General features: G+C 36.5%; 11 protein-coding genes, 1 long non-coding RNA gene and 1 pseudogene across 30 annotated transcripts; 8 read left to right on the forward strand and 5 right to left on the reverse strand.

Moving 5' to 3' along the window:
• The first annotated feature begins 12,065 nt into the window (after nt 1-12,065).
• Nucleotides 12,066-14,823, forward strand: LOC113727686 (uncharacterized). Its single transcript, XM_027251973.2, has 3 exons — nt 12,066-12,263; nt 12,378-12,468; nt 14,492-14,823. The coding sequence occupies exons 1-3, from the start codon at nt 12,176-12,178 to the stop codon at nt 14,625-14,627; spliced, it is 315 nt and encodes a 104-aa protein (XP_027107774.1). The 5' UTR covers nt 12,066-12,175; the 3' UTR covers nt 14,628-14,823.
• Nucleotides 14,824-28,155: 13,332 nt separating this feature from the next.
• On the reverse strand, nt 28,156-32,792 carry LOC113724622 (ferritin-like catalase Nec2; annotated as a pseudogene).
• Nucleotides 32,793-38,096: 5,304 nt separating this feature from the next.
• Nucleotides 38,097-39,887, forward strand: LOC113727689 (large ribosomal subunit protein eL22y). Its single transcript, XM_027251978.2, has 3 exons — nt 38,097-38,247; nt 38,336-38,575; nt 39,529-39,887. Exons 2-3 carry the CDS (start codon nt 38,340-38,342, stop codon nt 39,671-39,673), a joined length of 381 nt encoding a protein of 126 aa, XP_027107779.1. The 5' UTR covers nt 38,097-38,247; nt 38,336-38,339; the 3' UTR covers nt 39,674-39,887.
• Nucleotides 39,888-40,039: 152 nt separating this feature from the next.
• Nucleotides 40,040-43,852, forward strand: LOC113727687 (GDSL esterase/lipase At5g03980-like). Of its 4 annotated transcripts, none has more exons than XM_027251976.2 (8): nt 40,040-40,646; nt 41,402-41,536; nt 41,637-41,719; nt 41,886-42,139; nt 42,403-42,615; nt 42,706-42,854; nt 43,044-43,317; nt 43,396-43,852. In XM_027251976.2, exons 2-8 carry the CDS (start codon nt 41,489-41,491, stop codon nt 43,623-43,625), a joined length of 1,251 nt encoding a protein of 416 aa, XP_027107777.1. In that variant the 5' UTR covers nt 40,040-40,646; nt 41,402-41,488; the 3' UTR covers nt 43,626-43,852. The 4 variants fall into 4 exon arrangements, with proteins under 4 accessions (XP_027107777.1, XP_027107775.1, XP_027107776.1 ...); XM_027251974.2 differs by having other exon boundaries at nt 41,416-41,536; XM_027251975.2 differs by having other exon boundaries at nt 40,040-40,641; nt 41,416-41,536.
• Nucleotides 43,853-46,277: 2,425 nt separating this feature from the next.
• Nucleotides 46,278-51,824, forward strand: LOC113724623 (3-ketoacyl-CoA synthase 7-like). Its single transcript, XM_072077168.1, has 3 exons — nt 46,278-46,725; nt 46,779-47,077; nt 51,789-51,824. The coding sequence occupies exons 1-3, from the start codon at nt 46,278-46,280 to the stop codon at nt 51,822-51,824; spliced, it is 783 nt and encodes a 260-aa protein (XP_071933269.1).
• A 12,054-nt stretch (nt 51,825-63,878) lies between these two features.
• LOC113727690 (uncharacterized) lies at nt 63,879-70,320 on the forward strand. Of its 13 annotated transcripts, XM_027251983.2 has the most exons (5): nt 63,885-64,249; nt 64,830-64,892; nt 64,982-65,034; nt 69,128-69,186; nt 69,813-70,320. In XM_027251983.2, the coding sequence occupies exons 4-5, from the start codon at nt 69,166-69,168 to the stop codon at nt 70,170-70,172; spliced, it is 381 nt and encodes a 126-aa protein (XP_027107784.1). In that variant the 5' UTR covers nt 63,885-64,249; nt 64,830-64,892; nt 64,982-65,034; nt 69,128-69,165; the 3' UTR covers nt 70,173-70,320. The 13 variants fall into 13 exon arrangements, with proteins under 13 accessions (XP_027107786.1, XP_027107784.1, XP_071932422.1 ...); XM_027251985.2 differs by lacking the exon at nt 69,128-69,186 and having other exon boundaries at nt 63,879-64,249; XM_072076321.1 differs by lacking the exon at nt 64,830-64,892 and having other exon boundaries at nt 63,885-64,311.
• Nucleotides 70,321-77,525: 7,205 nt separating this feature from the next.
• Nucleotides 77,526-80,872, forward strand: LOC113727692 (dormancy-associated protein homolog 3). Of its 4 annotated transcripts, none has more exons than XM_072076328.1 (4): nt 77,526-77,781; nt 78,346-78,551; nt 80,183-80,230; nt 80,355-80,620. In XM_072076328.1, exons 1-4 carry the CDS (start codon nt 77,667-77,669, stop codon nt 80,469-80,471), a joined length of 486 nt encoding a protein of 161 aa, XP_071932429.1. In that variant the 5' UTR covers nt 77,526-77,666; the 3' UTR covers nt 80,472-80,620. The 4 variants fall into 4 exon arrangements, with proteins under 4 accessions (XP_071932429.1, XP_071932430.1, XP_027107790.1 ...); XM_027251989.2 differs by having other exon boundaries at nt 77,528-77,781; nt 78,346-78,546; nt 80,355-80,872; XM_072076329.1 differs by lacking the exon at nt 80,183-80,230.
• Nucleotides 80,873-82,585: 1,713 nt separating this feature from the next.
• On the forward strand, nt 82,586-88,556 carry LOC113727693 (folate-binding protein 1). The gene is made up of 4 exons (XM_027251990.2): nt 82,586-82,909; nt 85,316-85,674; nt 86,027-86,349; nt 88,056-88,556. Exons 1-4 carry the CDS (start codon nt 82,804-82,806, stop codon nt 88,174-88,176), a joined length of 909 nt encoding a protein of 302 aa, XP_027107791.1. The 5' UTR covers nt 82,586-82,803; the 3' UTR covers nt 88,177-88,556.
• Nucleotides 88,557-89,128: 572 nt separating this feature from the next.
• LOC113727694 (serine/threonine-protein phosphatase PP1 isozyme 9) lies at nt 89,129-92,726 on the reverse strand. Its single transcript, XM_072076330.1, has 5 exons — nt 92,498-92,726; nt 91,958-92,399; nt 90,053-90,612; nt 89,648-89,827; nt 89,129-89,473 (listed from the first exon to the last, which is right to left on the reverse strand). Exons 2-5 carry the CDS (start codon nt 92,151-92,153, stop codon nt 89,450-89,452), a joined length of 960 nt encoding a protein of 319 aa, XP_071932431.1. The 5' UTR covers nt 92,154-92,399; nt 92,498-92,726; the 3' UTR covers nt 89,129-89,449.
• A 4,812-nt stretch (nt 92,727-97,538) lies between these two features.
• On the forward strand, nt 97,539-98,004 carry LOC140035417 (uncharacterized). Its single transcript, XR_011839608.1, has 2 exons — nt 97,539-97,748; nt 97,855-98,004. It is a non-coding gene; the product is annotated as an uncharacterized lncRNA (long non-coding RNA).
• Nucleotides 98,005-99,235: 1,231 nt separating this feature from the next.
• On the reverse strand, nt 99,236-101,282 carry LOC113724627 (uncharacterized). The gene is made up of 4 exons (XM_027247508.1): nt 100,725-101,282; nt 100,212-100,623; nt 99,379-100,115; nt 99,236-99,292 (listed from the first exon to the last, which is right to left on the reverse strand). Exons 1-4 carry the CDS (start codon nt 101,280-101,282, stop codon nt 99,236-99,238), a joined length of 1,764 nt encoding a protein of 587 aa, XP_027103309.1.
• Nucleotides 101,283-115,098: 13,816 nt separating this feature from the next.
• Nucleotides 115,099-120,238, reverse strand: LOC113727696 (bidirectional sugar transporter SWEET17). Its single transcript, XM_027251994.2, has 6 exons — nt 120,078-120,238; nt 119,942-119,978; nt 119,629-119,839; nt 119,327-119,488; nt 118,574-118,693; nt 115,099-115,419 (listed from the first exon to the last, which is right to left on the reverse strand). The coding sequence occupies exons 1-6, from the start codon at nt 120,109-120,111 to the stop codon at nt 115,255-115,257; spliced, it is 729 nt and encodes a 242-aa protein (XP_027107795.1). The 5' UTR covers nt 120,112-120,238; the 3' UTR covers nt 115,099-115,254.
• Nucleotides 120,239-124,016: 3,778 nt separating this feature from the next.
• On the reverse strand, nt 124,017-127,733 carry LOC113727695 (bidirectional sugar transporter SWEET16). Its single transcript, XM_027251993.2, has 6 exons — nt 127,602-127,733; nt 127,473-127,509; nt 127,058-127,268; nt 126,257-126,418; nt 125,497-125,616; nt 124,017-124,467 (listed from the first exon to the last, which is right to left on the reverse strand). The coding sequence occupies exons 1-6, from the start codon at nt 127,633-127,635 to the stop codon at nt 124,213-124,215; spliced, it is 819 nt and encodes a 272-aa protein (XP_027107794.1). The 5' UTR covers nt 127,636-127,733; the 3' UTR covers nt 124,017-124,212.
• Between the last annotated feature and the right edge of the window lie 14,903 nt (nt 127,734-142,636).

Below are 142,636 nucleotides of genomic sequence, written 5' to 3' on the forward strand. Positions count from 1 at the left end.
TGTTCCTTTTTGTTTCTAGTCCTTTCTTGAGCTGATAGTCCCCTCGATAATGGCAAGACTATTGATTGGATTGCATATTGGAACCTTCATCATGAATGCTTCTCGAAGACTGGTGTTAGTTCATTATGTTATAGTTATAGTTATGTTATAATTCATTTATAGTTCACCAGTCTGGTGAACTATAACATATTTGGAATCCCTTTTGGATTGCATCTCGAACACCAATCTTTGAAGGCTTCATGGGGTCACTCCTGAGAGGGGTTAGCTATGCTTTTGAATATAAGAGGAGAATGTGATAAAAATTAGACTGCATTTTCCAGGTGTTACTTGAACAGGTTTTTAATAGGTCTTTTTGCCGGGTAGACCCGGCCCGGATTTGGGACCCGTCGGGTGCGGATCCGATGAAAGATTAGAAGACCCGTCAGGTATTTGGGTCGAATCCGGAACTAATCCAGTATAACGGGTCCGGGTCCGGATATATGCATTCCGACCCGGACCCGACCCGTTGACAGGCCTACATCCAACCCACCCAATGGCAAGGTATAGGTGGAATATGACTATTCATTACGATCTAATTTGTTACTTTCATTCAATCAAAAACCTAACCATGTTACCTGATCCCTCACTTCTCCTTTGTTGCCTAGTTCAGCAGCAATATTTCTTTAAATTTGTCCTTTCCCAGCATACTTCTCAAGAGCTAATTTTCGAATTCCTCCATAGTCTTCGCTCCAAAGCCGTCTCCTCTAGGTGAAGAAAGGACGAGAGTGCAAATTTGCCATGGCGAATAAGAGGGAGGAGGAAGCCCAATCAAAGAAACAGCGTATTAGCAGTAGTGGTCATTTTATAGGAAGAGAAGAAGGAAAGTTTGACAGTGATGAAGAAAAAGTGGAGAGATAAATTTGCTATAAGGAGGAGTAGGAAGATGATTGACATCGAATAAACTTGATGTCAAATTGGTCATTTGGCAGGCAACAAGGACGAAGGGATAGAAGTGAAAGAGAGAAGTTTTGAAGGCACAATTAAAAAAATTAAACAAATTAGAATTGGAATGAAATTTGGGGATTAACAAACCTCTCAATTTAGTGGCTAATTCCTTCGATTGTTGCCTAAAAAATAAAAAATTGGAAGAATATTGTTCTGACATGGATATGGTATGAAACTATGCCTGTCGGGTTTAGTTAGCCTGACAGGAAAGATTTTTTTTTTTTTAAATGCTGAGCTGCAGGGCTTAGTTAGCCCGGCAGCAAAGAATTTTTTTTTTTTTTAACAATGCTGGGTTGCCCGGCTACCAAGCTGAATTTTTTTTTAAAAATATGTTGGCCTTTGACTGTTTTTAAAGTAAATTACCAATTGCATCAGATACGAATGCCTGGAATGCTATACTGCTAAATTCGACATTTTAGGATTATCTCCAGTCACAAAAGGTGGGTAAGATTAGTATGTGGCTCTTTTGCTTTTAGGGAAAAATGCACTTTTCATCCTCAAAATTTGGGGAGTTGACCAATTTTATTCTCAAAGTTTAATCCCAAATACATTTCATCCTCAAAGTTTCGTAATTTTGACCAATTAAGGACAATTGACGAGAAATATCCAATTGACCGTTACAACCAACGGTTTTACCCAACAAAAATGGGTAAAACCGAATGAAGCTAACTTTAAAGGAACAAATGCAACGGACAGATGAAAAGCTCCATTGTTGTCCTTCTTCCCTCTGCCTTGCAATCCCAAAATTTTTTTGCCAATCTTTGCAGCTTTAAACATTTCATCCTCAGAGCATCCAGCAGTGGAGCTCTCTGTGCTCTCATTTTTGCCTAAATGAGAAGCAGAAGTTCTGAAGTCTCTAGTGGTTCATCAACTCCATTCTGCAACTGTGGGTTAAGAACAAAAATGAGCATCTGTTGGCGCTGCGAGAATCCGGGAAGAAGATTCCTTGGTTGCTCTCTGTGGCCGGTAAGAAATATTTGTCTAAAAATATTGGTCCTTCAATGTGTTAATTTAGCTAACTAATTTCAGAGAAATGTCATTATTATTATGGTAGAGACCCGAGAGATGCAGGTACTTTGAATGGGTTGATAAGCCAATTTGTCCAAGAGGGAGAGTTCTCATTCCTGATTTGCTGAAAAAGATTAACAAAATGGAAGAACAAGTTGAAAGAATGCGTAAGAGAGAGAAATTTTTTATTACGATAATTGTGCTTTTGGTGGTTTTGCTAGTACTGAGTTGGAGCAGTAAAGGCGAGGGAAAAGTAAAGGGAGGCAAGTTGCTGCTAACATTGGAGTGATTTTGATAAAATTGCAGAAGAACATTTTGAAGTTGGCTGTGTTTGTTGTTGGAACGAGAGTTGCATTTTTCCCTATGAAGTAATATCCAATTGTAGGGTATAGAAAGGGACTTCTTTTGTTTGTACAAAGGTTCCAAATGAACTCTGCAATTTATGTAAATGGTGGGATTTAGGAAAGGAAATGTATTTGGCAACAATGCAATTTATGAACTCTGCAATTTATTTTGTTTGTAAAGCTATGCGTTGAGTGTAAGAAAATGGTCCTTGTCAAAGTGTTGTTCATATCATATATATATAATGGCCATAAACTGATAAACCACATGTACTGATAATACAAACAGATGCAAATAAATCACGGTGGAAAACAAATGCAAATAAACCAAGCTGGTAACTAAGCTGATAAACCAAGATTGTCCCACATGTACTGATAAACCAAATTGGAAAATAAATGCAAATAATACAAACAGATGAACATGAAAACAACTGCCATATATGTATATCATAACTTCAATACAATTAAAGTGCATTCCAAATGAAATAAAGCAAACTACATAACTGTTGTTGAACATGGGTCCATAAATCAAATAAAGCCAGCTATCACATTACAGCCTGCATTTCCATAATTACTAGGCAAGGCAAAAGTTGAAACAACAAAAGTCATTCACTAATTACAAAAGCAGCAACTTGGCTTGAACAAAAGCAGCTTGGCTTGAAGAAAATTCAGCATGTTGTTTCTCCTATCACAGTAGTTTCTCCTTTCCCTTCGATCTAGATGAACTAGGAACACTTAAATCTGCTTTGGCGGCAGCAGCAGCAACATGCATATGAACATCTCTAATCCTGAAGGGCATCTGTACTTGTTCTTTAGTTTGTGTTCTGGCTTCCTTGGTGTTATATTTCACTTGGGACCTTGACAGCCCAAACACTTCGTACATATCCTGGTCTACTTGATCTGGGGCAGAGGATGTTATGTCAATCTCAACTAGTGGCTCAGCATTCTGTTGATGTTCAGTGTTTGAATCATCATTACAAACTGCAGCTGCAACTCTTCTTGTACGTCTATGTCTCTTTTACACAAAATAGTGACGTAGCAAAAGTCAAATTGCATATAGACAAAAATCAAAAGATGTAGCAGGTTTTTCTACCCTTTTATTTGAAAACTCAGTAGCAGGCTTCTTGATTTTCTTTGTTCCCTGCAGTTTAAAAGGAAAACATGTCATTTATATACCAAATAACAAAGGTAGCTGTAACGAGTCATCAAAACAACTTACAACTTTTTTTCCATCTTGGCTAGTTGGATTGTTGGTAGAAGCAGCAACTTGGCTTGAACTAATATTAGTTTCTGCAACTGCAGGATCTTGAGCATCTTTGAGAAGCTTGCAGGACCTCATATTATGTCCTCTTTGATGACAGTATCTACACTTGTTAATCTGTCTCACTCTTGTCACTTTCTTCTTAGTTTTTTTCTTGGCTTGTTGAACCTCCTCTGCACTTCTCCTTCTCAGTTTCTTAAGCTTTCCAGGTGCTCTCCCATATAAGGGTGGCAAAGGACCTTCACCAACATCAGTAAGCTCCCATTCACTTTCTCCATTCATGGGACACACTGATCCTTTATAGCACTTCATATATGTCTCCACTGTATACCATTTTGAAACATATAGCGGAGGATCCTTTTTAGCTATCCATAATGCATTAATGGCATGGGGACAGGGAATACCTGTTAGTTCCCATTTTCTGCAAGAGCATGTTTGCTCATTGATGTTCACTGCATATTGGTCACCATATGGGCAACTAACTTCATAAAGATCATCATTTGACTTAAATGAAAAACAGTCAGGTGTTCTATCTATATTTTTCTACATAATGTGAAGAATTTTGGGGTAGTAAGGATAAGTCTACCACTTCTCTTTGGCCAGATTCCTATTTTTTTGCATTCTCTGCATCATGTACAACCGTATTGCTTCAAACATTTCAATTATTGGCTTCTCCCTCGCATCAAGAATTTTGCTGCTGAAGCACTCACAGATATTATTCAATAACATAGCACATTTAGGATGAGTGCTAAAATAAACTCTGCTCCATTGACTTGGTGGTTTGTCATCAAACCACTTGGCTGCCTCTATATCAATTTCAGCCATTGCTTCCATTCTGCTAATGAATTGGGTTGGTGTTGTTGCTTTGGCAACAGTTCATAACATTCTCCTCAAACCTTCTCCTTTGAAACTAGTAGAAGAAAAGTTATTATGCAAGTGTTTCACACAAAATCTGTGGGCTGCATTTGGGAAAATCATATCATATGCTTCAATTAGACCTTATTGTTTGTCACTTATTATTGTCCACTCATAATCCTTTTCAATTTTCAAATCTTCTTTAAATAGTTTGAAGAACCAGCACCATGAGTCCTTACTTTCACCCTCTACTGTAGCACATGCTATTGGAGAAATGCCATTATTGGCATCAACTCCAACAGCTGTTAGCAAAACTCCTCCTACTGATTCTTTCAAAAAAGTACCATCTACTCCAATAAATTGCCTACATCTAGTTAGAAAACCATGCTTCACTCTAGCAAAATAGATGTACAGCTTCTCAAATCTGCCTTTTCCTGTTTTTGAGTCTCTAAAGCCATCAACAGTTTTCATTATAACAGTGCTACCAGGGTTGGATCTTAGAATTTCATGCATATAAACTCCTAATTTGTTGTACTGGTCTTTTTCACTGTCTTGAACAATTTTTATTGCTTTTCTCTTTGTCCTATATGTTTAATTTTTTGTGAAGGAGCACCTATTTTCTTTCATTACTATCTTCCTAAAATGCTCCAAATCTAATTTAGGATTACACCTAAACTCTTCACAGTACTTCTTAGCTACCTATCCAGAATGCACAAGAGGGTTATCATATGTAAAATCACATGTGTAATTATGTTCAAATGTTCTTATTTGAATAGTTCAATCCCCAATTAATTTCCTAACATACATAAGCCAATTACATTCACTATTTTTGCATCTAGCCCTCACCCTCACTCTATCTTGTTTCATAAACTTACAAGGCCTGCCTTGTTTCACACTATAATTATGTATAGCAGTCTTGAAGAGTTTCAGACTTGTAAAGGACATGTACAGCTCTAATTTTGGATTGTCAATATGCTTAGGATCAAAAGTACGAGACCTCAATTTAGACTCTTCATCATCAGACTCATGAATGCTTTCAAAATCATATTCAGAATCAGGAACCTATTCTGTTTCATCAGAATTAGGAACCTTCTCTGTTTCATTCAAAGGATCAGGAATCACATTTTCTTTCCTGTGATTGTCTACTCCTAACCATTTAGCATTTTTGTCAATATTATCATGAAATATACAATTATCAGCATCATCACCTATTTCATAATCTGAATCAATAGCTGAAAAAAAAGTCTCATCACTTACATTGGAATTATTATCACAATTATTAGCAGCACACCTTCCTTGACCTTCATCCCTAATATTATTGTTACCATCACCATTTTGGAGTTCATTTTCCGTCTCATCTACCTCATACGGATCATAACCAAGTTGTTGCACTAGAATTTCATGAAAAGATACTTCAAGATATAAGTTAACTTCCTTAGTTGGTCCAACCTCTCCCTTAACATAACCATTCAACACCCTACTGCTATCTATCCTCCTAAAGGTGTTATTTTCCCAACCATAGTACACCTTATGACCATATACACCAGCACTCTCAGTTAATCTATCCATTTCGAAAACACTTAAACCTATACTCTCAACATAGTCAAAAACACATAAATCTCCACCTTCGTAATGGGGATTAGAAGTATATGAAATGAGGCCTCCATGGTGACATCTTAATGTAATAAATGTGCTGCCCGTTTCTGGTTAAAGAAAATAATATAGATCAGACTCTTCAGAAAAAAAAAAAAGCTTCATCATTTCAGTACAACAAACTGTTGACCCACACAAAAACTACCAAACAAGGACCACTTTTACACTTTTTCCATACACATGGCCAGATACACATGGCCGGCAAAATATACCAAGTATTATTGTTTATTAATCACTCTCACCACAAATTTATAGTCAAGCGGCAACTATTATTAGACATAAGGGACCACATTCACACTAAAATAATCAAATCAAGACAAATTTTTTGATTTATTTATACCTCATGCAAATGGCCAAATTTGGAAAAAAAAAATAGCCACAAATTATAGTGGGAAAAAAGTACAAACACAAGGGATCATATATCAGGTTTCCTTCTCCAAAAAAACACATATCTTTATGCAAATGTGGAGCTGTTGATTTTGGGTATAAATACTGTAATTTGGGGGTCGACAAATGTGGAGCTCTTTCTCCCGCAATGCCATTTTTTTCTTCACCTAAAATGCTCCACGGATGTCGTTTATGCCCTCCTTCTTACCAGCAGATGCTCGAAAAGTGGATGAAAGGATTGGCCAAAAAAACTTTTAGGGCTGAGAACAGCGAAGAAAGAAGGAGAAGACAGGAGCTTTTTTCCTTTTGCTATTTTGTGCATTTTTGTCCGTTAGAAAAAGTGGCTCCATTCGGTTTGACCCGGTTATGATGGGTATAAAGTTGGATCTGACGAATCGTGCTTCTCACGTGCAAAGTTCCGTCCCAATATTTGATTTGTCCTCCAATTCCCGTCAATTGTTCTTAATTGGTCAAAATTACGGAACTTTGAGGATGAAATGTGTTTGGGGTTAAACTTTGAGGATGAAATTGGTCAACCTCCCAAACTTTGAGGATGAAAAGTGCATTTTTCCCTTTGCTTCTACTTAGCTATTTGGTAGTTTGGGGAAAAATTCTTAACTTCATTCTTGTTGGCAGGTGCTCCTTCCTTCCTCACCTATGGATCAACATGAAAAGGGTTTTACTGTTGATAGTGATATTCTTTACCCAAGATCTCCTAGAAACGTATCATCCAATCGAGCAAAGTCTGAGTACGGAGATTCCAACTCCACAGGAGGCTTTATGGAGTTTTGGCAGGAGTTTAAACTTACAATCGTTGGTATGATGAACAGTTTGTTTGAGAGCAGCAGATACTAATGGAAATGTGACCAGTGGCTTTGTGGCTAAGGCTCTTGGGCCTTCATTAATGGGCTTGGCTGTCATGGTTATAATAGTAGTGGTGCTAAAGTAAGTGTCTTTCCCATTTGTTGCAAGTGAATTTGCCAAAGCCACATCATGTCTACATTAGGAGTTCTTTCCAGAAGGGGTAGAGAAATCTAAGATAGCATTGGAAATTACTCATGTGTACATACGAAGCGAGAAGTTCTAGTTTCTGTTAAGGTTCCGCACATTTTCTTAGAACGTTTGTCCTCTTTTTCACTAAATTTGATGAGTATCTTTGGGTTAGAGAACTTTTGTTTTGTTAATTCTCAGAGATTGATATGGCTTTTGTTTTGTTAAGGCCATCATTCAAAAAGAAAAATTTCTTTTAGCCCGACAGGTATAGTCTCATATCATATCCATGTCAAAATAATATTCTTCTGATTTTTTATTTTTTGGGCAATAATCAAGGAATTAACCCAATTTAGTCAGGAGCTGAGAGTTGCTACATTTTTAGAAATCATTCTAAAATCTTAAATCCCAAACCTTTAATCCAAACACCACAAATGACTTTTATTCCAAATCCTGATTCCATACCTTGGAACCAAGCAGCCCCTTAATTTGTAATGACTATTTATGGTGGAAAGTTTTTCAAATACAATATTACAAGAATAAATATTATATATACTGACGGTATATAAACTATCATCATTGGATTCATGGTACATGTACATAAGTTGGGAGTTTAAATTCAAAATTTGTATAGTTTTCATTCATCTACGACTGAAAATTAATCCTTATTACAATGTAGTTTTTTAAAAGTGCCACAAAAAACAGTTAATTCATAAGTACCCATTTTGTATTTCGAAACACAAAAATTATTTTAAAAGCATTAGTGGTGAGCATGTGCTAAAAGTGTGCTATACTTCTAAAATTTTAAAATAATACTTACCAAATACTTAAAAGAAAGTGCTTTCATCATCCAAAATAAAAATTATTTGAGATAATTTTGTGAAAAAGTACTATAATATTTTTTTGATATGATGTATATGAAATAAAAAGGTGATGAAAAATGTGTTGATGATGCAAACAAATCAGTGTGTGTAAATAAGGTGTAAATAAAGTGAAATAATTGACATCCAAAGTCCAAACACACTCTTTGTTTTGCAAAAGTAACATAATCCCAAGCACCAAATGGTACATTACTAATATAAGATCTAGGCTTCAATAATGTCAATTATTCATGCAATATATCAATTAAATATTTAACACAATTATGCGTACTATGCAATGTAACTTCTCACACATTAAAATAACAAATGTCTAGACAACAACACAACGTGCAATAACGGGATAAAATTTGAAAATGCATTAGAAATTCTGCTCTGTAGACTCATCCAATTTGAAATCTATTCAATTTCCACCATCAAATTTCTACAGATCACAGGTAATTACAGATCACACTGCTTGTCGGGTCATCTCATTTCCCAAGTGTTTATGAGATACCACAGTAGTTGCAACACATGGGGTATCTTTCACAATTCGAACTGGTCTAAGATGATTTTTTGTGTTATAGGCTCGATACACGGATGTACTTGGATACAGACATGTACACTTCTTCTTCTTCTTCTTCTTTTTTTCTGTAAGTCCCACATATTTGTATTTTGATACATTAATAAATCTGGTTTATAACAGACCTTTCCAACCAAAATTTAGCAGTGACATGCACTTGCAAATTTATTGAAGTATGCAATTGGGTTAGGCTTCCCTTTAATTGAAAAATTAAGTGTAAATTACAACCTCAAAAAATAGTGAAAATTACAAATAATGATTTGGATGAGGTTGATGTTTAGATGAATGTGATTGATTGCTGACGCAATTTTTTAATAAGTGACAAAATTTATTATATAATTTTTGGTATATATTATTTTAATGAGTTAATTTTATATACACTGATAGTGTAAACACTATCACGAATTATGTGCAACGTATCTAATGGTAAAAGTGTATACACTGTCAGCGCAATCTTGTTTGGATTGCTATTTGTTAGAGTTTTTGTAGAAAAATATATTATAATAATTTAATATATGTGAGTTAAAAAGATAATTGAAAAGATGCGCTCATGAAAAATGTAGAAACTTTTTAGGCAAATACCTTTCCAAAAAAGTTAACGTACATATCTCATTTAATCTATAAAAATATAAAAGAATTTTAATGCTAATTTGTTCCACACCGATTTGGACTATGGACTATAGTAGAATTGACCAACTTCTTTGTCCTTCCTTAAATCCATATTGGCTCGAAAAATCATCTCGGAACCAAAGTTCAGTGGTTACCAAAAAAGAACTAAATCTCTCTTTGACTTGTAGATCGGAGGTTTAAATCCTACCTGTAGTGAAAAAAATCTAGAGGAGGTGTCAGCGTACCATTTTGCTTTAGTTAGATTCTCATACCTATTACCATCTTATGCATAGCTTTTTTAGATTCCCTCTCTCTAAATTAGAATAAATTAAGTTATAGAAATGTTATTGTTATCATAAAAAAGAAAAAAGAAAAATGGTCTCGAGCACCATAACATGCCTAATCTGTCCTTTTGGTATTCCCGCTTTCCTTTCTACTCTACAACTTGAAGTCAATCTTGTACTGCCAAATAGAGAAATTTTCTTGCTGTTGCTCAACACTCATTTGCAACACACACTTTAATGCTAATCCGGTACCCCTTTGTGAATTAGCACAAAGCATTGAAAATTGCTTCCAGGAAGTGCGAGGATGCAAAGCTAAATTGGTTTGACTTTGATCACTTGCTCCAAAAAAGAGAAACTAGGCTGTAAATTCTCAAGAGTATGACAGTAAAATAGATGTTACACACAATACTTCTTTTCTCCTACCAAAAGATGTGGATGCTCATATCAAATCACTTGGACGCACTCAAATAAATTGCTAGCAACTCCAAAATTGTAAGCTCTGCCATCAAATTGAGATCTTGAATCGTTTAGAACATCTTAGTGCAAATGATAGTGATAATTTGATGAAAAATGACGAAGTTTGTAATGCATGACTATGAGATTGAAGTGTAAATATAAGATGAGAAAACGTCTCAACCCCTTGTTCTCCTAATTTTTAGGACTCCATTAATTTGATAGACGCATGCCCTTAATTTTGTTGCCAAAATCTATTGTAATTTTCACATTTCTTAAACACACTTTAGCTAACACAGGTGCATGATAAGTATCATTATTCATAGTGGTGTCAAGCCTCAGATAGATTTTTTTTTTTTTGGTAAAAGAAAAGTTTATGTGGGTTGTGCTTGGATCACCACTATAAGTCACAGCAATGTTATCGGACCATACGTTGAAGTTTTTACAAATTATCCACTAACACAATCCTCACATTAGTAACGAGATTCAAATATACAACCTTTCGTAAGCAAAATGATCCATTCTTACTAAATATTCAGTTTAGTAAAACTGAGGTCTAGAAAGTAAAATATGAAATCTGGAGTTGCTTTCATTTGATTTCTTCATATTTATCTAAACCTTCACATCAATATAGTTATTTTATTATTTATCTTTTTCCTAAAATATGCATACATATAGGGTCCGTTTGTTTCGGATGAAAATATTTTTCAGGAAAATATTTTCCTAATTTCCCGTGTTTGGTTGCACAAAAGTTACTGAAAACATTTTCCTATGTAAAATATTTTCACTCATCTTATGAAAAACAACTTCCCTTCCAAACTTATTGAAGTTGTTTTCCGAAATGTATGCATCCTGCTTGTAGTATGTTCCAAATTTACTGAAAACATCTTGCAGTATGTTCTTTTTTTTTTTTTTTTAGTGTAAACAGGAGGATTCGAACCCAATACCTCTTCCTTATACTCCCTCCCCCGTACCACCCAATCCAACCCAACCCAACCCTCCACCTAGTATATTCAAAATAAAAAAAAAACCTCATCCTGCTCCTATGCTAGTAATTAATTATGTATAATAGGGACATTCTTTTCTAGAGAAACTTTCAGTAGTGAGAGTGCAAGATATATGTCACAATAAGCATTGCATGTGATTGATATTTGACACTAAATGACCAGTAATTTGTTTATTATTTAAGGAGATATTTTTTATTCATATATACATTTCTCCAAGATTTTTTAAAATTAAACAATGAGATAAATTTTCTTATTTTGCATGAGAAGAAGTATGTAGTTATAATGTGTAGAAAGTAAAGATAGAGATAAAAGTGAAAATATTTCAAAAGTGAAACAAACACTAGAAAAATGAAGTAAGAAAATATTTTCAATAAACCAACCAAACACCTGAAAATGATGAAAGGGAAATGATTTTCATGGAAAATTACTTCAACGGAAAATATTTTTCCAAGGAAAACATTTTACTTCCAACCAAACAGACCCATAAAGTGTGCCTCACCGACTACTACTAGATATTGAATATATGCAAAATATATTATTTATATATATTAATATTTTTAACAAATTAGTTAACATAATGCAATTGTACATTCAATGATGTTACTCGTTTTTATATGCAAAAAAATTGTTCCTACTATTCTTCTTTTATTTTTTTTCAAAATTTGAATGCCTGGTCAAATAAGCAAGTTGTACTAAATTGGGAATCGACATTGGCGGCGTAGGAAGCAGTTTAACACGGAATACATAAGCGCCAACTGTTTCTGAGAGGCAGAGCTTGCGAAATCCGCCTTGGCCTTCTCTTTCTTCCCATTTCCCGCTATATAAATATGCTCACCAAACCAGAGATTCCCAATCCTCAACAGCCAGATTAGCCATCTCTTGTTCAACAACAGAAGGGAAGACATGGCTGTTGCTGACTCTAAAACTGCCACTAAATCCTCCTTTGAATCCATCAGAGAATGGGTTGTCGAGCACAAGCTTCGTACTGTTGGTAATTCTTGTACCATTTTCCCTTCTTTGCTTCTTTTTCGCTTCATTTCTCTGGTGGGTTTTCCTTTTTCTTTTTCCCCTTTTTATTAATGATTGTTTTGAATTGGGTGAAAAGGGTGCTTGTGGTTGAGTGGAATTGGAGGATCCATCGCTTACAATTGGTCTCAACCGGCCATGAAAACCAGCGTCAAGATCATTCACGCTAGGTACCACATCAATCTTTCTTCGTCCTTTTTACTTGATTACCTTTTTCTCTCTTGAAGATCTATTTAACTATAGTATTTTTATCTTGTTCTTGAACATTCTTGTGCACTTTTTGGATTAAATTCTCTGTTCAGGATTTGAGCAAATTGGTTGAGATGGGTAGATTGGGAGGAGGGCCCTTTTCATGTGCTTTTTAACCCGATCTTTTTTCCTTTTCTTTTTCTGGAGAATTAGGCATTGTGATTTTGTTGGCATATTTGAATACAATTTGATCTCACTTTACGTAGCCCTGCATAAAGATTGTATCGTTTTGCGTGCTACTAGATTATTTAGTGCCATTAGCTGATCATAATATCTAGATCATGTTTTCCTTGCTTGATGAAATTGATGGGATAGGAAAGGTTTGGGATTTATATGCTCCGAATTTATAATATGGAAGGTAATTTACGCAGTGTGCCTAAAAGAACATGTTAATTGTTGCTCATGATATCTTCTGGCTTTTAAGTACTTTAGATACTTAGTTTAACCAGGCAGTGTTTTTAAATTCAAGATGCTAAGAAACAAAGTGGTTGTTGGATTGCACCATTTATTAGACTGAGATAAACAGAGGCCGATTATTTAAGTTTGTTGAAGAATATAAAAGCTTGCATCTTTAATCCATGTCTGTGGGCTCCTTGTAGTCATTTATGTGGACATTTTACCCTGCAAATCCATCTACCCCTATTTGGCTAAATAGCCGTCATCACATTAACAAAAGCCTCTGCTTCTACCTAGTAAATTGCATAAGCTATATTGCAGTATCCTTGAGAAGCGAATAGTACAGTTTGCCATTTTAACATACTTTTTTTAACCAACTGCTACACATTTTATGCATGAAACATGCAACAGATACTGACTTTGGTTTGATGCAAAAAGCATGTTTGATGTCTTTGAGATCTACTGTGTGAAATAACTTGAGAAAATGTGAGCAAAGAAATAATTTTTACACTTTGATTGCATATCCTATGTACATTTGACATATATAAGCACACATCTTGAAAATGATGCATGCACGTGTAAAATAGCTAATTAACTTGGTATAGTAGTTTTCTTGAGTGGTGGTGGGTGATTAGACTGTGTCTGGAGAATTGGAGAATGAAGTGAAATGTGAAATGAGATAAAGTGCAGAGACTGAAGTGTATTGGGGATGTGAAATTAAAGAGTTTGAACTGTGCCTTTTTCTCTACCAGCAATGGCATATGCAATGGTAGAAAAGATGTCCTTGAGCAGGATCAGCCGCAGAGGGAGACAGAGAAGTGGAAATTTTGTTGGTTTAAGTTAATCCCATAAGTGATAGTGGAAAGGTGAGGATGTCTTAAGGTATCTGGGTATACTTGCCTTTTTCTATAGTTGTAAATGATGCAATCGAGGATTGGGACATAGAGAGTTAAAGATTACAGTGAAGTGAGGAATGGCACAAAGTGTAATACAGAAAATTTTTTGGAGACTGGAATTTGACTTGGTGACCTTAGGGTTTGTGGATATCTTCCATCTGGTTGTCGTGGTTTTGTAAGGGAAGATGGTGATTATGGGGCGTGTTTTCAGGTTTTAGTGAAGGTATTGTTGAGTCACAGGTAGTAAGTTTGGTCTTGGAATATGAGATCAAAGAAAAGAAGTGGATGGTTTTTGTACTTGTAGGTTAAGGAAGTTAAGATATTTTGTTGTGTTAAACCAATTGCTTTGGATGCTGACTCTTGTCAAATTAACGTAGCTTGACGTACTGAAACTATTCCTTCTGATTTCTTCAAACTACTATGTGTAAATGGTATGGTTGTCTATTCCTTCTGTTCCATTTTGGGGATTGTCTTTTAAACAAACTTGTTTCTAACTCATTCTTTTTTCCATGGGAAGACATACTAAGCACATGATATTGTATTAAGAATATGCAAACTGGATTTTTTCTTCAGGAACCTGTACTCTACCTTTTCGTTCTTGCTTTTGTAATATTCATAGTCGTCCCGAAACGTTATCCTCGTTTTACTTCAGGTTGCATGCCCAAGCTCTGACATTGGCTGCACTGGCTGGAGCTGCCGTTGTTGAATACTATGACCACAAAACAGGGAAAACACAAGATCGATATCCCAAATATCTTCCGCTGGATACATACTCACAAAAAGACTGAAGAATTAACCTACATGTGTAATTTTGAAGAGGGTACATCAAACTCATTATGATTCCAAAATTGAGTTTTGACTGAAAACGTTCTTGTATTTCTATATGCTACGGTTTTGCTGATTGATCGGTGATGTAAACATGTGCCGCCACTGGTACATCTCGTGATTGTTCATCAATAACAAGGCATTATTTGGTCCTTTTTATATAGAGTTTAGCTACCATCAAATATCTTTCTGATTATCTAGAATATTGTGTCGCATTCGGACGTAGATTTATTGCTAGCAAGCACTTGTGGTAATACAGGCATGAATAGATTAACTAATGACGTGATTGTTCTTTCCATTGGAATCTAATTGCAGTTGAACTGCGTTTCTTGCTGATTGGCTCTCTCTAAACCTATTTGATTGGATTCTGAGTGCAAAACTAGCCTTATTGGGATTGTTTGATTCTTGCATTCATTCTAAAACAAGCAAGGACAAGTCATCTTCAATTACGCAGAGGTCAAAATGTCGCAACTCTAATATTCCTTAGTTGTTATAGATCATGACTTCTTACAATAGACTTTTTATTTTTTATTTTGGTCAAAAGCATTGTATAATTTCATTTCTAACTTGATACCATAAGGTCTGTTACAAAAGGGCTACTACCCGAGTAATCTTTCTGTGCGCTCTCATGGAGCCTAAGATTGCAAACGAATCGAACCGATCGCGAGCGGTTCAAATTCGGTCAATATCGAACTGGTCAAGTCGAACTCGAATTCAAAAATATTAAATTCATTAATTTGCGAGCCACGAGTTCGATTATATATATATATATATATTATTTTAATAATAAAATTATATATATATTTTTAATATTTTATTATTTATTAAGAAAAATTATTATTTTATTTTATTTTTTTAAAATAAAATAATTTTTATTTTTATTTTTTTAAGTTCAAACTCGAGCTTGACATTTTGATTTCGTCGAACTCGCTTCGTAAAATTATGTTGAGGTTCCGCTTAATTAGACTGAAATTCAACTCGACTTGATTCGTTTGCACCCCTTGAATCCACAAGAGAAAGTTTCCTTTCTCATTTAAGATTTTTAGCAAATCTAACAGCAAATTTTGCTAGATTCTTAGTGAAGAGCTGATTTCTGGTTAGGTCGCCGAGCTGACCTAATTCAGCTCCCTCTTTCGGTGAAGTGAAAGTAAAAGGTAGGAGTGCTGTCCCGAAGTGAGAGGTGGGGCTTTGTCCCCTGAGATCACTCCGACGGTCAAGTCAATATAGAGAGAGAATAAAAAGTAATGAACAATACGAGTGCAACAGTAGTCTTACTTGTAAGGAGTGAACAGAAGATATTTATAGAGTGTGAGAGTGGAGGGAAGGACAGTGGGTTTAAGCCACTGGGTCCCGCTTCCTGAGGATTACGGCTCCGCTCTGCACCTGCAGCCTCTGTTCCTGACAAGGGATAATAGTTCAGGCACTTTGTCAGGTGGTCACGCATATTCCCAATAAAGGGTCCTAGGGTTTTCAGTTAAAGTGGTGGCCCTTAATGACATGTCAGGACAGCTGATATCTCCCGCGTGCGGCCGAGATACGACGGCTGAAGAGGTGAATTTCGACCCGCAGGAGTGAGTCACCCGAACTGGAGGAATACCTTTACCTTGGGCAACTCTCTTGGACGAAGTCACCTGCTTGGATAAGAAAAGGGGCTGGATCCCCCGGTATAATTTCGAAACTTAAATCAGTTCGGATATAGAGAAGTAAGAAAGTAATGAGTGGAGATAGCGTTCTACCAGAAATTGGTCATCCCCTATTCCAGTAGAGGTGTTGTGTATTTATAAGGGACGGATTGGAGAGAGGAACTGCCTGCACAAGTCCCTGAAGATCTGAGATAGTCAGTGCATCTGGTGGACTTGACCAGTCTATGAAAAGATGTGGTGTGATATCCCGTCAGATTCAGGCGGCATGTCAGAGCAGCCATTACTCAGGCGTTAGATGTGTCAGGGGTCACATCCCTCCTTTCCGTAATTGTCGAGCATGCAAGGTTCACCTCGGAGATACGACCTGGACCATATAGCCGAGGTGGCAAACGAGTTCCAACCGTCTCGCAGGATGATTCGCCGAGGTGGCCTTTCAGGACACGTCAGAGGACCAGGCCTCGGGCAATCCGAGCCTAAATGGCCCTCTTCACTAAGCCCCCCAAGCTTTGGGAAGGACGAGCACGGTACTCGCCGAGGTCGTTATTTCCCGAGGCTGACAAGTGTGCAAGGCACGGGACACAGACACGTCATGACTGTGCAGGGGGGACTAGGAGAGAGGTGAAAACAGGGGCTGTCAACTTTAACGTCGGGTCAGTCAAATCGAGTGTCAGATGAACAGCACCGTCATTAATGAGGAGAGAGAGAGAGTTTTTTAGGGAATCCCAAAGATCGCGTCTCTTCGGCTTCCCCCTGTCGCCCATAAATAGGAGCCTTTTTTCACCGTCTCTTTCTTTACCAAAAATTGTGAATCACCCCAGAGCTCTGTTTCTTTGTCTTTTGACTTCGGCAGTCTTTCTAAACCACATCTTCTTCGGCAATTCCTTCAGATCACATCTTCTAAGTAAGTTTTACTTCTTTTCCTTCTGATACAATGGCTAGAACAGCTCGTACTCACAAAGAGACAGTGCGGCCTGACTTTACCGAGGCAGAGAGGCCTGACCCCTCCGAGAAGAGAACTGCTTCCGACGTCGGGGGAGGAGGTGCAGAGTCATCTCACCGAGCTGGGACATCTGTGGAACAGCACGAGGGGATCGAGGTCGATCCCGAGGTCTTATACAACGATGACCTCGGAACCGAAGTCCCAAGGGACGGGGGTCTACAAGAGCCTTCCACCCCTCCGAACGTGGATTCTCTTAACTACGGCCTGATGCCGACCTTTGGGAGTAAGTTGGTGCAAGCTTCTGTAGTCGAGGTGATCCGCAAGTACCCCTGGAGGAGGGATTACAGTATTTACATACCCCAGCCTCACCAATCTGCCGCACTGCCACCAAAGGATAGGATGGCTATTTATGTGGAACAACTAGAGGCCGGACTCAGGGTGCCTACCACAAGATTTTTTCGGGACTGTTTGAGGTTCTGGGGGGTGAGAATCACTCAACTCACCCCCAATGCCATCCGCGTCCTCGTCGGCTTCCAACTGCTATGCCGCCACCAGGAGATAGAACCCACAGTTAACCTATTCCACCGCTATTACTCACTTAAGAACAGCGGGAGCGAGAATGGTTGGTTTTACTTCGGGAACAAAGTCCCGAAATTAGTGGTGGAAGCCCCGAGCTCAATAAAGGAGTGGAAGCATAACTTCTTCTTCGTCCCGGCTGAGAACTTTCCTCGGGGGTTCTGGTGGAGGCCCCCCACCTCGGTAAAAGAAACCTCCCCGAGCAAGCTGGAAGAACACAACCTCCAGAAGCTACTGGGGTCGGGTCTCAGGATTAATTGTTGGGACTTTCCCGAAATGGTTCTCGTAGAGGGCGGGCTCAGCCGAGCACTGATCAGCTCGGACCACCCCGTCCTCCTTTCTACTAGGCTCCACCGACCTTGTACTTTTTCGCTTTCCCTTTTTTGTTTTTCCTTCTCGAATTCTAACTAACTTTTCCTCATTCTTTGCAGTGGTGAAGGTTTCTGACCTGATAACCTCGGGAGACGTCGAGGTGGCAAAGAGACCACCCAAGAAGCGCAAGGGCACCGCTGAGCCCTCCGCCAGGTCTGCTAAGAAGACCACCGCAGCGACAAGCGACCGCGAGCCAACCGTAGTGATCGTGGGCGAGGGCTCACACACCTCGGCCTCTCCGGGAGGCTCCCGTGCCTCGGCTATTCCTGTGGGGGTCCCCATCCGAGGGGTCACGATAGCCACTCCACCTCGGGGTCAGGGCGTGACTGCGTTCCCCGATAATCCCGTCACGGGGTCCTCTTTGTTCAACCTCCACCACATGGCTTCCAAGGCGGCCGAGGAGGACAAGAGGCACCCCGGATCGCACTGGTGTCCGGAGTGGGAGATCAACGTCAACGATCGTTGTAAGAACCCTCTGGTTGCCCAGGAGCTTCTGGTGCACTCGGTGTTGCCTCGGGACAGCATTTATACTAGAAAGCTCACTCCGGGCGAGCTGATGCAAATAGGGCTGTCGACGGTCCGGGTCTGGACCCGGACCCGGCCCGAACCCGCCAACATTTGACGGGTATGGATAGGAATATAGGCCCGCGACCCGAACCCATATTATCTAATACATTTGCGGGTCGGATACGGGATATACCATTCCGACCCGTATCCGACCCGGACCCGTTTTAATTAATTAATAATTAAAATATATATACCTATCTATCAATTATTCATACCAATACTACTTTCATAATTTCATTCCCAATTCTTTCGAACCCTAATACCCATCGCCGCACCTGCACCTCCCTTTTCCCCTCACTCTCTTTTCTCTTTTGCTCTGTCTCCCACCTCCGCTAGTGACCGCTGACCAGTCCGCTCTCCCATCTCCATCTCTCCATCTCCGGCGACGCTCTCGACTCTCTCCAGCTCCAAAGAAGCCCAGCTATCATCGTTACCGTCGAGTCTGGCCAGCTCCAAAGAAGCCCAACCCGGTCTAGTCTCACTGTCTTCTCTCTTGCACTCTCCATCTCTGACGCCGGCGAGCTCTCTCCATCTCTGACGCCTGGCGGTTGCAGCTCCGGTCGAAGCCCAACACTTCCAGCTCTTCCAGGCTTCCAGCAGGCCAGCTTTCTTGTCTCGTCTGCTTTACCTTTTTTATCCCCCTTTTATTTAATAGGGAGAAGAAAAATTAGAAAAGCCGAAAAGAATTGTAAAGGAGAAGGCACGTCTCCAGAAAACCTACAATTGAAAGTGGACGATATTTGCATCGCATTCTTTCGGTAACCTCATCTCAAATGCAAAGTTTGCTGGATAGTTATTGGATTGTGCAGCAACTGGCTCTTTGTTTTTTTGCTACTACAAGATATGATACCATGACAATAAAGTAGGCAAGTGGATCACTCCCAAGCATTTGAGAGGTTCTTGTTGAAAGGAAAAAAAAAAGAAAGAAATCCAAAAGCCCTGTTGCTCGGCCTCTAATTTTCACCAAGAAAATAATTTGTTATTATTTGGTCTCTGCACAAAGTTATTTGAAAGATTTTGCACTCCAAAAATCGAGGAGCAAAATTCAATAATAATGCGTCTAGATTATGAAAAATGGAAAAATGCGCTTGATTGCTATAACTAGTTATTAAGGTCAGCAGAAAAGGTGAAGATGATAGAAAGAAAGGATCTCAGGCAGATAATAAAATGAGGGCAAGGATAAAGATGAAGGTGTAAATCAGGTTTTTTTACTGGTCTTATTCGGGTAGGCCCTACCCGACCCGGGACCCGTCGGGTGCGGTTCCAGATAGAGATTAAGAGACCCGTCGGGTATTTGGGCCGGTTCCGGAATTAATACGGTATTACGGGTCCGGGTTCGGATTTATTGATTCCGGCCCGGACCCGACCCGTTGACAGGCCTAGATGCAAAGTGCTTCAGTCTCCTGAGCCTCCACCACGGCCTTCTTTGCTGAAATGATACAACGCTACGGGCGTTTTATGGAAACCTTTGAGCCACCAGCCGAGCTCCAGAAGAAGATTGCCGACCTGGAAGAAAAACTGAAGGCAACTGAGCTAGAGCGCGACAAGGCCGAGGCGACAAGGAAGAAGGCCGAGGTCGCGAACAATTCCTTGGTCACCGCCCTTGACGAGGAGAGATGAAGAAGGGCCCAAGAGGAGCAGTCGACCAAGGAGGCCATAAATAAGGCCGGGGTAACTGCCGTGGAGTCCTTCCGCAGCTCGGAATCCTTCACGCGCGACCTCGGGGAGCTTACGCGACCGAGCTTCATGCTTGGCTACACTTCGGCCATCAATGATGCAGCGCCCTTCCTCTCTTCTGAACAGCTGGAGTCCCTTCAAAGCACTCCTCACTATAATGAGGACGCCAAGAAGCTGTGCGACTGCATGGCTGAGGGAATCCAAACTGGAAGGGACCTAGCCGAGATCCGGATCGAGTTCAACAAATGGCTCCAGAAGTTTGAGATAGATGGTACTGAAGACGACCAAGCCGGCGGAGGAGCTGAGGGAGGACAGGATGCCGAAACGGGAGGCGCGACCATGGGGGGTCAGGATGCCGGGGTAAGCGGTCAGGATGCCGGGGTAGGAGGTGCTTAGAAGCACTCCTCTATGACCTCGGCCTTTTGCTTTTTGTTCTTCAATGAAATCAACTTTTTGTTCTCGCATATTTTTTGCCTCTTTTTTGATCGAATTGAATTCAACTTTTCTTATTTTGAACACTGCTTTGTCCCCTTATTTTTCACTTGAAGAAAATAAATTGAAATTTGAACAAGTGAGAAATAACTTGGAGAACTGAAATTTGAGAACACGTACTCTTTAAGGGTAATACAACTTAAGGTTTTCAGCATGCCAAGTCCGGAGCACTCGAGAGCCATCTCGGTAAGCTAATTTACAATATCCATTTTGGTTGGACTCAACAACACGGTAAGGTCCTTCCCACTTGGGGGTTAGTTTACCCTGAGATTCAACTCGACTAACTGAGTTCTTCCCTAGAACAAGGTCTCTCGGATTGAACCGCAAGTGCTTGACCCGAGCATTGTAGTAACCAGTTAGGATATTCTTATAAATGGCGATCTTAGCTGCGGTCATATCACGCTTTTCCTCGGCGAGGTCGAGATCAACTCGTCGTTCCTCTTCATTGGCCTCGGCAGCATATGCGGCCATACGCGGGCTTGGTGTGATGAACTCGGTTGGGACAACAGCTTCAGACCCGTAGGTTAAGGAAAACGGGGTTTCTTGGGTTGTTGACCTCGGCGTAGTTCGGTAGGACCAGAGCACACTGGGGAGCTCTTCCATCCAGGACGATCCAGCCCGGTGGAGCCTAGTCTTGAGTCCATGGAGAGTTCGGTTGAAATTTTCGACTTGTCCATTTGCTTGTGGGTGTCCAACCGAGGTGAAATGCTGCTTAATCCCCAAGTTTTCACACCACGCCTTGAAAGGATTGTCTGCGAACTGCCTGCCATTATCCGAGATGACCACCCGGGGCAGGCCGAAGCGACACAACACGTTCTTCCAAAAGAATTTTTGAACAGCAACTCCGGTTATGCTTCTCAGGGGCTCGGTCTCGACCCATTTGGTGAAATAGTCTACTGCTACCACCACATAGGCATAATATCCTGGAGCTTTTGGAAAGGGGCCGATTATGTCAATTCCCCACTGCTCGAATGGCCATGGCAAAGTGATGGGGATCATAAGATTAGTCGGTTGGTGGTGCTCAGGAGCGTGGTGCTGACAAGAAGGGCAACAGAGTACCATGACCTGGGCATCTACCCTCATGGTGGGCCAGAAGTATTCGAGCAGCAAGGCTTTCTTCATGAGCATCCTGAAACCGACGTGGGCACCACAAAATCCCTCATGAATGTCTTGAAGGACTCCCTTACCTTCTTCCGGGGTGATACACCGCAACTAGGGGTCGAGGTAAGACCTCTTGTATAGGAGGCCTTGTCGGAGGATGTACCGAGCTGCTTTTCGTTGAAGCTTCCGTGCTTCACCTCGGTCTTCTGGAAGCTCACCCTGACTGAGAAATCGAGTCAAAGGCCCCATCCAGGTGTCCCCGGGGTAAATGGGGTATACAACCTCTCCTTCGTACCCCGGCTCGGATAGGACTTCCACGAGAACCGTCTTGTTCAGGTCGGCAAAAGAAGTAGAGGCGAGCCGGGAGAGAGCATCAGCCCTCCGGTTCTGTGACCGTGGTATCCTTTGAATTTCGAAAGACTCAAAGTGTGCCACCAGTTGGAGGACCTTAGAGAGGTAGCGATGCATCACCTCTTCCCTGGCCTCGTATTCGCCTAATATTTGGCACACGACGAGTTGGAAGTCACTATAGACCAAGATGTGTGCGGCCCCGAGCTTTCGAGCTAGTTGTAAGCCGGCAATGACAGCCTCGTATTCGATTTCGTTGTTGGAGGCAGTGAAGTCAAACCTCAGGGCGTACGAGCACACATCTCCTTGAGGGTCTTCGAGGAGCAAGCCTGCTCCACTACCCTCACTGTTGGACGATCCATCCACGTGTAGAATCCATCGCTGGAGCCCAGCGATGGCCACTTCAGCTGTCACCGGGGTGGTAGCTCGGATGGGTTCTTTCACCTCGTCAAAGGTGAGTTCGACTAAAAAGTCCGTGAGAGTCTGGGTCTTGATGGCTGTGCGAGGTTCATAAGAGAGGTCATACTCCCCCAACTCAATGGCCCATTTGGTAAGACGTCCCGAAGCCTCAGGTCGTGTCAGGATCTGCCGGAGTGGTTGATCAGTCCTCAAACAGATGTGGTGAGCTAGGAAATAGGGCTTGAGTCTGCGGGCTGCGTGGATCAGGGCCAGCACAAGTTTCTCCGCTTGTGTGTACCTTGTCTCGGGACCTCGGAGAACTCGACTAACGTAGTAGACGGGCATTTGGACTCCTTCCTCCCTTATCAGCACGGCACTCACGGCCTCCACCGCAACAGAAAGATATAAGATCAGCTTATCCCCCGGTCGAGGTGAGGTGAGCGTGGGAAGGTAGTGAAGGTAATCCTTCAGCTGCTCAAACGCCTGTTGACACTCTTCAATCCAGGAGAAGTGGTCAGTTTTCTTCAATACTTTGAAAAATGGCAGAGCTTTGGAGGCTGACTGCGATAGGAACCGGTTCAGGGCGGCCAACTGCCCCGTCAACCTCTGGACATCGCGGACGCACCGAGGTGGAGACATCTCCTGGATAGCTCGCACCTTATCCGGATTCGCTTCTATACCTCGCCTTGAGACGAGATAACCTAAAAATTTTCCCGAGGTGACCCCAAAGACGCATTTCTTGGGTTCAGCATCATTCGCGTCTTCCGGAGATATCACGGACCTCTTTCAGGTCGGCCAGAAAAGCGAAGGTCGTCTGGCTTTTGAGGAGGATGTCATCTACATAGGCCTCAACATTTCGGCCGATCTGAAACTTGAATGCTTGGTTGACCAAGCGTTGGTAAGTGGCTCCGGCATTCTTCAGCCCGAACAGCATGGTAGTGTAACAGTACGTGCCGCGGTCAGTATAGAAGGCCGTCTTCTCCTGGTCTTCTTAGCTCATACCAATTTGGTGATAACCTTTGAATGCATTCAGGAAACAGAGGATCTCATATCCCATTGCCGAGTCTACTAAGGTATCAACCTTGGGCAATGGGCAACAGTCCTTGGGGCAGGCCTTGTTGAGATCGGTGAATTCGACGCACATTCTCCAAACCCCCGTATCCTTCTTGACCATGACCGGGTTGGACACCCAGGTAGGGTATTGGACTTCCCGAATTATTTTAGCGGGTAAGAGCTTGTTCACTTCCTCACCGACAGCTCGGCTGCGCTCAGGGCCGAGGTGCCTTCTCTTCTGTTTGACCGGACGGACTTGGGGGTCGACGTTCAGCTCATGCATCATGAGATGGTGCGGGACCCCTTGGACCTCTTCGTCGACCCAAGCAAAGACGTCCCGATATTCTCTGAGGAGGTCCACCATATCTCTTCGGACAGGACCGGGCAATCGGGTACCAACGCAACTGTTTGATCAGGCTTCGTGGGGTCCAGGGGAAGCTCTTCCACCTCATCCCCAATCTCCAGCCTCGGGACCTTCTCAGCTCGCTGAGGATCGATACTATTTATTGAGAGAATATTTGACCTCTTCTCGGGTCTCGTTCCGGAGATTGATGGGGAGGCCGCTTGTAGAGTGGCGAGGTAACACTCTCGGGCAGCGCAGACTTCGCTACTGACCTCGGCCACTCCTGCATGGGTAGGAAACTTAAAACTTAGGTGGTATGTAGAGTACACCGCCCGCAGAGCATTAAGAATAGGTCGACCCAGGAGCAAGTTGTATGGGGAGTCAGCCTTAACCACCACAAAATTCACTGGGATAGTTCGGCAGCGGGGGTGGTGCCCCACGGTTACCGTTAGGGTCACCATTCTCTCGGGGTGCACAACGTGCCCCCCGAACCCTACAAGAGGGGTTCTCACCGGGGTCATGTGCTCCCTGGTCAGTTTAAAACTCTCAAAGGTGCGGAGGTACATGACGTCAACTGAACTTCCCGGGTCTATGTAGATCTTTTTCACAATATAGTTGTTGGTGAGGACTTCAATCACTAAAGTTTCATGACTGCTGGAGGCAGTTGGGACGGGATCACTGGGTCCGTAGGTGATCACCTCGGACAGGCGAGAACTCGACTCGGCCTGATCTGGATTGGCCTGCCTATAGGTCCTCTTCCGGGAGTTCTGACTATCTCCTCCTGTCGGACCTCCGGCAATGGTGTTAATGACTCCGGCGATGTTCGGCCCATATCCCAACCCATGTCCAGCAGATCCGTCTGGGGGAGGCCCTTTCGTCTCCCTGGGATCCTCAGGAGGTCGGCAGCTGCTTCTGGAGGTCCGCCGCTCATCTCGGCGTCGGTCTCCTCGTTTGTCTCGCCGGTTTTCATCTCGTTAGTGGCCTCCAGCTCGGTGGATGAACTGTTTTAAGTGCCCCTGTCTAATGAGATTCTCGATCTCTCTCTTGAGATCGTTGCAGTCCTCAGTCTCGTGACCAATGTCACGGTGATATAAGTAGTAGAGGTTCGAGTTCCTCTTGTCTCTGCTTCCATACATCCTCGGTGGGGCTTTTCCGAGGTTGTTTTGTTCCATCACGGACAACACCTGAGACCGGGAAGTGTTCAAAGGAGTCAACTCGGAGTCGAGAATGGGCGACTTCCCTTTGGATATCCTGTCGAACACGTTTCGGCGGTCCCGGCCAGGATTTCGGAAGCCACTTCACGTTCCCACTTCAGCTCGGCTGGCATCTTTTCCCTTTCGGGGATCAGCCCTTAGACGGGTGGCTTGGACCTCTTTCTTCATGCAGTGGAGGTCTTCGGCCTGTATGCCCTTTTCAACCTTCAGCCACAATTCATGCAGTGTGCGGGGATATTTCTTATGGATCCCCGTATTGAACTCCCCGGCAACGAGTCCATGGGTAAAAGCAGCGAGGGTTACCTACTCATTGGGGGTCAGGTATCTGAACGCTTTTCTCATGGAACCTCCGGACGTACGACCGAAGTGACTCTCCCGGATTCTGTTGCACAATGAACAGGTAAGCCGAGGTCTTGGTCGTAGGTCGGGAGGAGACAAACCGGTGGAGAAACTTTTCCACTAATTCACCCAGGGTCGATATGCTCCTAGGTTCTAGGGCCCAGAACCATTTTCGAGCTGTTCCCCGAAGGAATACTGAAAAGGCCCTGCAGATGACGGGGTCTGGGATGCAGTATAGGCGGAAGGCCGAGATGAAGGCATGGATGTGGTCTTCGGGGTCACCTCGGCCATCATAAGATTGTACTGCGGGGAGCTTAAAATTGGGAGGAAACCTTTCCTCGTTTATATCATCTGTAAACGGTGGAGCCCTCATGCAGTCCACCCCGGGTATTCCCAAGGACCGAGGCTCTTTCTCGGGTCGTCGCCCCAAGAGCCCTCGAGAAAACGCCTTGGTCAGGAAAGGTACCTTAGAGGTAGCCTTAGAAAATGCTCGCTTTGAGGCACTTCGGCTTAAGCGCCTCCCATCTGACCCTTCTTCAGATGAGTCCTCAGGAGACCCATCTGACTTCCTTTTAGAGGACTCGGGCTTTTGTTTGCCTTGTCTCTTAAGGTATCTCCCCAACTCTTCAAAGATGTTGGGTTCTCAGTTACAAACTCGGCCATACGGGTTATGGCTTCTTCGTTTGCGGGCTGAGTCCTCGGGGACTCCTGCCCTTCAGAAATATTTTCTTGTTGAGCTGCATTGCTTTGCTCAGCCTCTATAGCGAGAGCTTTTCTGCTCCTAGAACGCGCAGGCTTCATCTTCTAATATCTTTGCGTTCTCACAGACGGTGCCAATTGAAGAGGTGAATTTCGACCGGCAGGAGTGAGTCACCCGAACTGGAGGAATGCCTTTACCTTGGGCAACTCTCTTGGACGAAGTCACCTGCTTGGATAAGAAAAGGGGTTGGATCCCCCGGTATAACTCCGAAACTTAAGTCAGTTCGGATATAGAGAAGTAAGAAAGTAATGAGTGGAGATAGCGTTCTACCAGAAATTGGTCATCCCCTATTCCAGTAGAGGTGTTGTGTATTTATAGGGGACGGATTGGAGAGAGGAACTACCTGCACAAGTCCCTGAAGATCTGAGATAGTCAGTGCATCTGGTGGACTTGACCAGTCTATGAAAAGATGTGATGTGATATCCCGTCAGGTTCAGGCGGCGTGTCAGAGCAGCTATTACTCAGGCGTCAGATGTGTCAGGGGTCACATCCCTCCTTTCCGTAATTGTCGAGCATGCAAGGTTCACCTCGGAGATACGACCTGGACCATATAACCGAGGTGGCAAACGAGTTCCAACCGCCTCGCAGGATGATTCGCCGAGGTGGCCTTTCAGGACACGTCAGAGGACCAGGCCTTGGGCAATCCGAGCCTAAATGGCCCTCCTCAACGGCCATCTAGGTCATAAAGGCCGAGGCCCACGAGAGGTCGCAGAGACCTAGCCGAGATCTATCCGATGTGACAGGAAGGATCACGGCCATGGCACCACTTCAGATATGGCGATCCGAAGTGACCGCCTTCACTGAGCATATATGTTACCTATTCTATTAACAAAAGAAAAGGTACATTGGTCAAACAAGCCTCTCATGTTATCAATATCGTCTAGTATAACAGCAGTTCTGGATTCCATAACATTTTCCTCCATGATCATGTCCGCTATTGCTTTGCAATCTGATTGGAATTCCTCTTCCTTCCATTGTGCTTCTCGGGCCATCATCATTCCCGTTCTGAGTGCTACAGCTTCCTCCACTGGTTGTTCGCTTGATTATGCCTCAAATCTTGCCACATTGCTCTAAGTTTATAACCAACGATGCAATTAAGCTTTTTCACTATTTATATAGTTTTGGAGGATCAGATAAGTTCCAATTCTTTGTTTCTGGTTTTGGATCCAGGTTTAGATGAGCGGATTTTTATTGTCTCCCACTCTGCTATCTTCAATCATCTTCTTTTTTTTTTGCCAAGTCCTCCCACTATAGAAAAATTAAGAGCAAAACAGTGCATATTAGTACTCTTTTATATTTTGGTTTCAAGGCCCAATAGGATTTCCTGCTTTCCCTTTTTTTTCGTGACTAAAATTTTGAAGCCTACAAACTTTTATTCGTGCTAAAATCTATGCTTGCAAATTGTCTAATCAGACAATACTTTTATCAGAGGAGTTCTTTTTAAGCATTTCCATTATCGTAAAAGCCTACCACTTCTTGAAAACCAATGTAGCATTATATAATATGCGAATGCGACCTACTAATGACATAGATATTCACATAAATAGCTTCCTCTAAAGAATTCTTGATAATTTCTCCAGCTAAATTGTTCAAGTTCTTCTGATCTAGAGCATCAAACACCTCGAAACATCAAAAGTGCTTAATCAAAGGCCATAGGTTTACACCTCTCATTTATTCTTGAAAAGTGCTTGAGCTATCCTTCCATTAGCTCCCTTGGGCAGGAAATCCACCAGGGGATCCCTCATTACCGGTAACATAAACAATCCTTAATATCTCTGCTGGAGAGCGTTTGTACGAGGAGGAGTAATAATTCGCAGATAGGACATTGCTTGAGGTCTGATTTTCTGCGCCGAGATTTGGGTGGACATGGATGCCTTCATCCTTGTTGCCACCCTTAGCCAAGAGGTTTTTGACATTGGAAATGCGAGTTGTAAAATCAGCTACCGTGTGTTGGTATAGTTCCACCACTTGATCTGCCCGTTGGTAGAGATATAGCCTGATAACGGGCATCTTGGCCTGCTTCAACACCTAATAATCCTGCTGAAACCTGTAAATCAAGCGTTAATAAATTGACCTCGAGCTCACTTCAATATTGGAAATTAATTGACGGGCGCGATTGGTTTATAACCTGATACTTTTGTGTTAGATGTCCCTCTGCTGCGTGATCTTTTGTGCTAACAAGATTATAGACTTATGCGCTTGCTACGGTAAGTCTTGAGGAGAGGGTTTATGCCAACATATCCTGTCAGTCCAATGTATGGAACTGCATAAGTAGCCAGAAAGAAACTTAGGCTGTTCTCGTAAGGGTTGAATGGAGGGTCGAGGTGGTATCCAAATGCTGCATCAATGATCTTTGAGAAGAGTTCAGCACTTAGATCAATCTGAGCTCTTGGGATCAAACCTACAGCGTCTTGAAGGGCTCTACGCAATTATAAGCACAAAAAAACAGTTAGGTAATGAAGAAAGAAATCTAGATTAATGAACCTTTTTAAGGTTTTAAAAAAAGGCAAAAGAACTTAATTTTGGATATGTAGTAAATTATCTACCTTAGATGGCCAACTCCTTGATAACCAAACAGTTGCAATACTTTGTGTGAGCTTGTCCAAATTTGCTTTTAGGGCACCAATAGGAGCAGCGCATCCGATCCTCAACCCCCTCAAGGAGCCTATCTGTCGAGTCTCATCCTAAAAATTTTGACACATGTAACAAATCATGCGATTTCATTCACCCAATCCTACTCTGAAGCCTATTTGGGTATTCCCTTCTCTTGAATGTTACGAAACCCACTCAGTGTATCAATGATCCAACCAACAAGAAATCACATCAAACAAAAATCTATAAACCCTGAATCCATCAAGTCCATGTCACAAGGCACCCCGCAAGAACCATTCTGCTTGCAAGAATTCCAGATTCTGTGCGAATTGCAACGACTCAATGTCACTTCTGGAAACTTGAAGAGGAGAATGAAATATCAAAATGGCTAGACATCAACGTTAATAACAAGAAAGTGTAAAAGAGAAATGATGAATGGAGAGCCATTGATGTAAGTGAAGACAATTCTGCTCATAAAACTTGCAACTTCTTGGACTTTATACAAGTAGGAGTAGAGCATTTTTTCTGTATATAGCATGGATCATCGTCCAGAAATAATATGAATCATGTAAATTTCCATTTGAGAAATTAATTAAAAAAATCAATTATTCCACCATTCTTTTATCCCCTAGAAAACCTTTTTTTTTTTGGAAGAAAATCATTTTTGAAGTTTGAAGTGAATGCAGTTACTAAAGTAACATATTCTTTTTACCAATTTACCTTTGTCGAAAATATAAGTGCAAAGCGAGGGCAGTTACAAATTTTTGTAGTATGTAACTACATGTACCATAATTTCTTTGGATTAACATATTATGCTATTTATGCAAAATTACTCTTACGTTGCTTTTTTTTTTTTGTTTTTTCAAATTCATAACTTTACATTCAAGGAGTTGTTTAGAAGTAGTTTATTGATAGTGTGTTTGGATAGGAGGTTATTTGATATATTTATTGAAAATAATTATTGTAGCACTTTGTATGATGTGATATATGCGAGATAAAAATGTGATTAAAAATTGTGTTCATGATATAAGTAGAAAAAAATTTGATTTTTTTTTTCGCAAATCTTGCTAACCAAACATACTTGCTTATCCGTTTCAGATTGTTTGAGAAATTTTTTTGAATTTTTCCTTCATTTGTATCATACTATCCTTATTTTTATGTAAATGGAAAGTTTTAAATCTTTTTTTTAATTTAAGTGAAAATTTTTAAATTGAAAACTTTCTACTTACAACCCTCTCGTACAGTCGAATATTAAATACTTTTGGGTTCAGGGGAAAGCATTTAGATGGAATTTCATCCAAGTTCATGGGCCCAAATTCATTGGTAAAAATAACTAGTTACATAATCTCGTATTTTCACGTACCTGATTTTTGTCTATAATTAAGATAGTTTTACGGGGGTAAGAATGTCTCAATATTTAAACCAAATGCAGGTCTTCTTGATATCTTTTGCCAATGGTTGTTTTTTTTTTTTGGTAAAAAACAAAAAAAAATCCCTGTGGTAAGCCTAATACACAAAAAAAATTCCTATGGTTTCAAAATATACAATACAACACCTCATGCTTTGAATTAAATTGTAAAAGTGACGGAATCCGTTAAACTTAACGGAAATGAGTCAAATAACTTATTGGAATCTAAAAAAAACAATTTATACCTAATTTTTATCAAATATACCTATTCTATCCTTTAACCCTCAATTCTCTCTATTTAGATAAGCCTGTCAATCGGAACTAATGAGTCGGGCTTTCATAAGGTCAAACTCAATTCATTTAATTTGGAACATTTTCGAGTTTCGGGCTATGAGTTTTGGGTTCATAAATGTGAATCTCATACTCAACTCACATAATATTCGGGTTATGAGCCTTAATCGAGGTTAATCCAAGTTCACTTATTACTCCTTAATTTTTTTAATATAATTACTATAACTATTAAGTTTTAAAACTAATTTAACATTTACAAGACTGTAATATTAAAACTAAACATGAACAAATAATAGTTCTTAAAAAGTATATAAACCAAAACTTTTTCAACAATATTTATATTTCATTCAAAATGCATGAAAAATAGTAATAAAACATGCGATCATAAGCCAGTACATCTTTAAAAGTTGAAACTTTTTTTATAATCTTGTGATTTGAATGCAAACATGCTTGATGATTTGTGTTTGTAGATCAAAAAGAAATCAACCAATATTATGCCAACACAAAAATTTATTTAACCAATAAGAAAAGTTAGAGATTCAATTATACATCACTAATATTGGCTCTCAAGAAAGCTCATGGAAGAGTCTTTAGATGTATTTTTATATTTTGTAATATATATATATATTTAGTATTTAATAATAATATATTTGGATATATAATTATACATAATATCAAAATATAAATATTATATATATAGATAATTAAAGGACCGGACCTATATCGGGTTTGAGCCTAATAGGACCCAAGCTCGGTTCATATTTAATTCGGGTTTAATTTTTAGGCTAAAACTCAGACCGGCTCACTAAAATGTCGGGCTCATCGGGCTTTTTGTCCGGCCGAACGAGCCGAGTTCGAGTTGGCCCAACTCCATTGACAGTCCTATATTTAGAGAATAAAACAAATTATTTTTTTGAGTTGTCTTTTGCTTAATTATATCAGGCCATTTTGGTCATTTCGTCCATTTCCGTTAAGTTTAACCGATTCCGTCACCTTTACAATTTAGTTCAAAGCATGAGGGGTTGTGTTGTATATTTTGAAACCATGGAAAGCTTTTCTGTATATTAGGTTTACCACAGGGGTTTTTTTTTTACCCTTTTTTTTTATATATATACTTGAATAACTATACATGGTCATGGAACCTTTCTCAACTCTTTTTTTTTTTGTTTCTTTTCATTGGACATTTTCCTCAATAATTTTTTTGACTTTTGAGGTAACATCAAACATATTAATCTGATATAATAATATTTACCTAGAGGAAATAAGAAACTTGAAAAGGTGCTCATTAAAGCTAGTTATCAATACTAACTATATTAACCCAACTATCCAATGGCCTGTTGCCAAAATCAAGGGTTCAAATCCATTTGAATTACGACTCTAGTACGTAGGTCAGACTAGGGGTGAGCAATTACGGTAATTACCGAATTACCGATCGAATTTGATTTGAATTTGGTAATTCGAATTCGGTAGTTAGGTAATTCGGTCGGTAAATCGGTGATATCGAATTAATTAGAATCGAAATAGGGTCGAAAATGGTTTTATAGTTTTTTAATTCGTATTTACCAAATTCGAATTTATTTCGGTAAAATGGTAAATTATTACCGTTTTCAATTTCGAAATTCCGAATTAAGTTAAATAGGAAATAATATCCTTATGTCTAGATGTTCCAATTTCAGACTTTTGCCCTAAATTAGCATTCGTTCCCATCAGGTAAAATCGTTCCCATTGGCTCAAATCCATCTACCCAGACGGTGCAGTCTGTGCATAACCTATGGTGTCTCCACAATCCAAATGCACCTTGGTTAAGCGAGGATACTGCACCAGAGTGCTCAACCCAAAGGGGTACTGTGCATGTTTTGACCATTCCCTGCAATCTCCTTCAACCTTGATTTGGATCTCCTCCAGGTTGGGACAATCCTCAAGACCAGCAGCAGTCAATGGTTAGAAGCTCACCCACGCCAATCCAGAGTGAAAGACATTGCAGTCTATCCCATGAGTTGCTACAAAATCCATTGCCGCTGTTGTTAAATTGCAGAGCAGAGCAATTCAGATCATAGGAGTGTCTGCACCTCTTCTTCTTGCTGCACATGATATCACTATCATAATCTCCAAAGTAGTTAACAAATCCATCCGACTGGTTCAATGCCCTAAGAAGCAATTTTCACGAATTCGATTAAATCGGTAAATTTTCATTTACCGAATTCAATTCGGATTGAATTCAAATTCGATATTTTCTATTTCGAATGCGAATTAGGTCGAATATTTCCAGAATCATTTACCGAAAATTACCCATTTCAACCTAACGAATTACCGACTTCGAATTCGATGCTCACCTCTAGGTCAGACCATGTTAATTATTTTTCTCTTTATAATGTGGATTGAATTGATCGTAATTTTGAATTGTTATATAAAATAAAAAAGAATATGAAAAACAGCCAACCAACAATGCTAGGTCAACCATAAAACAAACATTAATCAAAATATTGGCTTGATTTTTTTTTTGAAATTTGTGTTCTTGCTTTTGTATTCAATTTTGAAAATATAGGAAAGATAAAATTTAATTCAACAGAATTAGTTAGTTGATGTAATAATTTCCTCAATTCATCTCGGTCTAAAATTAAGTCGAGTATTTAAGACCCTGTTTTCATTTGCTTTAAATTTTACAAAATTTAATTACAAAAATTGATTGTAGAAAATAATCAGAATCAACAAAAGTTACTCTTCAGCTGATTATAGATTTTAATTTTTTTTATTATTAAAAAAGTTCAAAATTAGAAAGTAAAAACAACCAAAAACACAACAAAAACTTATTATCCAAAATTAAAATATATAATCATTTAAAATAATTAAATTGAGAACAAGCCCAAAATTGGTTAGAAGTAACACTATGCTTCGTCTGGTGCTATTTTTACAATGACACTCAAAGGGCCTTCAACTAAGAATTGGACCTCAAAGCCCACTAATACAAAACACCTCCATTCATGTTTTTTTTTGGGATAATTTCAAAAACCTCCCCTAAGGTTTTCGATAATTTTATTCGGCTCCCTTAAGGTTTACATAATTATAGAGACCTTCCTTGTTATGATAAAAAGACAATAATGCCCTTTATTAATTGTCAACTCATTGAAAAACTCTATCAACTATTAAAACTCTCTCATCTACTATTAACCAATAATTCAAACCACAGTCTTTTATATTTAACTACCTATTCTCTTTCTCATATATCTATTTTTCTTTCAAACTCATTTATTTATTATTATCAACTAAATGTGTACTATCGCTACTAATAAAATCACCATGCACATTAAACCACCAATGCTTATATATCTTTCCCAATCCTCGATTTGCCATTATTAGTAAATAGTTTCCTTGCACCCATTTTTGTTTCCAATTTTTGATAGGTATTAGCAAATTGAAATTATCAAATGACAAATTGAGTGTTAATTTCATTGTCAAATTAAATGGAGATGAAGATAGTAACAGTGATAAAAAAAAATAAAAATTAAGGATAAGAAATGGAATAGGAACTAAAAATAGGTTATATTGTTATGGTTATCATGAAAAAAAAAGTTCTTGATAGATATTTATAACTGCATTGTGTTTCCATTTTTTATTTACAATTATTGATATTATTCCTTTAGAGAGAATTTGATTGATTTTGAATTTTGTACCAATAGAATATATAAGATATTGATATTAATAGTGATGATTTAGATTATTCTGTAGTAAAAAGGTGGCGGTCATGTAATTGAAATTTAGGGATATTGATGAATATTGTAGTATTAAGTAAAATCTGATATTGTTATGAAATTGTAGGTAAATTTTTGGGTATATGATGTAGCATTTAAAGTTGATACAATGGTTTGCATCAGAAATTTTTAGGTAAAATAGGAACATTAGAACAAAGATAAGTGTTTAGTTAGTGGTGATTTGAATGTTGATAAGTAGGTAATAGTGGTAGGAAATAAATATAAATGAAATAGAGACTGTAAATCATTTTTTCCTTTACATTTTTGTTGTGAATTATAACTCAGGAGCATTATAGGAATTTTAGAAAAAAGTATAGCCTTTTGGGTCTAGAATGTTACTTAAATAGGAAAAATAGGGGAGATAGGTGTAATTTTTAGAAATTGAGGGGAGTTTTCCTCAATTGTTAAAAACCTTAGGAGAGATATGTGAAATTAACCCTTTTTTTAATCCCACATGAAGAGCGGCCCAATCAATAATCCACACAAAGCCCTGTATAAACTCTCCATCAAAAACCCTATTCCATTTCCTTTTCTTCGTCGTTGCGTCTTCTTCTGCTTCTCTGCTCGAGTTGACAATGCTTCATCTAGTGCTATTTTTTCAATGAGACTCAAAGCCTAGTAATACAAAAACACCTCTATTCATGTTTTTTTTTTGGGATAATTTTAGAAACCTCCCCTAAAGTTTTCGATAATTTCACTCGGCTCCCTTGAGGTTCACATAATTACAGAGACCTCCCTTATTGCGATAACAATACAATAATGCCCTTTATTAATTGTCAACTTGTTGAAAAACTTTATCAAATATTAAAACTCTCTCATCTATTATTAACCAATAATTCAAAATACAGTATTTTCTATTTAACTAACTATTCTTTTTCTCATATATCTATTTTTCTTTCAAATTCATTTATTTATTATTATCAACCAAATGTATACTGTTGGCAGTTGCTACTAATAAAATCACCATACACATTAAACCACCAATACTTATATATTTTGGTATGTATTCCCAATCCTCAATTTTCCATTATTAGTAAACAGTTTCCTTACGCCCATTTTTGTTTCCAATTTTTGATAGGTATTAGCAAATTGAAATTGTCAAATGACAAATTGAGTGTTAATTTCATTATCAAATTCAATGGAGTTTTTCATTATCAAATTAAATTGAGTGTTAATTTCATTATCAAATAGTAGTGACAGTGATAAAAAAATAAAAATTAAGGATAAGAAGTGGAATAGGAATTGAATATAGGTTATACTGTTATGGTTATCATGAAAAAAAGTATTCTTGGTATATATTTATAATTGTATTGTGTTTCTATTTTTTATTTACAATTATTGATATTATTCCTATAGAGAGAATTTGATTGATTTTGAGCTCTGTGCCAATGGAATATATTGGATATTGATATTAGTAGTGATGGTTTAGATTATTTTGTATTAAAAAGGTGGCAGCCATGGTATTGAAATTTAGGAATATTGATGAATATTGTAGTATATTAAGTAAAATCTGATATTGTTATGAAATTGTAGGTAAATTTTTTGGGTAGATGATGTAGCATTTATAGTTGATGCAATGGTCTGCATCAAAAATTTTTAGGTAAAAGAGAAACATTAGAATAAGGATAAGTGTTTATTTAGTAGTGATTTGGATGTTGATAATTAGGTAATAGTGGTAGGAAATAAATATAAATGAAATAGAGACTGTAAACCATTTTTTTCCTTTACATTTTTGTTATAAATTATAACTCAAGGGCATTATAGGAATTTTGGCAAAAAGTATAGCCTTTTGGGTTTAAAATGTTACTTAAATAGTAAAAAAATAAGAGGTAGGTGTAATTTTTAGAAATTAAGGAAAGTTTTCTGCAATTGTTAAAAACCTCAGGGAGGTATGTGAAATTAACCCTTTTTTTGGTTTAATCGGCCCAATCAATAATCCACCCAAGGCCCTATATTAGAGCTGGCAAAAAAGCCCAAAATTTAACAACCCGCCCAATCCGCCCATTAATTTTAAATGATGGGTTAGGTCAATTGGATTATGGATTTTGTTGGATTGGGTAAGAACAACCCAATTTATTCCTTGGACGGGTTGGATTTTTTATTTGGGTACCCAATATCCAACTTGTTTAAAAGTAATTCAAAATAATAAATACAAGATTCAATATACATATGTCCAACTATTTGCATTTGGACATGTGTTAATAATTCATTCATTAATTTGTATTCAAAATTCTCATATATATATATATATATTAATCAATTTTTAAATTTTTATTTAAAAGAAAAAGGAAACTTGAAATAAAAGCTCATGTTTATTTTACTTTTATAACAGCAGTTAAACTTGCTCAACTTTTATAATAATTTATTATGCCTTTTAAGAGTATGTTGTTTTCCTCCCCCCTCTTTTTTTTTATTGTTCTCAAGTTGCTACTTGCTTTTTGTTTGTTAATATTTCGTGTACGTCTAATATTGTACAAATTTCTTTTTTTAACCTTTTAGGATTATATAATTTCGGATTCTTCAAATTAACAAACAAAAGCTTACTTTGTGTCAGCCTAACTTTTCAATAATTCAAAATAGGATTAATCTTTCCTATACTGACTGTGTATACACTATCAGCGTCAGTGTAAGAAAGATTTACTCTTCAAAATAATGCGATCCCGATATGATAAAAATATCAGAATAGTTCATGAATTCTCCTCTCATTTATTTCTTAAAAAGTTTGGGATTTTCCTTAACAATTTTTTGGGGACCAATACCAGTTTTACAAGCATATAAATATTTTCTGCTTTATATCAGAGTTGTGGTAATTCTAAAAGGTGGTAATTCTAAAAGATTAATATGACCATAGCATCAAGTATGATCCTAGATAATTCTAATTAATCAGGTGATGAATTATCTAACTATATCTATAAAAAAAATACCTTCTAATATATCATATATGTATATAGATCATGATATTAACTTTGAATCAATATAGTTGACTTGCGGATTCTATTTTATTTTGATTAATTATGGCAACTTGGGCATGGCTAGTTCAACGATTTCAATTTCGTCTGAAGCAAATACCTCCAATCTTCAATTTCATGAGAAGTTTGGAATCAGCAAGACAATTAATTTTCCCTCTTAATTACCGAGTCCAAAAACCAAAATACAATAATGTCTCTAGTCATTTAATAAGTTTTAATCAATTAGTAGTATTAAAAAGTATAAAGTAAACATTTTTTTTAGCTAATCTATTTAAATGTACAATTTATTATCTAAAATTCACAATATAAGCAATATAAAATATTATTCTATTTATGATATGTTTTCAAGGAATTTAAGAAGTGAATGTGTGTGAAAATACATTTATGTGTGTGAAAATATATTTATGTATGTAAAAATGTGTTTATATGTGTGAAAAAAATCATTTTTGTATGTTAAAATGTATGTAAAAAAGTTTTGTATTAAAATATATTAATTAATATGTTTGATCATATTTGGGTCATGTGTTTGAAATAATTCAATATGATTCAATCCAATTTAAAGTTGGACGGGTTGCATATAATCCATTTAAGCGAAAACCCAATATTAATTCCCCTAAAACCCGTCCAAGCTGCCGATTGCCAGGTATACCCTATATAAACCCTCCATCGAAAACCCTACTTCATTCCCCTGTCTCCTTCGCCGCTGCTTCTCCTTCTGCTTTTCTCCTCCGTTACAGAATACCAAATCAGGTAATTGCCCCAACAACTCCATTAATCTACTTTTATGTTCATATTTCTGATTAATAATTTTTCACCATTTTCTGTTTGTGGGATAAAGGAAAATGAGTAAAGGAAGCAGTGGTGCCGCTCTCAAGGGAGGGAAGAAGAAAGGATCGACGTTCGTGATTGATTGTTCGAAGCCGGTGGAGGATAAGATCATGGACATTTCCTCACTGGAAAAGTACCTTCAAGAGCGTATCAAGGTCGGCGGGAAGGCCGGCGCTCTTGGAGATTCCGTCTCCGTTGCTCGTGATAAGACTAAGATTACCGTCACCACTGAGTCCAGCTTCTCCAAGAGGTAAATTTTTTCGCTGATTTTTCTTTGATGAAATTCTCCCTTTTTTCTTTCTATTGAATCTTATAATGGGTCTGGCTTCTATTTGTATGCCATTTTGATATCTGCTACTGATTCTTTGAAGTCGCCATTGCCACTCATTTGATTCGAATTTTAAGTTAGTATTTGCTTCTTTTTCTGGATGGACATTTTGGTTTTATCTGCTTTGTGCTCTGGATGAGCCTGATCTATTCTTGCTGTTTTAGTTTTGGATGTGTCCTTCAGAGACCAGCATTTTAATATTTCAGTTGATTTGAGCAGGTCTGAGCCTATGGGACCTAATCATTTGATTATTTTATTTTAGTTGATCTTTTATATTTTTAGTTGAGCAGGTCTGAGCCTATGGGTATTAATATTGGATTTTGACAAATACTGGATTAAACTTTTGTGGTTATCGTATAAAGTTTGTTATGAGGAACGGATTGATATGATAATGAGACCATTTCTACACCCTGCAATAATCTCCACCGCAACACCCCCCCCTCTTTTTTCTAATTTCACGGAAAAATGAAAATACAAAAAATCCACCTAACATGTTCAAAGTTTTCTTGATGACTGAATAGTCTTCTGTGATTAAAAATTCTTCTCCAGTTTACTTAATGTGAAACTGGATGACAATGGTGCTTGTTTCGTGACTCTTACATATGGTATCACTCGGAAGTGGAGAGAGGTGCCGGATTTACGAGTCTTTTTTTTTTTTGGCTCAGGAAGAGAAAGCTGTTGAAATCTGTTGTTCTGTACTATTATTTGTTGAGACAATTTGTTTTCTGATTGGCCCTTGGGACTTCTCTAAACTGATGGTTTTCATGTGCCGTTTCTTGTCGACAGTTTCCTCAGCTAGAGGATCCTTTCGTCAAAATTTTGTGCTCTAAAGTACAGCTTTACTTATAGGTTGGTCTTTTGTTTCTGTGGCTCAGGTATTTGAAGTACTTGACAAAGAAGTACCTAAAGAAGAACAATGTGCGTGATTGGCTCCGAGTGATTGCTTCCAACAAGGATCGGAGTGTGTATGAGTTGAGATACTTCAACATTGCTGAAAATGAAGCTGAGGAAGAAGATTGATTAGGAGGATAGATCATTTATCCAAGAGTCAGCCTTGTCAATTTGCGTAATCTGTAGCTTTACTCTGGCTATTGTTTCTTTCAGTGACATTATTTTTGAGTTACGTATGTGTAATTTGAAATCCTGCAAATTTTGTTATTTCCCCTTTGGGAAACCTGAATGAGAGACGCAATCATATCAGATTAGAAACTGTACTGAAATTGGTTTTTGCAAAGCTCAGACTCGTATGCACTTATGTTGATAACGTTACTGATGTCTAGATCACTGGCTTGATTCTGGACTTGATAATTATTATCAGTAACTTGTTCAGTAAAACTGCATTTGCTGGTGGAGTGACTGTCATGGATAACTAGTACTGTGACAAGTGTTGCACCGGACACAATACCAGGCTCTAGTAGGAGTATGTAAAGTTATTATGTGGGTAAAGTTCATGAACTGCTTTTGTGTACCTTTGCTGATGCGAAGAAGATTGGTATGCTTTTGTCTTTTTTCCTGCTAATGGTGTTGAAAGATGTAAAATTGGCGGAGGGCAATATTTTTTTTCTCAAAAGGAGAAACATATGATATTAATTCCCGATATTCACAAGACCATCACATTTTCGTAACAATAAAAAGACGGGATTAGTCTATGAGTTCATGCAAGTATGTCATACCTCAATGGAGAAATGTAAGATTAACCTTTTGTTTTGTTTTGTTTTTTTTACTATCCTGTTCAACCTCACATAATCATCATCGGACCCACACCAATAATGTCATCATCGGATTGGATCCATTCCGCACCAATATTCTGCGTGCATCGTTGACTCTTCAACATTGCCATCTTCCTTTCCATTTTTTGTTAACACGATCATACCTTTTATTTTAGACTACTTCTATTCTCCGTTAAAGACTCCAAGAAAGGGTAACCAAAATTTCAAGAAGAAGAACAAGACATTGGAGAGGAGTTGAGTACTGCAGTTCATCAGAAAGTGCTGTAGGCTTTCCTTTAAGCATAATTCGTGTTTCTGATTTGAAATGTTTAAGAATTCATGTGCAGCCTATGGATGTTTTGGGATTTTGTTTCTTAGTCTTCCTGTAGGCTTTCCTTTAAGCATAATTCGTGTTTCTGATTTGAAATGTTTAAGAATTCATGTGCAGCCTATGGATGTTTTGGGATTTTGTTTCTTAGTCTTCCTGCATTTTACCCTTCTCCATTTCCTTGGTGATTTATTTGCAATCCTTGTGATTGTTTGATGGCTATTATAAATGGTAAAAAAGTGAATTTCGTTAAACGTTTTCACCCCTAGTTGTGTAAATCTGATGACCAATTGTGTTTATCAAATGCTGTTGGAAGTAGGAACTAAGCTTGGAAAGAGGAAATGTTTTACATTTCTGGTTATTAATGTCTAGAGAGACTTCTGGGTTTTGTTAATGGCTCGTTTGCTGTCTTTAGACGTCTTATTTTTGGAACTCATCTACAAAACTCAACAGAAATCACTACAATGGCTGAAAAAATTGAAGTACTATTACTCCCCTTCGCCTTCTTACCAGCCGGCTCAGTAGTCTTCTTCTTCTTCTTTTTTTTTTTTCAAGTATAAATGTAGGCGGGAGGTCTCGAATCTGGTATCTCTAACTTACACTCTCTCCCGCGCACGACCCCCGCCGCAGCGGGGCTTAGTAGTCTTTGGTTTTAATAATCTCTGCAAGATCAGTAATCTGACTTGTTTGCAATACTTGTCTGACCAACAGATTCTGTTTGACAGACTGTGAAATTGAGAGATTGACGAGAGTGTTCAGTAAGCAAACATAACTTGTTTGGTTTAAGAGAACTCAAAGATGGACAGATCTCGTGTGTGGACACCATCTGACGGTAATGGACAAAATGTAAGCTCACCAATCTCAAACTATAAGCAGATACGATCAAATAGATCTTTACTGGTTTTTTTTTTTTTTTTCTCTTCTTTGGGATGTTTTCTATTAACAGGGCAAGATTACATTTTGGAGCTATTGTGTCATTTGTTGTGTACTGCTCATTTACACTTCTTCAGAGAAGATAGGAATCCTTATGTAAGTGCTGCTCATACTATATGTCTAAGACTCTTTATGGTAAGTGGGAATTTGATTTTATTGGACCCCATGGATAAGCAAATCATTGGTTTCGGTAGCTTAGATTTTAGATCATATATATAGATATCGTTCATTTGTATCAGCTTCTTTTTCATCCTCGTACTAGGAACTCAAGAAAACTAGGAAATTATAGTTTCAAAATTGCTGCTGACAATATCGGAACAATACGGCCATTGGAGAAAGCATGTCATTTCAATAAAATATATCAGCTAGGGGACTCAATAGCTGATACCGGAAATCTTGTTCGAGAGAGTCCCTTCGGCAGTGGTTATCCTTTCGCCCATCTTCCTTACGGAGAAACAACCTTTGGATTTCCTACTGGTCGATGTTCTGATGGCCTTCTTATGATCGACTACATCGGTATGTAGTTATTCGAACTAATTTTTTGATTCCCGTTTCTTTCTTAGGTGAATAATTTCTTTCAGTTATACGTATTTAGTTTTTTTACTTGATCAATGAAAAATGTAATTCTTGCAACATGAATTTCCTCTTTTGTCGGTTTTCGAAGTTCAATCTGTCAGTCTTGCATGCCTAATTTTGTTCTCCAACACCCCCCCCCCCCCCGGGAACAAAAAAATGTTCAATAATACCTGGTAATGAGGATCACAAATTTTATTTTACAGCATTGGCAGCTGGTCTCCCATACCTGGAACCCTCCATGAAAGAGGATGGAAACTTCACCACTGGGGTAAATTTTGCTGTTGGCGGCAGTACTGCTTTACCAAAAGAGGTGTTGGAAGCTAAAGATATTACCAATCCAATATCCAACAGTTCACTTAGTGTACAGTTGGACTGGATGTCCTCTCATTTCGCCTCTATTTGCCATACCAAAGAAGGTTTGCAAAACAATCTTTACCAACTAGGAACCTATAGCTAACGTGTTAAAAGCAATTATCCTATGTTTGTATTCTTAATTTTTGATCCAGGATGCCGTAAGATGCTTGAAAAATCTCTTTTCTTCGTTGGAGAGATTGGTGGTAACGATTATAATGTGCCATTCCTCGAAGGAAGAAGCATGAATGAGTTAACTGCCTTAGTGCCAGGAGTCGTCCAAAGTATTACCAATGCTATCAAGGTTAGTTTTTTCCCTCTTTTCATTTGGTATGTCTTTAACTCATTCAAAATTCGTAAATTCCCCTGGTAGCAGTTTCAACTAGACATTCAAAAGATTACCTATTTCACTTGTTCAAGTCAGGTTAAATTGTTGAATTCTAGACACTTGCACAACATAGTTTTGATCCTAATAAAAATTTTTCTGTTTCAGAGAGTCATTGATTTTGGGGCAACTCGAATTATTGTCCCAGGAAACTTCCCAATCGGTTGTATTCCAGTTTATGTTGCTTGCTTTCAGACAAACGATACAGCAGCATATGATGAACATCATTGTCTTAAAGACTTGAACAACTTCGCTGAGATTCACAATCAGCTTCTAAAAGCATCCATCAAGAAATTGAAAAAAGATTATCCCAAAGTTGTCATTGTCTATGGTGACTACTACAATGCCTATTTGTCACTCCTGTCCAATGCCCGAAGTCTAGGTACGTTTGTTACAATACCTTTTTTTCAACATATTAGTAGCCAAGATTGCTAAATGGTTTCTGGGATAATTCTTGTAGGATTTGATGAAAATGCTTTACAAAAAGCTTGTTGTGGAACTGAGCCATATGATTGCTCTGGTGGCAAGTTATGTGGCACTCCTGGAGTTAAAGCTTGTCCAAGACCTGATAAGTACATAAGCTGGGATGGAGTTCATTCCACGCAGCAAGCATACAAGTACATGACAGCACACTTGCTGGACTCTATCATGCCTCAGTTAAAGTGTCATTCTTCAGCTCAAGATGCTTGAATGAAAAAGCAAGCAGTATTCTAATTTTTCATATTCTTTCAACGTTTTGCTAGATTAGCTGATAAGGGCCTTTTTCTTTTCCATTTTTTTGGGGTCCCCTCTTGAGGGCACACTTGATTTGATCATTTTCAAGACTAGCTAGGATCTGGCCTTTAAACTATCTCATGTCTCATTAATTTTGATTACTACTTACTTCACATAATTCAGTGTTTACTTTGTTCACTTTACCTTTTTTTTTCCACATAATATTTCTTCTTGGTTTTTATATTTTTTTTCCGTAGAGGCCAATAGGGTGTCAACAAATATCTAAAAAATATATCTTCATCGTCTGGGACATAGTATGTACTTCAGGACTATGACTTTGCCTTTCTGCAAGAAACATCGACAGTGGAGCTGAGAATCTTGTTCCCATGCGCGAGTACAAAATACTAATGCAGGTAGGCTGAGGTTTTGGAAGAAGATTGAATAGGATGTACAATTATTTCATCTGCCTAACCATTCTTTTGCATCGTAAATCATCATCAATCATCATCTTCCACTCCCCTGATTCAGCCCTTAAAAATGCTCCATAAAGAGGGTAACAAAAATTTCAAGGATAGAATGTTGGACACGAGTTGATTACTGCAGTTCAGTTCATGGTAACTGACACTGGAGTCAACTGCCACCACCGAAACCATCACTGACAAAGTGCTGTAGCCTCTCTTTTTTAGTTCAATTTCTGTATCTTATTTGAGATTTACTTTAGCTTAATGCGCAACCTGTGGATGTTTTGGGCTTCAGTATTTGTAGTCTTCTTGAATTTGCAGCTTCATGATTTTCATGGTCATATAGGTTACAGAAAGACTGAATTTGGTTGAATTGAAAGTTTTGGGTACAGAAATGATCAGATTTGATCAAATAAAAATGCCAAAGTTAAAATAAAGGGTTGCTCGCTGCTTATTATTGAATCTTGGATTTTTTTTTTCCTTTGTGCGTCAGATTTGAGTGTATGACAAGGGTAGAAAAAATTGGCTACAATGGCCATGGCAAGAATGAGATTTAGAAGAGTGGCAATACCAGTCTCCGTCCTAAAACCTTTGCTCTAGCATTCTCATCATTCCTGAATCCAATCCGTACCACCTCTGCCCCATAAATGGAATCCATGGAAATCAATCCGCGATTCACAAAATCGAAAAGCATACATAAACATAGAAAATCGAACAAACCAAAATAAACAAAAAGGGCAAACCGAGGAATTGAAGTTTGGTTGATAACAACCATCATGGTCAGAAGACCTCACCACCACTAAAATCCCCTGGAAAGTGTTGTAATTTTCCTTATCTCTTCTACTGCCTGATAGGACAACTGGACAAGGAATTTTCTCTCTTCTTTTCCTCATTTGTTTACTGCAATTTTAGTAATGAAATCTGTTATTTACTGCATTGCTTATTTTCTGTTTTTGAAAAATTCTTGAACTAAGTATGGAAGGTGGCAAAGTAGGAACTTCTCAATATGCATGTCTCTGATTCTGATATAGATTTGTATCTTCTTTAACTTGTTTCTTTCATATAATTCTCTCTTATGATGGAAAATCATTATTGTCTGCAACAATCTAAACAACTTCTCCATGTATCGCACGCGATGCGCGCTTAAAACATGCCATGGAGGAGTTTGAAGACAGATTACCCCAGCACAACAATTGTTTGTGGTGACTACTCAGTAGCCGTAGAGGTAAGCTAACAATTCTGCCTGGCATTCCTGGGGTGCCTGATCGTCCAGACTCAAAACAACAAGAATACTAATGTATGGCAGCTGATGAAACCACATTTTTATATGTTTATGCTTGATTAAGACTAATCAAAGAAGCAGGCCACTTGTGTGCAGGGATTTCTTGACATGATTATTAGAAATTTAAGATTTCACAATTAATATTGACTGGTAGGTGCTAACAGATGACCATAAACAAACCAAAGGTGTAAGAAATTGGAATCAGTTCATTGGATTCCCCATTTTTGCAGAGGAAAGAAGGGATGGTTGGTACTCCATCTGTTGTGCATGAGCTTCTAATAATCCCGCAGTTCTGCTCTTTGAGAGGAAATACAGTTTCTTCATTGCACAAAATCAATTGACTGACAATAGCTCCTCGTATAAATACTTTAAACATTGAGAATTCTATGATAAGCAACCAAAGATGGAAGCCTTCAAATTTTACATATTATTGATGCTTGCAGATTTCAAATATTTGGCAGTAACCTGCCTTATTTTATTTATTATCTACATCTTGTGCATATCAAATAGAGTTTACCTCATTGACTTTGTATGTTTCCGTGCACCTGACGCATACCGAGTTCCAATCTCTGGTCTAGTAGAACACTTGGATTGCATGGGTACACAAACATTCGAGTTTCAGAGGAAAGTTTTTGAAAGATCAGGCATTGGTAATGAATCCTACTTACCTGCAGGAATTCATAAACTTCCTTGTGATCGTTCGTTAAATTCCACAATTGAAGAAGTTGAGATGGTTCTGTTTTCAATAATTCAACAGCTTTTCACCATCCACAAGATCAATCCGAAAAGCATCGACTTCCTCGTTACAAATTGCAGCCTCACCAACCCCTGCCCCTCTTTGGCTGCAATGATCATATATAAGTTTAGAGCTTCAATCTTTCTGGCATGGGCTGCAGTGCAGGGATTTTGTCAATCAGCCTAGCGAAGGACTTGCTCAAAGTGCACAAAAATTCCACAGCTCTAGTTCTCTGCATGGAATCAGTAAGTGCAAATGTATACGAGGGTAAAGTCAAGTCTATGCTTCGAATGGGAGGAGCAGGGATTCTACTATCAAATCGAAATTCAGACAGACGAAAAGCGAAATACGAATCACAACAAATTGTCAGGACCACTCTCAGTTCCAGGACAGGTTCTTATGAGTATGTGATGCAGGACCTAGATGATGAAGGCTATATAGGAGTCTCCCTTTCAAGGGCTATACTTCAAGTTGCAGGGGATGCCCTGAGCATTAACTTGTTAACATTAGGTGCATTGGTGCTGCCTTATTGGGAGCTAGTTCGATATGGACTAGACATAATATGGAAGAAAATCTGGGCTCCTGCTAGAAAAAGAGGTCCATCTGTACCAAATTTCAAGAGGGCTTTCAATCATTCTGCATACATGCAGGTGGAAGGGCAATAATAGATACCATTAAGGACAAACTAAAATTGACAGATAGGGATGCTGAAACCTCAAAAATGACTCTTTACAGGTTCGGAAACACCTCATCTTCATCGACGTGGTATTCATTAAGCTATCTAGAGGCCAAGGGGAGAGTCAAAAAGGGTGACAAGATTTGGCAGCTGGCTTTTGGTAGTGGATTCAAGTGCAATAGTGCAGTTTGGAAGTGTATTTCAGAGCTCAAACCAGACAATGCCAATGCTTGGTCAGACAGGATTGATCAGTATCCAGTAAAAGTACCAGATGTAATCGACCATCCATGGTTTGTCAGAACCAAAAAAAAAAAAAAAAAAAAAACAACAACAACTGATCGTTGCATATACTAAATATATGAAGCTGGCTAAAACAATGAAAGGAAGATGTTTACCAGTTTCTTTTTTCCCAACCATATTCTATTGAAGGAATATGAACGTTAAGAAATGTACCCTATTGAAGGAAAAATTGAACGTTAATTAGGTTGTAGTCTTAGCATCGTCTTTTCAAATGCAATTCTTGATAATTACATGCTTCCAAATTTGTCTGTAGCAATCTTAAATGTATTAATTTAGTGTTGTACATTTTATAATATTTTACAGTAAATGACCTTTTTTTATCAATAATATAGTGTAGGGAAGAACTAAATTAAAGCGCTAGCTTGCCTTCATCTCAAAAAATCTAGTTTTGAACATAAAACAAAAGACAACGTTTTGTGCAGTTACATCGAATATGTTAACTTTCCAAGAATTATATGATCTTCTATTTGAAAAAAAAAAAAAACATTTCAAAATAGAATATGTTTGGTTTCAATATGTAGGGTAAATAATATTCAGACATTATGATTGTTTTATGTATAATTATAAAGAAATTTAATTTGTTAAACACAAAGTAAAAAATGAGGAACAAGTAAACATTTCCATATGTGTGTTTCGGGTTACAAGATTTTTGCTTATCTTGTAACTCTCCCAGAATTCTAACCAGTCCATGAGGTGCGAATTTGTAAAAACGGGGAACTACAATTAGCATCGATAGCTTTATTTGGATTGTATTTTTCTGGATTTTTTGGAGAAAAATTACCGTAACGATTTGATATACGTGAGATAAAAATGCGATTGAAAAATGTATCCACGAAAAGGAAAAATTGCAATCCAGACAAGACTTCTATGCAGCTTTTCTAATCTTTTTTGGTTGCTAAAACGAACTTCTTCTACCTTAATTCTCATTTCTGACAAATTACGTAGTCCAATTGTCTCAAATGAACTCAACAACAGTTGAAAAAATAGTTGTTGACTAAGTTTCACTTCTAGTATATCCTCAAAGATTAATACCCATGGCTACTTTAGTCATATAAAATATATAGCAGTTTTGATCCTTAAAAAGTTAATGGTTAGGAGCAAAGTGTATATAATTTGACTTCAAGAGGGCAAAGTGTAATTAACCCTTTTCTTTAAGTACACTTGTAAACTAAAACTCAGTCACTTAAAAATCTTGCCTATATGCTATACCCTAATAATTTATAGGTACATATGCATAACTCAGAAGGACAACCCTGTCTCGTATCAAAATGTTTGGGCTTCCGTAGAATCCTACGTAGAACCCCAATTTTAGGGTTCTAATAACAATAAATAATGTGTGCAGGGTTATAAAATTGAAGGGATAAAACAAACATTCAAAACATATGTGGGAGAAAAGAAAATAATTAACTCACAATATTATTGAAATCACAAACCATAAAGAAAGTCACACCACAATAGAAAACCTAACAAATTCTTCTAGACTCTCTTAAGAAAATAGTCTAAACTAATGCCAGACTTGTTGGAAAAGAAACCACTTGCATAAGAAATTACCAAATAAAACACAAATTCCTAAATCATACAACTACCAAAAACCTAACTCCAATAAAAACTAATAAATAAATAAATAAATATTTCTAGACTTGGTTTAGTTTGCCAACATTGTCTCCCTTAAACCAAACTTTCCATTGAGGCAGGTCCAACACCATCTCGAACAACAATTTCTATGCAAATTTCTGTCGTTGTATAGCTGACATGCAATTTCATCTTGTTACTGGTTATTAACTTCATCTTTACACGTGGCAGTAGGCGCACTTTGTATTTTGCAAATAATTTTTCAGCAATTTTTTCTTGATCAAAGCACTCATTCATGCAAATCCATTCATCACCAAAATCACCATATTTATCACCAATGTAAGTGCCCAAAAATACAAAATCATAGATTGCTCTCTTATCAAAACTATCATCACCAAATAATTTAAAATATCCACATTTGGATAATTATCCAAAATTTTCATACTTTCAGTCAACTCTTTTGGAGCAAAAATTTTTTGAATTGCAATGAAATCCATATCTATCAAATCAAATATCTTTCCATCATCTCGAGGAGAGTCCAAATCAATGATTTTTTTCAATAATAATTTCTTTTTCCTCACATAGCAAATCAGACTTCTTTTCTTCCTTTACCATATTATTGCAGTTTTTTTCTTCAACAAATTCATCACTTCCAATTTCTCCAAACAAAATATGCAAATCAAAACTATCAACTTATTCAAAATTTTCAATATCACCCATATCATCAACAAATCTAACATTCTCAAAATTCACAAACCATTTCCAACAACCAGACTTTGGTTTGAAAGCATAATTCTTCTCAATCGTCTGCAAAATATAGTAAATATCCTTCTAAAATCTCCAAGGTATTTTAGTATGACGAACAAAAGTTTTGTAAATACATTCTACCATTGTTTTACACATCACTTGAAAAAATAATCGTGCTTTTTTCTTGAAAACATGTTTTGGCATGCATTTCACTTGCATCAACCCAACAAAGAATATCATCAAATTACATTGTTTGAGATTTTTTTCACTATTAAAACCCAACCAAAATATCTATGTCTATCTGTCATTATGGGAGTCAATATGAAAAATTTTTCACCATCAATCAGATCTGTATAATATTACAATATTTAACAATTTATATACCCGAATAATTTTTTTTCTCCATTCTGTCAAGTTTTCTTGGCCTCCCTGGTTGATTGACCAATTAAATCCTTCAATTTGACAATCCGCAGCAATCAATAAATCTGGCAGGATTCTTCTATGATCTCTGCCTTCACCAGCAGCAATCTAACAATTTTCGGACCAATCTTGTGTTTGAATTCTTCATCAACTACACACTTCAAGACCAACTTTGTGGTCAACCTTGATTAACTGAATACTTTTCGGCAATTTTTTGGCCTTATTCTCTAACAGCGGAAACGCCCAAAACTGACATCATAGTCTGGCTCTGATACCAATTGTAGAACCCCAATTTTAGGGTTCTAATAATAATAAATAATGCGTGCAGTGTTACAAAATTGAAGGGATAAAACAAACACTCAAAATATATGTAGGAGAAAAGAAAATAATTAACTCACAATATTATTAAAATCCCAAACAATGAAGAAAGTCACACCACAATAGAAAACTTAACAAATTCTTCTAGACTCTCTTAAGAAAATAGTCTAAACTAATGCTTTATTTATAACCTATCAGACTTGTTGAAAAAGAAACAACTTGCATAAGAAATTATCAAATAACACACAAATTTCTAAATCATACAACTACTAAAAAAAGCTAATAAATAAATACTTCTAGGTTTGGTTTAGTTTGCCAACATCCTAAATCAACTATAAAACTTTTCCAGTATTATACTGAGCAATAATAGTTCTCTAGGTGGATAGTGTTCAACAATTTTGTTATGCCGAAAATATACCGTATAAATTACTTACACAAGTGAAGTCTATAATGTGAATTGGATGTTTTAGTAAATCACTACCTATTTTGATTCTTATATAAGTTTCAGTTATGTCCACATAATATCTTCTATAAATTTCGTCAAACTCAAATTTTTCAACAAAATGTTTATCATACTTCTGACAAAATTTACACTACTATTAGTTTACATAAGACTTTTCTGTTGTTTTCTCCAGTAATTGCAAATCTCCTAAGTGGATAATTTTGACTTTCTAGGTTGGCTTAGGTTCTACATTCATATAGTCTGATTTGTGAATGTATTCTGGCAACGAGAGAAGTTTGGGCCTAAGGAGGAAAATGGTTAATTGTGTAAGGGAGAGGTTGCTGAAAATCGCTGTAGAACCCTATCAATATATTAAACACACATATAGAATTTCTACTACATCCATAGGAAAAGCCCAAAAAAAAGTTACAGAAAATCATATCTACATTTGCAGCTGCCAGGTAACCTACATAATCACAGCAGCATTAACAGCTATATCTGCTCAAAGTCCATTTCTCCCATGCATGATTGATAATTGATACTGTGAAAATACCATCTAAGAAATAGATGAGGGGCAAAGCAAAATCTACTGCTGATCGTGTAAAAGGGAGGCATGTGAAAAAAGTGAGATGGCAATTCGTGAAGGAACATGAATCGTGAGTGGCAAAATTGACAAGCATGCATCGACTAACGTGCTGCATTGTGTGTGCATAATGGCATCCCACAGACAAAAGAAATGCATATTCCACTTCATGTCTCTCAATTGGCTATCAAATCCTTTAAGCCATTGCTTGCAAATTAAGGTACCCCTTTTGGCTCACACCTATGTGGTCTCTGAATTCTGATTGAGGACAAGTACTGCTATTATTGCCCTTTACACAATTCCAATTTCCAACAACAACAAGAAGAAGTAGTCATCCTCCCCCTCCCTCCCCCCCCCCCCCCCCCCCCCCCCTTTACTTATTTCACTAACCCTATACAGAAAACAGTACTAGTTGCTACAAGTCTGCCAAAAAGAAACAAGTTCCCCACTTTCTTAGGGAAAACCCAAGTTTGAGTTAACTTGTGCTACTTTCTTGTGACTGCCAAATCAAGTAGTCCATTCTTGCAGTTGCTGCTGCACCCCACTTCAGCATCATCTTCCTGATCTGATCTGATCTCTTCTGCTTCTTTTTCCCCCTGCAGAGACGTGTGTATTATCAGTCATTGAAGATGATTTAGACTCCGTACTATACGCGGGCAATTTTCTTAGGCCTTAGCCGTTAGCTGTGCAATGCAGAGGCTGATTCTTCCAGTTGGGAAGATAACCAGCAGATGCTCTCATCTCTATGTAGTTCGATAACAATTTTTCCTTTTTAAACTTTCTTATTCTCTTGTCAGAGTAAATCATTGGGAAAATCGTTCAAACCTCGTTCAAATAAACATTTTTCATCTTTCAATTTTAAAATGTTAGCTTTACTTCCTCTGCAAATTCAAGTTAATAAAATTTGATCCCAACTTAAGGTTGTGTTTGGATTGCATTTTTCATGGATTTTTCGGTGAAAAATTACTGTGGTGATTTGATGTATGTGAGGTAAAAAGTTGATAGAGAAATGTGTTCACGGAAAATAAGATCATTTTTTAGTGAAAAATGGCTAAGTTTTCGACAACTTTTGAACTTGAAATTGCCACATAAATTATATGCAGTCATTTTTATATATAAAAAGATCAGATTTCACTTTTTTAGTGATAAAAGTGAATATAAATTGGATCAAATTTCACATTTCAAATCCTACTTTTTTAAATGCAAAAATGAATGTGGATTGGATTATTTATTTAAATACAAATGAGATTTAACCATTTTGCTCCTAAAAAAAAGATAATGTATGGGTCGCATAACAAATTTAGAGTAAAACGTGGTTAAAAACTTAAATTATGATCAAATTTTACCAACTAAAAAAATTAAATTATGATCAAATTTTAGCAACTTAATTTTGTAAAAAATGTAAAGTTATTATTTTTAAAGTGAATGGCAAAAAAATTTATTTGACAAAATGTAAGGGTGTTTTGAATAATTTTTCCAAATCGCTTTGATGGTTTGGCCACATTTTTTGGGTTTGTAATTTGGCGTATAAAATATACCGTGTTTTAAAGAACCATACAGCAAAGTGCTTTAAGAGAGATTTTGGTAATTGCCTTAATAATTGTCATTGTATATACCCTTATTTACGTTAAAGCAAAATAATAAAAAACTATTACTATACCCTCCATGTTTTAATCCTTCATGCAAGCACTGCAAAACGGCGGTAAAAAAATGTTGATACGCATAGTGGCTATTTTGCACTCCAAACTTTGGGATTTTAAGAAGAAAAATAAGCATGAGAATGACATGGTTAAGCAGAAATATTATACAATTGAAGTACATTTCACAATTTTCAACCATTTTTTTTTAATAATGCCAACCACCTTTAGTTATGTTTTCGTGTACTTCTCAGAATTTTTGCGTCGAGTATGACTGAAGTACAAAATAAGTACAATTGGTACCATTTCTTAACCGTTTCTTGCACCGTGAAAATTCATGATGTCCATCTTCAAAATGGTAGAGAAATTACACTAAAGCGCCAAACTTTCACAAAAGCATGACAATCCATTTTAGCTAACGACACATTTTAAATTAGTTCAAAATTTCAAGTAGAAATTAAGACACCTTTTTCACTTTTATATTTTTCTGTGGTATTCTTCTAGTAAACAAGTGGCCAAATACAGCTCCTGCTGCTGCGGGAGAAAGCCATTGAAGGCAACCACATACAGTGATAATTTGGTGGGAGGTCAAGAGTCAACACCACCAAGACTTGAGTGCTTGGCAGCGACCACCAAGTCAAAGGGCTAGTGGCCTATTGGACTGTCAATTGTCAAATATTGGCCTAAATATGTTGCTAATGGACAGCAATGCGAATGGTGCACTCCGTTTGAATTAACTGTTTTAGGAGTGTTTTTAAAATATTTTATTATAACAGTATATATAAAAAACTTTTACGGTAAATATATTTTTTGTGATGTTTTTGGAGGAATTTTTTAAATATATTTTAGGGTAACTTTTAAAATTAACTTATTTTTATGGTACTTCCATTCCTTCTCCTTTTTCCTCTCCCTCCCTCTTCCCCCTTCCCTCCCCCCCTCCCCGTCCAGATCGAGAGAGGCAGGAGAAGGCCGAGGGTGGCAGAAAAGGGAAGGGAAGGGGAAAAGGAAAGAAAGGGAAAGGGAGGTGGAAAAGGAAGGGGATGGTGACGGTGATGAGTGGTAGTGATATATATGAAAATTATTATAGAATTCATTTTTTTTTAAATTTTTTTGTGCATGTATGTGAGTTATTTTTGATATATTTTGTGGATGATATGTTTTTTGAATTGTTTTTGTTTATATGCTACTGTAGCATACAGAATTTTTACAAAATATCAAGTACGAGTATTTTGCAGTTTGCTAATTGTGCTTGGATAGAAGATTATTTAAAAAAATTATTATAGTAATTTTTATAAAATGATATATATAAAATAAAATTTTATTTAAAAAATATATTTATTATGCAAGCAAATGCTCTGAGGGTCAACCGTTAAGTGTCTACGGGAAATGCCTTTGACTTTTTGTAAGTGTACTATAATACTCTGTAATTGACATCAAGTCATCTAAACAAAGTGCAAAGTGAAATGTTTCCAAGTTTTAATTTAGAACCATCTTTCTTCGTTAGGCATCTATGCCTCTTTAACAAAAGCTTCGAGCCAATCACATAATACCACTTGACATGATATAAAGTTACATGGTACTACTGTCTCTTTTCTGGAATTCAATATTGGCATTATTACTGGTGGAACCGAAGATTGAGATTTAGGGGACAAAACACACACACACTCACTGAAGGAGGCATTCTTACATGTTTCAAGAACTTTAGAGGCAAAGTTTAATATTTTCAAGGGTACAAGTGAAAAGTCTTGATTTTTTAAGGGGGCACTTGAGAATTTCTAATATCTTCAGGACTGCTGCCAGTGGGCAAATCCTAACCCATGCAAACAAAAATATTTTTTTCCCCTCATTTCAAGAATGTATGTTTGGTTTGGTGGAGTGAAAAAGGTCAACAAAACCAAGCACATTCCACTGGTAAAATTTTTGAGATCCATGATAAATTCATCAAGTTCTTGAGTACTGGTTTGGCTAAAGTCATCAAGTTTTTTTTTTTTCTTTGGCTCCAAATTCATCAAGTTATTAGGCCATGACATCAAATTCTACACAAAAGTAGTCTTCTCTGCATCTCTCTTGCAGCCATATATATATCCTGCAATTGTCTTCTGTTAGGAAAGCAGCCAGCAAGACGTCAGCCAGCCAGTTGGTTTTCTTAGTTTCAACAAGTCTTTGAGCTAGCTTGTAGTAGTAGTAGTTAGTACGTACGCACAATAGCCCTCATAGCCACTCAGAAATTGAATGGGATAACTGAAATTTTAGGTAAAAAAATTCATTGAACATAGAAATTTTTAACTACATACACTGAAGTAGTATGGTAGTGCTAAGATATACAAAGCCTAGAAACCAAAATGCAGCAAATGAGCTAGTCATGTGAGAAAATATTACAACCAACACATGCAAAAGATTATCATGGACTTAGTTTAGTTTACACAGCCTATGGTAACGTAGCAAAATTAGCTCAAATCTTTAGATGACAAGTGTGTATCTAGTGAATTATGAGCACAAGGACGAGGGAGGGAGGGTTAGCTGGAGAGTTGGAATTGGCTGCCAATCGGCCATGCCATGGACCAGTAACCATGAAGTATATTAAAAGAACTCGGAGGCGCAGCAGCAGCTACAGCGGCCTAAGTTAAATGTAAAGGAGCCCCTCCATCATGCTAGCTACTTTCATTTTACAGCGAAAGCGGTTTCGTTACCTTTTCGAGTTTTTCTCTTCTGGACCGTCTCTTCCAATTGATCTGATGTAAAAAAGAAGAATTGATCACCAGCCACCTAATATAAGAAGAATGATCAAATATGGTTGTTGATCACAGAATTTCTTCCCAAAAGGGAAAAAAAAGAATGGGAAAAATAAGGGAGAGAAATCAGGGGTGAAAAGTGAAAACATGAAATCTAAGGTAGAATCCAGTCCAGTGAGGCAGGTACTAGTACAGGTTCTTAATTAAGGTCTGCAAGACTGCAACCCCATAAAGTCAGGAGCCAGCCAGTGGACCACAAAGCTTTTCTTCGGTCCCTGAGAAATGTTTGAACTGCTAATGTTTGGGCAAATGTATCCCACTAAAACTAGAAATAATTAAAACTTTTTACATTAGAAGCAAAATTCATGAGTAAAAAACAAAGGTGGGGAAAACCCTCCAAGTAGTATAAACTAATGAAAACACACTTCTACTACCATAGTGGCTGAATGGTAAAGGAATACGATGATGTTTCTTACTAAGTTACAGGGCTGAAAACATGATGGTAAATATGTTGTACGTGGTGGATAATTTTCTCTGACAACCACCTGCAAGCGACAGTAGCTCAGTTCAAGTTTCCAGCATTATTCTATTCCCACATATTACCAAACTTGCACATATTTGTCTGCCTTATGGTTCCACAATGCTTATGCCTGTTGGAAGGACCAAGGCAAAGTCTTATTTAGAAAAGACAAAAAAGAGGAGAAGAAGCTGGAAGCAGGTACAGAGGGTTTAGAGAAGTCAAGAATCAGACCTGTGATTGTTCAATTTTGAAGATGATGATAAGAAGCTAGAAGATTCAAGTAGAGGAGTGAGCAACACATGTTGGAGAAGGGGAGCACGTGCAGAGTTCATGCATGGCTAGTGGCAAAAGGAGAACTTGCACGTGCCCTGCTTCTCCAACAAGAGCTACCCGCTCAATCCAGCAGCAGCAGAAGGGCTGATTAGCTTTGGCCAAAACCAAACTTCCAATCACAATTGCATCACAACAAAGAAGAAAGCATGGCACATGTATTTATAGGGAAAGTTTGGAGCGTGGGGGTAGGTTTGGGGGGGAGAGGAGTTAAAGCTTGGAGTCTTGGAGTGGGGATTCTTTAAAGACCATGCAACAAGCAATCAAGTGTATCCAGGTTGATTTCAATTGCAATTGATTTGGTGAAGGAAAACAAAAGTCATGCCCTGCTTTTGCTTGCCCATGCAATGCAACTCTTTAAGTTCTTCCTAAGAAGTAAGAAAGCAACAAAGTCCACTGGCATACAACACATCTAAGACAGATTGAAATTGATTGCAAGCAAAGCCAAGAAAGAGAGAGAGAGGTCATGAGAAATTCAGAAGCAAAGAAAGACAGCCCTTTGATTTTGAGCTCTCTGAAAAAGAATAATGCATCCTCACGCACTACATGGTGCGTGCTGTTCATTTGTCACGACACAAACAAAGTCCACTAGCTTTCATTTAACTGTATGCGAGGATAAGAATCTAGAAACAAAACTTAAAGCGGTCAAGCAAATAAATATCTCATGCTTAAAGCGGTCTAAAGTTGGGATTCAATAATCTTAGAACCTTTTGGATTGCATTATTTAAGAAGTTTCTAAAGGTTCGCTTATCACATTTTTAGGTTGTGTTTAGATTGTAATTTTTTGAAATTTTTCTAAAAAATGTACTATAGCGATTGATTTGATATATGCGAGATAAAAAGGTAATTGAGAAACGTATTCACGAAAAACGCAGAGATTTTTTGATAGAAAATTCCTTTCCAAGTAAGGCCTTATATTACCTTTTTTATGTTACGTTGTAAAGAAAATCGGTGATATCGTGAGGGTAATTATCATAATTATGTTTATACTAGAGTAATTTTATGTAAAATACCCAAACCACTCACACAAAATATTTATGCTAATTTCTCACAAATTGACACGACTTCAATGTAATTCATTTTCACATGTTCGATATTCTGTATTCATCTTTTTCCTTCCACAGTTCTCTCTTCCTTCCCTTGCCAATTACGCCACACATCACCTACTCTTCTCCTCCCAACTTCATTCCATTCCCCACTCAATCCACATTGGACCCTTTCCACCATTGGCCTTCTCTTTTTCTCCTATCTTCATTTTCCACTGTCAATACGACTTCTTTCCTCAGTTACCCTCCTTTTCCTCATGTCTCCTTTTCTGTTGCCTCTATCTACTCCAATCGTCACTTTTTCTAGAGCTACCAACCCTTTTACTATGCAATTCTTCGTGAAGTCATAGCTCACAAGGACTTTCTGAGACACTTGTTATCATGGAGAATAGTTGATGTAAGAAATTTATGCATCAAAAAATTCATGAAAAATTAGGGGGAAAAAGAACTCCAATACCAATCGGTGTTTTTATGGTAACTGTGGAATGTGACTTTGGAACATTTTGGATCTTTGCCAATTGGTTGACATGAGATGAGATTTGACAAAAAAGAGGGAGTCATGAAAAAGAGAGACTCCGACAATTTATGGTGGTCATAGTCTAATTTGTTACCATTAACTTTTATAAGGGTACTCTGGACATTTTCTTGAAAATATAGTAAATCAACTTTCAAAAAGTGCTGCACTGTTATTTTTTTTTTAAAAAAAATTACTAAAAAAATCCAATTCAAATGAACCTTAATTTTGGAAATTTTGGTTGTATGACATATCTCCGTTTGGCGGGACCTGACAAATGCTAAAATTCAGATGAAACAAGAGTTGAATTAATACAGCCCTTTTCTTATATAATTGTAGAGTAACGTAAGAAGAGGTTTCTTTAATAGGAGATGCAAATGTGCATTCCATTCTGTCCATTTCCTTTCTTCTTCTTTTTTTTTTTGGATAATTTGTCCGTTTTTCGGTTAAAATGAAAAGGGATTTTCTACCAAAAAAATCTCTATATTTTTCATGAACATATTTTTCAATTTTCTTTTCATTTTACATATGTCAAATCGCTACAATATATTTTTTATAAAAAAAAAAATCTTCAAAAAGTTGCAATCCAAACGCAACCTTAGTTATGATTCATTGCTTGAGCGTGTTGGATACGCTCCCGTGAAGGTTGTGAGCTTTTGTACTGCTGAGACACACAAGAAAGGATGCAATACTAGATTTGACGCCCGTTTTGACACGCTCAGTGGAAAATCTTATTCTCACTGCTTTCGTCAACTGGTATTTTGTTCCATTTATTTGTTTCTTTCTTCCGAGTTCTTTTTCGTCATCATTTTATTCTGCGGTAAGAGCGTACACACACAGAGTTGACTTGCGGTTCACTACTGTCATCAGCTCGACATTATGAGCTCGTTTAAATTTTGCTAATTTTTTAGACTATTTGACGTAAATTAGATTAAAAAAAATGATTGAAAAATATTTTATAACAAAAAAAATTTTTTTTGTAAAAAATGATGATAATACAAACAAGATTTAATATAAACGTTTCAAGTGTTGGTTCGCGTCGCGGATGCTTAATTTTGCATTTTTTTATTCTCTAATATTAAGCCATAAGTTCATAAAAAATAAGAAAACTAATTGCACAATTTGTTGGATTATCAACCAAAGCAGATCACGTGCATAGAGATTAAAAAAGAACAACTTCAAAGATTTCTTGGCATGACAGGTAAATTGTACACAATAGTAGGTAAACCCCACCAAATTCATATATTAAACGAAATTTTATTTTCTAATAATTTTGTTAATTTTTCATAGTGATTATAAATAATTCTACCTTTCTTTTTTATTAATATCAGTCATGAACTCGTGATAAGAACTACTAGTTTGCTTAAACAAGGTAAAAGTTTGTTTTTTCTTGTTTGGTAGATAAAAGAGTTGTTTAGTACAGTAATCAGAGAGGTAAAGTATCTCTTACCAAGTAGTTTAACACCTTTATGCATGTATCTGGCTAGTTTTAGTAATTATTATGCATTTTCATTTGGTTTTGTTCCGCAAACATTTTATTGACCATGAATGTGATGGACAGTAGCGTTTTTCAATAGTTGGCATGAGACAACGAGAGAGGGAGAGGGGGTGGGGGGAACCACTGGCCCATTGGCTCAGTGGCCACCAGAAAGGGACTTCCCTTCTTGGACTGTTAGTGAGGGTTCAAACCTCACCAGCAACAAAAAAAATCTAAAGGTTGTGTTATAGTATTTCCTTGATTTAATTTGGTCTGTATACCCACTAGTCCCTTCCACAGCCTCCTTAGGCTCCCCTCCCCCTAGATTAGGATAAAGTATGTTATACAAATGTATCGTTGCTGATAAAAAAAAAAAAAAAAAAAAAAAAGAGAGGGGGTGAGGGGGGGGGGGTACTTACTATTAGGAGGAGCAACGGGTGACTGACTTTTGACCAAGGAAAGGAAATTGATGGGAGTGAAAGATACAAATTTTTTTTTTTCTTTTTCATTCGGAGATTAGATGGTGAGAGAAGGGGTTTGCCTAGCTCCTTGGTTTTCGGCAAGAAGGAAATTGATGGGGAGAGCAGATACCAGAGCTGTGTAAGAAAATGCACGTTGGGGTTGCGTGTTGTGCGCGAGTTCTCTTGATGATACTGCTGATGATGATGATGATAGCAACAGAAGCAGCAAGTATAAAAACTATAGCCATGGGAGAGAAGTACAGTAGTAAATGTTACCATAAAGAAACAAAGAAATGAAAGCTAAATGCTTTCTTCATCACAGTACTTGAGTGATGGAGTGATTGGCGTGCATGTGGGAGGTGTCACTTTGAAGATATATAGTAATGGTGGTGGTGGTGGTAGTAGCAGTAGCAGTAGTAAGTTTGTGTGTTTGTATTGAGGAAGGCAGGGTGAGTCCCTAGGTAGATATGATTCCCCATCTTTAGTAAGTAGTAACCCCTTTGCTTCCAGCACTACACCACCTCACTCGGCCCCAAAAAGCAAAGTAGAGTGTAGTAGCATGAGCAAATTTGTTTGTATTGTGGCGGTTAATTTCCATGCATGGCTCTTGGCTCTTGCTTTTCAAATCACATTTAATCTCTTCTCTCTTTGGATATGGGGTAAATTTGGGAAGAAAAGATATAATCAGGAGTGTCTATTGGGCTTTCTGATTCGAGTTTGGTTCAATCTAAATCCTGATTCATAAAAGAGGGAAGAAAAAATTTTCGAGCTTTCGGAGTTCAACCTCGTATTTGAAGCTCATACTCCACCAAAAATATTAGGGTTTCGAGTCTACTTTAGACTCAGGCTGCAATTTTGATAAAACTGAAATTTAAAATTTGAATTCATTAAATTATTGAATTGTTAAGTATTAAATCAAATATATATGATAGGTGAATAGATTATCACTTATTTTTTAGAGAGTAAATTTTGCTTAGAAATTTCAATGTCACTTAATTCATTCAGATGCTCAATTTTTAATTATCAAACATGTCTGAACATATTAAAATCTGAATCCATTAAGTTTAAGTGCTGAATTGATTTATCAAACAAGGCTTTACAATGAATGCATAATCATAGATAATATTTACATTTATAATGAAAAAGTATATAATTTTTACATAACATTCTATATTGTTACGATTACAATATATGTTATAAATTGCGTACAGAATAGAGTATGTTTTTACATGAAATTGTTGGGACGAAACTTTAGTTGGATTGAGCCTAATAAAACTAGGTCTAATTATTCCGGGTACAAGTAGGGATATAATTCCGGGACCAGGTCCGTTTTGTCAAACAAAAGAACGGGGTCAGATACGGAACGTGGTATTCCGACCCGAACCCAAATATAAATTGATTAATAATTTAAAATATATATATATTTATTAATATAATATCCCAAATTTACTTCTCTAACTATTATTTCAAAAATATATATTTTTTCTGGTAGGCCCAACCCAAATCTGTGACCTGTCGGATCCGGTTCTGAAAGAAATCATAGAGGATCTGTCGGGCATTCGGGTCAAGATCCGGAACGGGTATAGTATAACTGGTCTGGGCCCAGATTTATTAATTCCAGCCCGTTGACAGACCTAAATAAAACCAAGTACAATCAAAATTGAGCATAGGATTTTGGCCCATGTTTTGCAAAGTAACAATGAGACTAGGTCCCAATTCTTTGGTCCGAGCTCAGGCCAATCTGGCCCAACTAATAGTCCTATAGATGAGTACCTAAAGTAGCAAGGGGCGTCGCAGTAAAATAAATCCTTAATTAGTAAGGCTCTTGCAAATTAACGGATGAAATACATCTTAGTCTAAATCTTATTCCTAAAACTGCAAAATTAAATGTTTTGGATAACTATTTTTTGTCAATAAAAAAAACTAATTAAACACCCATTTAGCAAAAGGCTGTCTCTATATTGCCATTATTTTAACAAATTATGCAGGCTGAAATCTAGTCTCATCCCATTTCAATTTCACGAATAGTTTCAATCAGTGTTTTGAAAATCTGATCGAATCAGTTGGTTTCACTAGTTGAACCACCGATGAATCATGTCAGTTGTGAGATTCACTATTAAATTTAGAAAATTAATTGGAGTGGTCAAAGTCGTTCAGGTACCGATTAAGTGAATTAAAAAATTCTTTTTTTTAGTTTTAATTACAATTTCTCCATAATCTTAGTAGGATAGATTTAAAATCTAATTAGTAAGCTATTAATAGAAAAGAAAAATTCAATAGTAACTTCACGTCATCATAATGTTCTTTCATTCCTTCACAAATCACATATTTATATCATGAATAATTTAATGATTTAAGAACTTTTAATGTCATAAATAATAAGGTAATTTGGAGCACAATGAAATTTGCACTGTAATTAGTGCATATACAAAGTCATCCACAAAACCACAATAACAAGTATTTTAACAAAGAAATCTAACTATTACAAATCTATTAATCTAAATGTCAAAAGCATCGCTTCCATGTAAGAGAAATAAACTAGGTTATGAAATAGTAGTGTACTTGGAAGTCGCTTGGTCTTTAATTCCACGGCCATTATGTATGGTAAATTGGGAAATATCCATCATGACTTTGATACAAACTCGCGAAATTTTAGACAAAATGCAACATCAATCATTTTTATGTCAATAGCCACTGGCCATTTGGTCCGGTGGTCATCACTAGGGATGGCAATGGGGGCGGGGGGTGGGGCGGGGGTGGGGGGGAATTTTTTCCCCCCGCTTAGAAACGGGGCGGGGGAGTATACCCCCGCCCCATCCCCCGCCCCGCCCCCCGCAAAACAAAAAAAAATATAAAAAATATATAATTATATATAACATGTAAGTTAATTAGTTATAAACTTATGATAATGATATTATTAGTTAGATATATTATATAATGTATATTAGTTTATGTAATATAATTGATATTATCAATTATATGAATAATTCTACATGTTTACTAATAGAATTTATTAATTAGTTATACTAAATTTACTAATATATTTATACTAAATTTCTAATTACACTTAATAGAATAACACTTTTTTCTCAAAAAAAAGCACAAACACAATAATGAATTAGTGATTGCATTTGTACTAAAAGTGAAAACTTGACTATTTTAGTTATATTTATTTTATCATATTGGATTGTATTCAAATAACTTCTGTTTGATTGTTTTTATGAGTTTCAATTGTAAAATTACAATGAATAATAATTTGGTGATGTGTTGATATTTTAGTACTTGATTATTTATTAAAATTTAATTATAATAAAATTATATAATAAAATTGTATTAACCCCGCGGGTGCCCCCGCGGGGGAAACGGGGCGGGGGCGGGGCGGGGCGGGGGGAGCAGGAGGCGGGGGACGGGGCGGGGGACGGGGGGAACTAATAGGCAACGGGGCGGGGGACGGGGGAAGGGACCCCCGCCCCAACCCCGCCCCGTTGCCATCCCTAGTCATCACCATCTTTGGTGATGCTGGAGGTCAGGGGTTCAACCCCTGCCTCTCACAAACTTGTCACTTTACGTGACTGATCTTCTGCCCTCACGGGATAGTTCGAGCGGTCCGCTCCTCCTCCTTAGGGTATGACGACCTTCCTGACTTGTCCAGGATTCGAGTCCCGTTGTTAATGTGCTCGGTGTGGAGTAGGGCCTCCACTCCCGGATCGCAAAGGATTAGTCGAGCCCCGTATGAATTGATCCGGACACCCCTGTGTTGACAAAAAAAAAAAAAAATCATTTTTATGTCAAGAGGTTTAAAAAATAAGCAAAGTTTATTTGGCACCGAAATTCTTGTAGTACCTCATCATAATAATGACATGTCTCTCATTTGATTCCTTCATAAATATTTATGCAAAAATAAAAAATAGAGGTGGGTGAGTTTTTCTCTCATAAAATTCATATAATAAAAAGATGGACCATAGGATCCTAAATGCCACTATTGTCATTTTGTTCTCTCATTTCTATAGTCGCACTCCAGCACTCATTGGACTGGAGTCTCTAATAAGTGGAATGAAAACTCTCGCTCTCGCTCGGCCGCCCGGTTGTCAGTCACTGGCCAAGTAGCTCAACTTCCCCAAGCTTTGCAGCTAATCCCATAAAATCTCTCTCTGCCTTTTGTTGGGCCTTCCCGTCCCCTGGGGGAAGGTTAAAGGAGTTTTAAATTAAAAATAAAAATATCTGGGCGATCCTTCATAATTTGGCTCGTGCTTTCGCTCTTCCGCGGCTATTCTACTTTGGCGACTCCCTTGGGAGCAGTTGACTAGTGACTTTGGCGGTGGTCGTTGGGTGAAATTCAAGACGAGGTCGGAATATTTGTTAATGAACTGCTTTCTCTGCAATTTCTACGGCTTTCTCATTTTTTTGGGTAAAATTCTTATTGTCACTGTAGATTTATTCCTTCTATCAGGTATTTGTACATGCAGATATGAAACCTACAAATTTTGCCAAGGATTAGGTGTACACTTTCACCCTAAAATTGAGGGATTTTTTGCCCAAAAAATGGTCCTTCGTCTGATTCACTAAGCCCGTACGAACCCTTTTTTTTTTTTTCAGCCTTCAGATCTCTGTCAACAATTTCTGACTCTAAATTTTACTCTCTCGGCTTCGATTTGATGGCTGCTTAGTAAGAGGGAAGTAGAATCAGTATTAAAAACCGGAGGAATAGAAAAGGGCGCTTGAGGTTAGAGGCTTTATAGGATATACATTTTATTTCATTTTCTCATAGGTGAAAAGAAAAATAGAGAGGTTTCTTGCCTTTTGGTGTTTTCCTCTATGGTAAAGAAAATTTTAAAACATGTTTGGTTTTTTCCTTTTCGCATAGCAGACACACGAATGCTACACAATTAGTGTTTCTTTTTTTTTTTTTTTTTTTGGTATTTTCAGCTTTGTTTGGAAAGTGGAAAATCCTATCAAGTGGTTTGGTGCCTTTTGTTCCCTTGCATCCTGGTAAATAAATTTCTTGCCATTATTTTTTTCTTTATTTTTTTGCACCACGAAAATATATACTGATCAGTTTTTTTAAAAAAAATTTTCAGCTTTGGTCCGAAAATAGAAAAGGTTTTGCAGTAAAATTTCTGTTCATTTCCAGGTTAGTTTACGTTTGATTTGTATCATTAATTTGCTGAAATTTTTGTTAATATTATATGGGCTGATAGTTTAAATATTTTAATATTAGAGTTATGTGCCTATATGTTTGGCTATTTACTCTGATGATAAGTTTTTGCTTATGCTTCTTAAGAAGATATAGCTGTGCTTTACTGGTTTTATGTGGTATTTTAAGGCATCGAAATATTAATAAAGTATTTTTAAAAAAACGTGATTTTCCCCCCCAATTTATGCTTGCCCTTCCGATTTACCTTCTATGTACATTATCTCATCTCCCAACTATGCAATTCCTTTTTTTTCCTAGAAAAAGGAGAGAATCAAAGAGGGGAAAACACCATACATCTCCCTTCCCCACCCCTATTTGCCTTCCTAGCTAAAAACATGAAGAAAAACACACACTTTCGCATCAATTTTCAGCCATTTGATGAATTTATTGTGAGTTTTTCTAGCTTTTTTTTCTTCCCAAAATTGTGCTCCTAGCAGAAATGTTTGCTTTTGTTATTATTGATTGTTTTGTAAGTTTAAAAGAATCAAGAAGAAGCACAGCAAAGTAAACATCCACTATTTAAGGTGTGTGATCATCTCTTACAAGAGTAGCATGCTTTGTGTTTGATGATTTGATTCTAAAGGTAGCTTTACCACTACACTGGTTTAGTTTTCTGAGAATTTACGTGTTCCATTGTTATGGAGTATTAGATGATTTGAGAGATGCTTTTTAGCTTACTGCTTGGTCCTAAACAAAAATGATTTTACTTTTGCCTTTGTGTTTGTATGCTGAATGATCCTTTAATGTCTTGCAATGGCTCGAACTATCTTTAAATTTCATTGGAAACAATTCTTTGATAGACCTAGAAACATTAATTTCATTGATTGTTTTTTACTTTTACTGCATTGTCATGTTAGTGACTATCATAATTAGGACCAAAGAGCAGTTAGAGAGTATTTCCCCAGCTTCTTGGTTCTAATTTTCTGCATGTTTTGGGGCTGAACAAGTAGAATCTGCACTCAAATCATGATTTGTTTGACATAATTTGGTTTCTGCTTAAATTTTAGTTTTAGGAACTGGTCATGCACTGATTAATTCCTGGCACAGATAAGCACTTCTGATTTCCATATCTTGGTTCATTGAAAGCGGATTGTTTAATGGACGGATCCTAACTTGGGGGGACAAAGGCTTTTAACATACCTCAGTCTTCAATTATTTTGCTGCTTCCTTGTTATATTAGTTTCTCTGGTTTTGCACATGGACATGGGCATTGCTTTAATTACCCTACTGCTATAGTTTGCATATGGACATGGTTTCTCAACATGATGACAATTAAGATCTTCCACGTTCTATTAATTTTAAAAATGAGAGATATAGGGAATTTTTAAATATTTTTTACACAACAAATTGGGCATTGGCTGTTCAACACAGCCAGAAAATTTCTAGTATTATATATATATATATATATATATATATATATATATATATATGCATGTACGCACACGCACGCACCACATACTTGTGCACAGAATAAGACATCCCATGACCAATTTATAGCATCACCTGATAAAAAGTTAAATATTTTTAAATGTAAATAAGTCTTTAAAATTGTAAATTCAAACAAATAAATTCATTTCAATTGTACCTACTAGGAAAAAAATCTTAAATCCAACACAAACCACAACCATATTATGAAATTAAACAAAATGCATTGAAACATCTAAAATTAAACAAAATCTAATAGAACTACAAAAGAAAATGGCGATCTTTGAGTTTGAAATGAGAAATAGAGCGAGTTTGGTTACTCTTTTAGAAATTAGGATTGGGAGCAAAAGATTTGACAAATAAGTTTTATGTTTAAAACTTTAGGTTCATTTAAAAAAAAAAAGAAAAAATTAGAAATTGCAATTCAGAGGTCAATCCAGGTTGAACGGTCCAATCAATTTTTTGCGATTCTGACTGATTTTTATGATGAGTTAAACACTAGTAGTGAATCGAACCAAAAACTTGACCTGTTCATGATCCAACTAGTCAAATTGGCCGATTCAGCCTAATTTTCAGAACATTGGTTGTGACACATAAAATATTGACTATTTAGTTGCAATATAATATAATTTAATAGAATGATAAATTTGAATAATATCATACGATGTGTTATTGATAGAATCATATCACAACAGTCAATGTTTTACTGCAAAATGTGTTATTTTACATGTCACAACAGTCAATGTGATATGATTCTACGTAAAATTAACTCCCTCGTAAGCTCCACAAATAGAAAATGCAGGAGTACTTCCTATAATATAATTTGGATCATTAATTTAATTTATTGATCATGGATTAATAAAGTATTATTTACTTATTTTTTATTCTTTTTTTTAGAACGAATTTTGCAATGATATAGTTCTTATGCCATTATAAATTCTTAACCATGACCATTATAGTTCTTACACTGTTAATACTTGAACAACGAAAAAGGACATGAACAAAAATAAGTACCCAGCCCATCGTCAAAACCCACTAACAATCTTCACCAAAACGACTTTTCTAACAATCTTCACCGAACAATTTGAGCCCACTAAGCCCAAAGCCAATATCCACTGCATGCCAACCCAACAGCCTTTGCCAACACAACGCCTTCTCCCCTGGCTTCCCTTCTGTTATAACCTTAGTTTCCCTCTTCTCAGTCACCCTTCTCTCCTACCTAGTTGCCGTTATTTCAAGGTTTTTTTGAGGAGACAAGCTTGGGCTAAAGATTGGTATGGAGTTTAGTTTCTTATTATTTTTGGTGCATTTTTTCTTAAATTGTTTTGTCCACTGAATTCTACTTATCAGTGCTTTTGGGATGTTGTTGGAATTGTCATTTTTCCTTTCACTGATAATTTTTTTTTTCTGGGTAAGATTCTTTCCACTGATTTTAGTAAAGTAGATTTTTTTCCTTGAGATTTTATGTTTTTGCCTTTAAATATCTGTAATTGTGTAGTCAGCTGGTTAGCTAGTCAGCTCTATGAAATCCAAAAAGAATGGGCCTTTTTTGAGGTATCTATATTATAATAATTAGAGTTCATGGTTGCAAATGGAAAATCTGATTTCCGTTTAAGTAGTTGCAAGAATAGCTGTCCTCAGACTTTTGATCGCTAAATCAGGTGTTCGGTATACTCTTATATGCCGACATTGCCTTTGATTTTTCTGCATATTAATATTAGATAATTCTTCTCTATAATATGAGAAAATCATGTGTTTGATGCAGTGAAATATAAGACAAGAATGAATATGGGGTAAAAATCTATTCTTGGGTAGTGATGGAGTGAAACTCATAAAACTCTGAGTTTTGCTTTGTTGTAGGATTGTTTTCAGTACTGGGAGCCTCTTCTCTCATCTTTTTTGAGTGGAAATTCTACTATTTTGCACATTATGATTTTCCCTTTAATTGATCTTTTAAGTGGCCACAGCCATAGATGCCTTTTGTGGAGTGACCAACTGGGTAGGGTGCATTTTCTCCTCTTAAACTGCTGTCAGTAGGAGCTGTGAAATTGAAGGCAGATATGATTTGCACCCATTCTTGTCTATGTAGACTCTAGATATAAGAACTTATGCAAAAATCAAATGTGAGCTATGATCCAAGTGGCATGATGTAGGCTAAATGTTTGATAAGATGTATCTCATAAGTTTCTTTCTATGTTGCCACAGAAATGATTATTAGGAAAGCTCTCTGGTTTCCAAGAAAAGACATGTGAATTTTGTGAGGCTTCTGGGTATCACTAAAGTTTTTTTCTGGAAATAGTTTGTTTTGGAAATCACTGTAGATGTACAAAATGCAGTGCATGCGTATTTCCCTGACATAATCACATGAAGATGTTTAAGATGTGTAGCTTGTAAGAACTCATCATGTTTGTGATAAGATTAAACTGGCGGCTTTTAGAGTGTGAATTAAATGGGGTTTCATTAGACGAGCATCTCTTCTGAATGGCTAGGTGTTTTCCAAGAGAATTAAGTATTTACCAGTCCCCTGCTCAATCTTATACAAACATACAAACAGAGAAAGAGAAAGCAGCAGAGATTTATTCATTTCCTCTTTTTTCTGTCTCAGATGGGTTGCCCCGGGGCTGGGGGGAATTGGTGGATTGTATGATCAAGTGCAACTGGGAGGTGCCTTTTGAATGCAATTCTTCAGTGTTTTTCCAACAGGGGCTAGTCTTCACTGCAAAGTGAAGTGTTTTTTTTTTCTTTTTAAGTAAGCTTTTCAATGGATAGGCCTGAACCTGAAACTGGCAATCAAGGATGCGTAAAATAATGTTAGATTTAGGTTTTGAACTGGAGATTGACCCAACTCAGTTGGTTTTACATCAATGGTTGAGTTATCTGAATGGGTATCGGTGTGTCAAGTCTGACGTCTGGATATAAATGAAAGACTGTGTTATCCACGTCTCATCCTTTTGCAAACTCAGACAGTATACTTCAACTCTCTGGATAAAGACTTTTATCTCATCCAGTATTTGCACTTTATGCTTCCCTTTCGCATACCTGTTATTTTTGTCCAAGTCGTTTAGCTCTTGCAAATACACAGTTATCACAAGTACCACTCTCTCCTAATTGGATATGGGTGTTTTGTGTTATATGATGACATATGTGCTTGATCTTTTGTAAGTTAGATGTCAGGAAAACAAAAATGAACAAGTTGCACTGGCTTTTAATAAAATGTTGTAGATTGATTTTTTTTTTTTTTTTTTATTATTACACATGTTTCATGAAGTCGTTTTTCTTTGGTGATGCAGAAAATGGTTATCCCTCCTGCAGTTCGGCCAGAAAGAGTTACCAATTTTCTCAAGCCTTATGTCCTGAAGATGCACTTCACGAATAAGTTTGTGTCTGCTCAAGTAATCCACACACCAACAGCAACTGTAGCATCCTCTGCCAGCTCACAAGAGCAGGCACTGCGGTTAAGCATGGAAAAAGCCAGAGAAAGTACAAGGGACGTTGCAGCTGCTGGCAAAATAGGCAAGATATTGGGCGAGCGACTGCTTCTCAAGGGTATTCCGGCTGTTTCAATTTTCTTGAAGAGAGAACAGAAGTATCATGGCAAAGTTAAAGCAGTAATTGATTCCGTGAGGGAAGCAGGTGTCAAATTAGTTTAAATTTAAGAATCAGCTCCATTCAAGAGTGGCAAATGCATGCCCCGCATGCATTTTTCTGAATCCCTCTTTCTTTAACTAGAGGGTCTTTGCTATTGTGACGAGGATTAGAAGAATCAGGGTTATATTATTATTTTTTTACGTGGCTAAATCTATTTCTTGATAATCCATAGTCTGTCTGTGTTTGGGAAATGAATGGACCTGCTAAACTTGACATTTGAGATAAGAATTATTGCAAGTACGGATAGGTTCTGTCTGAATTAGCCTACAAGGAGAATGGCGTACTCAAGGATAACGAAGTAGTCGTTTTCGTAGCCGGTGTGGAGCAAAGGGGGCAGTTGAGGCGTAGTTCTTTGAATGCATGAGCTGTGAATACTGTCCAGATGAGCAAGGGAGGTCCCCATATTCTGCTGTGCTCTTTTATCTTTGGCTTAACGTATCAAAGTTCTTATAAAGCAAAGCTCAGCAGCATGGACCAAAGCAACTTGCTGTAGTGCAAGCAGGGACCCGCGGGCTGTCTGGTTCGCATCATGCCATGGTTCTTGAAGTGTCCTAGACGGGAACAAAAGACGTTATTGAGGAGAGCTGGTGGCTGTAGATTAATGGGAACTTTTTTGGTTTTCTTTTTAGTATTATGTTTTTGGGCATTTGGGGTTTGAATTATGGTAAATTTTTTGGCGTTGAAATTCTTAGTCATAGTACTACTACTGTCATCTTAAATTCAGGAATGGTTGGTTCATCGAGCCATTTTTCGCCCAAACTCTATAACTAAGAATAAGTAGTAATAATAATAATAATAAGGGTACTTTTCAAAAGGGGTTAATTTATGAGTAAATCTTATATGCACTGACATTGTATGCACTATCACGATTGGATGCGTAATATATATATATATATATATATATATATATGCAAATTTAGGATTTCATATTCAAATTTGAATCATGTGTCATGTATTTAATGGTGAAAGCGCGTACGCTGTCAGACAGTGTATAGAAGATTAATTCATGATTTATTTACACCAACGAAAATCAAATTTGTTATTCCGTATCACTGTGACACGGGTCGCGAAGTGTACATTTTGGCCCCCACAGTTTGGGAATACAGATAAAATTTACTTTGATTCAAAAAATTATGAACCATCAATAGCATGATAAGAAAGGGATTCAACATTAAAGGTGTCAACATTTTGAAGCAATAATTGATTTGGAGTGACAAAGAACATAAAGAGGCCTAACCAGAGAGGTTAATCAGCCCCATCACTATCTGCCTTGGATCTTCATATCCTTCTTTGCTAGACAAAAGTCCGGTCCTGGAAAAAAATATTTGGCCATACCTCTGCTTCTTTTCTTTTTGGGTGTATTGCTCCATATTTTGTGGTCACAATAATGAAGAAGATGAGGTATGATTAGGTACAGTTTCCATAAAAGAAATTATCTTCACCAATCATCATTGACGAACTTTAAGAGAGTGACAAAAGGGAAACATTTTTTTTTTTTTTTTTTTTTGTATCTGGAATTCCACCTGAGGAAAAAGTTATCAATTTGGTTTTTTTTTCCCCTTAATTTTTTAAATAATAAAACTAGTGTATTGATTATCAACCCTGTTGCTGAACGTTACTTCCATTGATTATTTGGCAAAGCCTGACTTTTGTGATCCATTCGAAACAAGTTGCAGACCACTGCACCTAATATTGATTGTGTGAAAGTGATTAGTGGGCCTATTATGTCTGTTCAATCTTCCAAATCTGCAATAATTTAGCCAAGAATCTTCGATGGCTCGTCATGCATTACACGCGCTGAGGTGGCTATGGAATCGGACTCATAGGGTCAACTCGGTCTGCAACTCGAGAAATAGACTGCTCGACTATAGAATTAATAATAAAGAAAGAATCCAGGATTTCCTAGAAAAATTTCGCCACCGAATGCGTAAGCATCCGTCTAAACAGATTATGTTTCATTTTTCTCCGGATTATGTTTCATCCAGGATTATGTTTCATTTTTCTCCGGATTTTTCCCTCGACCCTTTTGTGTCAATTCCTTCTTTTAGTATAGAGTAGGAGCAGTGGTAGAATATAATCTATCGTATCCGATTAAAACACAAAAAAAAAAGACTATTGAATTAAAATTTTTGACCCAAAAGAAAAAAGATAAGATAAGACTATAGGATTCAAGCCGCCACCTCTAACTCAGTGGCAACCGCAGAGCTCTAACTCGGTGACCACCACTTCTTTTGATGGGATGGGAGGTCAGGGGTTCAATCCTTACCTCCTTTTCCGCATAGGTTAAAATAGATTAGGTTATAAGATTTCTACCGTTATGAAAAAAAAAAATATAGAATTAAAGCCTAATTAGGACCAAGAAAACAGACTGTTAACTCTACATTTTTTTTTATAAGGTGCCTGGTTACACTTAATCCGCGACAAGATGATATGGCAATTAGCACAACTAGGTCATGGATGGCCTCGCACTGCCTCCAGATTGAGAGTCGTGGAAATCCTTCACAAGTTACTGCTAATATTCATATTCTATCTTTGATAGTGACCATATATCATTAAAAGTTGTATAAAGGATAATTCTAGAAATCTCTCCTAAGGTTTTTAGTAATTTTACTTGGCTCCTTTGAGGTTTTAAAAATTATGCATGCCTCTCTTATCTATTTAAAATGACAGTAGTAGCTTTTACATTCTAATAAAACTCCCTTGTTTGTCATGCTTATATAAGAGATGGGGTTTTATTAATTTTTTTTCTTTTGTCTTCTTATTCATTTCTCTTCATCAGAAAATCTAATGAACTATTAATATTGTCTGTAATCTCTATCATGATCAAATGTCAAACTAGTAAATTTTTTTTATAACTTTAATAATGTTTGGATAGCAAATTTATTTCAAATAATATTTCGCTTATATCATAAACACATTTTCCAACCCACATTTTTATATTTCTAACTACCTTTTTATTATATATATACCTCGTATCATAAAAAGTGCTGCAGTAATTATTTCAAATAATAATTTGTCCAAACATAATATCATCATTTAATTATGGTAATTCCACCACTGAATTAGTCCACAAACTTTGAGAAAAAAAAAATCAAAATAACGCTTTCTTTTCTATCTTAAAAAGAATCTATGTCCCCAATAAAGCACTATGAAAAGTAACCTATTATAGTGATATATTTATTGTTGATTATCAAATAAAAAATATTGACGTAAAAAAAACTAACACTTATTCCATTTATAATTGTGTCAAATTACTTTACAATTGTTTAAAAGAATAAATTACACTTTATAAGATAAGGGCATTTTAGAGTATTCATTAAAATTTTGACCCTATTTTAAGGTTAGATTATCAAAAGTATTAAATCAAGGAAGGCACGTAAAATAATTTTTAAAACCTTGAAGAGTTAAGTAAATAAGTTAGAAACTTTAGGGGAGGTTTCTAAAATTATCCCTTAGTATAAATTTCAAGATTTCTTTTACACTTTTCATCCATGAAAGTAGCGTTTGTTCAGTTCGAGGACAAATAGGCTTTGTAGTTTAAAGTGAAATTATCTGTTTGGATTGTGAATTATTAGAGATATTTTTACTGTAGTATTTTTTGTGATGTGATGTATGTGAGATAAAAAGATAATTGGGAAGGTAAAAAGGTGTATTGAAAATTGTAATGATGATGTAAGCAAATAAATTTTGAGAAATAAAGTCCAATCCAAACAATATAATCACACGTTGAGAAACAAACAAAAAAATGAGATAAGAACATATTAACAATTCGATTTTATTTAATTCCGTGGACAAAACGAACTAGTAGCGTTGCTTGTAGCCTTCGGCCCTCTGTTGACAATTTGGTCCGGATCCGGACTGCCGCCGCCATTATTTCCCTTTCGATTTGATCTTGTTCGTTAATCTTTCCTACACTGATAATAAATATATTTAAATAATATTAATAATAAATATATTTAAATAATTAAATAATGATCAAAATTTATTTACTTACGTCACTTTTAAAGGCTCAGAAATCAACTTAACAAAGTAACAGTTCAAAATGTATTATTTTAGATAACATTACGTAAATTTTACACAATTAACATGTAGTACTTCAATATGGAAAATAAAATTCTGTTACAAATTAATAAAATTTTTTCTAACAAAGGGAGGGATGGCATTTAAAAAGCCGGTAGGAGGCAGAAGGATTAGAATACATATTTTTAGTTCTTATGTTTTAACCTTAACTACTAAATCGATAAATTATGGATCTGCGTGGATTTATTTTTTTTTTTCAAAAACTATTTTTGTATTTGGAATCTATAGTAACAATTCTAAAAATAAATTCCAAAAATAACTCAAAAAAACACACATAATCTCAAATACAACTTATAAAAATAATAAAAACATAAAATAATAATAATAAAAACGAATCCTACCACATTTTTTTCTTTTTCTACTCACCACTACCACTTACTATACACATCACCACCCACCACCGTCGCCACCCCAAATCTCTTTCCTTATCCTCTACCCTCATCCTCCTCTCTTCTCCACCCTTTCCTCCACTTTTTCTGTGGCTTTTGGTTGCGACTAGATCCTTTCGATCGTAGTAGCCAGAAACCATGAAACGGTCGCGGCTTCTACTTGCTATCGAAGAGAGGAAGGAAAGGAGAACGGGAGCGGTGGTAGTGGTGGTGGTGATGTTTAATTTTTAAAAAATACTTTTAAAGAATTTTAAATTCTAAAAGTACTTCAAAATACATCACAAAAATACTTCAAAAATTCCATAAAAAACACCTAATTATTTACAATAAAAATTACATATATATAGTTACAGTAAAATTTTCTAAAAACATCTGATCCATATAATTTACTAGAAAAGTTGTTCTTTGTTGTTTATATACACAATTCAGAACTGGTTAAAATAGCTGTAGTGCCGTACCCCATTCATGATGAAGGACGGTCAACAATTGGCATTGGCCAACCTTTCTGTCCCAAATTCTTATCTCAAATTCATAAAGGACTGTCAATAGTTCAATTACCTGTAAAGGACTTCATTGACTGACAAGCTCCAACTCAAAGCAAACTAGAAAAGAATCTATTCATACGTCATATATGTTTGCATTCCGTTAGGGTTAGGGCCACAAACGAGCCGAGTCGAGTCGAGTTTTGAGTTAATCGAACCGAGTCTCGACTAAATTTTACCAAATTCGAACTCGACGAGCCGGCAAATTTCGAGCTCGAGCTCGAAAAAAAATAAAAAATAAATATTTTTATTTAAAAAAATAAATAAAATAATATTTTTTTCTTAATAAATAATAAAATATTAAGGACATATACGTAATTTTACTATGAAAATAAAAAATAAAATATATATATATATAATATACGTAATTTTATTATTAAATAAAAATAAAAATAAAAAAATATATATATATACCCAAACTCGCGAGCCGGTTCGCGAGCTAACGAGCTTAATATTCTGAGTTCGAGCTCGAGCTCGAGTTTGACTCGAGCCGGCTCGAGCTCGACTCGAGTTCGATTAACATCGAGCTCGACTCGAGCTTGACTCGGATCGCTCGCGAGCGGTTCGATTCGTTTGCAGCCCTAGTTAGGGTGATGCTTTGTTGGGGCATTGTTTTTTTTTTTTGTAGAGTTTCTTGCGTTTCTGTCGCGCTATCAATCGAACGTGGAACACAACTGTTAATCGATATTGTTAATTGTGGAACAAACCAAAAGACAATTAATTTGTTTAGGAAACAGATAATGATTGATCCTTGAAATATTTAGCTGAGGTTGTTGAAATGCTTGTTTGGATTGCAGTTTTTTATCGGAAAAATTACGTTATTTTTCGTGATCATATTTCTCTATTATCTTTTTTCCTTACATAAATCAAATCGTTACAATAATTTTTTATAAAAAATTATGAAAAATGCAATACAAACAAAAAGCAACCCAAGTTGAGGACCAGGGAAGAGAAATTAAATTGAATGTTTGAACTTATACTGGTATGGAAGTTTGGAAGATAAATAAGAGATTTTAAATTTGAAACTTCTCATTTATACTAAAAAAAAGTTAAAAATACCAAAAAAAAGAAAGAGTGTTGGAACTTGTACATGTTAGTACTTAATAAATGATATGGATATCAAAATCTCACAAGGTTTTTTTTTTTTTTAATATTAAAAGCCAAGTATAGTGCTTTGCAAAATTAATTAGTAGCATGGATTCAACGGTAATTTAGAATTTTAGCGCTTCATTTCTCCCTTCAGCGTCATGCTTCTAGAACATTTCCAAGAAAAGACTAGAAAACGTATTAATGATTTCTCATTGATGCTACCGCAGCACGAGAGCAAATCCTCTGTCTAATATTTTGTGTTTAATTTTCTGTTCAATGTGAAACTACGTAGTTTTACTTATTATATCTGTTGAGAAAAACATGCCTTGTGCTCTTCGTAACATGCATTGAACCACAAATTCGAATCATACTTGAGGATTTAAAATAATTGATTCTTTTTTATTTTTCTTTCAATTTATCTAATTTTTAATATTCATTTTTAAGATTTAAAATAATTATTGATTCAAAACTATTTATGGAAACAAAGATATGATTTTTATAAAATAATAAGCAAAAACTTTTTTTAATTTTTTTGGATTACTTCAAGGTTAATAAATAAAAATATGTTCTTTTTTTAATGCAATACAGCCTCAAAAAGGGCATTTTTGATATTAAGGGAATTTTTGTTAAATGTTTGATCATTCAAAGGGTGAGACCGTTATTTGAATAAATTACAGGGATTGATTGGTAATATGGTCAAATCTCAGGGGAGGTAAATGTAATTAACCCAATAATCTACTGTCCAAACACAATATTGTTTGGATCATGTGTTATTTCACTTTATTTACACCTTATTTACACACATTAATTTATTTATATTATCAATATATTTTTTAATCATATTTTTATCTCACATACATCGCATAAAAAAAGTGTTATATTACTTTTTCATAAAATTATATCAAACACACTTCGTACCATAAAAATTATCTCAAACACACTTCGATCCATTTCGCCATTTCCAATGAATCCGAGGGGCCCCCACTAGGGATAAAGCAAAGGGCACTCTCGACCTTTCACATCAGAACGAAAACGACGCATCACGTGACATGCCCTTTCTCCCATTAATCGCCCTCCACGTGGCGATCCACAAAAAATCTAGACCCTCAACGATCTTATCTCCTCTATCGTGCTTATCGATCCACCCTCCACGTCACGTCAGATCCACCCAGCCCAGATCAACGGCCACGATTGAATCTGAACTCTCCCCATAGGACTCTGCTCCAACTTTAACGCGTTTTCGGCTAATAAATAGCCGTTGAGCTGAGCTGAGCTGAGGACCATTTCCTCTTCTAAGCTCTCTTCGTGAAATAATTTCCGAGTGGGTGAAGGGTTGAGGGAATAGTTCCGTTCCGTTCCGTTCCGTTAGCGTGCGGGGAGTCTGCTAAAGTGCGCCATGAGTTTACTGGAGAAGCTCTGGGATGATACAGTTGCCGGCCCCCGGCCCGATAGCGGGCTCGGGAAACTCAGAAAACATCCTACCTTTAACCTCCGACCGAACGCCGGGAAGGGTACGCCTTCCTTGCTATCTTACGACGTTTGTTAAATTATAACAGAACTGAAATCCACAATATCTGGAAATTTTGATTCATATCTGTAAAGATGCTGGTAAAGCTTTACTATGTATCTGGAAATTTTGATTCATATCTGTAAAGATGCTGGTACAAATTTTGTGTATAAGAGATTGAAGTATGTAATATATATGGGCGCCTGGAAAATGGGTTTACTGAAGAAGGGCTGGTTAGTTAAGCACAAGATTCTGACAATATGATGATAAGATTTTAGCAGAGTCCTAGGTTGATAGGAGAAAAGTACCTTGATAAGTTGACTTTTGGACAAGATCATTTTGGGGACTATCCTTTTTTTTTTTGGGTTGGGATGTACCGTAATAGATCAAGTTGGGATGTACGTAATAGATCAAGTTGAATACGGATGCCTTGAGAATATTAATGCATGAAGCTGCAGTTTTATTGTTTAGTTTCTTTGGGTTTTGTTCTGTAACATCAGATTGGATTGTTTGTACGGTTGAGTGTTGATGTCAATTTCTCCTCCTCCTTTTTGTTTTTGGTTTACAGAATCCGTAGTTGGAAGCCCGAGATCATACAGTAACGGAGCAGGAGGAGCGGCGGCGGAGGATGCAGTGAGGGTGACAAGAAGTATCATGATAGTAAGGCCGCCTCCAGTTGACTTTAAAGACTCGCCGCCGGCATCGCCAGCCGGGTCAACACCTGGCTCTACAACACCTGGCTCTACACCTCCGGTATCTCCCTTCGCCGGTAAGGTTGCAATAGTCATCACTCTCTTATGACTAGTCATCAGTAGAGTACTGTTTTTCTGCTTTTGGTCGTGACCAAATGTCCATTTTGTCCTTGATAACCGGCCTCCAAGAAGTAGGGAGGTAGCTTTTTTTACTGGGTCAAAACCCTACTCCAAATAGTAGTATATCAAAGTTTGACAGAAAAAATAGATCAAAGGCTTTGTATTATACCCGTGCGGTACACTTTTTTAGTACTGCATGTAAGTTAGTGAATAGATGATACACTTTCTTATCGATGTGCATATTTTTTAAAAATACTTAAAAAAATACTGAAAATATAGACCGAAAATATCTATAATTTTCGATTAAAAAACCTATTTGGAATCATAATTGGCTTGAAATTATGGGGAGAAGTCTGTAGAGGGGCCTTAGTCTAGATCTAGAACAATCTGTTAAGAGGACATATTGGTAAATCCACAAACGGGGGTTCATTTGTATGGTATAGTAGAAAACTAGTGATAAGTTTTTGTTAATTGAAGGGGTTATTGTCAATTATGGCGACAAATTTTGCCATATTATGTGTAGTTCTATGGATGAGTGATATATCACGTCATGTGTATTTACATTAAATAAAAATGGTAACAAAAATTTGTCATTAAGGGGTTGTGGTGGATGGATCTTTTGAGCGGATAATGCAAGGCGGCCAGAAAAGTTAGGTGGAAATGTGGAAAATGGTGGATCAGAGGGTGCAATTATTTACTGGTTGTCTTCTTATACACTAATAATCCGTTTTAAGGTGGCATCCACGGAGATGTTTAGTAAATTATTTGGTATTACAACCAAATCTTTCCTTTTCGACGTCACAAGTCACACCCACCTTGCAACTTGCACGGGGATTAATTGGCTGAAATTGACTTCGGCTCCTCCTATGGGACATGTTTGTGGTTGTATCACAAGTTGTATGGTGGACGTGCGTCCTTACTCTTTTTGCTGGATGGAAGATCCAGGGCTTGTACCTTAAGAAGGGTAAGAGGGCTAATGAATACAAGGTGCAGGAGTTTCAGTTGAATTCCGTTTCTGATGACTAACCAAACAAACATAGCCGAAGGGACATGATATCTAGGTGGTAGTAAGACTTAATTCTCTGTAAGGAGCTCGACAGTGGTAAAGAGCAGGTGCTCTAATGAAGTCTGTGCTGTGTTTCAGTCTAAATATGTACCTCCTGCTCGAGTAAGATTGAATGGGCTGCGATATGCTGTTGTGCAAGACTTTGTAATACAAAATCTTGAATGTGCTGCGATATGCTGTTGCCCATCATGATGGTTGTGTGCAGCAATTGAAATGGAAGCTTGATTAATTTGGCATATGGAACCGACGAAAAGTTAGGTCTTAGGTCATAGGAAGTGGAAGTGTTGTTATGCATGTGATCATGTGCATGACATGGTCCATGCTCTCAGCCTGTGGTGGGAAAGAATCCGAGTAGGGTGGAATAAAGGGAAATATGGTTGGATGTGGTAGGTGATGGGACTGCTTATTAATGAACAAATTGAATTGTAAATGGCATGGATGGTCTCAAAGCAATGTGATGATGTAGTGTTTCTTTTTCTTCCTTGATCAATAGCAATTGTATCATGACATGGGGCTTCTTTTTGCAGCTTGCTTGGTGCAATGTCTCTGTCCCCCTCTTTATACTCCTTGATGCTGTACTGTACTCCAGCCTATTGACTGCTACAGTTTTATTTCTTGTGCAAGCTTTCCTGCATTTATTGCATTACTTGGATGAAGAATGTTGACAGCAAAAAGATTTTCTCGATGCATAATGTGTAGGTGCTGGAGGAAGAGAGGCGTTTCGGTTTCGCAGGAAGTCTGCATCATTCGCATATGAGAAATCCAGCAGTGTTGGACCCAGGAGCCCTCCTCCTCCTTACGACCTGTGAGATATGATGAGGCTTGGCATTTTCCATGTTGAGCGGCGGCTAAAGTAGTCGGATTTTCGTCTTCTTCTCAGCTTTGTCATGGGGAAATCTTTTAGATGAATAGCACTGAGTGTGAAAAAGTTTGGTGGCGTGCAATCAAAAAATTAATCTTGTAAATATGGGTTATGGTAGTGTCTGCTGTCTCGGTCGCGGTGTATGGAGGGCTGGTCATGCAGACTTTTGTAAAAGCTCAGTTTGAAGTTTGTAATGTGTCCTGGTCTCTGTATGCAGAGCTCAGAGTGGTTTGGTTTCTCCCAAAACTGCTAAGTTTCTTCTGTCATTTTCCGGTGCGCTTGAATGCCTATTTGTGTTGTGCAACTTTGGTTGATATTGCAGTAAAGCTCTCCTCTCCCTGTTCCTGTTTTTCAATGGCAATATTTTTCCTTTTTACCTACACTTCTCGTCTGTATTATGTGATGAGTGAGCCCCTCGAAAAGAATGGAAATTGGACTTCACCAATTGGTTTTCCCTCACTCCCCCCCATCACCCTTAAAAGGGTAGAAATGGGCATGGTGGTGTTTAATATGTCGCCAAAATAATTATAGCTTTGTTTGAATTGCAGCTTTTCGTCGAAAAATTACGTTGTTTTCCGTGATTATATTTTTTTATTATTTTTTTTTCTCACATACATCAAATCGATACAATAATTTTTTTATACAAAATTATAAAAAATGTAATTCAAACATACCTTTATTTTATGAGCCATTGATTTAATTAATTAATTGTGGGTTGCATAATAATTATATTATATAATATAATAATATATTTTAAATTATAAAAATAATAAAAATTTTAAATTGGTGGTTTAATCGGTAATTTATCGGTTGAATCCGTTGACTAGTCAATAGATTTGTTGTTTAATTGGTTTAATTAGAAACTTATTTGGATCGTATAGTCAGTTCACTGTTAATTGGTTCGATAATCAAGCCGGACCAAAATTTATAACTACGATAAGAATGACATGTTTCATTAGCTAATTGACATAATATGCTCTTGTCTATTAAAAGCACAAGTCATTATTATTGAATTTTGGTCTAATGATCAGGAGTTTCTTAAAACTCTCCTGTGCACTAAGGTAGGGTTCAAAATTTGCGTAGTGCATTAAGGCAGCCATGCACTTGTGTGGTGTAGGGGTTCACGTCTTGTGTTTGGATTGCATTTTTCATGATTTTTTATGGAAAAATTACTGTAATAATTTGATATATGTGAGAAAAAAAAGTGATAGGGAAATATGATCACGAAAATGACGTAATTTTTCGACGAAAAACCGCAATCCAGTGTAGAATGTTGCCTGAGGAGAGAAAAAAAAAAAGTTGGACACAAAAGACTATAATAACATAATAGAAAAGGAAAATAATAGTATATAACTCCTCAAAATTTTATGAAAATTTGACCTGGAAAAAAGTCATGATTCTGGGATAAGCAGATGGACCAATTTGACTTCAGAACTTTGGGCTTGCTTCACTGTCTCTACTCGGTCCATGTTAACAACCAATTGTTTAAAATTTTGATTAATTATTTTCGCTAAGCACACAAATTTGGTGGCAAGAAAAAGATTAATTTTATTGATAAATTCTAAAATAAAATCATGAGATAAGAATATAAACATCCAAAAAAAGGTTTAGATTATTGCTTGGAATAAATTAAAGCTATCTTATATATATATATATATATATATCTCAGTAACACTGTATCTTATATATATCAGTAACACTGTATCATATAACTTTTGAGTTAGAGAATAGAGAGTTTAGGCAAGAAGAAGACGGCTTCGTTTGGGAGTGGAGGATTCGGACAGAAAAGAAAGGGAAAGAAGAGAAAGTTAGCTTTTCTTTCATTTGTTAGTTTTTAGTAGGAAAGAAAAGAAGGGAAATGGAATGATTTAAGAGGATGAATAGTATGCAAAATTTTTCCTTCCAAATTGGAGAGAAATGGAGAGAAAATTGGAGGAAGCTTATGAAAGTTTTTTAAAATACCCATTTTATCCTTAAAAATGTCTTGAACAAATATTTAATGACTTTCATATCCAAAATTATTCCACTAATTCTCAAAACTCCCAAACAACGTAACAATCCCTTCTCTTCTCTTCTCTTCTCTCATAACTTAAGTTTTCCCTTCTTTTCTTTTCTATCCTAAACTCCCAAACTTAGCCTAAAACTGATTAGGCAAATTTCCTCTTTCATAGAGGAGAAAAAAAAGTTGAAATTTGAAAACGGAATAAAAGAAGCTTTCTGATATTTTTATTACTGCGAAACCTTTGGGAAGAAAAGTTGGAACTCCTTGACCTATAGCACCAAAAGATGAGATGGGAAAGTCACCGCTGCATTTTGCTGCTGATACTCACCACCTCAACCATCAACCTTCCTTTCTCTCGCGTCTTTGCTGCTTCTGCTACTACTAATACTGGTATGTGTATTATTCCTAATCTCTGCCTCTGTTTCTCAAATCCAAAGTTATTCCTGGTATGTGTATTATCAGTCAGACATATGCACGAACATATACAAGGCATGCCACGCGATCACAGATGAATTCACGGTTATTTTGCATTCCATAATTTTTTTCTGACCCTTTACATTGTTTATTCTCGAACCCAAATTTTGTTTTCATCGTTTTTTGAGTTTTTATTGTTGAGGGTGTTTGTATGTTTTGCTTATCTTTTGCTATTCAAGAATTTTGCTTCAGATGGTCATTACTGCCATACAGTAGTATATTTTGTGGCTTTAAACCTATCAAAGACAATTCATAATGGTTTTCTACAATTGTTTTGTTTTTACTTCCGTTTGGGTGGGGTGAAAGGGGGAGGCGAGGTTGGATTATTTGTTGAAGTGTAGCCTTTTACTAATGTAATGGTAGTGGTAGTGAAAAATATTTATGAGGGTGGTGCGAAATCATTAATACCTAATTGTAATGCTAAAACCTAAGCTAGAAACAACGTCTAGAGATTTGGCTTGAAATGGGCCCTTAAGTACTTCAAAGCAACCGAATTACCCTTGGAGTTATTTAATTTAACAGGATTCATCTGTTTAGATTTGAATTCCTGTCTCTTCTTGGAAGGTCCACATATTTTAAAGATTGAATTTTTACACCAGATTGAGGCAATGGTCAACCATAGGCTACCTTTCCCGCAGCTTTTACAATTTTATTTCTCATTCAGCAGTTTAGTGAATCTTGTGACGTGCTTGTTGTTTATTTGGGTAGTTAAGAAGGAAGACATGGCTTCGCATATTAGTTTAATAGGAACCTTAAGAGGGTTTAGACTGTTGATTGTGCTTTAGAATGTACACCTTTCACCTGATTATCTTCTTGTAGTTGTTTTTCTGGTCATATATGGAAAGTGGACCAGCGGCATCCCTCACTGTTGGTTATTAAGGAGAGAAAGCATCTGATATGCGGAAACTAATTGAGTTTAATAATTGTCGAAACATTGTGGATCAGGAAACCATAAGAAGCTAGTAAAATTGCTCCTTTCCTTAATGGGTATGGTTTCTAGCGCCTGATTTAGGTTAATTTTTCAATGAGCTCAAAATGATGAATCTAAATGTTACTTAAAATCGTTGAGGGAGAATGTAAGTAGTGATGGTCATAACTAGGTGATGGTAGGTTTCTAAATGTAATTATGGTATCCAATGCATTAGACAAACTGGAAAGACCTTTGGGAGTTTGTTTTGATTCTTATGTGCTTATCAAAGTTGAGGAAACTTTTGGAACAAGGCAAGTCAACCAACTTCCAGTTTAGCAGCAAGTAGTAGGCTTCCGATGACCAACATATTAACAGAATGCTGGTACAACAGAATGATGACATGGATGGCCTGTAAAATACTTAAAGATGTCTAAGAATGTAGCAACCCATAATACGATAAAGCTTCCACTTCCAGGAGAATAATTAGGAGATACTCAAGATTGGTGGAGTCTTCAAAAAGATGAGCAGATTTAGAAATCCCTGGGAATTAGAGGTTCTGGGTTCAAATTCCTCCTTTGCCCTCCCCGCTTCTTTAAGTCCCGCCTCATTCATCACTGCTAAAATAAAAAAGGCCAAGGTGACCTTGGTTTAGTGGCTAAGGTTGGCAAGGAATTACCCCCCCTCCCCGGGGGGGCTTGCTTTTCAAATCCCACGTCTCTCCTGCTTAATTTGGAAAAAAAAAAAAAAGACGAATTGGATGTGCATAAAATGTTGGTGCTAAGAATTGAAGGAAAGCAAAGGATAGAATAACTCGTAATGGGTAAATGGAACAGTATACAGGTCACTCAAAGTAAAGTATGTGCTAATAGTGCGGAGCCCAAAAGATAGGTTACTTCTGTCCCAGTTGTGCTAAAAACTTGGAAGGTAAGTGGGTCTTCAACACTTAAAATGCCAAAACTGATTATAATATTTCAAAACCAGTGCTTGAGTCTCCATTGCTATCTTTATAATTCTGTAGCTTGGAAAATAGAGTCTTCTACAAGGCTGAAGTGATTGAGGAATAATCCACGATAATAAGAGAACTTGAAAAATGGCAATCTTATGTTCTGAAGAAGGGAAGATACCATTTGAAATTGAAAAATTCCTACGTTGCTCACATTTTTCTTCTGGAGCAAGGTTTACAATCTAACTTGTGTAGATTAATAAATAAAACACATAGCATGCTTTGAGCAGCTTGTATACCCTGTATGGATTCCTTAACAACAAATATATTCTTAAAGCATCAAAAGATCTGCTAATTTGTAAATAAACTCTGTTAATATATATGGTGGTTACTGTGCTTTTGAAGTTCTTGACATCCTCCTAATGTGTCTTTACGCCTAAACTAAGGAATTGAATTTTACTTCATGCAGAAAAAACTTCTGGTGTTTGTGTATCTCCTGGTGGGCGCTTCCCACCATTTCTAGATGAGGGTAAGCCTCCCAGAAAAGTAAGCAAGGGACATCGGGATCTGACTCTTTGCAGGGTTTTTCGCCATAATACATGCTGTGATGTAACCCAAACGCATCCAGCTTTTCTGTCTATCAGGAAGTTGGCTTCAGCTGGAGAAGCAAGCCAAGAATGCTTACACTTGTGGGAATTGTTGGAATGTTCCATCTGTGATCCTCGTGTTGGTGTACAGCCTGGACCTCCTGTAATATGTGTATCGTTTTGTGATAGAGTGTATCAAGCATGCTCGGATGCATACTTATCTGTGGATGCTAAAACACAGGTTTGTTGTGCTTTAATTAAGGCCTAGATATGTGGTTTTCCAGTTGGCCTTGTAACAAAGTAGCAAATATGAAACTTTGCTGAAGCTTCCTATCTTTAGTTTGCGAGGGAGCTTGATCCATGGAACTGTTCTATGTTTTTCTTTGGTGTTGCTTCTTTCTTCTTTTCCCAAATCTGATTCAGTAAAGTTAGCAAAAACCGTTCAAGGGAGCATGTGAATTATCTTCAAAGTGCTCCTTATCTAGAATATTGTTATGCCAATGCCCCTAATTTTCTGTGTATAAAAAATATTACCTTAAGTTACCTCATGCATTATGAAAAATTTACTCTCTTATTTGACCATTACATGCCAGGTTCTAGCACCATGTGGATTAAAAGACTTTGTGTGTGGTAGAGCCTCAGAATGGATCTCTAATGGCACAGATCTCTGCCGTGCTGCAGGTTTTTCTGTTAAGCCATCTGATGATCCTCAAGAATTATCATGCTATGGTGGGAAAGCTAGTCTGGATTACGTTGCTGATCTCTGGAAAGCTTCAGAGTCTAGGGTTCCACAAGAAACAGAAGGTTTGTGGTCTTTAGAAGATTTCAGGCAATGGGTGGAGGCAATGCCATTCAGTGAAAAAGTTTCTTGGGCAGTAGGAGGAATGGTTCTTACAGCGGGACTGATATTTGCAAGGTTAGACAACTTTGTTAATGGTATCAAAAGCATCCGCCATGTTTTCTACTCGAGTCACAATACTTATGTCTATGGTTTGATGCTTTTACTATCTGAAGTTTAGTTCATCTACTGAATTTTTTGTATCATATTCATGCTAGTTGAACTTCATAAATTTGTGGCAACTATGCATAATGAGCATTCTGTGCTGTCTTGGTCTATAAGAGATCAAGCAGGAGACACATACTTCGGTTTAGGTTGTTTGAAATGGAAGTGTTGAACAGGCTTAGTTTGATGACCAAAAGTTTCTGAAATGGACTTTAGGGAGACTGGTGTTATACACTGTGACAAATTGAGTTTAGAAACAGGAATTGGAGAAAGGCTGTCCATGTGGTCAATATGTGAAAGGTCAGCTTCTGGACTGGTAAAAACATAATAAGAGGTGCTCCAGTATCCCTTGACTTAATCAGAAACACATTTGGGCTTAGGATGCAGACCAAATCAAACAACCTTGAGTAAATGGCTTTAGTCAAATCAAGGTTATATATCTTTAAGCAAGGTAAAAGTTCTTTTATTGGCATGAGGCCTGGCTCTGATGAGTTGAGGGTGGTCACAAAATCTCTCAGTTTGTGACTCAAGAAAGGGTTGTGAAGAATTTAAGCAACAGCTTCACACGCTTTAAGCAAAAGCTTCACACACTTTTCTGGTCATCTGTTTGCAAAGTAAAGTTGCCCTGGGAGGAACATATGAAAGGTAGGTTTTAATCAGCTAAGGGGAAATCAGCTCTGCTGAGAGGGGACAGAGACTGATGAAATAGTTTCAGATGCCGTGGAGATAAAACTTTGAATAAACAGGATCATAGAATAGTGTCTTATTATATAGCTTTAAAAGTGATACCACCAAGGTTGTAATTTTTAGGAATGCAAGGGTTTGTTTCTCTGAAGAGGAAGGGAGCTTTTGAGAAAGAGGTTTGAATCTGGTGGAGATGGAGGACTATAATGATGGGTTGTGCTCTGGGGTAGGGAGTGATGATATATAGTTCAGTTGCAGAAATTGAGCTTATACCTTTGAATGATTACCTGTATGATCTACCTCGGACTTATGTGGCATCCAACTAACTGGTTGCTCTAGCAAAGTTTAAAGTGCAATTAGGCTTTTTCATTGCGAACTATGAAGTGATAATAGAAGATTAAAGGAATCCAGACAAGATAAAAGCCAAGGAAAGGTCCATTGTGACAAAGGGAAGAAAGTGGGGATAGTATGCTGATGGAAGTTGCAATTGTGGGTTGTTCCTTGTGTTTATCTTTGTTTTCTGTCCTTTCCATATTGAAATGTTTAGGTAGTCTTTTGGTGCTAATTATAGTTCGTTTGATGGATGGTAGTTTTTTTTTTTCATTTGTCTATTTGAAGTTTCACGTTGGTGCAGCATATTTTTTAGCTCTCAGTCTTTGGGTTATGTAAAATTTTGGGGAGAGAGAGAGAGCTGTTTGTGTGCATCTCTTCTTGTCCGCGTCAGTGGATTTGATTTGAGATGGGAGTTTCTTCTTTGACAATGTCCAGTAATCACATTTTCCTCAACTTATGGAGCTTGCAGCATTTATATCAGACATTAGCTGATCAATAATGTTAAATTTTACATTTTATTTTCCATATATTGTCGAAGATTTTTGCTCCCAACCTTTTGGCTCCTCTGGTTGTACAAATGACTTTGTATTTGGAACATGCAGTCAAAGGAAAAGCCGTAGCCAACGTCAAAAGCACGCTGCTCTTCAACGGACTGCAAGGAAACTGGGAACAAAGATGAATTCAACGTCTCCTCCTGGTCGGGGAAATAAAAAGACAACTTAGTGATGAATGTCCTTTTTTTTTTTTTTAAATGTAATTAACCATGTTAGTTTATTGGCAGCTGTTCTTATATTCCTGTAATGCCTATAGTTTGTCTCCAACGCTGCTTCTAAATGTACAAGGATTTGCTTGTCTGAAGGTTTCTGGTTGTAACTTTACAAGCGATTTTGGCAGGTTGATATATCAACAGCTATAAGAACAAAGGTCATGGCCTAAGAGTTAGGCTTTTCTTTGTTGTCTGGGTGGGGGTTGAAACAGGGTCTACCTTTGTTGTCAATTTGTACTGGGATGTCTAAACTCTGAATCCTCACTGGCGAATTGAAGCCACTCAATTTATGATTGACCTGTTAAAGGCATAAATCTGACTGCCACCGTTTTGGTCCTCTGCTTGTTCTTCTCATCCTTCCTTTGTATTTTAATGGAGAGAGTGGGACTCTTTTCCAATGATACAGCAGAGAGATTCATAACAAAACTTGAATGTGTGGAAGAGCCTTGAAGCAATGCCCAAAAAAGTACCAAATGGACGGTTCATTAAACATGGCACAACTTTGTGGTACAATACGAAGGATTACAACAAAGATTGCAATGACGCTCACTTACCAGTCTTCCCTGGACGCTCACTTACCAGTCTTCCCTGGAGGCTTTCATCTGCAAAGCTGCTGCCTCGTAAGTGACTTATTTAGCCTGTTTATAATGTTGGTGATCCTTTTGGAGTGTAAAATCTACTAAATTTTTTGAGCATTTTCAACTGCCTTGAATCTCTCACAGATTCATGCCTTCAAACCCACGAGGTACAGAAGAGAAAATGGAAAGCAAAATTCTGCATGAGTTTCTTTAACGGGTCTCATAAAAAATGCAAAAAAAGGTGGCCGCCGTAGAATTTTGGGTACCCTTTCTCTTGTGGCAGGGCAGTAGAAGTGGAGCAAAAACTATAACCATCAAATGCACCAGTAAATGGAGAAAAATTAGAACCGAGGTTAAGACTGATGCAAGGAGCAATTCCAGATTCAAATGCCAACTACAAATACTAAAACAACTCTGATCTCTAAAAGTAATCAAGTGAAACAGTCCTGTTTCTCCACATCACACTTAATACCAATTTACAAAAATCTTCATCACTTGTCCACGATCATAAATTATCGGCAATGGTAAAAAATTTAAATTTCCATGGCCGGAGTAACAGCTTTCTTCCCGAATCTTGTTTATGAACAGAAGATAACGAATTTTACATAATTCCTTGCTGCAGAAAATCCTTGCTTCCATTTCTGTTAATACTTTAGGCGGCTCCAATCTTCGGGGGCTGTTCGAACAAAAACAAGAAAAAGCAAAATAGAAAGAGCTTTAAAACTATTAAGTTAAATATCATGCGGTTCAGGTCTAAAGGGGAAGGAAAGAAGAATGCAGAACGAATATTCTTAGGAAACTTTGCTCATTCAAGCCATCACGGGTTCATCTTAAGTTGGATCTTGTTTACCTTTTTAAGAGCTACCTTCGAACTGCTTGATGCTGGTTTTAGTATCTCAAAAGAACAGATTAGTGATTCATCAACACTCAGCAAAGCACCGGCATTGTCGAATTCTCCACCATAGTTTGGTGCTGAAAATATTGTCACCAATCTTCGTTTAGCGAAAAACTCGTATCCATCCTCCACTACCTAGCGCAAAAAGCAAATGTAGTCAGGTCACTAACATGACTTGGAAGGCTTATTTTGTTGGCTGCTCTACAAAATGGCAGCAGGCAGATGCTCTTTACAAATGTGAAGGTATAGAATTATGAAAGCATGGCAAATTCCCTAGATATTAATATCAGAGATGCGACTATCATGCAACCTGAAATGGTTATGTCCACAAGGAGCTTACTGAAAAAGAAAGCAGTATACCTGGTGACCTCGACATATGAGGTCCAAGTCATTTTTGTCCAAGAACTCGGCAACTGTATCAGCTCCAAAAGTACACGAAACGCCTCGATCACTATCAGACCAACCCTTAATTCTAGGATCAGGATCAGACCACAGCAGATCACAGAGGAGGCCATTATCTGGAATCTCAGTGGGTCGTTGAATCTCATTTATTTGGTCTAAATTTTGTAGTTCAGGGGAAAGTCCGCCGTGCATGCAAAAGATTTTTTCATCTATGAGAGCAGCAACAGGCAGACAATTAAAGCAGTCGGTAAATATCTTCCATAGCCGAACATTGAACCTCCTTTTACATTCATCATAAAATCCATAAATCCGGTTGATTTTTGCATCTTCATGGTTTCCCCTTAGAAGGTATATTTTGTCAGGGTACCTAATCTTGTAAGCTAATAATAAGCATATTGTCTCCAAACTCTGCTTGCCTCGATCAACATAATCACCAAGAAAGAGATAGTTGGCAGAAGGAGGATAGCCACCATATTCAAAAAGCCTCAGCAGGTCTTGGTACTGTCCATGTATGTCGCCTGCAATAAAAACAACATATTAGGAAAACAACATATATAAACAAGAGAAAGAAGAAAAGAAACAAGTAGAAAGCCAGAAACTTTTGCTGCCACGGAAGGATTAAGTGCTTACAATGCAGATTATCAACAGTTAAGGTGGCATTTAGTCAAGATTGTGTATGACTAATTCTTCAAGCTGGCTATTTCTAGTTTACTTTGTTACTACCAAATGTCTTAAATGCAAGGACTTACTTCTGAAAGAAAGAAAAAAAGGATCAACAGCTGAAGTTGTTAATCGCATATTTGAGTAAGCATTCTTGGACAAGAGCCAAACAGTTAAAGTGTCACTCACAGCTTTGATATTCACAAAATCTTCACTAGAACTTCAAAATAACCATATCATTAACATAGCAATTAGCAAAGAGATTCTGCTTCCAATCTTTCCAACAAAATGCTCACATCTAGACCTTTGCTAGCCGTTACATGATGTTAGCGCACATTTGGAAAAGCAGCCAAACAAATCAGGTACAGTAAATACGCCTCTTTTGTCCATGAGAAATGTTAAAAAATGCAAACTTTTTCCTATCACCTTTTAGATACTTCAGTTTTCATTCTGAATCATTTATTCATCTTAATTAATGTCAAAATCTCTTCTTGTTCAATAAAAGTGTTGAAACAGATTACATTTGCATCGAGATGCTCAGTGAATTTCTTATCACCTATAATTGACTCCATTTGTCAATCAGAAATTACTAATCCATCTGTTGATACTATCGCCAGATGAAGATGGGTGTTGACAATTGCACGAGCACGAAGATTTCCTCTTCACCACGTACTTATCTAAAACAAATCGGCTTTTTTACCCATGTAAAAACAATCAGCAATGCCTAAAACAATGCCACTCCAAAGATGTCATTTACATCCAATGAACCAACACAATGATCCCAATTTCTCCAATAGTGCATGTCCACAGAGACATGCCAATTGCCAACTCAAAATTTCAATGCAAGAGCAGAGACCAATCCAACACAACCCTCTTGTAAAACTAGGATGAAGAAGAGAACAAAATCACCTGAACCAAAACCACTTTCACAAAAAGAAAAAACTCATCCTTAATGAGCACGTACTGACAATCCTACAAGGCATAATTGGTAACGATACACTTCCAATTTCCTTCGTTTTTGGGACCTTTTCGAAAGGAAGGGAGAAAAATGGTATGCATCACAAATTAATTATACCAACCACAACTATCACCCTCTTAGCTATGCGATTCAGGAGCTTAATTAAACACCAACCAACAAAATGCATGTACAAGGGCAAGACAGGACTACAACCAAAAAGAAATGAAAGGCAGGAAAATGATTACCACAGATCCTGATGGGAGCATGAAGTTGGAGAAGACTAGGCTGAGATAAAAAGATTTGACGAGCGTTGACACAAAGCTGCCGGATCTCAGCCTCAGATAGCTGAACCTGCTTCCCTCCTTTCCCTTCCAACAGTCTCCTTATTATATCATCCAGCACCCCTTTAGCCATCATTCCCTCCATTGTCATCATATTCATTAATTCTTGCCAAAAAGAAACAATCCCTTTTTCCCTCTTCCCCTCTTTCCCTAGCCAAACCAAGGAACGAATCACTCAAACAAGGAAATCCCAGAAATTCCAGTGACTTTCTTGACATAAAAATCAAGTCTTTACATGTAAAGAAAGGAAGAGAAACGCAAAAATAAGAAAAGGGTCTTGAGCTATATGCGCTGAATTTTTTCTGTAACTGCTGGATTGGATTGGATTTGGATGTATCTTGATTGCCTGATGATGAGTGGAATTAATGATTGATTAGGAGGAGGATGAAGATTGAAGCCTTATGTTTGAAGCTACAATAATACTTCCAGAAATCAATAAATCACCTTTTGGACCTGTCAATATCTCTCATCGAGTGATGCGTGCTATGCTCGCCTCTATAGCTTTTCTTGTGATTAGGATAAATGCTTCAACAAATTAAAAAAAAAACAAAAAAATGAAGATTCTCAATTCAATACAAAAATGAAAAAAAAAAAGGAAGGTTGAAAAATTCAAAGAAAAGTGGGCAAAATGGGGATTAGAAGATGTTTGACTAAAAGGTCGCGGGGGCGCACGATAACTTTCATTAGTTAGTTACAAACGGAGTTAAAGTTTCTGGTTGGCTAAGGTGGGATGAATCGATATGTGTCTGGTGTTTAGGCACACGTGCAAACTAATGCCAGCAGTCCTTGGTTTGGAATTCGAAAACGCGGTTGAGGTTATTGCAGGCAAAGCGTGTTTTTATAATCCCCGGGTGAAAGCGCGTTTTTCCACGAGGGCTTCATATCATCTCCTTGGTTGGGAGTAAGGAGTTAGGACCGTAGGGTGTGTAGGTCTGCCAATGGATCGGATTTGGATCTCGACCCGACCCAAACCTGCCCAATATATTCGGACACGGATATAATTATAATTATTTCGTTTATTTGGAAGAATAAATTCAAGACCTATTGGATATTTGATTCTAATTCGGTACAAGTACAGCTAATTGAGTTTGGTCCAGAATATTCAATTTCGATCCGGATCCAACCCACTCACATGCCTAGTAGGTTGCTAATGGATATTTATATATCACTTTACTTGTAGAAATGTCAATGGCACCAATTTTTGGATTCATGTGGTTTGTTCCTTGTAAATGGCTTGAGGTTATTTTTCGGCACCAATCATGAATCAGCTTGTAAAGAGTTATAAATTGATTTGTACTATGTTTTTCATTATGCTAGGGGTGAATGCTCTATAGGGGAAATTATTGGGAAAATTATTACCAAAAAAAAAAATGTTTGGAAGTACAGTTTTAGCATTTTTTAAATGTGGTATCTGTAACATTAAAAAGGTAATAAAGAAAATAAAAATTAATAATTGGAAATGTATTTATAATGCAACTAAGTATTTTTTTTTAAATAATAACCAATTCAAACACACTTGTTTTTTAAATTTTAAATTAAGAAAAGCTCGTGTAATTTCGTCTTCTTTCACCATCATAGATCATGATCATGTCATATCCCAAGATCAAGAAGGGAAATTCGGGAATTTCGTCCTTGAATATTTACATTAAAACCAATTTCGTCCTTTATGATTTTCTTTAACTAATTTGGTCCCCAAATTATTTTTCATTATCCAATGTAATATTTCTACGGGGCACCACCAAATTTTACATCTTTTGCGCCACCAGTGAGGGACGTATTTGTCTGATTAAGTCACATTCCATATTAAGCTGCTCAAATGATCTAGTCTGAGTAGACATCTCGTTTTCCTGAGCGTCAATTTTCTTTCGAAGGGCAAATAGCTCATTTTCTCTCTCTTTCACTGTTGCCTCGAAGACGAAAATTCTTTTGTGGAGATTCTCATTGTCAACTTTTAGATAATATGCTTCACTCTTTGTGCTAATTATCCGATCCTCCAATTCAATGGTCTGATTGGATATTGCACATATCTCCTGCTCCAACTCTTCTACCTTCACTTTTTCAGGCCTCGCCTTCTGTTAACTTTTGTCCATTTAAGGCCTGGTTCGTTAACTTAGCTCTAGTCTTCTCCATATGAATACAACATTCTGATGCTTCTTGAGATTTATTTTTGAGTTGATACCCCAACTTAGACTTTTGGCTGCTGAAGAAATCAAATTATATGTTGCAGAAACTCTTGTTTAACTAGACTAGATACTTGGTTACATCTTTCTTTCATTGCATGCATATGCATTTCTGAGAGTGGAAACTGTCCGCTTCCAGCTGAAGACAACCGGCTCTTGTCATCAGGTCGTCAAATTTAGACAGTGACTGCTTCTTGTCTTCTTCAAATTTCTCAAGAAGAGAGAAAAAAAAATTTGAGATTCTTTCTCTTTTGATGTTGATTCAAGTTTCTCTGATCCAAACTTGTAGTCTTGATTTTTCCTTCCTCATCTGTTTAGCTTCATTAGACATGGTCTTTAACTGTCTCTTCTAAGGCCTTTTCCTGCGAGGTCACTACTGTTTTTAGCTCAAGCTTCGGACTTGTTACCAGCCCCTCTAGCTCCTTTACCTCAAGCAATTTTTGTTACCCCAAAAGCTTGGAGTTTCTTGGTGATAGACACTACCATCTCCTCTTCTTTCTCATGCAATTTTTCCTTTAATTGTGCACATTCATCAGGTAACTCTTGTCTCATGTTTGGAGACTACTCTTCTTGAACCCTTAGATCCTTAAAAATACACTTTGACTGTGGTACTTAATTAAGAGATACTAATGAGTCCATGCTTGGGGTTTCCTTAATTTCACGGGTGGAAGTCAATTTATCATTTAAGATGGCATCTTCAGGGTCTGAATCTTCACATTTTCGATTATCGCGTAAAATGTGCAAAATTTGGTGGCCCCTCAGTTCTACATTGGATAACAAAAAATAGTTTCGGAACTAAATTGATTAAAAAAAATTATGAAGGATGAGATTGGCTTTAGTGTAAATGTTCAGAGATCAAATTGACGAAATTCTTGATCAAGAAAACTTAAAGTATTTATTAGGGAAAAGAGTCCCAATAGCCCTCTAACTTATTCAGAGGTAAAGTTTTAACCCTCCAATAATTAACAATAAAAGTTTAGCCTTCGATCTAATAAAATAGCATATTCGTGACCTTTCTGTCAAATTCAGCAGTTAAAATTAACAGAAAGCATCATCTCGTGAGATGCGCAACCAAATATCAAGGGTATTATAGTCTCTGAATGGTTTACCAAGCACCTCCACCCCTCCACCAGTGTCACCGCCACTGCTGCCATTGCTCTTGCTTCAGCAATGGGTCTAATCTAGCAGCAAACACTCTCCTGTGGTTCTCAGGACATAGGAGGAGGCCGAATATCATGACAAGTACATTCTTCTTGCCACGATCTATTTCATCCCTGAGGAGCTCCACTAGAGAAGGAATTGCATATGGAATCTCTCCAATTAGTTGCCGGTATTCTTCAATTGAAGCAAGGTAAAAGAATGCACCAGCTGCATGCTGTTGAGCTTCCACTTTCAGTCCACACTTCAAAACATCAAGTATCAGAATCAAACCTCCATTCTCAACAATTATTCTCAACAATTATTTTCCTCCATTCAAAACATCTCTTTCCTTCCCCATTTCTTTCCTGCAATTTACATATAGAGTATAGGCACATAGCATTTGTGCCTGTATTTATATCCATTCAAGAAAGAAAAATCCTATTCCAAATACAGTTCAACAGTCAATAGAGACTAGAAAGAGAGAGAGAGAGAAGCCAAGCCATATAAGAGAGGGACCGGAACAACAGTGTAAAACCAAAACGATGGTAGATAAAGTATACCTGGCAGCCAAGCCCGCTGCCAACGGCACCACTACCACCGCTGCAGCTGCAAACTCAATATTTCGACCCACCAAAGGCAAGCTCTATAATAACACCACGCGCCCTGTCTACTGCCCCCAATCACTCAGCAAGCGTCGCCACCGCCGCAGCTGCTGTTGTTCCTGCTGCCTCTGGACAACCCTCTTCATCATTTCATCCTTGTCCTCGTAGCCGTAGCCGGGGCCGTTTTCTAGGTTATCTACCATCCTCATCGGCCCAACTTCAGCGTCTCCTCTCTTCAACTGTCCCACTTCAACCTCACCTTTACTGGGGTCAACTCCAAATTCAACTTTGCGCTCGTTGCCCGCAACCCCAATAAGAAAATCAAGTTCTTTTAGATCCCATCAATGTTTCCGTACTCTCCCGCGGGGTTGACATTGGTGATGGATCTTTCCCAAATTTCGAACACGGGACTAAAAATACTACCACTTTAAAAACTGTCATTTCCAGCTCAGGTCAAAGTTTCCTGGGAAAGAGATCATAATGCCCTTGATATTTGGCCGCACGTTGCACTAGATGATATTTTCGTTAATTTTAACTGTTAAATTTGACAGAAGAGTCACAAATATGCTATTTTATTAGATCAAGAATTAAAACTTTACTATTAATTTTTTGAGAGTTAAAACTTTATCTGAAAAAGAGTTGGAGGGCTATAGGGACTCTTTTCCCTATTTATTAATCCCATGCTAACATCACTAGTGCGATATGAACGGACAACCTTTTGTCGTCCATATCAATTGAGATTTTTTTTTAAGAAGTGAACAAGAATGTATTTACAAGAGGAAGATTCTCATATGCCTCAAAGAAACACTAACATACTGTACAGAAGCTAACAAAACATTGAACAAGAAAGACCCCAAATCCAAAGCTAATTTTTAACAATGCTCAATTCTAGGACAGACCCCATGAAAGGGACCATGGGCAGGGGAACGGTTCCTAGCGATTTTGTGCATTTTGCACATCGCGTAACTTTATTTATATATGGCGTAACATTATTTGCACAACGTGTAATTTTAAAATAAATTTTTGTGAACCCCACACATGTTATTAAAAATGAAGTATAAGAAACGATCTGAACTGTATAATTTTTTTGAAAAAACTCTTGGCTGTAAACAGCTCAAGAGTGATCCATCTGATGACCGCCTGCCCCTCATCCCCATGAAAGCACGTGTTAGACCTCATTATAATACCAGCTAGAATCCCAGACGGTTGCACCTTATTTATAATAAAATGATTACTGTTTCCCTAAAAGAAACAAGGGTTAATTCCACTTTGTCCCCTCAAACTTTGGGCGATTACCCACTTCAGTCCCTTAACTTCAAAATGGGACACTTAAATCCCTAAACTTATGAATTGCTCCCAGTTAAGGAAAATTGTTGACAGAATCCTGAATGCCGTTGGTGGTTGAAGAGCGTGGCAAACACTCTCCTTTGACTGAGGGCAACAATGAAAATTCACAAAAAATCACATATATAGATTAAAAAAAGATGGTGAAATATGGAGGGAAAGCTTCCCTCCATGCTACCCACTTCAGATGGATAATGTAGACCCGATCCAAATCATAAAAGGACACTTCAGGTCGGTATGCTGAGAGACCCAAGCTGTCATTCTGCTATCCACAAGGCAGGAAGAAGAAAAGGAGAACCCAACGCATGGTTCAACAAACAAAGAGAAATGGTGAGGCAATTTTGTGATTGTGGAAAGCAAACATTGATGATGACATCATGGACTGCCATGAACCCAGGAAGAAGGTTTTGTCGATGTGCCAAGTACAGAGTAAGGGAAATTAGGGTTTTGTGTTTATACTTGTTTTTTATTTTGGGTTTGTATGAATTGCAGCCACCTAATCTTGTCTGCAAACATAATGTTCTTGTCAAACTAGGAACAAGGAGGCTGCATATACTGGGATTGGGTTGATCCTGAGATGTGTCAAAGGTCAAAAGAAATAATACCTGGATTGCTAAGGTCGATGAACAAGATGGAAGCTGAGTTGGATAGGTTGAAAGAAAATTCAAGGTGCCAACAATCGAAAGTGAGAAAGCTAAGGATGTACTTGATTATCCACTGGGTTGCCATTGTCATGTGGTTGTTTTTGTTCAAATCTGGGGGAGAAGGTCCAAAATGAGTTGTAGAAGAAGCGATCGCTTATGCCGGACTGCCCGTTTTGTTTGCTCAAATATGGGACCACCTTTGTCTGTCATTGCTAAGTAGTGGACCTTTTGAGTGGTGCAGGAAGGAAATTCTTGCTTTTGCTGACTATGTAATTAGCAGCACTTTCTCTAAAAGTGCTGGTTTTAAATGTATTGTATCAAATTTAGGGATATAGTGGACCTGCTATGTCCCATAATTGTGAACGTTGGACCTGCTATGTAATCAGAATTTGTTGTTTAGGGATTTTAGTGTCCCAATTTGTAAAGTTTATTGCAAGTAATCTATGTCACATTAACAACAGCAATCAACCAGAACATAAAATTTTCAGCAAAAACCTTTGATCATTCAACAAATCATCCAATACATAATAGCAATACCAGGAATGACAAAAATTCCACATTAACAGCCTCTGAATTTCACCCATCTGGACTAGCAAGACAAAGGCTATATGAGTTCCACAACAGAGGCTACCAAAAACAGAGGCTAACAAAAATTTCATATTAACAAAAAAAATCCTTAGTTCCAATGGACTATATGAGTTGAACAAAAGTTCGCCACATCTGGACTAGCAAAACAGAGGCTTTTACTGCCCAATTTGACTGTATCTGCAAAATAAAAAAGGCTATATGCCTGTACAATTCTTGAGTTGGTTTGTCCAGCATCAGTCAGTTCATGCTTGAAGGCTATTTGGCCTATTGCTGCAATTTTCCCAACTTAACAGATTGGTTTCCATCCCCATGGAGCTGCACATTTTCAATTCCAAGTGACTCCTTCGCATGTCCCGCAGCTGTCTGTAATGTAGACAGCTTAACACACAAATTGCCTTGCCATGTGAATTGTGCTGGCTTAAGTCCACTGCTGGAATGAGAGGCTGTCCCCAAGTCCACGTATGAGTGTGGTGCTCTCATCGTTACTCCGTGGCTGTGGGAATAAAGTTTGCGACCATCAGCTTTGGAGCTTAACTGCAAACAAGCACATAACATGAATCAATAAGACATGACACCCATAAATAAAGACCTGATGTATGGAGACCACTTACATGAGTTGTTGTAGGACTCTTTTTCACATGCTCAGAACTATTTTGAGCATGATTATATGGGTTTTCCAGATCATCAGACCGTATTTTTACAGTTTTGAATCCCAAGTCTCCAGTCATGTCCAGTGAGCTTCTAAAGGTCCATTGCCTCAACTTACAATTATTCTTTGAGTGACCATGCTTACGACAAAATGAGCATTTTCTTCCTTTTTTTGTCACTGGTTCTTGTGCCCATTGTTTTGGCTGATTGGCATCCAAATTTTGAGATGGACCTGTGTGACTCTGTTGCATACTTACTCCAAGTATGTCAACGGTCACATCACTTGGACAAGCCTCGTTAGTACTTGGCTGCATAGATGGACCTGTATCTCCCATATCACTGTTCTCCTTTGCTGAACTTGTAGTTGTCCCCTTAGTGGTTTGCTTATTTTTATCCGGACATCCTCTTTTGTTATGTCCGTATTTTTTGCAGCGGCTGCAGCTCATCATGGTTCCAACCTTGCTAACCTTGTGAGGTTTAGTTGGATTGACACAGCTGTCCCGTCTGTCTTCTTCTGAAGCCTTTTTTCTCATTTTCTTTGGCCTTCCAGCAAATCTTCTATAAGTCGGAGGCTTCATTGCTGGAAGGTCTATGTGCTCCCACAAATTAGGACCATTGATTGGATTAAGTACAGGTTCATAACTTTGTAGATATGTGATCTTCAAGTAGGTGTTGGAAACATGCTTCTCTAGTGCTTCATGTCTCCTGTTGATGGCAGCTACAGCATGGCCACATGGTATTCCCCTTAATTGCCACTTTCTACATGAACAGGTTTTGGCAGCCATGTCAACAATATACTGGTCCCCAAATGGACAGCTTATCTGATACTTCATTGTCCCAACATATGACGCTATGCACATACACTGCTCTTGCTTAGCCTTTTCCAATATCTCAAATATTGCTGGACAAAGAAGACCTGAATACAAAATGAAAACAATAAATTGGTCATAAATTTCTCAAAGAAGTTATGAACTGACCTTAATACTAGTAAATAAATAAAATGTTTCTTAACCTTCGTGCTTGGACATTGCTTCCCTGTTCCTCTCCATCCTCTTCAGCAGGTACAAATAAATGGTCTGCAGCATGGATATGATTGGTAGTGACCTGGCCTTTAAAATTACTGCATTAAAGGACTCACACATATTATTCACCAAAATATCACAATCCAATCCACATCTAAAATGGGCTCTACACCAAGTTTTGGGATCTTTTTCATCAAGCCAAGAATGCGCAGCTGCAGATTCTTGCCCCAACTGTTCCATTTCGACTTTCCAGTGGGTAACATAAGAAGCTTTTGCGCATTTCCAAAGTCTTTCTTTTAAGGCCAGGCCTCTATGAATCTGTTTGAAATTGGTGTATAGATGTTGCACACAACACCTGTGCTCAGCTTGTGGCATTTTGTCTCTAACTGCCTGAACTAGTCCCTGTACACGTTTGAATACAACTTGGCTTAAATAAAAAGTTATACCTAAGTTATTAAATAAAAAGTTGCTGTATAAATAAGTGCTAATACAATTTATCATACCTTTTGCTTGTCAGTCATGACACACCAATTACTGGAATCTGAAATTTCCAAATCTTGTACAAGCAATCCCAAAAACCAGCTCCAATTGTCATAATTTTCCACTCTAACAACTGACAAAGCTAGTGGAAACATTTTATTATCCCTATCCATACCCACGGCTGTAAGTAGTTGTCCACCATATGTATCCTTTAAGAAGCATCCATCCAACCCAATCCAATGCCTACAGCCCTTTAGAAATCCTCTCTTCAATGGCTCTAAGCACATGTAAAGCCTTTTGAATCTGACAATCCCATCCTCGTCCTCATCCGTCTCAACGAACACTGTCGATCCAGGATTTGCTCTCCTCAATTCACCACAGAAGTCCTCTAACAATGCATACTGTTTTTCATGACTGCCTTCAATTATGTCTCTTACTTTTTTCATTGTCCTATAGCCTTGTTTAAGACTGAAATCTACATTTAATTCTTCAGTCACCCTAGTCATGAGCTCCTGGACTGTCATGGATGGTGTTTTTCTCACCTCATCTACAAACAACCTGGTAGCTAGTTTTGATGTCATGTTTCTATTATGGAAGACACGTCCACAGGTGTGCTCCTTGCTAAGTGTCTTGATCTGGAAAGTGTTTTCACCTTGCATTTTTGAGCCAAAAATTTGCCATTCACAGCCTCTGCATTTCACCCGTACCCTATATGTGTCATTTTTTATGAATTGGAAAAATCCCTTCTCTCCATAATAGCCTGGATTCTAACAGCCAACCTAAAAATAACAACTGATGAAAACCTCTGGCCTACCTTAAATCTTGGACTTCTCATTTCAGTTTTCTCATTAAAAACTGAAAATTTAGGCTTCTTATTTCTCTTACGACCATCTTCATTTTCGGATTCACTCTCACTCTTCAACTCTCTAGAACAATCTGTTTCATATTCTGACTGCATATCCTCCACATTAACCATGTCAGGCTCATCACAAACATTTACTTCGTCAACAGCTTCTCCTTCCCTACCTGCTCTCTTCTTTCTTGTGTCTTTGCTGGTAGAAGGTCCAACTTCAGGAGCTCCTTTATGCACACCAAATTGTTGTCCAATCTTCAAGGCTTCATCAAATAAAACATCATCCTCAACTTGCCCCGTATAATCTGGTTAATCGAACTTGTCATCAGCCTGCATATCATCATTAGCCTGCACATTATTATCAGCCTGCACATCAGTCTCATCAGCTTGGATATCATTATCAGTTGCCATTTGTGATTCTTCCCCTGCATTATCTCTCTTGTTGTCCTTTTCTTGTTGCAAATTAGGACTTTTGGAATCAAAATTCTCATGACTGTTTGTAGCAACTTCATTACTGTTGTCATCAGCCACATTTTTCCTTCTGTTGTCCATATCATTGAAGTCAACTTCTTCCAGTATTGCTATGTCACTGTCCATTTCAGATGTTTCTTTATCTTTTGTATCCTGCTTAGCAGAAGTGTTGTGGCCTTCAGGCATGTCTACATACTCTGTTTTTTGAGTTTGAAACCTCACTGGATTATCATCAGTGCCAACTTGTAGATAAACCTCTGCCACTCTATTCAGTGGCAATGTGTTTACTAGAAGATCACAATCCCAATCACACATGCAAAAATATAGTCCAGTCTCAAGCGGCATACCAGGAATCCTACCATACCACTCAAAACGAGCATCTTTCAGGTATCCTAGTCTTACTGCACATTCATCAAGCACTTGTAGTGACCATTTTTCAGCATTACAGTTATCTATATAGTCTACCCTTCCTCCCACGTATTCTTTGCTGGGAGAGCTTCTGAACTCACCCTGATGGTGTATCGCCAAGGAAAATGAGTCGGGCAAAATATCATTTGGACCACACTCTGGTTAAATAAAAAAATAAATCTTTAATAATTAACCCATTAATTATTAACAACATTTTTAGCATTTGGGACCACAATGTCTTCAACAGAAGGAACATTAGGGTTCCCACAACACTCACTTTTCAGTAAAATATGCAGACCCACTAACAGTACCATAAAAAATATATAATGCCTTGGACATGCATTCCACAACCATCCAAAACCCTAACTTTTCAACAATCATTATGGCTTTAAAACTTTTTTCTACTGCTACCGTAAATTCTTACCCAAATTCCAATTATTAAATTCAATTAAAGTACACAAAAAGCTCTAAAATATTTTTCTCATACCAGTACTTGTCTTCTCTTTTGCTTTCCATTGTTTCGCTGCGGACGCGGACGCGTATATTTATATAAAAATTATAAATTATAAATTATAATTTATACATTTATATAATATTCATTTATAATTTATACATTTATAATAATATACATTTATACATTTATAAATATATTTATATTATGTATTATATATAATATAATACATTTATATATATTTATATAAGTATATAAATATATTTATTTATAAATATTTATAAATGTATTATAAATGCATAAATATATATAAATATAAAAATTATGAATTATAAATTATAAAAATACTCAAAAATATGTTTTAAAAATACCTCTAAAAATAATCCAAAAAACATCTACTACAAAAGTTTTTCATATAGTTTTTGAAAAACAACCCCAAAAATAACTAATCCAAACGGACTTGTATTTTAAAAATGAAATGCTACAGTGCTGTTTTTGAAAAATAACCCCAAAAACAGCTAATCCAAACGGAGTGAATTTTCTCAAATTCATACCGGTGCTTAGTGCACTCGTCTCGTCCAATGGTGTACATTTATAATAATATATACTTATACATTTATAAATATATTTATATTATGTATTATATATAATATAATAAATTTATATATTTATATATAAATATATAATTATATTTATTTATAAATATTTATAAATGCATAAATGTATATTTATATAAAAATATAAAAATTATAAATTATAAATTATACATTTATATAATATTCATTTATAATTTATACATTTATAAATATATTTATATTATGTATTAATATATTTATTTATAAATGTATTATAAATGCATAAATGTATATAAATATAAAAATATAAAAATTATAAATTATAAAAATACTCAAAAATATGTTTTAAAAATACCTCTAAAAATAATCCAAAAAACATCTATAGCAAAAGTTTTTCATATAGTTTTTGAAAAACAACCCCAAAAACAACTAATCCAAACGGACTTGTATTTCAAAAATGAAATGCTACAGTGCTGTTTTTGAAAAATAACCCCAAAAACAGCTAATCCAAACTGAGTGATTTTCTCAAATTCATACCGATGCTTAGTGCACTCGTTTTGTCCAATGGTGATTCAGTCTCCATCGACTTTTCTATAGGCCTAATTAGGCCTCCCCTAGATTAGGTTAAAATAGGAATAGAGTAGATAAATGACGAATTAAAAAAAAAAAACAATAGCAAGAGTATAGTGTTTAGGCTTAAAAAAATTAGGATAGGATATTAAAACATATTGGAAATGTGAGGATGAAAAATGAGGGGAAGTTGAAAGTGGTGGGGAAAGAAAGGGGAGTATGGTAATTAGTAATTAATATCTTGTTTTGGAACGGGAGAGGTTCCAGAGCAAAGGGAGGCAGCACTTTTTTTTTTTCAGCAATGATATATTTGTATAACCTACTCTATTCTAATATAAGGGGGGGCCTAAGGAGACTGTTGTAGAGACTAGTGGGTATACAGACCCAACTAGATCAAGGGAGTGCTATGACATAACTCTTATATATTTTTTCGCTGCTGGTGAGGACTTAAGTCTCTCCCTGGTGGCCACTAAGCCATTGGCCCAGTGGTCAAAGGGAGGCAGTACTAGCTTGGTGGATATGACATGGATGGACATATAAATTGTGGGGTAGAATCTTTAATGAGCAATAAGATTAATTATATTTAAATCTCTTGAGGTTTAATCAATTTACTAAATAAATCGTGTGGTTTGACCAAATAACAATCACCTCTCTGTGATCGCTGACATCCAAACTCAGCTAACATATGTAGCAAAATCACAAAAATGCCCCATGCAGAAAATTACAGTTACTTCCCTAAAGGTTTGTATAAATTACAAAAAAGACCTTATAGTTTGACCAAAATGCAATTTAACTTTTTGAATAACCAACTATATATAAGAAGTATCTTAAGTAATCAAAAAAAAAAAAAGAACAAAACGAATATAAAAAAACATAATCCTACGCTAGCTACTAGGAAATGAAAAGGAAATAAAACAAAAAAAATTAGAACCTTCTTCCTCTTTTCTCTTTTTTTGGATATATCTCATTTCATCCGGATATATCTCATTCATCCACCACCACACTTCCTCAATCCACTTTTTTCATACAATAGTGATTCATTACGCTTAGATTTATAGTTTGGTCTGGGATAATAAAATTTAACTAGATTGATATGATTTGTTATTTGCAATAATTTATTAACTTGTTTATTCTTATACTTCTAATTTGCAAGTAATTTTCTTTGCACAGAAACCTCAAAATTTATGAGGGTTTTAGTTATGCTACTTGTAACTTATAGAGAGACCAAAGATTGGTAAAAAAAAAAAAAAAGAATTAATAATCAATGCAAATTTAGAGAGTTTTACTATAAAAATTCTATTGCAATTGATTTACATGGCTAGTGGAAAATGTTCATTTTTGATAAATTTTTGGACATTTGATGCATTGGACTTATTTGAATAAACTATAGAGTTTATTTTGTCCATTGGACAAACTCTAGGTGACGTAAACTTAGTATTGAACAAACATTAGGGGAATAAATGTAATTTGGATAGGCCTCTGGAGAGGTAAATGTAATCAACTCGAAAGGAGATTTCAAAACTTTATAGAGTGAAGGGAGACTTCAAAGCCCTTTAAACAGTTCCTTTAAACTCCTTCTCCTTATAGAATATGCTAGATGAAATTATAAGAATGCTATCGTTGCGAAAAAAAAAAGAAAAAGATAGAAAGGAAAGGACTTGACCTTATGGTCACCTAGCTTCTCTCTTTTTATTAGTGATTAATAGTTTAACCATGATATTGATAAAGACAACCGTTAGGGTCCGCCAATAGTCAAGAGAAAACTCTCAAAAATTTTTTGGTTACTAAATTCAAGATTCGAATCCTGTCTGTGATAGATTGAGAATGAGAAGGGTGTGGGGATGGGCGGAGGAGGGGTGGAAAGGTTTTTTTTTTTTTTTTTTTTAATATTTTTTAAGATGTTCATAAAAATGTTGATTGAAATGCATAGATTGGACCATGAGTAATAAATTATCATCTTCGCAAGGAGGACATTAAGTGGTCCAAGTCAACTAATTGGCCCAACTTACACAGAAAGAAACTGTAAACGTTTAATTGCTATTGGTTTTTCTATCAACATCACATGGCCATAATTCGGCATCCATATAGCTATAATACGACATACACATAAATAACAACAGGGAATGATAAAACTACTTTTAAAAGAATAGAAGGTGTCAATTGTCAAGCTCAGAACTATCTAAACCTGGACCATAGACATTTGAAAGAAGGATGTGTTGCATTGCATTATTTCCGTCCGTGTATCTAACAGTAACTCAGAAACAAAAGAAGCATAAAAAATAGCTTTGCCCAAAAAAAAAAAAAAAAAAAAGAATCTTCGAACATAAAAAACAGCATAATCTCCCCAACAACTGATACGATTATATAATTCCTTTCTTGGGGTCAAATGGAGGGCCAAGGCTCGGAAACTCAGGTATGTTACTTGCAAACAAACATTTGGCTAAGAGGACAGAAACTGAATTTGAAGGCCTCACCCTATAGATAGATCCATCTATATGCATGAGCTCTTGTCGAAAATAGACCCAAAGCAAACAAGAAGCTTTTGATTGCAGAATCAAAGTTGAGTTCAAAGTCAGGCTGCTTATTTTTTTTTTCTTGTTGGATTTATTGTTACATTTACACAATAATTTAGACAGAAATGGCAAAGGGATGTGATCATTTTTTCAGAAAATAAATTTGAACCTTTGATGTTCGTTAATTTTCTATTTTCATAGTTATCCTGTTAAGATAGTTTTGGTAGCAACAGGAAAAACAGAAAAAAGTTCTACTACTGGAACTTTGAGGAGGATATAAGAAAGTGCTAATTCTTGGCAAATTTAATCCAACAACTGATATTTGAATGCTAACTCTCAACATAAAATTGTAAACTTGAGTGTAGCATTAATCCTAGAGATGGTAAATAAATTTATCAACTTTATAGTTTGGTTTAAGCACAAGAATTGATGTTTTCTGCATCTTCACATTGCGCAAGAGAAGGACTAAATCAACAAAAGATTAGTCATTAAAGGAACAAAAGTTTTCAGGGAAGAATTTATCGCAGATACTATTTCAGATATATATCCACAGCCCTCAAAAGGCGACTTCATATACTCGAAGAGCTGCAGTCATTTGGCTCAAATCCTGCCTTTTTGAAGACAGATGAGAAAATAATGGAAATCATGAAACATAAAATTTATAGTTCGTACTAAATAAGAACAAATAAAAGTTTTCTCCAACTAATAAGAACAAATACCAAATTCCTTCCCTCTAGCCTTGCTAGAAAATCGATTACTGGAGCAACTAAATCCACAACCACATCCAGGGCATTCCTCAAAATTATCAATTGAAAACTCACCCGATGCAATTCCAATAGAAAATTCAAGCACACCACCATTGCGATAAACTTCAATAATATCAAACCACAAAAATAACCACTTCACTTTTATGCCTTGCAAGCTAGAAAGTATGCCTTGAGATATGTAGCCTTTGATGGTTGGTTGGTAGCTCAACTTGTACGAACCTTCAATAGAAAAACTACAACTACCATTCAAATATGCTGAGAACTTGCCCGTGGACTCCTCTAAATCGTACCCCGTGACTCCTTTTGGTAGTATCCCCATCGGAAAGTTGTACCTCTCAAGGATTTCATATGCCGTTGGCTCGTCTCCCATGGATTTTGTAAGAAATAAAGGGAGGATCGCAAGCAGGAAGAAGGTTGCTTTTATTAATGAGATGTTTCTTGCATGGAATGGTTTACCCATCTCTTTTCTAGTATGTGATGGCGTGATTTTACTGAAAATACTGACCTTATAATTTATGTGTTGATCTTCCTCTTCTTCTTCTTTGGTTCTTCTTCTTCTTCTTCCTCCTCGTCTCTATGTGAAAACTATAGCCTGTTTTGTGTTTTGCTCTATTACTCTGAATTGGACGAATGGTAGTTGAAGTAGGCATGCCAGTTTGAAATTTTATTTTTCTTTTTGGTGTCATTTTTTTTGCAATCATTGTTATTGTTATTAGAATTCTACTAGCATCATGGACATAAGTTTGTTAATCATTATTTTGTATTGTTTAGCATTTTAAATATTCATGAAAACATCCAAAAATCCCGGGTGAAAATAACTAAAATATAGGGTTAAATGGATAGAATAACAACATATTTTAAAAATTAGCAACTACTCCATAACTCTGAAAGTTGCAACATCTATGAATTTCTATTTTCCTTGTTATTATTAGTAGTATTATAATTTTCACTTCATGCAATTGATATTTGATACTTCACTTTCTTTGTGTTACGTAGCTGATAAATTTATGAAAAGGATAGGGTAACAGCAACAGGACTGGAGTCTCAATATTGTTGCTTTCACTATCTTTATTACTTTTAGTAATAAACTTGCATATGATGTGTGAATTTATGACAAGGAAAAACATTAATTTAGCCTTTTCTTTTAAAACAAAATAAGGAAGTTAAGATGGATCAGTGTGCATATATTTATGATGGATTCTTTTGGAAAAAATTTCGTTGACTAGCCAAAGAAAAATAAAAAAAAATTCCTAATTTAACTAAAAATAAGCCCTTTAAACCTTATGTAAGCCCTTTAATTTTGATCAATTTAACTAAAAGTAAGAGCATGTTTGAATTCCCAAACTTTACACCTTATCTAGCTCATAAAACAAACAACTCTCAAAATCAATTTTCTGTCAAGAGAATATTTGTAGATTTGGGGGGAAAAAACAACAATCGAGCACTTTTATCAAACATATAATAAGAGAATCTACATTAAACCAAAAAAAAAAAAAAGATACAGGATGTTGGTAGGATAAAAGTAGAGATGTTAGTGAGCCGAGCTACTCGCGAGTAGCTCGCGAGTAGCTCGGTCACTCGAACTCGGTCAATCCGAGTTCGAGTCGAGTTTCGAGTAGCTCGACTCCACATCGAGTCGAGTTTCGAGTCGCATTTTTCGGGCTCGTGGCTCGTCGATTAGCTCGACGAGCCGCGTTAAATATTTATAATTTAAATAATATATATTTATTATAATTATAAAATGACCATTATGGATATAGGTTTTATAGAATTTACAATATACCATTCTTTATAATAAAATCCTATAATGACAAAAAAGTAATAACATAATTATAAAAAACACTAAAAAGAAAAAATGTCTACAAAAAAAAGGAAGAAATGACTTTCTTCCTTCTCTGTGCGACTTTCTTCTCCGTTCGAAGAAAGCCTAGCAAAAAAATTCACTTTACCAGCCGGCAGCCACTGACTCTGACTGATTTAGATCTACACCCTCACTCCGTTCGTCGCCGACGCCGTTGCTCGCCGCATCTGTGAGACTCCATCGCCATCGCCATCGCCATCGCCTTAACAAGTCCCAAGTCCCAAGTCCCAAATCGAAGCTGCTCTCTGCCTCTCCGGCCTCCGCCAGTCCGCCGCGCTCTACGTCTCCTGTCGGCTGTGTCCTGCCGTGCTGGTTCATCGCTGCCGAGTGTCGAAGACGAAGCACCAAGATCTCACTAGTTCATCGCTGGTTCATCACTGCTCATCTCTGGCTCACTTAGGTAAGTGCTCCTCTGTTTTTGGCTCTGTGTCTCTGGCATTAAAATGGGCCAAGATCGACTAGGAAACTTGTTATCCTGAATTGATAAGGGGGCGAAATCTCTCAGAGACCCAGAGATTTCAATCCATCTGCCATTATCCTATTACTCTCGGCCAAAAAAAATAAAAAAATAAAAAAAAGAACCGACGGGAAACAGAGGAGGAGCAGCCGCCACTGCTGGGTCGTCGGAGTTTGCCCATACCGCCACGGTTATCCAATTCTTCATTTAAAACGCCCCGTGAGCTATTCTTTGCTTTCCAACTTGAATTTCAATTTGATATTTTCTGGAACCATCTTTTGCTAGTTTCTTCTTGAATTTTTTTAATCTGGAGTTATTTACAATTTTCATGGCTGAGTATACTCTTTGGCCTTTGTTGGACCGAAATCGTATTTTGATTACAAGTTTTGGGTCTTTCTTTCGTTGGAATTTGATGGGATCTTTAGAATTTTCGTATGCCCTTCTACTGTTTGAAGAAATGCCTAAACGAGAACTTGAAATAAAGAGACAAATCTCTTGTATCTGTGCTCGTGGGGAGCAGCTCCTATCAGTCCAACGCTGATAGGAGCCCGTGAGTTCGGCGGAAATCCATCAAAGACCCAGAGATTTGCTAGTAATAGTATACGTCATATGAGGCATCTGCGGATTTCTAAGTACTTCAATTCTGTGGGCGCTCAAGAAGCGCCAAATACCTGATGCAGATTTAGGAATCGTGCAATATTTATGTAAATAATTTTAATTTGTGCTCTTAAAAAAATCAGACTTGGGATAATGGTGTGCAAAAATATAGCTAAGACTGACTTCAAAATCCTTTGTGTTATGATTTGACCAACTAGGTGTGATGAATTTGCCCAAATTCGGATTTGAGCAACCTCACATGCTTGTTTGAGATAATTGTTTGTCTCTCAATTTGGTGGCTCAGCTCATGTTTTGCTGAGTTTTGAAATTTTGTGGGGAATTTTGGTTAGTTTGGGTACTTTTGCAGCACACTTAGGAACTATGATTCGAGGAATTAGAATCATCCATATTTTCTGCTCTTGTGGGCACCTACCGTTTGGTGGGTAATTGCTGAATTTGAAAGTTTCATGTCAAGCAATCCAGCAAGTGGGAATTTCCCTTTTTTCTTCTCTATTCTTCTTTGTGGTGAATCTGATTTTTAGGGGTGTTAAAGATGCTAACTGTGGGAGGTAGAATGTGGATACTTTTGGTTGTATTTGTATTGATGAATCATGGATTTTATGCCTCATTTACTCCAGCTGATAGCTACTTGCTTGCCTTTGAATCTTCCCAAAACGTCACCTTTGATCTGGTTTTTTGGTCAAATCGAGTCAAAAAGCTTGATAAGACTCGACTTGATAAGGCTCGATTAAAGATCGAGCCTTATCGAGTCGAGTCTCGAGCCTAAATGAAATTCTTCGAGTCGATCTTCGGGCTCGATCGAGCTCGAGTCGAGCTCGAGCTTCTGTGTGTATGAGTCGAGTCGAGCTCGAGTATAGCGATACTCGAGCTCGACTTGACTCGATTACATCCCTAGATAAAAGTACACTTTCTTGGCAAGTCTTATTTTGATTATTTGCAGAATTTGACACATGCATAATGTTGTCCTTGTTTTCCTCGTACTTAACTGGTGCCCATTCATTCAGCACTACTACTACCAAACCATTAGGTTTTATTATTCCATTTTAGTGCTAGTCTGAGTACTCATTTAAAAAAAAATGGAAAGATTAATTCAGAATATTTTGACAACAATACTTTTTGAGGACTCAAGACCATTTTTTTTTTCTTTTTCTTTTTTCTCTACGAGGAGTTGAGGTATGGTGCTTTCCACATATAATATTGATAGCTCCAAAAGCAGACTCCATCGCCGCACTCTTTTTTTTGGTTTATTGTTATCATTTATACGTATTCCTATTTTTACTCTAATCTATACTAAAAGGGTGATTCAGCAGGGTCACGAGAAGTCAATTAGGATTGAATCATCATAAGATCGTACGAATGCAAGAGACGCTCACATGGATCTAAGAAAAATCACATTAAGTAGCAATTTTTTATGGAATATAAGATTTGAACTTTTGATCTCCCACCTCACGAAGACATGTATTGGCCACCACAAGATCCTTTCGGACCAAATTAATTCGCCTAATTCACAAGGCACTAAAGCGCTTCCCTTTTTTTCCCCCCCCTAATTGAACTTCAACACTCATAGAGACCGGACCGTGGTTTAATTCCAACATATACGGGAACAAAGAATACTCAGAAAAAAAAAGAAAGATTTCCAATACATCTAATATAACCAACTATTACAACCCATATACTGGAATATATAACTCAAGGGACAAATTTAATTAGTCTCCATGAACTTTTATTTGAGACTCCCAAACAGCAACACTTGATGAGGGCCAAAACATATTTACTTCACAAGTAATATTTGATGGGCAAATGTTGTTCTCACTTCTCATCTCAGAGGATAAAGACATAAATGGAGATCACATACGAATTTTACTGCATCTGTTACCTGGAAACGATGTTGATAGGCTGATCATCTTTGTTTCAAATTCGTAGGTAATTGCTTGCCGTGTTACAAATGAATTGTCTTTGTTCAGATTTAAGGGGTCGATCAAACTCAACCTATGGAACCCTCATGGGGCATGCCAATCTGACAAGACGTGGCATTATCATATTTGGTATATCTGAACTCGATAAGCTTGAAATTTTAAGGATCTAGAATTAGATATCCAATAAATTTCATCATTGAATGTGTGTTGGTTTCAAGGGCTTTACTTATAAACGTGGTACTTTTATTGGGGGACTAATTTAGAATCATGAGGTGGTTATATTGTTATTTCTCATTTCTTATTGATCAAAATGGCAATTAATTCTAGGATCTTTGGTTAATTTGTTATTTCTCTTTTTATCGTGAAGGAGGGCAAATTACCATTTTAATCTTCTTTGGTTCCATTTTTAGTTCGTTCAATATATATATACACACACATATATATATATATATATATATATATATATATATATATATATATATATATATATATATGTATGCATGCATGCATGCATGCATGTATGTATATATGTGTATGTATACACACATATGTACATACATACATATGTGTGTACATATATATATGTATATGCTTATATTTTATATATAAATATGCTTATCATAAAATAGATCAATACCCGCCTCCCAAGCAATAAATCTCAGAGGTCTTAATTTTAACTATTTTTGAACAATGAAAAACACATCATTTGTAAGTGAATTACAATTGTATACATATATGTTCTACATTTGTATGTTAAAAGGATAAGAAAAGATATTATGTGTCGAAAGAGAGGGGACATACAAACAACATAGACTTTAAAAATTAATTAATTTTAGGAGTTACGCGAATCTCTTGGGCTGTCAAGAGTATATCACATCGCAAAAAGGGTAAAAGAGAAACCATACGAGGTATCAGTGTTAGTATTGATACGCAACTTCAGTGGTACAAAACCCTATTAAAGCTCAATGAAGCAAAACTGAAGCTATACAAAACTGTGCAGGGCTGAAATATGTACTAGCTTGGAAAAAAATGGATAAGGAAATCCCTAACTCGACTCGAGAACAAGTGAAGCTATGCATTCTCATGGGAGTGAAAGCTTTCCTGTACCAGGCACTAATATATTTTAAACGATCAAGAAATTATTCCAAATTCAGAACAGAAGCGCGTTTCTTTGCCCAAAATGGCCTGGACCAATAGGGAAATCCCAATTCATTGGGCCTTTCAATACAGTCAAATAGAAAGGCCCAAGGGCGCCATATTCTAGGAGCCCAAACTATGTAATTGAATAAATGCTCCTCTATCTGCTGCGGGTCAAGGGCTCCTTCCCCCTCCCCCTCTTCAAACTCCGATTCATATTTTTCATAGAGAAATCTCTGATCAAGGATAGAATTAGGAAACTGGATTTATTATCATAAACTAGATTTTCTAACAAAATCGATTGGTTTAAACTATGATCATGAGCAAGTGCATAAATATACTCCTGAAAGATAAGTGGATATAGAAAGCCATGCTGTTGAGATCTATTAAGATAAGTAAGCCTCCCCAGACCATACAAGTGCGCGCCGAGCCCACGCGAAGGGTTTGCTTAAGATTTGCCAGATTCCACCAAGTACACAAATCGAACCTAATCATACATGTCCGCCGATTATATCTTCTAAATAATCCACACTAACAATCCAACCCCTCCCCTCCAAAAGGGGATTTTAGTAAATAACCAAAAATGATACCTGGGCTAAGGGTCAAATTGTGCTCCCTGTCTACCTTCTTCCAGCCAGAAATTATCCCACGAACATCCTTGAGAATCTGTTGGATAACCTCCTATACATTTCTGCAGCACCACAAATGATAATAAACAATTGCTGCTGCAAAAATCAGCCAGCAAAAAGAGTTTTGGGATGCATGCTGGATCATCCACTGGATTCCTCTATATATCCCAATCAACTGCATGTCTGAAAGCCACGGCAAACTTGGTACGCCGACCACCCATTTGTAATAAGCGACTGGTCAGATATAGAATTATTATCAAGGGCATAGAAACATATTTCTATGAAACCAGATTGATGCATATTTATAAAAATAATTGTCGACTATTGTTTACACTAATATAAAATAGAATGAATTTGTCTACTATCCAACGTTCGTAGGAAACTAATCAAAAGAGTATTTTGATTTATCTTCCTTGGCTAACTATGAGATTAACTGCCCAATGTACCTTCTAATTAAATTAAGAAGGCTGAGCAAAATTTCTTCTCAATTTTTCAGTCAAATTAAACGGGAATATGCGGCATTCCATCCGAGAGTGCTATGGGCAAAGAATAACAATATTTTATTAAATAGAAAAAAAATAAGTAGAATTTTAAGTGATTCATAAATGAATAATTGGGCATATTCATACCGATTTATTAAATAGATATAAATGAGTTGAATCAATTATACGCATTATTCAATTATGACTCGTTCAAACCCGTCGTCCGAATCATCCTTTTCGACACCTCTACCTATATCATTAGCTAATTATTGCGACTGAGCTTGGGCTACCAAGCAAAATGGCCTGGGGATCATATGCAGGCAAACGAGCCCAAAGACATTTTGAATTGCGTTTCATCAAGAAATTTGGTTTCGACTTTCGACTCGTTTACCAAACAGGCCCATAGCAAAACAAACCATGCATGCATGCATGCATGCAATCCTTGGCTTGGAATCGTGGCTCTGCTCAGGCAAGCCATGGTTTTTAAGGTCGGTTTTAACATCAATCCAGCAAGGTTACCGGTTCAATGGCAGTTCGACTACAGGTTTATCGGTTGTATGGGCGATTTATGTAATATAAAAAGTCAATTATTTGAATTATTAACAATAATATAATTCTTGACCTGGTAATTAAACGAGTGATTGAATGAACTGATTTTTTGAATTTTAATGATTGAACTGACAGATCACTGACAATAATATAATTCTTGACCTTTTTATCTTTGTCTAATTGTATAAATAAATAACTTTTACAAAAAATAAAAAAAAAGAAAAAAAAATAAAAAGATGTAAATAGGAGTTGTCTCATGATTTATATGTATGTTGGATGCATGGCAATTACTCTCTCTATCCGTGGCTTGTGTGCCCCGAGGCCGAAGGTGGAAGAAGGGACTGTCTCTCCGATGCTTGCTCTAAATCGGCTGACGCAGAATAACTAGGTTTTGCGTTCCTATAAATTGCATAGAGTACCAGCTGAGCTGTGCCGAGGACGAAGCCAATGCCATTTGGAACCTACATCAAAAGCATCAGAAGGTTTCAAGCCATGATTTTGAAGTTAACCAAAGATGGAATTAATGAATTCATTCTTGACCAAGTTGGAGTCTGATTCTAATTTTTATGTGCTGCAGTTCTTATTTCACATTCGCATAAACCCAAATCATGCTTGCCTCTAATTCGTTTGCTCAAATTTTGAGGCCCCAAGAAAAAAGACTGGTGGCGGTGCAAATTGATCAGGTATATAAATGACATTCATTTGAGTTCCTGTAAAAGAAACTTCGAATGACTTCAAAATGTTTATCCCTACAACTCACAAAACTCCGTTGCTAATTTTTGAATGTGCTTTGAGTAATTACACTTACCACCCTTTATGGTACCGCAAATTAACTACAACCTTCTTCACATTTTGCTCAAGCAATCCTTAAACAAAATGACGAAAAAAAAAAAGGTGAAAACAAGGACAAATTAATTCCTTCCCTAATCCAGCTTTTTTCTTCAGCGCTCTTGAAAATAATAATGGCTAGAAGCTCAATTATTAAGCTAGGCTTATAAGTTGTACCCACTGTCACTCGGAAATATATCTAGCTCCACGAAAGTTGCTGACAGACACTATCACCATCATCTCATCTGGCCAATACTTGACAAAGGAAAGAAGAGTAAAATGGGATGTGGTAGAGAATTAGGGAGCTGTCCTCATGTAGGGTAGCTGGGTTCATAAGTGTGGCCTCCCTTGCCAGCCATCATGAATAAACTAGACACCCTTTTGTCTCCACGAGGCAAAAATCAAAGTAGACCAGGGGAAGAAGGGAGACATGTAAAGCCTTAATCATGAGATACGGGGGACTTCGGGAACAGTGTATAATTGCCCACGACGTCATTTCGCAGTCTAAAGTATCCCCTTGTAAAAACTTAATATTCATGGAAATTAGGATTAAGACAATTGTTGCTACTATATATGCCAATCAATCATCTTTGATAATTTCAGGATTTTGGTATTCTTACTTTCTGAATTTTAACTGACAAAATTCAATGGTGTCGGTGGTGCTCCTACGCTAAACAGTTAAGGTAATTGCTGTCTTGTATTGAGCTGGAGACCACAGATTGATACGAGACCATTTCAGCTAGGGCCAGATTGGGACTACCCATTACTATTGAGATTCTTGAAAATCATTCTTCATAAATCGTGGGATACATAAAAAAGTTGATGTTGATTCGTGGATTTTAGCTTTTACGCATCCAAGAAATGATTTGGAGTTACTAATGATAATAGAGTTCAACATACCCAAAAAAAAAAAAGGTAATAGTTATTCATCATGTAGCAAGATATGGACTTGGGATGATTAGTGAAGTAGGTGGAAAGCATCCTGTGGCTGTCACGTTTTAACGCAGGCTAATTTGAACCACTTGTTCTCTATGATGTAATTGTTGCTTTAAGAAAAAAAAAGGAATCCGAGAAAATATTTCCAGGTTATTTTGAGGAATTTGAAAATTACGTTAAAATGGAAATAAAATACATATAGCCAATTCATAATGGGGTATCATTTGGGTGGATTTCTTTCCTACCCTGTGTATTATTCTGGGCCGGTTTGGATTCGTTAGTTTTTTTGGCTAGTTTTTTCTCAACAAGATGTTTAATTACACAATCCTCAAAAAATTACTTAAAGTTTTTAATATACTAAAAAACACACAAATTTTTTTTCCTTTCCTCTCTTCTTCTTCCTCTCCACACCTCAGGCTACCACCATCACGGCCGGCACGAGTGGGTGCTGCTTTTTTTTTTTCCTCTTTCTTTCTCCTCCCTCTTCTCCTTCCTCCTTCTCTCATATTCCCCTCCTCTTTCTTTTGCCACCCCCTTCCCCTCCTCCTCCTCCTAGGAGCAACCTCTTGGTGCAAATTTGCACTTGATCTAGTTGTGCAACTAGGGGTAGGGGGGTGATGGAGGAAAGAGGGGAGAATGGGGGACGAGAAGAGGAGAGGAAAGAGGGAGGGAAGGGGAGAGACAAAGAGAGAAAGAGGAGAAAAAAAATGGAGTAGCCAGTGACGGTGATGGCGCCGGCAGCGGAGGTGGTGGCGGGAGCGGCTAGAGCAGTGGCAATAGTAAAATGGAAGGAGAAAAAAGGAAAGAAAAAGAGAAAAAGAAGAGAGAAAAAAATAAAAAAAAATCAATTTCTGCACAGAAACTCTACTTCACAAAATTTTTCTATAACTTTTATAATTAAGGATAATAAAATTTTATATAAATATCCAAAAAATTCACCATCCAAACGGGTTTTAGTTTTAGATGATAAGCAGTTTAGGTCAGAGACTTAGTTGCTTTTTTTTCTTTTCTTTTTTTTTTTTTTTACTATTTTGACCCAATAAGTCACACATTCAAGTATTGGTATTGTGACGTCTTACTTTTTATTCCCGAATGCCTGTAGAATTTCCCATTTGCAACCTTTGTCCTCTGCTCCTTCAAAAAAATATGCACTTATTCCATATTTTTCTCATTATCACCCATTCTATCTCAAATTGAGGGTTTGTTTAGATTGAACATTATTTTCTCAATTTTATTTGCTTACGTTATCATTACAATTTTTAATAAATATTTTTATCTTCCCAATTACCTTTTTATCTCACATACATCATATCACAAAAAATATTACAATAAAAATATCCCGAATAACTTATAATCCATGAATATCATATAGTTTCACATAGTACGATTACTGAGATATGAAGAGTCAAAAGCAACAGTTGATAGAGTGGTTTAAAAAGAGAAGAAAAAAAAATCATGTGGGGCTCAGTGTATTTCATAATTGATGTTGGAGGTGACGGTGACAGTGGAAAAAATCTGAGCACCTAACAGTTTTGATGTATCGAGTATTTGAGTCAACAGAGTTTTTTTTTTTTTTAAATACAAAAAAGCAAAATATGAGGTTAGGATGGATTAGAAGAAAAGAAAGACAAAGATTATCATTAGAAGATTATTTTGTAATACCCGTAGCTGGAAGATTGGTTGCGTTACGCTAGGCTTTTTGTCTTGCGTGACATTTAATAATGGCGTAAAAAAGAATGGTATAAGGAGCTCTTTATAGGAACATGCATGCCAATTTGACAATTGGAAGTTCCTAATAAATAGGTGATCTTTTAGGAAATATGTTCAAGTGATAAATGATTGAGAACTTACTCCCAGAAACCAGTCTTGCACAAGCACGGCATAGATAGTCCAAATCCCTCCATTCAAGAACAGGAAAAATGAGAGCAGGAAAGGCATATACTCCACACTTTTTGTTGTCACCACAGTTTTCTGCATGGCCAAGAACATGCCTATTAATTATTTGTGTTATAAGCAAAGGTTTGATTCATGATACTTATCAATCCCTCCCATTGCGCAGGGTTGCCCAGGTGAGACCGGAAAGAAAACTATATATACCAAATATATGATAGCAAAGGGAAGTTGAAATCATAAGAAATCTCAGATGGGACGCATGTGATGTCATTAGCTTGGATTTTTTAGCAAGCATCTTATTCTTAACTCTGATCCACAAGGTCTAAAGTACCTATATGTCCACCTTTTCCTCCAACCTAAAAGCCAATCTTGAGCTTACTATATGTTGAATGGTAGAGTGAAGTAAATGGAAAATTAAATTTAACCCACAAAATAAAAAAAAAAATCTAAAGACACAAGGAAAACAAGGTAAAATTGCTAAAATCCATCAAGCAACCCTAAATATTGCCGGTCCAAAGAGACCGGAGGAGTAATTGAAAATCTGGACAGCAAGAAACGTGAAAACCCTAAATATTGGATTCTTGAAGTATTATGCATCTGAGTCATAAATTGCTTGGAATAAGTAAACCAAGAAGTCAGAACGACAAGACTCATGAAATGCTTGTATTTGCTTTTAACAGCTAATAATTAACATAGGAGAGACGATCTTACCATGGCTGCAAGAGGGGAGCCATACATGATGATGTTTAGGCCTGAAGACATGTAGCCTATTACATCGATCCTCGTATCTCCGGTCGTCAAGAATTGAGTGGCTAAAATGGCCGCCGCCAAAAATCCGACGTCCAAAGCACCGGCAAGTACGGCAGTCTTGCCCTGTTGATCAACATTGGTACATGAACTTGATGTCAGTAATGACTTGCTTATCATGCGAGTAAATCTTCATTTGGACCTCAAGAAAGATGATACATTTTGCAAAGATCGGGATGGGGAGGGGGCGGAGATGATTTACATACCTTCATTTTTGGAGGAGCAAAAATGAGGAACAAAGATACATAAATTATTTCAACGACCACACCAAAACCATTGACTGTTGCCACGAGATAACTTCCTGGCCTTGTAATTCCATAGTATGTCCATAATGATGAGTTCAGGAGTGTACAAATGTAAGGAAGACTCTCAAAATCCTCAGTCGATTTACGCTTCACAATCCTCCAAAACGTCTTCCTGGAAATGTTTTACAGCAATTTTCTCATTTGAGTACAGAATATATACATATCTAACCTTTCAATATTTGCTTTGATGAATCAGTCAGCAGATTTCACTTACGCCGGAGAAAGAAACATGAGCACTGAGATGATGTTTCCTGCAAAACAATGATCATAATTGATTGTAGTCAAAATTAAAACTGAACAAGCGATGACGGAGAGAAAATAACTTGTGAATTGTTTAGACAAATGATTACCTATTATGCCAACGAATAAAATTAGTGTCTCCATGTTGAGCAAAACTCTGGCCTGCAGAAATGCTGCTGTGGCCCTTTAAGGGAAGAAATATGTTTAGGGAGAAAGTTTGGTAAGTTTTCGACTTAAACAAACTAGAGAACGGATTTCATGTATGTCCTGTTCAACAGTAATGGGATATTTCTATGTGAACAAGTTTGAAGGTGAACATGAACACATGACGTGGGCCTGTATGTGCATCCCCGAATTTGGCATGATGTTTGGAATTGCACATATATAAAAAAGAAATTGGAAAGCTTAAGTTCCAGTTCAAATTAAGTTTTACCAATTGTATATTGAATTATTGTTCATTAATGACTACAAGTAAGATTAAACAAAAATGCCGTACTTTGAATCACAAACATTTTCTTGGTAAATCCGGTCTTAGGCATTGTTTGATAACGCAGTTCAGTACTTAAACTTAATATATTTAAATCTTAATTAACATGTTCAAACGTGTTTGATAATTAAAAATAGAACATTTAAATTAATTAAGTGGGTTTGAATTGTGCAGGCAAAACTTACTTTTAAAAAATAATAAACAATAAGTTATTCACTTATCACTTAATGCAGAATGCACTCAAATGTTAGAATTTTATTATTTACAATTTAACGGATTTGGATTTCAAATTTATCAAATGCAGCCTTAGTGTATAAGTCTATACATTTTTGACAAAAAGAAAAAAAAAAGTATAAGGTTATACACGGCAATCATGACAATTTCATGTTCTATTAAAATGCTTTTACTTCACCAACCAAATATTGCACAAGATGGGCTCTCAACTCACATGGAGAAATCTTCTCTCACCTCCTTCAGAGAAGAGGTTTCAGTCTTCACAATGCCCTGCTTAAATCTTCCACATGATTTGCACTAAGTCATAACTACTACGTACTATATCAGAAACAGGCATTTTTTTACTTTACAAATCAATATTTAAAAAGAGGTGACATACTCACTTTACTTAAACTAAAAACAAAATCATAATTAAATTAATTAATTTATCTGCACGTATAGCGCACGTTAATAAAAAAAAAAAACTAATCCACATTTTATCTTTTGGGGTTTCATTGGCTGAATTAAAAAAATAGCTGGACAAACCATTCAACATTCCCTGCTTTTTTTAAAGAAAAAATAATGCACCAACATTCAAAAAGGAACATGAAAGGAAGAAAAAGCTGTTTTTGAAGAGAAAAGTTTTAGTAATTAATTGGATCGTTATTTTTCACAGAAAAATTTTTATGTTTTCTGTGAACGCATTTCTCAGTTATCTTTTTTATCTCGCGTCTATCATAATACTGTTACAATATATTTTTCTACAACAATTTCTAAAAATAACAATCCAACAAACGGGCAGCGCAAATGATGATTAACGTGATGATTGAATCCAAGTATTGCTTCGGCTTGAGATGCTGACTGGTGCTACGTGCTGAACAGAAGAGGGGACGATGAAAAAGACACATCACATTTGAGCCTTCTCACGTGTTTTGCATGCGTTCTCGAACCAAGGACCAAGTCCAATTATCGTCAGGAAACACATCAGAAGTACTAGTACTATTTTAAGATTGCGACATTAAATGTTTTTTGTTTTCGTTTTTGTTTTTACGCCCAGATTTTTTTTTTTTTTTTGCTTTGTGTGGTGTGTGTGTGTGTGTGTGTGTGTGTGGGGTTTTACGTGCAGATTAAGACCTAAAGTAACATGAATCTTGTGGTTCTGAAATCTTACCAAATGATACGGCAAGTCAAGTGTACATAATAGAAAATTCCTTGGCATCGCTTCTACTATGACTTGTGATAACTTATTATACAGAGTAGTAACAACTAACAATAGATCTGGAGATTGCTTCGGGGAAAAAAAAAATTCCTGGAGAATTAATACTTAATTTTCTATAAGATTATTTGTGATTTTGACCATCATTAGGCAATTAGGCATCATCATATAGTTTAGCTGTCAAAGATTCCCAAATATGATTCTTACATAGTTTTGCCTCTAATCTACTAGGCCTCTCAAAAAATGTTCCTTTTTTTTTTTTATGTTTTACGTAGTAGGTATTTACAAAATCTCTGCTTGGGAAAGTTTCCTGGGAACAGGAAGTTTTTTTTTTTTAACAGTCTCCCACCCCTTTCCATCCCCTTCTCACTTCTAACTGCTAAGCACAAGATTTAAACTCTAAATTTAATAGTAAGGAAGGCTCTAAAATCTCGTTTCTGGTCAATGGCTGACCATAGAGATTGGAAATAGGAAGATTAACTAGTGGGGGAGAGCCATATGAAAAGTTTTCTAAGAATATTATAGTTGTAAAATGTATACTCACACAACTAAGAATGTCTCGAAATAAGTCAGAATATAGAATTTTTCCTTTCAAAATTTGGTGTGATTGATCTTCTTTCCTTATCAAACTGCACGTATTTGTGAATTATTTAGTTTTGGAGGCACCCCTGCGACAGCTAGACCATTATAGACTTAAATAGTTTTCAAGATAAGCCTTGGATTTGGTTAGCACTCAAGTCCGTGTAGACGAGATTGTTCAAAGTGGATCGGGCAATGAAGTATTGAATTGATTTAGGGTCGCAAACGAATCGAGCCGCTCCCGAGCGACTTGAGTAAAACTCGACTCGAGCTCAAGATATTAAGCTCGTTAGATCGCGAGCAGCCTCGCGAGCTCGAGTATATATATATATATATATATATATATATATTATTTTAAGTATATATATATTTTTATTTTAAGTATATATAAATTTTTTTATTTTTTATTTTAATAGTAAAATTACATATATATCCTTAATATTTTATTATTTATGAAGAAAAAAATATTATTTTATTTAATTTTTAAAAAATAAAAATAATTATTTTTTATTTTTTTTGAGCTCGAGCTCGCTCGAATCAAGTCGAGCTTGAGTTCGAGTTCACTAAAATTATGTCAAGACTCGTCTCGATTAGGTCAAAACTCGACTCGATTCGGCTCGTTTGAGATCAAGTTAAAAATATTAGAACTGAGGTCAAGTGAGGTAAGAGATGTGAAATTAAGGTGTCCAATATAAGGAAAGGAATAGGTACCACAACCTCGTAATGTTAATGAGGATAACAAATGAAGTTGTTAATTGCTTGTAACCAGTCTTGATCCTCTCCTAGATCCACTTTAGAGAGGTCTAAATGTTTCAAGAAAGGAAGACTAGTGGCCAATCTATAACCACTTATCCAAGCACAAAAACATCCTAATTTATTACCCAGATCGAGATAATCTAAAGTTGAGAGATTTCCTAATTGGGGGAGGAATTGTCCCACTGAACCCTGCACAAGAAAGGTTGAGACATCTCAAAATTTTCAAGGGTCCTATAAATGTTGGGATCCGAATTCCTACAAAATAATTTAAGTTTAAATCCAAGTAATGCAAATGTTGCAGATTTGCTAATGGAGGACTTATCTGGCCTCCCAATCAAGTTTTACCATAGATAGAGAAACAATTTTGTGTCCCCATAGGTGAATCAACCATAATAAAATGCGGCATTATTACGTAGATCAAGTTTCACCACATGTCGAGTGTTTCTGCTGCAGCCAACTCCTTCCCATGAACAACAATCTTCTCCGATTCAGAATGTCAAACGATTTGATTTGTCAACTAGACCTTCCTTAAACTTGAGAAGAGCTTTTCGCTCGCTGTCAAAATAGCTTACATTTAAATATATTCTTGCGTGGAAACCAAGATCAATTCTACTTGCCAAAAAGCAAACCCTTCTTTACATGCTTCAAAATAGATGTTTTTCTCCATACTTCGAGTTATGATTTTTATTTTGACGGCTTTTTTTTGGCAAATTTATTTTGACCATTTATTGTTTCCTATTTGAATTGTTTCCTACTTCAAATAATTCAAAAATAATCGGGACACGACTTTGTAAAAGATATCCACACACAAAATTAAAGATGTTATACCATCTTCAAAGCTTTAGATTACATATGTCAGAGTAAATTCTCATTTACAAAAGGCAAAGGTGCCCGAACCGTTTTAAACTTGTGCGCCAGGAAAAATTGTTCAAAACAGATAAGTATAGTTGATTGGTTTTAGCAACACAAGTTAAAAAATCCCATTATTGAGCGATCAAAGATTATCTTTGACACCAAGTTCAAGATCTTTGCTTCCTGTGGAGCCAAATGCACCTTGATTTAATGAAATTGTCTTGATCTTTTCGTTGTTATCAAAATCCTCCATTTGAATCACGCCTTTGATGGGGTGGGCCGATCCACCTCCTCCATCTTCCATGGCTTCCTTGGATTTTGATGCGCACTTGTTTTTGTAAAAAACGTAAAGAAGCAGCTGGGCCAAACCCAATATAAATCCAATTCCATTTGGCACCTGACGAACAAAAGAATTTAAATGTAGCAGTAAGCCCAATGAAAAATATAAGAAACCTTTTCTGACTCTTCATTCTTGGGTTCATGTACAGGAAAATTGTTTAAAACATATATATCACATTTTATCACCTGAATTTTTTTTTTCGTTTTTCACTTTTAAAATACAAACTTTACATCTATTATAAATTTAAGTTAGCAAAATTTGATTCCAAACTACATTTCTGATCATTTGTTATCCTGAATTCATCACGTGATTCACACGAATGTTAGATCCCACTTGTAATTAAATAAATTAACTGATTTATATTCATTTTTGTTCCTAAAGAAGTAAGATCTGACTTGATTCATATTCATTTGTGCTCCTAAAAATGTTGAATCGGATCTTTTTTTACCTAAAAAAATGATCAGATATAGGTCACGTGGTAAATTCAAATTAAAGATTGATTGAAAACCTAAGTGGACACCAAATTTTACTTATTTACAATTATAAGGGATGTAAAGTTAATATTTTTTAAAAATAAAGAATGTAAAAATTTATTTTATAAAAGTTGGAGACATTTTAAACAATTTCTCTACCTATATGAACATATTTAGGGTTCTATTTCATAACCTAATTCAAAACTCAAACTTAATAAATTCATATCTTAACATTTTCAAATGTGTTTGATAACAAAAAATTGAACATCTTAATTAAATAAGTAGCATTGAATTTTTTAGACAAAATTTTCTTCCAAAAATAAGTGATATCAACTACAAATTTTTTTTCTTTGTATTGTTATTTTCGTGTATTTTTTCCTCAGCCCACGTTTACTCAACTATATTTTATATTGAGCAACAGGCATCCAATGCACAGGTTTACTGTTCATTGTTTATTTGTTCATTTGTAACCGGAAAAACGAGAAAACAATTAACTTAAAAAAAAAAAGAGCAGCCATTCGAAAGCCTTATTTGTTTATTTGTTAATTTTTAATCAGAAAAGGAGAAAAACATTAGTTCAAAATTAAAAAAAAAAGGCAATAGAAAGACTTACTCCAAGATAGATGTCCTTTACAAGCACAGCATAGGCAGCCCAGACACCCCCATTGAGGAATTGAAAGAAAGAAAGAAAAAATGGCATGTACTCCACACTTTTCATCTTGATCACAGTTCTCTGCCAGAAGAACAAATGGCTTCACGATTACAAGTACAGAATTCTCGCTATGGTTCTCCTTAGGCTAATAAAGCAACACTGCATGTGTTATACAAATAATAATGAAAGTAGTAAAGGGGTGTATTTTCCCTAGTGATTTTTTCTTAAAAAAAAAAATTTTTAGTCGAAGGTGATACTCCAATCCTTATAAGGGAGAAGAGAGAAAAGAATATTCTTACAAGTTAAATTGGGTTTTGAATACGGTTTTTTTTCCTTTAATTCCCCCCCCCCCCCTTTTTTTTTTTTTTTGCCAGCAACGATACATTGTATAACCTACTCTATCCTAATTTAGGGGGAGGGGGAGTCTAAAAAAGCTTGTGTTAGGGGCTAGTGAATATACAGACCCAACTAGACAAAGCGAGTGTTATGACATTATCTTTAGATTTTTTTTTTTGCTGCAGGTGATGGTTCGGCCCAGGGAGAGGCTTAAGTCCCTCCCTGGTGGCCACTGAGCTTTTAAATTCCCTTTATTTATTTACCAGAATTATCAAACCTAAAAAGGGCATTTACATAGGTTGTAGCTTTTATCGAGTTATAGAAAATTGAACTAGAAGAAAGTGAGAACGGGGCAGGAAAGAGCCAAAGGACAGGGTGAGCATACCATGACAGAAAGAGGGGATGCATACATTCCAATAGTCATTCCTGTGCATAGAAGTCCGACCACTGTTAGCCTTAGGCTTCCATGGAGTGCCAGAAGCGTTACAGCAACAACCACTCCAAAGAAACCAACGTCCACTATTGCCACCAGCTTCAAAGACTTAACCTGATCAACAAGATCATGATTATGGCCAGTTCCTTCATAAATGATAAAACCAAGGTAATAAATTTTCTCAATACATGCCGAAACGCCTTCTACTTGTCACTTTGACCAAATGGTAATCTAGATGCTTATTTTCTGTTTATAATAATTGAGCACTTAGATTGCATTTTACTCTTACATAATGATACATAATGATGCATGAAACAGTCTAATTCATGTCCATATAAACTGATGTTTGATTAATTATGCAAGTCAAGTTGAATAGTTTGAATTTAAGGAAATTGAACCAAAGTGTTATTCGAAGGAGTGCTAAACCGGAAAATTCATTTTCATGCAGCCATTCCGCCAAACCTCTTTGGTCCAACAAGCACATACAAAGTTATATGAATCTAATGTTATCTTGCCAACGCATGTTAGCTCGTTGCGTATTCGAATTTTACTATATGAATAAAAATTGCATTAATGGGTCATATGTAAATGCCTCTCTGATCCGTAGTAATGATCAGAGATGAAACAATCCAAACTTTTTTACTATCCAAAAAGAAAAGAACTATAAAATCCAACAAATTTGACCGCCAACCGGCAATCAGAAGAGTTATTATTGACACGAAAAATTTTAACATGGAGATTCTGAGGAGTCACCTTTACATCCTTGGGAGCATAAATGAGAAACAGGGTAACGTAGATTATGTGTAAGATAGCTCCGGCGCCATTAACGGTGAGCACAAGCAATCCTCCTGGCTTCAGTATCCCATAAAATGACCACAAACTCGTACTCAATAATGTGGTTATGTAGGGTACTCCTTTGAAATCCTCTATTGATTTCTTCTTAACGATCCGCCTGAAGGTTTTTCTGAACACAAATATTAGGCATGTCATTATTCATCAAGTCAATTAGCAATTCTGAATAGAATAGAGCAAAGTTTGTAACAGTATTCTGATGACAACAAACTTAAAATAATTGCAAACATGGAGGAAACATTTTTTTTTTTTTTTTATATAAGAAAAGTTCAACAAAAACAAAAATAATTTTTTGAGAAGACAAGTCTACACTTACACCGGGGAGAGAAACATGAGTATAGAGATGACATTACCTGCAAAAGTACAATTAAAACTTATCATTTTCTATGAGTAAATTGCATGCCACGAAATATGAAACTTGAAGGTTGACAAATTAGAAGCATACCAATAATACCAAGTATGACACTAAAGCTAGCCATGAAACTAATTGATCAAGGAGATTGTCTTAGAGTAGCAATGAAGAGGGCTGAGGTGAGATTGTAGCAAGTGGAGGAGGAATACAATTTATAAAAAACTGATGGTTCTGGTGGTAGAATGCTTAAGTAAGTTGGTTCTTCCTCCCAGATTTCAATGATTCTGGATGAATATCACCATCCAATTTCTTGCCACGTTTCAATTTTTTGTAGTTTTGCAATTATCTTGAAAATGTCATCTCACCACCATCTTTTTTTGGAGACGACTAGATCTATTAGTGTTTTTTTTTTTCCTGAATTGTTGGGTGGACATGTCACAAGGAGTGACAGGCCTTTGTGGCTAACGTTAGACCCCTTGTAGGAAAAAACTCTCCCAACATTAATTTTTCCATTCTCATGGATTTTGAACCCGAGACCTCGTAATTAAGGGAAGCAAGCTCCTTTCGCTTGCACCAATATCCATGGGTGCCTAACGTTGAATATGTTGCTGAGGGAAGCGTACAAATTAACACGGTCTGAATTAGTCAAAAGAATGTCATATGCGTGCAGCAAAAATTGAGTGCAAGATAAAGGTGGCTTCAAGAAATTGTACTAAGCAGGTATCGGCTTGACTAATTTTACCTGAATTTAGAGTTAAAATTCAACTTTTGCGATAAGAAGTTTAAATTTTTCATTAAGAAGTTATGAAGTTAAAATTTTTCATTAGTGCAAGGAGCATTAAGAAGTTAAAATTTTTCATTAACCAAAAATTATAATAAAAAAGCTAAAAAGATTTCTTTCTAATGCAGAAAAAAGAATAATTCATATAGGATAGGTAAAATCATTCTGCATTCCGTCACATTATTAGTTTCATTAGGTACATCATGCACCAAATCACATGGCCTTACCTTAATTGGCTTAATCAATAATTAATTTCAACTTTTTGCGCTCTTCTACATCCTAATTCCTAAGGTAATACTCCTTTCTTTAGTTCTGGTGTGCCTTTTGCTAGAAATAGTGCACTTTACCCAATCTTAGTCCCTTGCACAAATTTGGGTAGGGACAAAGGCACCCTATCCATTCCCTTCCTATATTCAGCCCATTAGCACTGGTTCACGCTTCTCACTCGAAGTAAGCTGGTCCCCAAGACTAATGATTCTACCAAACAATTTCTATGGTGCAAAATGATTAAAAGGGATCGATTTAGTCCCAGTTAGATGCTTAGAGCAGTAGGAAAATTGTGGCATGGATTTGATGTTAACAGATGCATTTTGCACCTTTTTACATTGTCAACTTTGTAACGTGTAAAGGGTCAAATTCATTCATCTGGCATCTTAATTCAGTCAAGATTTTTCATGAAAAGAAGGGGAAATCGTTCAAAACGTTCCTTACATTTTGCAAAATAATATTTTTCGTTCCTCACTTTTAAAAATGTAATTTCACGTCCCTTACAAATTTACATTGGTCAAATTTGGTCCCTACTTAAGTTTCTGACTAGTTTTTTATCGGAATTCATCACATGCCTTGCATGTGATCATATTTTAAGGGTAAAATTGTCAAATCAAATTTTATATAATTCAATTCATAATCCCTCATATTTTATAAAATAATTTTTTCGTCCCTTACATTTCACAAAATGAATTTTTTCATCCTTCACATTTTTCAAAATGAATTTTTTCATCTTTTATTGATCATGTGTGTGAATAGTTTTTTTAAAATCCATGTATATATCTATTTGATTTCACCTGAACAGTATGAATAGTATGTGAAACCAAATAAAGATATATTACATACTATTCATACTACTTAAGTGAAATCAAATAGATATATACATGGGTTTAAAAAAATTGTTAGTTTTTTATTTATATTCATTTTCTTTTACTCAAAATTTGAAAATAAAGAAGACATTTAATCTTAAATATTATCGAGTGTTTACATCAAAGTAAATTTGGACAGAAAAATAAACAAAAGAAAAGTATGACAAAAAGAAATAAGTGATTGGCACTTTCAAATTTTAAAACAATCACAAGGCAAGTAATTCAATTGTTGGCCTTAAAAGTGTCGAGTAGAAATTTCAGATTTAAACTGAAATTTGTTAGCACAATTATAGAATTCGAGTTAGGACCCATTAATTAGATGATATTATATAACTCAATAAATAAATTATTACCAAAAGAGAAATGTCACAAATATTGAATAGGTTCAAATGGTGAAATCATATAAATATATACATGGGTTTTAAACAAAATTATTAGTTTTAAACCCCTATATATATCTATTGAATAGCATGTGTAAAACTACGATTAGAATGTTTAGATGAAATCCAATAAAGAAAAATTACGTGTTATTTGTACTATTCAGGTAAAATCAAATAGACATATACGTGGATTTCTAGAAAAAAAGCTATTCGTACACATAATCAATGAGGGATGAAAAAATTATTTCGAAAAATGTGAGGAATGGAAAATTTTATTTTTTGAAATGTGAGAAATGAAACAATTCATTTTGTAAAATGTTAAGGACGAAAAAATTCATTTTGTGAAATGTGAGGGACTATGAATCAGAGTATGTGAAAATTTGATTTGACAATTTTGCCCTTAAAAAATGATTACATGCAAGTGACATGGTGGATTCCGGTAAAAAACTAGTCGGAAACTTAGATAGGGACCATATTTAATCAATGTGAATTTGTAAGGGACGTAAAATTATATTTTTAAAAATAAAGGACGAAAAAAGTCATCTTATAAACTGTGAGGGACGTTTTAAATAATTTTCCCTGAAAAGAATATACAGATTCAACTCTTCAGTTCTTTTCGGGCTTTCCATTGAAGAATCTACTTTAATTTGAAAAGTAAAGTGTACAGGAGAAAAGACACATAAGGATTATTGGCAAAAGACTTTCATCATTCTCCTTTTCTGTAAAGTAGAACAAAACTCCATTTTTGTGTCTGTTCAATTTGTTAAGCAGAGACGTGCACATGTTTTCTTTAGCAAACAAAAACAAAAAGAAAACATCTTTCCATTAGGAAGATTGTTCATTACAGTTGTGGCAAATAGCTGAATAACTTTATCACTTGAACCTTGAGAATACGAGGATTATTTCATACTATATGTATCAATAATTTGAAGTTAATTGGGTGCAAGTTAATTAATCGTTAAATGAGCATATCTGGCTTTCTTAAGCGTAGTTGTAGCAGTATAATCATGAATATTTTACATTAATCTTACGCAGATAATTAGGTAATTAGATCTCAAAGTTCGCCTAAACTGGTGCTCAAGTAAAAAAAAAAAAATGTGTTGTTACAAATCCCAGCTCTCATATCACTAATTAGATGTTTAAGCAAGAAAAGTATTGACGGAAATAAAGCTTTAACAAACAATGAGAATGCAATCGTCTATAAGAAGAAAGAATTACTCATAAGAGTCAGCTAAGATAACAAAAGAGCTCTCCTTGATGCCAGATTTTTTGTTGCCACATGTCAATACATGGAAGCATCTACTTAATCCATGACTAACTTCCCAAAAGGTATAATTTTTTTGAAATCAATTCTCAAAGGTGATGTTTTTCAAATTTCTTCTCAAAGAGTGAAAAATGTATTTAATGAATGCGTTATTTTTTGAAAATGCAGTTTGTGAATGTGTTTTTACATTTGTCTAGGTATTTTTTTTTCTAGAAAAAATTATGCAATAAATGCATTGTTTAAAAGAGTAAATGTGCCATTTTAGAACTCTCACTATTTGAAACCCTTTTTTGAGAATTACCACTATTTCGAAATTTACTCCTTAAGCCACCATTGTAGAATATAAAAAGCATATAAAAATGCTTAGATTCGCTATATAGTTTTCCCCTCCAAGATGACTAAGTGAAGATTGCACATATACTATTGTCAAAGTACTTAATAAATACTGATTAACATTTATCAAGGTATACTGAGATCATTGGATGCAAACTCAACAAGAAAACACCACGTTTGGTTCATAAGACAATTATACACTACTGCAGCATTGATAATTTCTTTATGGATGATAAATAGGAGCAAATGAATCTTATATGCCAAGAAAAAAATCAATTTCTCTTATTGTAAGACGTCGATAAACTCTAGAATATGTAATTGACATTTCCATAATTATACATCCAAAAAAATAAAATGAAGAAAAAAAATTATATCCCTTCTTGGAGGTTTTAATTTGACATAAAATATACAGAATCGTCACTTCTCAATCCCATGGCTTTCTCAATGAAGAAGCAAAAAAGGACCCGAGTGGCCGTCACGGGGACCAGTCAAGGAGCTGACCGTCCTTAACGAAACTTCGGAAGCTGTCATCTCTGATTGGCACTGGCGGGCTCATACTATGATGAATACTCTCATAGCTTTTGAAACTTTTATTAGTTATCTATCAATTGCTCCAATTTGATGCTGCCCTCTCCGGCTACGTCAATTGAGGCATTTTCCTTAGTTGCATGGACAGAGTTGACTGTTTCCTACTTGTTCTTGAAAATCATGTGTTTGATGATTTGAGCAGTTCCGGAAATTATCCCTAGTGCATTTGGCACCTGTAGGTTTGTTGCATGCCGAAGGAATTGAAATATCAACCTTGATTGAGATTTTTGTACGTTATATATGTTTTGAAATGCAAACCTTTTGTAACATTTGAAAAACCATTGTACCAGTTTAACGCAAGTAATTTACAATTAAACCTTAACCTCGAAGGAAGCCAATAGCTAAGTTATAGGGTAAAATAATTCCGAAATCTCTATATTGTTTGCAAAGGCTCTACGTAGTCCTCATATTCGTTCCTAGTAAGTAGTCCTCAAATGTTGTCTTTCAGCCATGCTCATTGGAGTATGAGTTTACTAGAGTACCCTTTGTGAGATGATGATTACATTCGCAAATTGTGCTCATGTGTCGTTAGTGATAGTTTCATCCTTTTAACTACCTGTTTAGTACAATGGTAAGTTAAATATGTTTAAGACAATATTAATGGGCCAAAGTAGAAATACCATTCGAAGACTATTTGTGGACTATAACAGTAGAAAATTTGTCTTCTTCATCGTTAAATCTTAAGAAACATTAATTGAGTTTTTCTAAAGACACTCATTTGAACCAGTAATTGCAACATGTTGAAGAGCTCATTAAAGTGCGGGAGGTTAAGAACCAGTTGAGCTCAACGTTTCAACTGTAACTGAAGACCCTGCATCTTCTCCTCTATTTGTAGATTAGTTTCTGAACTAAATGGCAATAATGGCAGTCATTAATAGATAAAATTGTGGGTTCAAATGTTTCTGTTTCGCACCATCAAAGTTAGATTTGTAGGGGTATCTCATTTTCACTGATGCTTCTCACTTTGTGAATTGTATAGCCTTGTTTGTATGATAAAATTTTTGAATTAGCTTTTGTTGTAGCTATTGCAGGTGGGTGAAGTATGGGCAGATTTCTTGTTAGATTGCATTTTGTTCCTCAAGGTACAGCGTAATTGTATATTTCCACTTGATGCTTGTCACCTATTGCTTAAATGTGATTACAATTTTATTGCATTGATTATAGTTGTGTAGCGTCTTTAACAAGTGTGTGAATGATTGATCCGGTTTTAAAATTATATTATAGATGATGCAATTTTGTTATTTCAATAGCTAAGTGCGTGAGAAGTTGTGTGTGGATTGACATTGCTATTTGAATAAACAAGTCTCTATATACATATGCTCTGTTATTTTCTTGAATTTAGTTAAATTCATGAAACAGAAGTCTTTGGAAGCAACAACAGAACCAAGCTCCACTCCAGATGCTCCGACCACAACTATTGAAACTCAAAACTCTGCAAAAGGCGTATAGCCACCAAATAAGAAGCACCGTACCTAGAGAAGCAGAAATCTAATCGTGTCCTTTCTCATCCCTATATCACATACTCTATAATAGAAAGGATTGTGAGACTGCTATCTCAACTATTTACTACCAACCTTTCGGGACTTTTACTTTATTTATTTATCTATCGATGTGAATAATATAAGGTTGAAGAGTAGAATCATACAGCATCAACCCTCAATCTGAACTACAATTATGTCTATTATTCCTTCAAACTTTTATAATTCTCTTAACTAATTATCTACCATACTATAAAAAGTTTTATCTACACATAGTATGACATTTTTGGCTCCCATTAATACTATGCCTTACCTAAGGGAAAAAAAATTGTCCGACATTACCAAATTATTTAACAACACCACAGGTATAAACTCCCATGCTTTGCATGGGCCTTCTCCCTAGTCAATGGGTATAAAAAGAGTGCAAATATACCTAGAAAATTTCATGTACCTATAAGTCATTTTAAAGATAAATCCCTAGTTCTACCTGGACATGATCAAGATGAGCTGGTGAAGAAATATTAGGCATCATAACTGCATATTTTGCTACACTCATTACGGTTTTCCAAAAAGTTACGTGATTGTTTCTGTGAATTATGTTAAATTATAACAGTTGTATAATTCATCTGGCTAGTGTCGATTCCTAATAAAGATTTGTGGTAGATTTATTATTGTAGAAAAATATCTGCATCAAGCTACAGTTGTCATTTTATACAACGGATTGTTGATGATAAAAGTAGCTTGAAGGAGAGAATACTGCCTCGCAAAAGAAACATAGAGGACAATTATGAAGAAACAGAACTTCAGGACCAATTAGAACCATTAAAATGAATTAGGATGTTATGGAGTAATTGACCCAACGTGGGGCTGATGTGCTTGACAGGGTTACTAAATCTCAACCCAATACGTGGTTGCAATGCAAATGAAATCTGTCTAAATCCATGTTTCTTGACTGCTCATTCAAGCGAATTCTCTGATCAACATGTGAGAATACTCTTGTCTCGGTGTAACCTTGCAGGTTGGAACTTGTTTGTCTTTTCAAGGTTGCTCTTATTGTGACTTGATTGTAACGTTGTTGGGTAGATTTTATTTGTTCGCATCTCTTTGTTTATTTGACTGATTCCTTCCACCTTAAGGGTCAGTTTTATTATAGTGATTGTAACATACATTATGCTACTTGCAAGGAAAATTTAACTTATCCGAAAAAGAAAGAAAAAAAAAAACTCAATGCCAGGATTGCGTGTTATACACTTACTCCATATACTTACCATTAAGTTTTTCTTATTTTGTGTTTCTTTTGTTTTTTGAGGCAATTAAACTTGTTTTTTCCCCGGTTCATTAATTGCAAGATAGCTATTTTATTAACAGCAACTTTTTTTTTATTCAAAATTTGGACCAATCGTTGTTATGGACTTGCCAAATTTACAACTAATGCCTCCTACCCTAGCTGGATGATCATCACTCGAGCCTAGGGCTGCAAACGAGCCGAGTCGAGTCGAACTTTGAGTTAATCGAGCCAAGCCTCGACTAAATTTTACCAAGTTCGAGCTCGAGCTCGAGCTCGACGAGCCGGCAATTTTCGAGCTCGAGCTCGACTCGACAGCTCGACTCGAATCAAGTCGAGCCGAGCTCGAGCTCGAAAAAATAAAAAAATAATTATTTTTATTTTTAAAAAAAAAATAATATTTTTTCTTAATAAATAATAAAATATTAAGGATATATACGTAATTTTACTATAAAAATAAAAAAATAAAAATATATATATATATATATATAATATACATAATTTTATTATTAAATAAAAATAATATATATATATATATATATATATATATATATATATATATATATATATATATATATATATATATATACTCAAGTACTCAAGCTCGCAAGCCGGCTCGCGAGCTAACGAGTTTAATATTTTGAGCTCGAATTTGAGCTCGAGCTCGACTTGAGCTCGATTAATATCGAGCTCAACTCGAGCAGCTCGATTCGTTTGCAGCCTTACTCGAGCCAAACATGGAGGCACTTGTGAAATGTATTTGTGAAACAAGATAGGCAGTTTAACAAAATTTTTGTTTGGTCAAGCGAACTTAGCAATTATGCTTATTTTTGTGCTTTGAAACAATCGAACAAAATGTTACAGATTCATTTGGGCAATTTTATACTTACATTGGAGCAGGATAAAGTAAAACTGAGATGACACCGCCTGTAAGAGTTCAATCGAGTCATGTTATGAGATCCCATGAAGTAAAAAAAAAAAAACTGCAGTGAGGAAAGTTAGGTACAACAAATACTTCAATAGGATAACAGGGTGAGAAGTGAGAACCTATTATGCTTCATATTATTCTTATTTCTCTCTTTCTCATTCATACACTAATAGATCTATTATTTTTAATTAAATAATGTAATTTATGCCTTTTTTTTCCTCTATCTTTTTGGTAATATGTGCTCTTACTTTTTTATTCAATTCTAAAATTTTTATTTATTCATTTATTTTGCAAATAGAACTTCATTTAACTCCAACAAATTTCAGCTTAAAATAATCATTATTATGATGCCATTGTAACTTAATATTTTAGCATAAATTTTCTTTTGACATGCAACATGCATTTTTCCTTTGAATTCTACTTATTTATCATGTCTGTAAGCAACTAATACTACTAAAACTTTACCCTTTTTTCTCTTTTATACTTGTCATGTAAATTTTAAATTTTATCTTTAATCAAGTATTCATATTAATCATGTAAGACTTGATTTCTATTAAGTAGTCATATTCTCTAATAATTAGATGAAAATAAGTTTAAATTACGTTACGTTATGTATCCCATGATTAGTGAAGGAAAAGTAAGGCTATTTTTTGGGATTCTTTTCATTTTAAACTATTATTTATTTTGGTTTCAATTACATTCTGTTTGGAAAAGAACCATATGAGTAAAATTTTAAAAATAAAAAAGTATAAAAGAATGTAGAATTAATATACAAGAAATTATTACAACCAAAATCAATTTAATAAATCATAAAAATAATTGATGAATTAATGAGAGAGAGAGAGAGAGAGAGAGAGAGAGAGAGAGAGAGAGAGAGAGAAGAAGAAGAAGAAGAAGAAGAAGAAGCAGAAGAAGAATGTGAATAAATGAGTAGGAAAAAACTTTAATTAAAGAGAGGAGAAGAGGAGTAATTAATGGATCTAAAAAAAATCATAAAAAATATATGAAGTTGACTGATTAAGGGTAATCTTAATATATGTGAATAAGATATTGTTCTTCGAAGCATCCTTCAATTAAATAGAGTTCCTCAACCATTTTTACATTTTCATTCTTCTTTCTGACCGTCATTAAAAATAGTAACAAATTGTATCAAGGTATGTTTCTTGTTATTAGTTCTAGACTGATGGGTTGGTAGAGAATGGTGCCTTACAAAAGATTTGACTTGGTGATGCCTGAGCAACTATTTACCAAAACAAAAACACACAGAAATTAGACAATTATTGGACAAAAAACACTTTTCACCTTTTAGAGTAAAGGTGAAAAGTGTTTGAGATAAAAGCGGCCAACCAGTACAAAATTTGTTTTTCGTTTTTCAAATCCATGTTTTGCATGCATCAAAAAGAAAATAAAATTTTGGTTGACATAATTTATGTTGTCAATTCCTTTCAAGAACTATAAGTTGAACTGCCATCTGATGTTCCTTTTACGTTTTTCAAATTGTGCTCTACATTTTCACATTGTTTGCACAATATTTGTAGTGATTGATTTCCTTCATTTTCTTTTCAACCCAAATTTGATGTGGATTAGCATAGTTGCGGAGAGATGAGTTTCAACACTGGAGAATTCATCTAACTGCTAAAATGGCATTAGAAAAATTGATCACAAAAATTCCAGGGATCCAAACTGGACATAGGGTTTGCCTGTACAAGTGAAAGCAAAAGGATCCTACAAGAAATTCATTTCAGTTCTTTTGTTTGGTTCGCATGTTAGTTTTTCATACCAACCGGTCATTCTTTGATTCTTCACACTAGTGCCTTCTTGTTTTTATTTCAACACGTTGGATTTTCAAAATTCATCCGATGTCTTCTTCTACACCATCTTGAATTAAAGAATGCCATGTTTGAGAGGATTGAATGAAATTTTAATTAACTTCTAGAATTATTTTGAATCTATTTCAAATCTATATATAAGAAAATTCCCATTACGCTAATATGTTAAGGATAAAAATCTTAAAAAAGTCTACCAAATAACCCAATATGTAAGTCAGAAATCCAACTCTGACCTAAAAGTTTAAACCATTAGGTCAATGTGGAACATAATCCTTACTCATCTGCCAAACCTTGGCTCCTTGGTTTAAGGACAACCGGATCCTTTGCCAAACCCATGGCGCACCTAATCCATCACTACCTAAACTCCTTAGCACTTTGACACTTCGGTCCACCATCACAAAGAGAACTTTCACCGGTCAAATTCCCAGAAAAATCCACTTGTTCATGTCCAATTTCGCAACTTGAAACTCTGATATCAATTTAATAGGGGAAAACACCTCGAGAAAGTTCACCAAAGAGTTTAATATGTAAATTAATAACCCAATTCTGATCCAAAAACTTAAACCATTAGGTTTTGGATCCTTACTTACAAATTAAATGCTCTTTCTTCATTTCTCAAACCAATATGGGACATAATTCTTACTCATGAACCTAACATAATAGACCAATGTAAAATAAACCATCTGGATAGAAGATTTTGCTAATTTCGAGATTCGAATTTGTAACTGAGAATGCCATCTTAATATCTCATTTGAAGAATAATACCACCCTCAATCAATTACTGAAGTAAGTCTAAAAGCTTTACAACCCATAGATGGTTTTACAGGAGAATAATTGGCTTAAGATTGTGCAGTGGTTCCCCGGGCTGTATACACCAGAAAGACTACAAGCGCTTCATCGTCAATTAATCATAGCAATGCCTGACTATGTGATCGATTTAGCAATGCCCCATACTAATAATTCACTCTTTTAAACATTGATCTTGGCTTTACTGTCGTAATGGAATTGTAGAGACGAAAATGAATTGTGCAAGAAAGGTTATGAGTTGATAATCTAAGCCTACAAAATACTTGGAGAATTCGTTAGTGATCTAAGGCTGTTTTCATTCGCACTTGGAGCACTCAAACTGGATCTAGATGACATAGCCTAGCAGAAAATTAATAGCTTAAAAAAAACCGTACTCTTCACTGAAAATAATCGACTTCGTTCACGATATTAAGAAGTATAGAAACAACCTATGTAATCCCAACAAGGAAAACTGGTGATCAAGCCATAGTATCCAATGTAAAAGAACAGATATGGTAGCAAGTTTTCTCAGTATAAATTAGACAGAACTCGCAGGACTCAAGTGAACTTATCCATCTTTAGCAAGTTGAGAGACTGCAAAAAAGTTAAAAGTAAACTGAATATGGTGCACTGCATCTATGGTCTCGATATTCTCAATTCTGCATTTATTAGTGGTTTTTATCATCTCATGATTTCGTCCTTCCAAGTCGATTCGATGATTGAATACTCTCTTGTGTTCCACAGATAATGGGATCTGTCTAGTATTTCAAGAGCAAGCATCAAGGTTGCTGTCTGAGATATTTAGTCCGACAACAAGACTTATGAAAATCATAAGTGTTTGGAATTTACTTCCTTGTCGTATAAATAATTTTGATCATCTACCATGTTTGTAAGGTTTCAAATGGACATTGTGCCTATCGCCTTCTTAATCAACCGATAAGCATTCACGAAAAGAGACTTTTAGAGGAAAAATGGCATATATACAACGTTCTTTGTCTTTATCACAGTTCTCTGCACAATTTATTACACAAGTAAAATAAAAATCAAGAACACTTTGGCTAGACAAATAAAAGGAATATAACATTAAATGATATTTTTCGAGTATCTCCATAAAAATTCAATAAGACTAATATGACAAAACTATAAAGAATGTATTTATATTACTTGTTAATGAGTTGCTTTCATTGTTTAACTTAATTAGCATGCAACCTCAAAAACCTTGAAGTGATTTGACCATCTAGCTTACCACGATTGATAAAGGTTCCCCATACATAACTACGGTGAATGTTGCACATAGCTACAACGCCCACAAATGTCCGTCTTGCATCTCCATTAAATGCTACCACGGTCACAAAGCACGAGAATAAATAAAAAAAAGTATATAAATGTAATAGAGGTTAATAAGTATTAGAATGTGTGTGTGTATTAGTTACAAGTAGAGGTGTCAAAATGAGTGATTTGGGCAGATTTGAGTTGGGTAAAATGGATAATGAGTATAAGTGAGTCAATCCATTTATACTCATTAATTAGGTGGGTATAAATGGGTAAGTCAAAAAATGAATTGGGTAACTCAATTACCCATTTATAACCCATTTATTTTAACTTTTTGTAAACTTATTTAAATTCATTTTCGCAAACTAAGTTATCAATTTATACAACTCTTTGCACCCATCATTAGTTTTAAATATTTACTTATAATGCTCTATAAGTTTAATTACCAATTTTTTTCTCATCCATACTCTATGTCGCAAAATTACATATTATTTAATAATTGAATAATAAGAATATAAAATTTTGAACTAAGTACTACAAAAGCTAATATAAAAACTTAATCCAAAAATTTTGAACCCCTAACCCCTAACATTTTTTTCATATATAAATTTAAAATTTCATTTTGGAAAGATAAAAAAAAAAGGCTAAGACTTATCATAAATTGGTAATGTTGAAAAATGAGTAAGTTAACAAACTAAGAGAAAATAAAATGATAAGATAAAACCAACAAATAATAATAATAATGAAACAAAAGTAGTTAACATCATGACAAAATGAAAATTTTGAAAAAAATGGGGGTGGGGGAAGAGAGGAGACTTGGGGGAAGAAAATTTTAAATGAATTAATTGGATTTGATGGATTATCCAATAATACACATATATTAAATGGGTATTATTGGGTAACTCATATATACTCATATACAAAAATTTAAAATACCCATATCCATCTATTCATGGGCAGGAATGAGTAAATTTAGTTAAATGGGTTGATTTGCCACATATACAATTAACCTTACAGTTAATGTACCTTATTGCTAGAATTCAAAAAATTGGTTGGCTATATAAGAGATGAATAAGAGTACATAAATCTTATGATTTTGGAAGGATGGATCTCGATCTCGTGAAGTAGGCTTATTCATTTTATCGATCAGCTGAAAAAAGCCACTTCGCATGAGCTAATTCTTGACCAAATGCATGCCCTCAATTAATAACCGAAAGATCTTCTCTTGGTTTCAAACATCAGTTGTCTTCATTTCCCACCTTCGAGATCTTGCCATTTGCTGGTCTCTTTAGTATGGTTTGCCATGTCTTCTTCATCCATCATTTCAACTGTTTTTGATGGAGGTGTCTTGTTCTTGTAGATGATGAAGTAGACAATTAGCTGAAGTGAGCCTAGCACTATTCCAACCGTATTTGGGATCTGAAATCAAGCAAATCAACACTATTATTAGCAGAAATGCACTAAATTTCAAGACTACGTTAACTTAGAGGGTGAAACTTACCACGACATAAAAGGCATTAACGATTGATTTTGCGGACTAAATATTTGAAAAATCAGGATATGTACCTGAAGAAGCGCAGAGCTTCCCCCGTCTCAGAAGCAGGGGAACCTTTCCGTCTCAGATGGACCTTCAAGAGTATTTTCAACTGGAGCAGGGTCACATCCTTATAAGAAGACGGAAAGGGTTTCTGGAGTGGCCGCCGCCCTAGGCCACCGGCTCCTTCCCGGAAGCTCTGCCGGGAGACTCGCCTTCCTCCAGGGGAACCTCCGCCAGCTCGGCTCCAACGTCGGTTCGCCCTACCAATTCCTTCAGGGCATGCCCCTTACGGTACCCGTCGAAGAGCCAGTCCAGCCTCTCCTCGGCCGCGGGATTGTAGTCCTTGAAGTCCGTCAAGTTAAAGCCAGGAAGGTTGAGGCTCTTCATCTGGTTCAGGGCCCGCGTAGAGCCGACCTGGAGGATGGGCAGGTTGAGGAGGGCGATGTCCTCTTCAAACTGCTCGGAAGAGAGGAACTCCCGGACAGCCTTCTTCCGCTCCCGGCTGACGGTGCCGGAGAGCTCGATGGCGTGGTCCTCCTTCAGCTTGACCACACCAGCCTTCTCCTGGTCGAGCTCCGACTTAGTGGAGGCGAGCTGGACCTGGGCTGTGTCCAGCTCTTTCTCGGCCTTGCCCAACTTGGCCTTAAGGGAGTCTGCCTCCTTAAGGGTCTGGGTAAGCCTCTGCTCTGTCTCCCGGTTCTTCTTCCGCAACTTCTCTAAGTCGGGAGACAGCTCGGAGAAGCGGGTCGCCAGGGCAGCACCAGCGGCGTTGGCCTGAGAAGGAGGGAAAATAGGTTAGCACGTTACGCTATCTAACCGAAATACAGGGGCACGACTAGCTTACGGGCTAGAAGGCTTACTTGAGTTTGGGCGGTGAAATACGCGTCCAGGAGCTCGGGGGGGTTGGCAAGCTCCATCCACCTCCTGTCGCGGGGGAGGACCGAACCCACCGTCAGCTCGCGAGCCACCTCGGGAAACTGGGTTCGGTCGTTGATGGAGAGCTCCCAGGACGGACAGAAGTGGCGGCGGTCGTGCATGGTGGGGGTCTGGCCCGGCTTCAGGGGAGTTATGTGGCGGAAATGTCACAAGCTCGGGGGAGGCGACTCCCGGGCATGCTCCTCGGCGGAGCCAACGCCCAGGTGGACTGGCCCCCCTGATACAATCGTAAGAGGGGGAGGCTGTGCGGGGACCAGCGCGAGTTTCTTCCCGGGTTGGGAGGGCTCGTCCCCTCGACCCCTCTTCTGCCCAGTCGCCTTTTTCTTGGTGTTGGCGGCCTTCTTGGAGGGAGAGGAGGCGTCCTGCGTTTCCTTCTGGGGGGCTCGGCCGCCCCCCAGGGGCCTCCTTGGTAGCTTCTGGCTGGGGGTGGCGGTGGCCGCCTCAGTAGGTGCGCCTAACAGTTGGGAGAGCTTCCTCACTGCAAAAAGTATCGGCGAGTCAACCAAACCAGGACGGTAAGAAGATATACGTATATGCAAATGCAAGAAACTACAGAGTCAGGGTCAGAGTTACAGGCGACGAGGTCGACAGAGGA

Source organism: Coffea arabica, chromosome 2c (assembly GCF_036785885.1).
Source record: "Coffea arabica cultivar ET-39 chromosome 2c, Coffea Arabica ET-39 HiFi, whole genome shotgun sequence".
NCBI lineage: Eukaryota > Viridiplantae > Streptophyta > Magnoliopsida > Gentianales > Rubiaceae > Coffea > Coffea arabica.

Bases quoted from the DNA above. Each gene is read 5' to 3' on its own strand.
- LOC113727693 (XM_027251990.2), top strand. From the start codon at position 82,804: ATGAGATGGGAAAGTCACCGCTGCATTTTGCTGCTGATACTCACCACC. The intron at 85,675-86,026 runs GTTTGTTGTGCT...ATTACATGCCAG, and splicing joins CTGTGGATGCTAAAACACAG to GTTCTAGCACCATGTGGATT. The intron at 86,350-88,055 runs GTTAGACAACTT...TGGAACATGCAG, and splicing joins GCGGGACTGATATTTGCAAG to TCAAAGGAAAAGCCGTAGCC.
- LOC113724623 (XM_072077168.1), top strand. From the start codon at position 46,278: ATGGGCTGCAGTGCAGGGATTTTGTCAATCAGCCTAGCGAAGGACTTG. The intron at 46,726-46,778 runs GTCCATCTGTAC...GCATACATGCAG, and splicing joins GGCTCCTGCTAGAAAAAGAG to GTGGAAGGGCAATAATAGAT. The intron at 47,078-51,788 runs GTAATCGACCAT...TTCCCCCTGCAG, and splicing joins ATCCAGTAAAAGTACCAGAT to AGACGTGTGTATTATCAGTC.
- LOC113727686 (XM_027251973.2), top strand. From the start codon at position 12,176: ATGGCTGTTGCTGACTCTAAAACTGCCACTAAATCCTCCTTTGAATCC. The intron at 12,264-12,377 runs GTAATTCTTGTA...TTGGGTGAAAAG, and splicing joins GCACAAGCTTCGTACTGTTG to GGTGCTTGTGGTTGAGTGGA. The intron at 12,469-14,491 runs GTACCACATCAA...GTTTTACTTCAG, and splicing joins GTCAAGATCATTCACGCTAG to GTTGCATGCCCAAGCTCTGA.
- LOC113727687 (XM_027251976.2), top strand. From the start codon at position 41,489: ATGGACAGATCTCGTGTGTGGACACCATCTGACGGTAATGGACAAAAT. The intron at 42,616-42,705 runs GTTTGCAAAACA...TTTTTGATCCAG, and splicing joins TATTTGCCATACCAAAGAAG to GATGCCGTAAGATGCTTGAA. The intron at 42,855-43,043 runs GTTAGTTTTTTC...TTTCTGTTTCAG, and splicing joins GTATTACCAATGCTATCAAG to AGAGTCATTGATTTTGGGGC.
- LOC113727689 (XM_027251978.2), top strand. From the start codon at position 38,340: ATGAGTAAAGGAAGCAGTGGTGCCGCTCTCAAGGGAGGGAAGAAGAAA. The intron at 38,576-39,528 runs GTAAATTTTTTC...TCTGTGGCTCAG, and splicing joins GAGTCCAGCTTCTCCAAGAG to GTATTTGAAGTACTTGACAA.
- LOC113727694 (XM_072076330.1), bottom strand. From the start codon at position 92,153: ATGAATATGATGACAATGGAGGGAATGATGGCTAAAGGGGTGCTGGAT. The intron at 90,613-91,957 runs GTAATCATTTTC...TTTTTATTGCAG, and splicing joins TGCTCCCATCAGGATCTGTG to GCGACATACATGGACAGTAC. The intron at 89,828-90,052 runs GTATACTGCTTT...TTTTTGCGCTAG, and splicing joins TCATATGTCGAGGTCACCAG to GTAGTGGAGGATGGATACGA.
- LOC113727692 (XM_072076328.1), top strand. From the start codon at position 77,667: ATGAGTTTACTGGAGAAGCTCTGGGATGATACAGTTGCCGGCCCCCGG. The intron at 77,782-78,345 runs GTACGCCTTCCT...TTTGGTTTACAG, and splicing joins CCGACCGAACGCCGGGAAGG to AATCCGTAGTTGGAAGCCCG. The intron at 80,231-80,354 runs GTACTGTACTCC...CATAATGTGTAG, and splicing joins TCTTTATACTCCTTGATGCT to GTGCTGGAGGAAGAGAGGCG.
- LOC113727695 (XM_027251993.2), bottom strand. From the start codon at position 127,635: ATGGCTAGCTTTAGTGTCATACTTGGTATTATTG. The intron at 126,419-127,057 runs GTGACTCCTCAG...CTTGTTGATCAG, and splicing joins ATGCTCCCAAGGATGTAAAG to GTTAAGTCTTTGAAGCTGGT. The intron at 124,468-125,496 runs GTAAGTCTTTCT...TTTGTTCGTCAG, and splicing joins TAAAGGACATCTATCTTGGA to GTGCCAAATGGAATTGGATT.
- LOC113724627 (XM_027247508.1), bottom strand. From the start codon at position 101,282: ATGACATCAAAACTAGCTACCAGGTTGTTTGTAGATGAGGTGAGAAAA. The intron at 100,624-100,724 runs GTATGATAAATT...AAACGTGTACAG, and splicing joins TCATGACTGACAAGCAAAAG to GGACTAGTTCAGGCAGTTAG. The intron at 99,293-99,378 runs GTGACAAAAAAA...ATGGACCTTTAG, and splicing joins AACAATGGGCACAAGAACCA to AAGCTCACTGGACATGACTG.
- LOC113727696 (XM_027251994.2), bottom strand. From the start codon at position 120,111: ATGGAGACACTAATTTTATTCGTTGGCATAATAG. The intron at 119,979-120,077 runs GTAATCATTTGT...ATTGTTTTGCAG, and splicing joins TTTATTCGTTGGCATAATAG to GAAACATCATCTCAGTGCTC. The intron at 115,420-118,573 runs GTAAGTTCTCAA...CTTTTGATGTAG, and splicing joins TGCAAGACTGGTTTCTGGGA to GTTCCAAATGGCATTGGCTT.
- LOC113727690 (XM_027251980.2), top strand. From the start codon at position 64,266: ATGAACTGCTTTCTCTGCAATTTCTACGGCTTTCTCATTTTTTTGG. The intron at 64,312-69,127 runs GTAAAATTCTTA...TTTCTGTCTCAG, and splicing joins CGGCTTTCTCATTTTTTTGG to ATGGGTTGCCCCGGGGCTGG. The intron at 69,187-69,812 runs GTGCCTTTTGAA...TTGGTGATGCAG, and splicing joins TGATCAAGTGCAACTGGGAG to AAAATGGTTATCCCTCCTGC.